Below are 144,179 nucleotides of genomic sequence, written 5' to 3'. Positions count from 1 at the left end.
TTTTCACCTCCCACTTGTCTGAAAAAGCTGGGTTGAAAACTTCAACGGCACAGAAAGTTCGAAGCAGGAACCACAAAACAACACAAATAAACAGCCACCGTTTGCCTTGGCCTTTGTTCCCCTTTTATCCCTTTAGCCCTCATTAAGGAAACCACACCCAGCCCAGGTGCTCCTATAATGATTTGTAATACTCCTTAAAGCAATCCCTTCTTTGCATAGCTCTTTGGCTATGTAGATCAATATATTGATCTGCAGAAGAACTCAGGGAGGAAAGACTGTCTGAGGGACTGCAGGCCAAATCCCCTGGGCTGTCTGCTGAATCCTGCGTCCCAGTGGCCTCGTCCTCCTGGCTGTCTGCCACATCTTCCTGGCTGTCTGCCACATCTTCCTGGCTGTCAGCCAGGCTTTCACATTCACTTTGTGCCGCGTCTCTCCCATTTGTGGGAGCAATGGCTGGCCCAGGCCCAAACACAACACCTTGTAACCTGTGATGGCCTCTTGCAATCATCTACCAATGGAAATGGAGCTCATGAGGGCCTCACACAGCCCTCCCAAGCTCCGTTCTCAGCTGCGATGGCCTTCTGCAACCATCGGCCAGCAAAAAGGGAGCTTGTGAGGGCTGCACTCCATTTTTAGCTGCAATGGCCTCCTGTAACCATCTGTCAGTGAAAACGGAGCTTACAAAGGCCGCACACAGCCCTCCCAAGCTCTGTTTTCGCTGGCAGAGGCATTGCGGGCTGGTCCTTCGCTGTTTCTGGTGACCCCGCTGGTCAGATCTAAGCACCTTGCAGGCCAGATTCAGGCCCACAAGCTTTGAGTTTGACACTCCTGGTTTGAATCATCCCAAGTAAAAAAAAAGAGCTTCTGGGAGTGTTCTTGAAAGTCTTCAGAGGAAGTGGGATGCAGAAGAGTGAGGAAGGGGTTTCTGACCCATGTCCACTTGTGTTTTGTTGTGGTTAGCTCTGGCCCAGCTCCTGCCTCAAGGAATGTGCAGGTGGATGTGGGGAAAACATCCACATGCCACAGGCCTGTTTTGCTCCCAATGGAATCTGCTGACGAAGCCTCCTCTGACCAAGGAAGTGTGAGTGACAGGGAAGAGGGGAGTTTGGCAGACAGCCGAAGAGGAGATCAATCATCTGTATCATCCTTGGATTCTGAACAAGAATTAATGACACATCCACGCATGCGTAGAGTGATGCATAGGAGACAACAACTGAAGGATTATTACAAGAGAAAATGAGGCCACCTGTGGTTGGATGGGGCTGCTGTAATTAGTGCTACAGATAAAAGTGCAACCTGGTGATTTAGCCTCATGGCAGTTTATCTGATTCATTGTTTCGTCAAGATCGTGGTTTTTGTGCTGTTCAAGATTGTGTGTGGACTCTCTGGACTTTAGAATTGGACTCAATTTCCCAGTTATTGGGTGAGCAATTGGATTGCATTTAACCTGTGCCTTGTGCATACCAGAAAATCCCTTTGACATTTAAAAAGGGAGCTGTTTCTGTTTTTCTGTTTATAAAAACTTTTGGGTTTTCCCTTTTATCGTGTGGTGTGTGTCTTCTTGGACTAATTACCCTGTAATTATGGGTGGTTGAAACACACCGGCAGAACATGGGATGTTTTGTGCTAAACATTAATTTTGGGCCCATGCAATTTTCAAAGCCAAGCCAGTTATGCGGTTGATCCAAAAGTCAAGGCAAACAAACAAAAGGGACAAGCTGGAACTGAAAAGCCAAATTATTCAACGAGATTATATTTCATGGGAGGGGAAATAATAGTACTAAAATAAATAATAATGTATTAAATTTGCATTGGGAGGCCTGGGGAAATCTGAAGAGTTTTCTCTCTCCTTTCGTTCTTCATTATGGGGATTATGCCAATGGATGCTACTTTGAAATGCTTCACAAGTTCCAAGGCATTTTTTCCCCACTTCACGGTTGAGAATTGTGTAGCCTTAGACTCAGTGTTCCCTCTAATTTGTTTGGGAGGTGGGCGGAAAAGTATAGTGTCTGAGCGGCAGTCCCTTTGGGACTGGGTGGCACAGAAATAATAAATAAATAAATAAACAAACAAACAAACAAATAAATAAATAACTAAAAAACCCACCCTGTTTTGCCTTAAAGAATTTCAAAATAAAATACTGTACTGTGTGTCTGCAACAGTGAGCTCATAATAGGGCAACTCTATCAATATCAAAATGCCACTTAAATAGTTGAGCTAGTTTCAAACTAGATTTTGATTTTCTTTCTCTCTTCCTTACTCCCATTCTTTTTCTTTCTCTTTTCCTTCCTCTCTTTTTTCTATCTGTTTCTCTCTCTTCCTCTCTTCCTCTCTCTCTCCTTGCCTCTCACTCTTTCCCTCTCGGCTTCTGGGCAGGTTTGGAAAACTCTGAGTTGATTATGATTTTTAAGTGAGCGATTGCTCACTGCTCAGCTTAGAGGGAACTATGCTTAGACTTGTGTCTATCTCCAATGCAGAACCCTCAAGTCGATGAAGTCGGAAGCAGCAGGCTTCTATAGTGGTCTGTCAGTCGCTCTGATTGAATATACTGTACAGTCGGATGCCCGAAAATGTTGGATAATCGAGACTTTACTGTCAACGCAGGAGAAAATAAATAGGATGTCCTGGGATAAAGCATTCCATCCGCCCTGGTGCTCCCTTGCTTGTCGACTGGGACCTCTCAAGGCTCTCTAGTCATGCCCGCCTCCAACAGGCAGATGTGGGTTTTTGAAGACTGGTGGTGACAGCCGCAGAGGAACCGCGGAAGGAGGAAAGAGGAAAAAAGCAAGGAGTGCCGACGCAGCAGCAGCAGCAGGGAAAGAAAGGAGAGCCGAGACCAGTTATCCAGGAAGTGACAGCCGCCGATCAGCTGGAATTTATTTATTTATTTATTCATTCATTCATTCATTCCAATATCCAATGTGGCTTTCGTGGGTAGCTATATATATATACACACATAGTAAAATACATGATGAAAGTTATAGAGGAGATACTCATAGTAAAATATATCTAAGAAAGAATAGAAAAGAAGAAGTCTTCAGAGAGGGGCGGCATACAAATATGTGTTAGCAAAAACTTCAGAAGAGAAGGATTTAGGGGTAGTGATTTCTGACAGTCTCAAAATGGGTGAGCAGTGTGGTTGGGCTGTAGGAAAAGCAAGTAGGATGCTTGGCTGCATAGCTAGTGGTATAACAAGCAGAAAGAGGGAGATTGTGATCCCCTTATATAGAGCACTGGTGAGACCACATTTGGAATACTGTGTTCAGTTCTGGAGACCTCACCTACGAAAAGATATGGATCAAATTGAACGGGTCCAAAGACGGGCTACAAAAATGGTGGAAAGTCTTAAGCATAAAACTGGTCAGGAAACACTTAATGAACTCAATCTGTATAGTCCGGAGGATAGAAAAAAAAGGGGGGGGACATGATCGAAACATTTAAATAAGTTAAAAGGTTAAATAAGGTTCAGGAGGGAAGTGTTTTTAATAGGAAAGTGAACACGAAAACAAGGGGACACAATCTGAGGTTAGTTGGGGAAAAGATCAGAAGCAACACAAGAAAATATTATTTTACTAAAAAAGTAGTAGATGCTTAGAACAAACTTCCAGCAGACGTGGTTGGTAAATCCACAGTAACTGAATTTAAACATGCCTGGGATAAACATAGATAAAATACAGGAAATAGTATAAGGGCAGACTAGCCGTCAATCGTTTCTATGTTTCTATACCCCCAAATCCTGGAAGCAAGATTACTATAAATTTAATGAAAAGGAAAGCATATCCCAAAAATGAAGGGAAAGGTAGAATCCACCCGTTTCATAAAAGAATACGTTTTGCACCCTCCAAACTGTGACTCTATTCCCCAAGCTTTTCTGCTCCTGTCTTCCTGGTCATATCCAGCCCACATTTGCGATGAAGTTTACCTTCGCATTATCTGTGTTCCCATTCCACCCTACAGAACACACATTCCTACCTCGCCCTTCAAGCAAATGACCTGACCTCATAGTTCCCACTCCAAAAGTTCCTTTTCAGCATTGCTATTCATTAGCAAGCAATCAGCCCAAACGAAAGGTGGATTTGGCCTTCCTTGGCAAACTGTGAATTCAAAACAGGCCGCCCTCTGATTAAGGATGCACGAGAAAGTTCCACAAATTCATCATTTAAGGCTCCTTAATTTATTCTTGGAAATATTCTTTGTTCTGTGGGATGGCATGTGTATTTTTTCCTAGCCCAGTGTCTTTCTTGGTTGTATGTCGATGGTTTGATGGTCTGTTCATCACGTCATCGTCTTGACGACCACATAAATAGATGTTCCCCATGTTGCTCTGTCTAATTTGGTCTTTCAGTGCCATTCATCCCTTCCATAGCCGAGTCTCTGCATCATGTTCTCTTCCTCTTCACTTTCCTTTCACTCTTCTAGGTTTAGAGCAGGAATCAGCAACCCGCAGCTCTGGAGCCGCATGTAGCTCTCTCATCCATCTGCTGCGGCTCCCTGTTGCTGGTCGGTAAAAGGAAAAGACGCCGTGCTAGGAGGAGACTCTATGGTGGAGGAACAGGGCTTCCTGTTGGCAGAGGAAAAAGGATGCTGCGCTAGGAGGAGACTCTATGTTGGTTGAGACTGACGGTAAAATCCGCCCTCCATTCTCTTTCATTAGATAAAGGTAAAGGTTCCCACACACATGCGTGCTAATCATTTCTGACTCTAGGGGGCAGTGCTCATCCCCGTTTCTGAGCTAAAGAGCAAGCCCTGTCCAAAGACATTACCTGGTCCCTATTTTTCTACTTGCATTTTTCACATGCATTCAAACTGCTAGGTTGGCAGAAGCTGGGATGAGTAACAGGAACTCACCCTGTTACATGACGCTAGGGATTCGAACCGCCGAACTGCTGAGTTTTCTGATCGATGAACTCAGCATCTTAGCCGCTGAGCCACCGCGTCCCTTCATCATTATAACTGAGCATCAAATGACAAAGGCAGGCAATCCGTTGCTGCTTTATTCGCCATTATGCTGGTAAAACAGTCTGGAAAAGACTGCTTTAAAAAAACAAAACCCAGATGAGACGTTACACCCCTATACAGTCTGGATCTGCAAGCACGAACAAGAATAATATCATTAGAGTGACATTTTTAAAAAACTTCCTTGGTTGGGAAAGTTCAAGTCAGGCCAGCTTGAAGCAAGTCCATTGTCCTATTTTCTCCTTGGCATCCTTATTTATTTATTTATTTATCTAGCTCAATATATAATTCTGGCTGGTTGGCAAACAATAAAAAGAGTATAAAAAAACCCAGAACCATGCAATAATTTATTTTAATGTATTAAAAATAAAACCAAGGAGAAAAACCCAATAATAACTCTTCAAATCTATATTTTCGAAATGTTAAAAATATTATGCTTCTAACATTTGGTGGCCTAGTGGTGAAAGACACTCAACTTCCACCCGGAAGGTTGAGAGTTCAATCCTAGGTAGCAACAGATGTTTCTCTCCTAGGGCCCTATGGAGAAATATTTGCTGCCAACTCCACCTAGGCATCAGGGAGGGTATCCAACCAGTAAAAGCTCAGCTCCATCCAGTCACCCTGACTCTACCCTGAATTAAGGGGTTTTAAAGGGGGGAGTTAGAAGCTCTGTTCTTTCAGTGCCATTCATCTCTTCCATAGCTGAGTCTCTGCATCTTGTCCTCTTCCTCTTCTTTTTCCTTTTACTCTTCGAGGGTTAGAGCAGGGGTCAGCAACACGCAGCTCTGGAGCCACATGTGGCTCTCTCATCCATCTGCTGCGGCTCCCTGTTGCTGGTCGGTGAAAGGAAAAGATGCCGTGCTAGGATGAGACTCTATGGTGGTGGAACTGGACTTCCTGTTGGCAGAGGAAAAAGGATGCTGTGCTAGGAAGAGACTCTATGGTGGTTGAGACCACAGGTAAAATCCACCCTCCATTCCCTTTCATCAGATAAAGGTAAAGGTTCCCCACACCTTTATCTACTATTTTAGACCTATATAGAAGTTGCATATAAAATAATATGAAGCACTAGGCCAGTGATGGGGAACCTTTTTTGGTTCGTGTGGCAAAAAGGGGGGCGAGGAGGCATGTGCATGCTCACACCCATAATTCCATGCATACGCCTCTGTGCATGCGTGCATGATCCCCCGCCTCCCGACATGTGATGGCACACCCATTTTTTGCTCTCCCCAGGCTTTAGAGCCTTTCTAGGAGCCTGGGAAGAGAGAAAACGGAGGCTGGAAATATTCTGCTTGCTGACTTCTGTTTGAAGTGACTTCATTTCACTCATGCAACTCCTTCCCTGCAAAAACATATGGACTACACATCTCGATCAGGGCAAATCAATAGATGCAATTTACATTGACTTCTGTAAAGCCTTTGACTCAGTGGCTCATGACAGACTACTTCTAAAACTCAAATCCTACGGCATCTGGGTGAGCAGTGTGGTCAGGCGGTAGGAAAAGCAAGTAGGATGCTTGGCTGCATAGCTAGAGGTATAACAAGCAGGAAGAGGGAGATTGTGATCCCCTTATATAGAGCGCTGGTGAGACCACATTTGCAATACTGTGTTCAGTTCTGGAGACCTCACCTACAAAAAGATATTGACAAAATTGAACGGGTCCAAAGACGGGCTACAAAAATGGTGAAAAGTCTTAACCATAAAACGTATCAGGAAAGACTTAATGAACTCAATCTGTATAGTCTGGGGGACAGAAGGAAAAGGGGGGACATGATTGAAACATTTAAATATGTTAAAGGGTTAAATAAGGTTCAGGGGACCTTAGAACAAGGGGACACAATCTGAAGTTAGTTGGAGGAAAGATCAAAAGCAACGTGAGAAAATATTATTTTACTGAAAGAGTAGTAGATCCTTGGAGCAAACTTCCAGCAGACGTGGTTGGTAAATCCACAGTAACTGAATTTAAATATGCCTGGGATAAACATATATCCATTGTAAGATTGTAAGATAAAATACAGGAAATAGTATAAGGGCAGACTAGATGGACCATGAGGTCTTTTTCTGCCGTCAGTCTTCTATGTTTCTATGTTTCTATCTTAGGATCTGCCATAGTTGAATAACTGCATTCCAATCAAACAGACAACAAGTTGTCAAATAGGGAATGCCAAATCTAATCCTGTTCCGGTTAACAGAGGCGTACCCCAAGGCATCGTTCATGGACCAACGGTCTTCATACTCTATATAACTGACCTTTGCAATCACATTACAAGCAACTGAGTTATCTTCGCCGATGATGTAAAACTTTTCGACACCACCGATAGCACAGCTACTCTCCAAAAGGACCTTGACTTTGTGTCTGAATGGTCAAACATCTGGCAACTTCAAATCTCAAACAAGAAATGTTCTGTCCTACACATTGGCAAAAAGAATCACAACACCAAATACAAGATGAATAAATAAGACCTTACAGACAACCCTCACACTGTTAAAGACCTAGGAATACTCATATCAAATGACCCAAGTGCCAAAGCCCACTGCAACGACATCGCCAAAAAGGCTTCAAGAGATGTTAACTTAATCCTACTTGGCTTCTGCTCTTGTAATCTCACACTACTAACCAGATTCTGTCAAAGTGGACCTGTGTCTAAGAATGGTGTGAGGATGCACAGCGGACTAAAAACAAACAAAGGGTTTGAAGAATCTGGGAAAGCTTCTACTTGGAATGAAAATACTGTTGTGGTTAGCTCTGGCCCAGCTCCTGCCCCAAGGACTGTGGATGTGGGGGAGACATCCACATGCTGCAGGCCTGTTTTGCCCCCGGTGGAATCTGCTGATGAAGGCTCCTCTGACCAAGAAGACATGAGTGACAGGGAGGAGGAGAGTGGGGCAGACAGCTCAGAATGAGATCAATTATCTCGCTCCTCCTTGGATTCAGAACAAGAGTTAATGATACAGCCACGCATGAGGAGAGCAATGCATAGGCAACAACAACTGAGAGATTATTATCAAAGAAAATGAGGCCACCTGTGGTTGGGTGGGGCTGTGGTAATTAGTGAGGTTGCTATAAATAGCAGCCTGTGGGTTTGGCCATTGTGGAGGATTATCTGATCGTTGTGTTTCATGACTGCTTTCAAGTTCAAGTTTCAAGTTTATTGGATTTATATGCCGCCCCTCTCCGAAAACTCGGGGCGACTAACAACAATCATAAACAATGTACAATAAAATCCAATACTAAAAACAAATTAAAACCCCTTAATATATAAAAAACCAAACATACATACAAGCATACCATATATACAGTTGTAACAGCCTAGGGGGAGAAAAGTCTTAATTCCCCCATGCCTGGCGGCAGAGGTGGGTTTTAAGGAGCTTACAAAAGGCAAGGAGGGTGGGGGCAATTCTGATCTCTGGGGGGAGTTGGTTCCAGAGGGCCAGGGCCGCCACAGAGAAGGCTCTTCCCCTGGGTCCCGCCAAGTGGCATTGTTTAGTTGACGGGACCCGGAGAAGACCCACTCTGTGGGAGTTAACTGGCCACTGGGATTTGTGCGGCAGAAGGCAGTCCCTGAGGTGACCTTTACTGACTTTGACTTTTTGTGTGCTGATTTTCCTCCGCTTTGAAACTAAAGCAGAGCAAAGTGTGTTTCACTTTGTGAAAGAAGAAGGACTGTGAATTACCTCACAGCTGCAAGCTAAGTATCACAGAACTGATAAGGGACTTGTACAAATTACCAGTTTGTTTGGAGACGAGTGCTCTTTGCTATCCCAAAAGAGGGCTTGGTTTAAGTGAATTTTCATTATAAAGAACATTGTTTTGAATTTTCAAATGTGTGTGTGTCTGAAATTTGTACCTGTGCATTTTTGGGAGGAGTCTACCAGAGAGCCCGACAGAACAAAGACTACGCAAGAAGATCTGAGATATGAAAGGAGAAACTTCAAATACCTGAGTGGAAGTCATGAAAGAGAAGGCTATGACCTCCAAAGTTATTTAATACTTGTTCTCATGTAGTCCATACTTGCTTATTCTTATTCCAAGGAAAGAACACAAGACAGCTATTCCTTTTCTCATGTCTGGGCGATGGCAGCAACAAATTTGGATGTGCTACGAAATTTTGATATACGACAAAGTCCAATGTCTACTCAGCATTCCTGCTAATGGATTTCCACAGAGGTTTAACTGGTGTTTATGCCTTTTCTAAACTATCTACTTCGCTTAATTCCCACAGCACTGTCTCATTTCTCAACTTCTCTCATCCTGATGATCTTTCCTGTTATCTCCTCCTATTGGTTTCTTGGGATTTATCAGTTGTAATTTGTAACTTATGATAATGATTTTTGCAACTATGATTTATGGTTGATGACCTACAGCTTGCTGTACTTTCACTGTGAGTTTTTGCAGTAGAGACAAATTCCTTGTGTATCCAATCACACTTGGCCAATAAATGATACATATTTCTATTCTATTCTATTCTATCTTATTTTTATTTTCTATTCTGTTCTATATTCTTTTCTATTCTCTATTCTATTCTATTCATTTTATTCATATTTGTTTGTTTGTTTGTTTATTTGTTTATTTGTTTGTTTACTTACTTACTTACTTACTTACTTACTTACTTACTTACTTACTTACTTACTTACTTACTTACTTACTTACTTACTTACTTACTTGTTTATTTATTTATTAGATTTGTATGCCGCCCCTCTCCGTAGACTCGGGGTGGCTAACAACAATAATAAGACAATATAAACAAATCTAATATTTAAGTTTAAGTTAAATTAAGAAAGCTTAATTTGAGAAACCAATCATACATACAGACATACCAAGCATAAATTTTATAAGCCTAGGGGGAAGGGAATATCTCAATTCCCCCATGCCTGACGACAGAGGTGGGTTTTTAAGGAGCTTACAAAAGGCAAGGAGGGGGGGGGCAATTCTGATCTCTGGGGGGCCGCCACAGAGAAGGCTTCTCCCCTGGGTCCTGCCAGACGGCATTGTTTAGTCGACGGGACCCGGAGAAGGCCAACTCTGTGCGACCTAACTGGTCACTGGGATTCATGCGGCAGAAGGCGGTCCCGGAGATATTCTGGTCTGATGCCACGAAGGGCTTTATAGGTCATAACCAACACTTTGAATTGTAACCGGAAACCGATCAGCAACCAATGCAGACTGCGGAGTGTTGGTGTGACATGGGCATGTTTAGGAAAGCCCATGATAGCTCTTATTATTTTCTATTCTATTTTATTCTATTTTCTTTTCTTCTCTAGTCCACTTATATTATTTCTTTTCTTTTCTATTCTATATTCTTTTCTATTCTATTTTTTATTCTATTCTATTATTATTTTCCTTTCTATTCTATTCTAATTTCTATTCTCGATTTCTATTTTCTGTTTGTTTTGTTTTGTTCCATTCCATTCCATTATCTACTCTATCAAGTTTCAAAAATTCATATCCAAAAGACAGACAAGTACATAATTCCTGTGGCTAGAATGGTCCATTCCCCCTAAACTGCAATGTGAAGAAAGTGGACCGATTTGTCAAAACCAGGCAATTCCTCCTACGGTCGACACAATGCTTCTTTTCTTCTCTTGTCACGCGGTTCAAACAAATATGATGAATAGCTGATTGGGTTTGTATTGTTACAAGACTGAGGAGATGGTGTGGCGGCTGCTTGCTCGAAATTGTGGTCGGCCACAACTCGCCGGGACGGAGCAGGGAAGATACCAAAGGGCTTAGCTCATCTTGTGGCTATTCAACTGTGTCTCAATGTTTTCTTAATTGAGGCGGATTCCCATCAAGGGTTCCCTCAAGCAAAACACAGAAGGGTGGGCCAGAGGTCATGGGAGAGAGGAGAGTTGTCATTTTTTTCCCTCTGGGCGTGAATGGAGATCTGATGCCTGCCCATACTTAGGAGACTCTGGGGTAGCTGTGATGAGGGCATTGGTGATGATTATGCACAAACTCCAAAGGAAGAGATGGACCTCCTAAAAAGGAAGATAGAGTGGTGCCTCTACTTATGCACTTAATTCGTTCTGTGACCAGGTTCTTAAGTAAAAAAGGTTGTAAGAAGAAGCAATGTTTCCCATAGGAATCAATGTAAAAGCGAATAATGCGCAGAAGCCCGAAACTCACCCCTTTTGCCTTACGCCGCTGGGAATCCCCGCCTCTGGACTTACGTTGCCAGCCGAAGCACCCGTTCTTGCGCTTCTGGGATTCCCCTGAGGCTCCCCTCCCTGGGAAACCCCACCTCTGGACTTCCGTGTTCTTGCAATGCTGTGATTTCCCTGAGGCTCCCCTCGCTGGGAAACCTCACCTCTGGACTTCCGTTGCCAGCGAAGTACCTTTTTTTTGCACTGCTGGGATACCCCTGAGGCTCCCCTTGCTGGGAAACCTCACCTCCGGACTTCCATTGCCAGTGAAGTGCCTGTTTTTGCACTGCTGGGATTCCCCTGAGGCTCCCCTTGCTGGGAAACCCCACCTCCGGACTTCCGTTGCCAGCGAAGTGCCCGTTTTTGCACTGCTGGGATTCCTCTGAGGCTCCCCTTGCTGGGAAACCTCACCTCCGGACTTCCGTTGCCAGAAAAGTGCCCATTTTTGCACTGCTGGGATTTCCCTGAGGCTCCCCTTGCTGGGAAACCTCACCTCCGGACTTCCATTGCCAGCGAAGTGCCCGTTTTTGCACTGCTGGGATTCCCTTGAGGCTCCTCTCACTGGGATTCAAAGCAGCGCTGGCAATAATGAAGGGAATCCCAGCGAGGGAAGCCTCAGGGAAATTGCAGCATCGCAAAAAACACAGAAGTCAGGAGGTGGGGTTTCCCAGCGAGGGGAGCCTTCGGCTGGCAACTGAAGTCCAGAGGCAAGGCATCCCAGTGGCGGTGGCTTGGGTTCGAAAGGTGAAAATAGTTTGGAAGAAGTGCCAAAAATATCTGAAACACCTGGCTCGTATCACGAACAGTTCGTTAGATGAGGCGTTCGTAAGACGAGGTACCACTGTATTTGAAAAATGCCTGATTTTCCCAAAGCGATTCTTTTTTAAAAAAAAGTCCTAAATATAAGATGATCCAATCAGATATTTATACAGTGTGATTAATGATGCGAGAACAATAAGTTCTCCACACCTTCCTATTTTGAGCGGGATGCTGGCATTGGATTCAGCGATGATATCTTTCTGGTCCCATTTAATTGAGTAATTTTCATTATTTTTCTTGCCGGCTGTGCTGTATCCTGCTGGAACAGTTTAACCGAACCTATTGGGAAACCCAAAATTTGAGAGGGTGCAGACTGTTATTGTTTGTCATACCTTCCATTTCTGCATGTGCTTTTCAGACCGACCTTTTCCATCTGTTTCCGCATCTATTTGGCGTTGGAGCAATGGAATTGCATCCCACAGATCATTGATAAAAGTTCCAGTCTTGGCTGACTTCAGAAATTCCTGGGATTTCTTCTATAAAGGTTTTCCTGGAAGCTCCAGTGAATCCGACCTTATGTTTTGGATGCTGTTCTTGGAACTGGCTCTTTCTGACATAGGATTGCTTTAGGGAATCACTGGTCATCTCAAAGGCAATTTTGAGCGCACATATTATTATTATTTTCTTTGGGAATAAATTTATCCAGATGTGTGAACATCGACTCCCATAATTTTGGACAAGGGCCACATTGGCTGGGAATTCTGGAAAAATAATTCCATATATCCAAACCTAATGTTTGGAGCAATCACCACTTCAGTATGGATAGAAGAGAGTATTTGTAGCCCAGATTTGAACTGTGGGGTAGGATTTGCTCTCATTTCATACACTGCTCAAAAAATAAAGGGAACGTTTAAACAACACATTATAACTCCAAGTATTTGGACAGGGAGTCACTGCTCACAGTCACTCATGCCCTCATCACCTTGAGGTTCAATTACTGCAACGCTCTCTATATGTGGCTATCTTTGAAAAGTGTTCGGAAACTTCAGATCGTGCAGAATGTTGCCACGAGAGCCATCGTGGGGCTTCCTAGATTCGCCCACGTTTCTGCAACACTCCGCGGCCTGCACTGGCTGCCGATCGGTTTCTGGTCACAATTCAAAGTGTTGGTAATGACCTTTAAAGCCCTACATGGCATTGGACCAGAATACATCCGGAACCGCCTTCTACCACACAAATCCAATAAATAATAATATTAATAAATCAAACTTCTGTGAAATCAAACTGTCCACTTAAAAAGCAACACTGATTGACGATCAATTTCACATGCTATTGTGCACATTCAGCTTTGTACAGAACAAAGTATTCAATGAGAATATTTCATTCATTCAGGTCTAGGATGTGTTATTTGAGTGTTCTCTTTATTTTTTTGAGCAGTATATATTATAGTAAATCTGGCCTGCAGGCTGGGAGTTTAGACATTCTACTCCACCTCCCCACCTGAAAAGAACTCTGTTCCAACTGCCAGTTGCCTTATATTAACACACACTGATGCTATTCCTTTGCTAAACCAGGCATGGATGTGGCCAGCATGTGACTCATCTGGCCTCTGGGCTGGTAGACATTCTACTCCCCCTCCCCGCCTGAAAAGAACTCTGTTCCAACTGCCAGTTGCCTTATATTAACACGCTCTGATGCTATCCCCTCACTAAACTGGGCATGGGTGTGGCCAGCGTGTGACTCATCTGGCCTCCAGGCTGGTAGTTTAGACAGTCTACTCACCCTCCCCACCTGAAAAGAACTGTGTTCCAACTGCCAGTTGCCTAATATTAACATGCTCTGATGTTATCTCTTCACTAGGCCAGGCATGGGTGTGGCCAGCATGTGACTCATCTAGCCTCCGGGCTGGTAGACATTCTACTCCCCCTCCCCACCTGAAAAGAATTTTCTTCCAACTGCCAGTTGCCTTATATTAACATGCTCCGATGCTAAGGAGTTACACATTCTACATAAATTGTGCTGTGGGAAACTAGATCCAATGATACTATTCAGCCCAGCAAAGTCAACATTATGCAGCCCAAAGATATTATGCAGGTCAATGGAGTTGGCTGGGAATTCTGGAAAAATAATTCCAGACATCTGGAAATCAACTATATTCGAAAGAGGGGGACCAACCTAATTTTTCGAGCAGTCACCACATCAGATTTGACAGAAGAGAGTGTTGAATGTGGGGTCTTTGATGCTCTCTGAGCTTCGTTGTTGTTTCTCTCTGCTCTCTGAGCTTGGGAAGTTCTAGGACAGTGATGGGGAACCTTTTTTGGTTCGTGTACCAAAAGGGGTGTGTGCAGGGGTGGGCTACTGCCTGGATGGGGGCGGGAATGCAGTGGGGTAGTAAAAAATAGAGCTCCACCCCACCCTACCATACCGTACTTTACCCTACTATATCCAATCTACTCTATTTTCTATTCTATTTTCTACTCTACTCTACTCTACTCTACCCTATCATACCCTACCATACCCTACTTTACCCTACTCTACTCCAATCTACTCTATTTTTTATTCTATTTTCTACTCTACTCTACTCTACTCTACCCTATCATACCCTACCATACCCTACTTTACCCTACTCTACTCCAATCTACTCTATTTTCTATTCTATTTTCTACTCTACTCTACTCAGAATCTGGCTTTCTGCATTGACTTTGCTTGTCAACACATGGCTTAGTAGTTCACAAGAGTCATCACGTGACACCCCTTTCCCTGGGCAAAGCAACTATCATAAACACATAACCCCAAATTTTAATCACATGACCATGGGGATGCTGCAATGAATTTAACGTGAAAACTGGTCATAAGTCAGTTTTTTTCAGTGCTATTGCAACTACTGACAGTCACTAAATGAAAGGAAGGACTGTCTATTTTGTCCCCCGCCAAGGCACAAATCTAATAGCCGCTTCTGCCTAGCACTCAAAAAAAAGATTCATTCTCAAACCTGGACAGCTGGTGCTAATTATTGTCCAACAGGGTTGGAGCTACTTCTGGTATTTCACGATTCAATTTCTCTTAAGAAGTCGCCACGGCAGGCGCACCCCTTCAATTCCTTTCAAATCTTCTGCAAAATTTCCATCACACTTCTCCCTGGTTTAAAACTGCTCAGAAAAACGGACGGGGGAAAATGTGCAACATCTGGCCACACTCTCATTATTATTCATACAGCAAAATGAGCATGGAGAAATGCACGCAAAATAATAGTCGAAAGCGAGAAAGGAAATTGAAGACATTCATTGAGAAGCATGTGGACTTTGTTTGGAGACTAAATAACGAAAGGGGCCTGGAAAGACAGGGTTTGAAGGAATACAATGTAATTGAATCGTCTGATGGAAGTTCAGGGAGATGGGGACAGGGTGGTGATGGTTAATAGAACTGGACACATTGCACATATTGTGGGAACCAGGAAACTTTCTCTGGCCATAAATTTCTAGGTTGGAGAGGAAAGATCAAAGACAGAAGATCAGAACACTATTTCTTGGAGGCACAACAAGATGAAGGTTCTCAGACATCCAGATAAAATTATTTGTTTGGTTATTTGTTTGTTTAAGCCCTCCAGAGACGCCTACAAGATAGGAGCCCTGCGGACGCCGTCGAAGCTGCCACCCTCCGCCAGCTATGTCTGCATGGGGAAGAACAAGCAACCTTTTTTCAGCGTTTTGAGTTTTGTCAGTCGTCCGTCCATCCCCCCCCCTGCCGCCACCACTGATGGTGTCCTGCCTTGTATTTGTATTTGTATTATTTATTAGATTTGTATGCTGCCCCTCTCCATAGACTCGGGCGGCTAACAACAATAAAAAGACAAGGTAAACAAATCTAATATTAAAAAAATCTAAAAACCCCAATTTAAGAGATCAGTCATACATACAGTCATACCATACATAAATTTTATAAGCCATGGGGAAGGGAATATTTCAATTCCCCCATGCCTGATGACAGAGGTGGGTTTTTAAGAGCTATGGGGTTACCTAATTCATGATCTGGTCACTTTATTCTACACTTGAATAAGAAGCTCAGGTCCAAAGAATACTCTCTTAGGTGACTTGCAAACATAGCCTGAGATGACATAAGGCCATGAAAGGTTTTATGCAGTTCCTGTGTTCTGTAACATTAAGCACTATTTCTTTCGGTGGGGCATATGTACACACTGGACGGCAGCCAAGATGTCATCGTTATGAGTCACGGCAGCCTAAAGTTCAGAGAGTACTGTAAAATGGTGTGACTCTACTCTTCAACCCTGGGTCATCAAATGTTTATACTTGTAGCTGTTTTCTTCCCATGGAAACATTTTAAAGATTTAAAGTCCTGGCAATGGAATGCATATTTTAGATGTTTGCTACTAACATAGGAATGTCTGGTTTGGAAGGAGAAGGGTGAAGAGAGAACATTTGCCCCTTTCCTTTTCTGGAACAGATCTAGAACAGATCCTAGAACCGTGATGGGAGACCTCTAGCACGTGGGCCACAGGTGGCATGTGGAGCAATATCGGAGGGGACGCAAGACTTTGCCCTGTATCAGCTCCAGCTGATTTTGGTCTTGGGAAGCTCCAGAGGCAAAATAATAATAATAATAATAATAATCACCCAATGGACAAACCGGACGTTTGTGAAAACTCACTTCCGGTTTGCTGTTGTGCTGTTTTTTGCACTTCAGAGGGTTCAGGGAAGCTATCTTGGACTATCCACGATTGACCTCTCGTCCCCTGTCTCTCCTTTATCTCCTTTATCTTTTCTTCCTTTCATATATCTTCTCCTCTATTTTTATATCTTTTCTTCTATCTTTTTCTTTATATATATATTACTACATGTCTTTTCTCTTCAATATGTATTGTGTATTGGACAAATAAATAAATAAAATAAATAAATAAATAAATGAAGCCCTGGACTGCAAAATTCAGCACAATGGGCAAACCAGATGTATGTTTTCCGAATGTCTGGTTTGCCTGTTGTGCTGTTTTGTGCACTCCAGAGCTTCAGGAAGCCTTCCTGAACCCTCCAGTGTGCAAATAAACCAGCACAATGGGCAAAACCGGAAGTGCATTTTTTTGCACTCTGGAGTTCAGGAAGTTTCCCTGAACCTCCGGAGTGCAAAAACCAGCAAACCGGAAATGTGTTTCTCCAAACTTCCAGTTTGCTATTTTTCCCCCCCAAGTACCAGGCTTCAGTGAGGCCTGTGTGCATGCACGGGGACGAGGGCTGATTGTGTGAATATGTGGGTGTGAGTGTGCATGCATGGGGGAGGGAAGGGGTGTGGGCATGTGCACGCATGCTAACACACACACACACACACATTGAAGGGCTACCAAAATTTTTACTACCACACTGTGGGTATAGCTAATGCAGGGTGTCCTCCATTTTCTTTCAACATCTTTCAGTGCAAATTGGGTAGAGTAGAGTAGAAAATAGAATAGAAAATAGAGTAGATTGGAGTAGAGTAGGGTATGATAGGGTATGATAGGGTATGATAGGGTAGAGTAGAGTAGGGTAGAGTAGAGTAGAATATAGGGATTTTGCAGTATCTTTCCCCTGGAGTAGGGAAGGAATGGGGATTTTGCGGTATCCTTCCCCCAGGAGTGGAATTACCAAAATGGGAATTACCCAACCCCCTCTAAGACAGGGCTGTCAAACTCCCAGCCCACAGCCCGGATGTGTCACATGCTGGGCACGCACATTTCTGGTTTAGCGAGAGAGGAAAAAGTCCTTGTCATCACCCCAAATAGCATCTGAGAAATAAATCAGGTTCCACTCGAATTCTCTCTCTCAAGGTTCGATTTATTAGCAGAGCTATTTTGGTCACCTAACGGCCATTCTGATACTAGCTTCTTTCCAGTACTCATCTAGGTTAAGGTTCATTCCACATCCCCACACCCACAGGTTCACCAAGAGGGCCAGTCCAAGTGCAGGGATTTCACCAACTTCCTCTTTTGTTCAGTTGATGCAGAACAAAAGATGACCTTGGACTCTAAGAAAGGAATTTGTCGTGGCTAGTAACTTTTCTCTCATTCAACTACTCATCCCAGTTCCCCTAATATGGTGCTCCTGTGGCAGGACAAAGCCTCTAACTTCACAAGATGGTTTTCGGCCTGACAGTCCTGATACGACGTGAGTTTGACACTCCTGATTCAAGAACACAAGCCCCTTCATTGCACCAACCCAAACTTCAACCAAACATAGCTCAGATAAACAACTAGGATTTGTATTTTTCCAATAGACCCAGTGATGGGCTCCGATGGGTACAGTCAGGTACCCAGTACCAGTAGCAAAATTCTGATTTTTTTAATTTTTTTCCTTTCTGGGCTCTGGGTATGTTTTTCCTATCGCAGAAAATGAGTTTGAATGTGTATAATTTTAGAAAAGCTTTGCATGCGTATGTGTACACACACTTTATATAGTAAATAATCAGGGGTGGGCTTCTGCCCAGACGGGGGAGAACGCAGTGGGGTAGCGAAAATGGAGCTCCAGAGCACCCAATTTGCATTGAAAGATGTTGAAGCAAAATGCATAAGCCACGCCCATAGTGTGGTAGTAAAAAAATTGGTTGTCCATCAATGAATAGACCTAGCTATATGACCCTCCCCCTACACAGCCCCTACATGGCCTCATGAGAGTCTGGCAACCCACACCGCATTTCGGACATCAACACCCTCGAAAATGTCCAAAGATACTTCACCAGAAGAGCCCTTCACTCCACCACTCGAAACAGAATACCTTACGAAACTAGACATACAATCCTGGGTGTAGAAAGCTTAGAACTACGACGCCTTAAACACGATCTAAGTATTGCCCACAAGATCATATGCTGCAACATCCTGCCTGTCAATGACTACTTCAGCTTCAGCCACAACAACACAAGAGCACCTAACAGGTTCAAATTTACTATCAACCGCTCCAAACTTGACTGTAAAAAATATGACTTTAGCAATCGAGTTGTCAAAGCGTGGAACTCATTACCGAACTCCGTGGTGTCAACCCCCAACATTTTTTCCTTTAGACTATCCACGATTGACCTCACCAGGTTCCTTAGAGGTCAGTAAGGGGCGAGCATAAGTGCACTAGTGTGCCTTCCGTCCACTGTCCAATTGTCCCTCCTATATTTTATATATCTTTTCTCCCATCCATATATCCTTTCCTCTACTCTTCATGGACGTATTCTATTCTCATATCTTTTCTTCTATCCTTTCCCTGATATTTACTACTACATGTTTTTATTCTCTTTAACTTTCAATTTGTATTGGACTAAATAAATAAATAGATAGCTAGATAGATAGATAGTGTTGTGGTTAGCTCTGGCCCAGCTCCTGCCCCAAAGACTGTGGATGTGGGGGAGACCTCCACATGCTGCAGGCCTGTTTTGCCCCCGGTGGAATCTGCTGATGAAGGCTCCTCTGACCAAGAGGACATGAGTGACAGGGAGGAGGAGAGTGTGGCAGACAGCTCAGAAGGAGATCAATTATCTAGCTCCTCCTTGGATTCAGAACAAGAGTTAATGATACAGCCACGCATGCGGAGAGCGATGCATAGGCAACAACAACTGAGAGATTATTATCAAAGAAAATGAGGCCACCTGTGGTTGGGTGGGGCTGTGGTAATTAGTGAGGCTGCTATAAATAGCAGCCTGTGGGTTTGGCCATTGTGGAGGATTATCTGATCATTGTGTTTCGTGACTGCTTTAGTGACTTTGACCTTTTGTGTGCTGATTTTTCCCCGCTTTAAAACTAAACCAGGGCAAAGTGTGTTTCACTTTGTGAAAGAAGAAGGACTGTGAATTGCCTCACAGCTGCAAGCTAAGTATCACAGAACTGATAAGGGACTTGTACAAATTACCAGTTTGTTTGGAGATGAGTGCTTTTTGCTATAACAAAAGAGGGCTTGGTTTAAGTGAATTTTCATTATAAAGAACATTGTTTTGAATTTTCAAACGTGGGTGTGTCTGAAATTTGTAGCTGTGAATTTTTGGAAGGATTCTACCAGAGAGCCCGACAGAACAGATAGATAGATAGATAGATAGATAGATAGATAGATAGATAGATAGATAGATAGATAGATAGATAGATAGATAGATAGATAGATAGATAGATAGATAATAGGATGCATGTTCTTGCACAGGAACAGGAATCTCAAGTGCAAAGCCTAAGAGAAGATATAAAAAACCCTCCAGTCTCAACTCCAGCATCAGTACCCATGTGGTTCTGCTTCATCATTAAACCATCTTTCCAAACAGCCTCCATGTTTCCACTGTCTTTCTCCAGGGCTTGGAATGGAACCAGATGGATATTTCTTCCAAAGCAGCATTGGGAGAAGTCTACTATTTTTGTGGGACGCTCAATAAAATGGATTCCACAATTTTATGGGGGGGGGGGGGGGGAATGTGATGTATTTCATGGCAAATTTTATGCCCTCTGTGGCCTCTGCAGGGGATAAAATATCAAGAGTAGGCAGCACCAAGAAATGTTAATACATTCCCTTCGGGATCTTCTAGGGGGATTTTATAACAGTCATTTGGATTGCTAATGAGGGACTTTGAGTACAGAAAGGAAAACGTTGCCAGAAACCAACAGTGTCTAGTAGCTCAGCTTGTTCCTTCTTATCTTCTCCTACAAAGAATGGTTTGAATATTTGCTCATGGGAAACGAAAGACAAGCTTCTGGCTGCAAATGTTTCATGCAGATGTCACTGGTGTCTTCAGATAAGGTTTGATCAACATGGATGTTTATAACTGGGATGAAAGAGAGAGTAAAGATCTGCTGTTCTTTTCGTTGTGGAGCAGAAATGGACAATATGGCGAGGGAACATGTGATCGTTAGAATATAGAATAACAGAGTTGGAAGAGACCTTGGAGGTCTTCTAGTCCAACCCCCTGCTTAGGAAGGAAGGAAGGAAGGAAGGAAGGAGAAAGAAAGAAGGGAAGGAGAACGGGAGGGAAAAGGAAAGAAGGAGGAGGGAAGGAAGGAAGGAAAGAAGGAACAAAGAAAGGAAGGAAGGAGGATAAAAGGAAAGGGAAAAGAAAGAAGGGTAGGAGAAAGGGAGGGGGAGGGAGGGAAGGAGGAAGGGAGGGAGGAAGGATGGAAGGAAGGGGAGGGAGAAAAGAAAGAAGGAAGGAAGGGGAAGGAAAGAAGGGAAGGAGAAAGGAAGTGAGGGAGGAGGAAAGAAGGAGGGAAGAAAGGAAGGAAAGAAGGGAAAGAGAAAGGGAGGGGGAGGGAGGAAAGAAGGAAGTAGGAGGGAAGGAAGAAAGGATAGATGGATGAAAGGAAGGAAGGGGGAGGGAGAAGAAAGAAAAAATAAAGAAAAAGAAAGGAAGGAAGGAAGCATGGAAGGAGGGAGGGGGGAGAAAAGAAAGAAGGAAAGAAAGAAAGAAAGAAAGAAAGAAAGATGTTTTCCCATCCAATATCTAGCCATCCCTAGCTGTACCAACATTTACCCTTTTGTGAAAACTAAGCTGCCTTATCAAACACCTATCTGGTGTCTTTAGATAGGAAGCAACCTAGTGCTTCCTTCCCATCCCCAAACCTTGATGGTTCGCCTGAAAATATTATAAAGGATGGTATTGAAATCTGGTGGGATATCAAGGAATACCAGGAGGACTGCCTTTTTCTATCCCAGTTCCTCCAGAGATAATCTATCAAGGTCATCTCCGTTCTGTGCCCTTGTCTGAAAGACAAGTGATGTGCTATTGAATGGGTGGAAGATTTTGTAATTCCAACTCTCCATTTAATATGGTCTCACTCCAACGATCTTAAATTTGTCTATTTGATCATTCCCTCTATTATGTGTTTGGCATGCTTGTTCTGTTAGAAAAATTCTAACTTACCATACATTAAATTAGCATTTGGCGAACAATGGCTGTTTTTGGCTAATGCTGTGTTAGGCATCCACCCAAAGAATAAAACATGGACTTAATTTCACTTTTTTAACATTTTTCTTCGTTACGCACTAGAGGGTTTTTTTTAAAGCTGCCAAGCGTGAGGTTGGTGCATTCTCATTTTTTTCAGTTTTTTCACTTTTGACTTGCAGGAAATTTAGGTCAAAAGAAGCGCATTAAAGACTGGGTCACCGAGTAATGAACTTAGCATAATTGGTTCATCAAGGATAAACTGTCATAGGAAGAGCAAGCGAAAGAATGCACGGTGATGGAATAGGCTAAAAATGTGAGCTATGACGTACAAAAGGAACAATGGGAGAATACATATGTGGATGAAAGAACATTCATACAGTGTTATGATCCATTATAAAATGATGCACTGTTGGCATTTTTCACTGGAAAAATATAACTAAAATGTAATGTAAAGGTACAGTGGTATCTTTACTTGCGAACTTAATTCATTCCGTGAGCAGGTTCCAAAGTAGAAAAGTTTGTAAGAAGAAGCAATTTTCCCATAGGAATCAATGTAAAAGCAAACAATGTGTGCGATTGGGGAAACCACAGGGAGGGTGGAGGCCCTGTTTCCTCCCAGGAGATTCCTATAGAGGCCCCATAGAGGCTTCTCCACACCTTTTCCAGCCCTGTTTCCTCCCAGGAGATTCCTAGAGAGGCCCCATGGAGGCTTCTCCACACCTTTTCCGGCCCTGTTTCCTCCCAGGAGATTCCTAGAGAGGCCCCATGGAGGCTTTTCCCCACCTTTTCCGGCCCTGTTTCCTCCTAGGAGATTCCTAGAGAGGTCCCATAGAGGCTTCTTCATGCCTTTTCCAGCCCTGTTTCCTCCCAGGAGATTCCTAGAGAGGTCCCACAGAGGCTTCTTCATGCCTTTTCCAGCCCTGTTTCCTCCCAGGAGATTCCTAGAGGGGTCCCACAGAGGCTTCTCCCCACCTTTTCCAGCCCTGTTTCCTCCTAGGAGATTCCTAGAGAGGTCCCACAGAGGCTTCTTCATGCCTTTTCCAGCCCTGTTTCCTCCCAGGAGATTCCTAGAGAGGTCCCACAGAGGCTTCTCCCCACCTTTTCCAGCCCTGTGTTTCCTCCCAGGAGATTCCTAGAGAGACCCCACGGAGGCTTCTTAATGCCTTTTCCAGCCCTGTTTCCTCCTAGGAGATTCCTAGAGAGGCCCTCAGAGGCTTCTTCCTGCCTTTTCTGGTTACAGTTTCAGAGGCTCGGGTTTGTAAGTGGAAAATGGTTCTTGAGAAGAGGCAAAATAATCTTGAATACCTGGTTCGTAAGTAGAGGCATTCTTAGGTAGAGGTACCACTGTATTTCGCATGTGTGCTGGAAATGTGAACAAGAAGGAACATTTTCTCATGCTTCGTGGACATCTTAAAAAGTACATCTTTTTAAGTACATCTACTATTACAAGGGTTTCCAACCTTGGCAAAGAAAGCTTTGCTGGCTGAGGAACTTTAGGAGTTGAAGTCCACAAGTCTTAAACTTGCCAAAGGCCAAATATTTTTCTTTTGAGAGTGATTGACAAAATATTGGGGGACAAAAAAAAACCATGGAATTTTTCTTTTATACATTTTATACATGATTCTAGAATACAGCTCACCGGAACCCGCATTGCATATCAGACATTAATACAATCGAGAGAGTCCAGAAATATTTCACAAGAAGAATCCTTCACTCCTCCACTCGCAATAGAATACCTTATTCCACCAGACTTGAAATACTGGAATTAAACAATTTACAACTACATTGCCTCCGATCTGATCTAACTGTAGTTCATAAAATCATATACCAAAATGTCCTTCCTGTCAATAACTACTTCACCTTCAACTGCAGCAATACGCAAGCACGTAATAGATTCAAACTAAATGTAAACTGCTCTAAACTTGACTGCAGAAAATACGACTTCAGGAATAGAGTGATAAATGTCTGGAATGCACTAAATGACCAAAAACTTTAACCTTAGATTGTTTACAGTTGATCTCTCCCCATTTCTAAGACGTCTGTAAGGGGCGTGCATAAGTGCACCACGGTGCATATATATATTAGAAATTAAGGGCGTACAGTGATCCAATAATAGGCATGTAAAAGAACAAAATAAATAAGGATAAAGAATTATCAAAAAAAGAATAACATGGCTGAAATTGGAAATAAGATGTATGTAAGAGAAGGGATCCAGACAACACTTCCATAAAAGATGTATATGTTTCATTTTTAAAATACCCTTTCTTTCTTTCTTTCTTTCTTTCTTTCTTTCTTTCTTTTTCTTTCTCCTGCCCTCATAGTTTCTTTCTCCCTCCCTTTTTTCTTTCTCTTTCTTTCTCCCTCCCTCCCTCTTTCTTTTCTTTCTTTCTTTCCCTTCCATCTTCCTTCCTTCCTTCCTTCCTTCCTTCTTTCTTTCTTTCTTTCTTGTTGTGCCTCTTTCTTGTTTTGAGCCGCCCCGAGTAAATTATTATTATTATTATTATTATTATTATTATTATTATTATTATTTCTCCCTCTTTCCTTCCTTCCTTCCTTCCTTCCTTCTTTCTTTCTTTCTCTTTCACTTTCTCTTTCTCTCTGTCTTTCTCTTTCTCTTTGTCTCTCTCTTTCTTTCCTTCCTTCCTTCCTTCCTTCCTTCCTTCTTTCTTTCTTTCTTTCTTTTATCTTCTGTCCCCAATTTCCCTTCTCTCCATCAAAACCCATCCTTTCGACAACAGAGGGGCTGAGAATTGCAAAATGTTGCTGCCTACTGGCAGAAGGATTAAAGAATCAGCCAGAAGGAACCCCACGTCCTTGTCTCCAAGCCAAATGGCTAGGATGCAATATCCAAGATTTACCGCGGAATTTGAGGTGGTGGTTATAGCGACCACCTACGCATCACTTCTCCATGTGAATTTCCCAGCTCCTTTCGTCCCCCCCCACAAATATTTCTCAGTCATGAGTAATAGCCTCACACTTTAAACAGATTGGCTCACTCGGAATCTAAAATGTTTTGTAACACATCACCATCTCTGCTGTGGCCATCAACACGCCAAATTGGAAAATACATGCGGTTAGAAAAGATGATAAGAAAATATGTAGGGAAATATGATTTCTGGGGTTAGGGATTCTCTGTCTTCACTGTGAGTTGTATTGCGTTGTGTGTGGGAGGGGGGGGGTTGTCCACTGAGGGAGCCCTTGCAATCTCATTGTAAAATTTCAACAAATTTTAAACTAAATTAAACAAAAATATTAGAAAGCAATAGCCAACCCCTTTTCTGTTATTGTCTATTCCCAGCGCACTCTGGGACCAGCCTAAAGTGGTATTTTCCAGTTCTGCAAACTACTCAAAATTTACACTACCGGTTCTCCAGAAGCTGTCAGGACCTGCTGGATTTCAACCCTGCAAGGAATTGATTTGCTATTGACCTCTTCCAAAGTTTTGTGCTTTTCAGTCCAGCCCACAGCCTTAAAATTATTTTCCATTCAAGGATCAAGCAAAACTAAGATCAGCTAATGCATGCTAAATACCCCCACCTGCCGAAGACTGGAACAGATAACTGGAGAACAATTGATATTTTTATTATTATTATTATTATTATTATTATTATTATTATTATTATTATTATTATGTCAGTACAACACAGCAAACGAGATCACTATGCTGGATTTCGTATTTCATCACCAGTCGGGCGCTTCCCAAGCACGTAGGACTGCGTGATGTAGCGGCGAATTATGTTTGCCGATCCCAGTAAAGCGGCCTTTTGCAATTGACAGATGGAGATTTTGTCAATTCCAATGGTTTTCAAATGTCCGCTGAGATCCTTTGGCACTGCACCCAGCGTGCCAAGTACCACTGGGACCACTTTCACGGGCTTATGCCAGAGTCGTTGCAGCTCGATTTTTAGATCTTCATATTTCACTAATTTCTCGAGCTGCTTCTCCTCAATTCTGCTGTCTCCTGGGATTGCGATGTCGATGATCCATACTTTCTTTTTCTCCACGATCACAATGTCTGGTGTGTTATGCTTCAGAATTCGGTCAGTCTGAAGTCGGAAGTCCCACAGTAGTTTTGCTTGCTCATTTTTGACCACTTTTTCGGCCTTATGATCCCACCAGTTCTTTGCCACTGGTAAATGGTAGTTCCGGCACAAGTTCCAGTGGATCATCTGTGCCACAGCATCATGTCTATGCTTGTAGTCAGTCTGTGCGATCTTTTTGCAGCAGCTGAGTATGTGATCGATTGTTTCATCTGTTTCTTTACAGAGTCTGCACTTTGGGTCGTCTGTTGATTTTTCAATTCTGGCTTTGACAGCATTTGTTCTAATGGCCTGTTCTTGTGCCGCCAGTATTAGTCCTTCTGTCTCCTTTTTGAGTGTTCCACTTGTAAGCCATGACCAGGTCTTTTCTTTATTCACTTTGCCTTCAATCTTCTCCAAAAACTGTCCATGCAATGCTTTGTTCCACCAACTGTCCATACGACATTTATTATTATTATTATTATTATTATTATTATTATTATTATTATTATTATTATTATTTTGTTTAATTTGTATGCCGCCCCTCTCCGTAGACTCAGGGCGGCTTTAACTGCCATAACCAGCAATCTGCAAGATAAAACTGTCCTAAGGTCTATTTTTATATTTTTACACTGAACCAGAGGCCCTGCATGTTATCTTCTCATTTGAACTTTGTCCAAAGTACACAATATGAATTATCAGCGGATAAGGATTTCTATAGAACTCTTCAAAGCACCAAAATCTTTTCCAGTCATATAGGGCCAGAATAGATAAGGGCGGCCCACATCCCAAAAAAAGGTCTTCTGCCCTTTTGACCTTTCTGAACCTCTTCACACTTTCAATTTATTTGCTCATCTTATCAGCCTCTTATCTTGTTTTCCTGTCCTCTGGGCTGTTTGCCTTTCAGGTTGCGGAAAAACCAAGGTACTTTTCACTGGGTAGAATCCCTTTCGTTCATCAACGATGAGAGACAAGAGCCAGAATGCCTTATCATTTTTACAGCCCTGATTCGATAAGGTAATACGTTGTGTAACAAGGTCATCTTGCCAACTTTGGGAGCAAAACAATACGGTCGTTGATCATTGACTCAGCAAGGTTCATGTACATGCTAGGTCACCTGTTTTTCCTCGAGTGCCAAAAGATCATGCGTGCGCTATTGGCAGTGATGGGCTCCTACAGGTATGGTCAGGTACGCAGTACCAGTACCAAAATTTTGAATTTTTCCCCCCTTCTGGGCTCTGGGTATGTTTTTCCTATCACAGTAAATGCTCATCCTGATGCATGTACATGCATCCCCGCCTGAGATTCAGCTTCTGCGCATGCACTTCAACCGAAATCTTCCACGAAGATCTTGCGCACGCAAGATTTCACCTATTTATTTATTTATTTATTTATTTATTTATTTATTTATTTTATTAGATTTGTATGCCGCCCCTCTCCAAAGACTATTTTTAGCTGAAAAGACAAAATCTCACGCGTGCAAGATTTCACTTGTGGCATGTGCACAGAAGCTGAATCTCGTAGGCGCGCATGAACACACACGCCAAATTATATGAGACAGACGGAAGAGTTAATAGAACTCACTTCAAACGGTGGTTGGGCCAACAAAAATGGTTGCAGATTAATGCAATATGCAAATATTTAAATAAAAGTGAGAATAAAGAAGCATTTTTGAGAGAAGAAAACTGTCTAGAGAAAATATTAAAAGAAAAGATTAATGATTCAAAAGGACAGGCTAGTAATATTTATAGCATGTTATTACAAGTGGAAGAGGAAGTGATTAAAGGCCTAACAAGATATTGGCAAAATGAATTATGGATTAATGAAAGTGTGATGGAAGAAGTAGTAGAAAACATACATAAGATAAAGAATACAAGAATTATAGAGATGAGAAGGAAAATTTTACATAAATGGTATTTCACGCCAGTAAAACTGGCACACTTCCAGAGGAAAGGGAAAGGAAATTGCTGGCATGGTTGCCAAATAAAAGGAGCTTTTATGCATATGCTCTGGGAATGTGTTGAAGTTCAAAAATTTTGGAAGGAAGTACAGAATGAAATAAATAATATTGTAAACATTAATTGGATAATTAGAAACACAGAAACATAGAAACATAGAAGTCTGACGGCAGAAAAAGACCTCCTGGTCCATCTAGTCTGCCCTTATACTATTTTCTGTATTTTATCTTAGGATGGATATATGTTTATCCCAGGCATGTTTAAATTCAGTTACTGTGGATTTATCTACCACGTCTGCTGGAAGTTTGTTCCAAGGATCTACTACTCTTTCAGTAAAATAATATTTTCTCATGTTGCTTTTGATCTTTTCCCCAACTAACTTCAGATTGTGTCCCCTTGTTCTTGTGTTCACTTTCCTTTTAAAAACACTTCCCTCCTGGACCTTATTTAACCCTTTAATATATTTAAATGTTTCGATCATGTCCCACCTTTTCCTTCTGTCCTCCAGACTATACAGATTGAGTTCATTAAGTCTTTCCTGATACGTTTTATGCTTAAGACCTTCCACCATTCTTGTAGCCCATCTTTGGACCCGTTCAATTTTGTCAATATCTTTTTGTAGGTGAGGTCTCCAGAACTGAACACAGTATTCCAAATGTGGTCTCACCAGCATTCTATATAGCGGGATCATAATCTCCCTCTTCCTGCTTGTTATACCTCTAGCTATGCAGCCAAGCATCCTACTTGCTTTCCCTACCGCCTGACTGCACTGTTCACCCATTTTGAGACTGTCAGAAATCACTACCCTTAAATCCTTTTCTTCTGTAGTATTTGCTAACACAGAACTGCCAATACAATAAACAGATTGAGGATTCCTTTTCCCCAAGTGCATTATTTTACATTTGGAAACATTAAACTGCAGTTTCCATTGCTTTGACCATTTATCTAGTAAAGCTAAATCATTTACCATATTACAGACGCCTCCAGGAATATCAACTCTATTGCACACTTTAGAGTCATCGGCAAATAGGCAAACCTTCCCTACCAAACCTTCCCCTATGTCACTCAGAAACATATTAAAAAGAATAGGACCCAGAACAGACCCTTGTGGCACACCGCTTGTAACCTGACTCTGCTCAGAATACTCGCCGTTAACAATAACTCTCTGATGTCTACGCTTCAGCCAGCTGCAAATCCATTGAACTATCCAGGGATTGAGTCCAATCTTCACTAATTTATCTATCAGCTCTTTATGTGGAACCGTATCAAAGACTTTGCTGAAGTCCAGGTAGGCAATATCCACGGCACCACCTTCATCCAACACCTTTGTGACATAGTCAAAGAAATCAATGAGATTAGTCTGACATGATTTGCCTTCAGTAAAGCCATGCTGATTTGGGTCCAATAAGTTATTGTTTTTTAGGTGCTGATTTATCCTCTTTTTGAGTAGAGTCTCCATCATTTTAACTACCACTGATGTCAAGCTAACTAGCCTGTAGTTACCAGCTTCTTCTCTACTGCCCTTCTTGTGGATAGGCACAACACTGGCCAATCCTCAGGAACTTCTCCTGTTAACAAGGATTGGTTAAACAAATCAGTCAGGGGGGTAGCAATGACAGATCTGAGTTCTTTAAGAACTCTGGGGTGGATGCCATCTGGACCCATTGCCTTATTTATCTTTAATCGTTCAAGTTCTTCTAAGACATCGGCTTCTAAGATCACTGGAGCTGAATCCGTACAGCTGGAAGCAATGCTATATCCCTCTATAGTATTATTTTGAAATTAGCAAAAGAATTAGCAATACTAGTTAAATATGAGGAATTACGAGAATTTAAAGAAATCAAAACAGCAGCTTTGGAAAGCGCTCAAGCAGTAGTGGTATTAGGGTGGAAAGATAGCAATAAATGGACAATCCAGAATTGGTACTGGTACATGGTGGACCACATCCACTTCGAAATTATGGAAATAAGATTAAATAACTTTGATGAAAATAAATTAGAGAAGCTGATGGCACGATGGAATAAGGTGAAAAATTATATCTTAAGTAGAATTTATGACGACAATGTGAAAAATAAATTCCAATCACTTTTTGTATGTAAAGAAATGTAAACCGGAGCTATGGAAGAAATTGAAACTTATTGTAAATAATATAATGGTGGTGCGTTTTTATTGGTGTTGGGCACGTTTTTTTAAAGTATTTTTTGTTTGTTGTTAATTTAGTAAATAAACCAACAAAAAAATTACAAAAAAACCCAAAGAAACACACACGCCAGACACGTGTGCTTGTGCCGATCTCAGAGAGCGCACCAGTACCGCCGAAGACAAGCAGTCCTTCACTGATCCAGCCACCTCATTCTCTGTTGTCTCCTTCTTCTTCGGCCTTCAGCAGAACCTCAAGAACATTTCTGTGTTGAAGAATAGATTCGAACCCGGTGTCACCCCTCCTAACTCCACACCTTCCTCGCTGCACTCCACGGTCTGCATTCTCCCAGACGAAGAAGGATCCAGATATAATTTATAAATAGAAAAGAGCTATTTTGGGGGCCAAAGAAAACCTACAGCTGAATGGAGGTGGGAGAATAAAGCTGCCCTTTGTGCAGACTCGGGCTGAAAAGAGCGCTAAACTGTGAAGGATTCGGAAGGCTTTGGTTACACAGTAATCCATCACCTCCTGCAGAATTTGTTATGGTCTGGGGTCGGAAATACACACCATCTTCACAAATACAAACCCAGGGAGCAGTAGCCCCAATGAATGCTTTCTTTGTTCTGCTGAAGGACTAATTAGATAATGCCTTGTGACAGTGATAAATTATAAGATTGGCCAGCATCAATGGGCAGTGGGCCGATGTTAACACAGTCTTTGGGGATTGTCTTTATTAAGTGTTTTATTTATTGATTTTTTTCATTTTTAGAACGTCACAATAATTTCGACACAGATCCATACCCATGTTCTTACATTACATCTACTTAATAATATACATTATATCATATACATTATTTCACATAAATGAATATATTTCATATACATATATTTCATATACAATCAATGAATGATTGTATGGTTGTACGAATGGGTGCGATTGATTATATATTGATTATAGCTAGGAATTTTAAAATAGTTATGCAATTTTTAAATTTTAATTTAGTTGGATTGATTTTTATTGTAACTTGCTGCTTTTTATTTATTTTTTAATAATTTTTATTGAGTTATTTACATTAAAAACAAAACATATAAAATATATTGAAAATAAGGAATGTAACATACATAATTTATTTATTTATTTTATTTATTCATTTGTCCAATACACAAATACATAGGAAGAAAAATAGACATGTAGTAATATATATGGGTAAAGTGAACTTAGAGGAGAGGATATATGAAAGACAGAAAATATATATGATAAGTGAGAGAAAGGAAAGACAATTGGACAGGGGACGAAAGGCACACCAGTGCACTTATGTACGCCCCTTAATAAAGAAAAAAAAGATAGACAAACAAAACAAAATGAAAAATATATCAGTTAATTGATCATTTTGTATATTATTATTATTATTATTATTATTATTATTATTATTATTATTATTATTTATTAGATTTGTATGCCGCCCCTCTCCGCAGACTCGGGGCGGCTAAAATACCCTTTCTTTCTTTCTTTCTTTCTTTCTTTCTTTTTCTCCTTCACTCAGTTTCTTTCTCCCTCCTTTTTCTTTCACTTTCTTTCTCCCTCCCTCTTTCTTTCCTTTCTTTATTTCCCTTCCATATCCATTAAACACAGCTTATAATGAATTAACTCTTATATTACCATTCGTATTAGCCGTTGAATTAATTCATTGTAATTCATTTTTATATGTTGTAAGCCACCCCAAGTCTTCAGAGGGGCGACATAGAAATCCAATAAATAAATAATAAATAAATAAATAATATTTACATAATTCTAATTTTTCCCTTAGCCATTTCATATTGTATAGCAGACCTTTCTTTTTTTTCCTAATCCAATTGTACCATCTGTTCCATGTTTCATAACATTCTGAATTGTTTAGTCCCTTAAGCTCTATACCTGTAAATTTTATCTATCAGTACATTTTCTGGTGGAGTTGTTTTTCCAATATTGTGTGTATGCTATCCTCACAGCTGTTGTGACATGTTTTATTTGATATTGTATTTTTTTAGGGTATTGTTTTTTCATTATCTCAAGTAAGAAGAATTCAGGGGTAAATTCCATTTCCTTTCCCATTTATAGCTTGCAACCAATCATATACTATTTTCCAGTAGCCCTTTGCTTTGGGACTAATGTCTTTGGGGATTGTCACACTACCAGAAGTTTTGTAGATGTTGGTGACCTCTTTAGATGCAACGGATAGACAAAGTCATTTATACCAAGATACAGAATAAGGAGAGTTGGAAGGGATCTTGGAGGTCTTCTAGTCCAACTCCTTGGCTTGATCAGGAGATGCTATGCTAACAGTTCCCAATATTCCTTGCTTGCTTGCTTCCTTCCTTCCTTGCTTCCTTGCTTGCTTCCTTCCTTGCTTGCTTGCTTCCTTGCTTGCTTGCTTGCTTGCTTCCTTCCTTGCTTGCTTCCTTCCTTGCTTGCTTCCTTCCTTCCTTCCTTGCTTCCTTGCTTGCTTCCTTCCTTGCTTGCTTGCTTCCTTGCTTGCTTGCTTGCTTGCTTCCTTCCTTCCTTGCTTGCTTCCTTCCTTGCTTGATTGCTTGCTTGCTTGCTTCCTTCTTTGCTTCCTTCCTTCCTAGCTTGCTTCCTTCCTTCTTTTCTTCCTTCATTTATTTATTTAACTTTTATGCTGCCCAATTCCGTGGGACTCAGGGTGGCTTACAACAATGCAAATATAATACTGTACAGTAATTAAAAGAAGTCAAATATCAATAACAAACTATAAAAACCCTGTTATAAAACCCATAAACTAAACTATGAAACCCCATTATAAAACCCATAGATCAAATCTATCAAACAGCATACTTCAATCAAACATAACTTGCCCATGCCAGGTGTTAGGACTCACGGCCCCCAGGCCTGCCGGCAAAGCCAAAATTTCAGGCATTTCAGAAGACCAGTAGAGTGGAAGCAGTACAGATATTAGGAGTGGGAGTTGGTTCCATAGAGCTGGGGCAGCTACAGAGAAGCCCCCCCCCCCCCCGCGATCCCACCAGCCACCTACATTGTTTAGTCGACAGGACCCAGAGAAGGTCAATTCTGTGCGATCTTATTGGTCTCTGGGAGGTATGTGGCAGGAGATTGTCCCATAAATAGTCAGGGTCTAAGCCATGTAGGGCTTTATAGGTGATAACTAACACATAGAAACATAGAAGACTGACAGCAGAAAAAGACCTCATGATCCATCTAGTCTGCGCTTACATATTTTATCTTAGGATGGATCTATGTTTATCCCAGGCATGTTTACATTCAGTTACTGTGGATTTACCAACCACGTCTGCTGGAAGTTTGTTCCAAGGATCTACTACTCTTTCAGTAAAATATTATTTTCTCATGTTGCTTCTGATCTTTCCCCCAACTAATCTCAGATTGTGTCCCCTTGTTCTTGGGTTCACTTTCCTATTAAAAACACTTCCCTCCTGGACCTTATTTAACCCTTTAACATATTTAAATGTTTTGATCATGTCCCCCCTTTCCCTTCTGTCCTCCAGACTAGACAGATTGAGTTCATTAAGTCTTTCCTGATACGTTTTATGCTTAAGACCTTCCACCATTCTTGTAGTCCGTCTTTGGATCCGTTCAATTTTGTCAATATCTTTTTGTAGGTGAGGACCTTGAATTATGACCGGAGACTAATTGGTACCCAGTGCAGCAGGCAGAGTGTTGGTGTTATACTTTTTGGTACCAGGAACAGGTGTCGTGGAAGACAATTTTTCCCACTGAGTTCCTAAGGTTGAGAAACACTGGGTTAATTAAGATGTTCAGTGATACAGATATGAAATTAGGAGATCACGTTTTTGTAAACATCTATTTCTAGCTTGGAATGATGCCCCTTGGACATATTCCCTGGACCTCTCTGGAACTTGCTTTATGGATTTCTTCCTGGAATGACAGTTCCTGGTACCTGAAAGGTTATTTTATATTGTAATAGCCTGAAACAACCGAAGGCTTAAAACAGGTGTGAACAGCTAAGACAAGGGGTTGCCACAGAGAGGAGGGAGAGTGAAACTATTTTCCAAGGCACCCAAAGAGCAGACAAGGAATAATGATAATAATAATAATAATATATGAGCCGGAGTGGCGCAGCAGGTAGAGTGCTGTACTGCAGGCTACTGAAGCTGACTGTAGATCTGTAGGTCAGTGGTTCAAATCTCCTCACCAGCTCAAGGTTGACTCAGCCTTCCATCCTTCCGAGGTGGGTAAAATGAGGACCCGGATTGTGGGGGCAATAGGCTGGCTCTGTTAAAAAGTGCTATTGCTAACATGTTGTAAGCCGCCCTGAGTCTAGGGAGAAGGGCGACATAAAAATCAATCAATCAATCAATCAATCAAACAAACAAACAAACAAACAAATAAATAATGGATGGATGGAAGCTGATAAAGGAGAGATTCAGCTTGGAATTAAGGAGAAATTTTCTGACAGTTAGAACTATCAACCAATGGAACAGAAGTTGCCTTCGGAAGTTTATTTATTTATTTTTTTTAATTTGTTTTGTCAAGTACGTATTGGTGATATACAAAGATATAATAAGGGTATGGCTAGCTGATGAGGCCAAAATAAGGCAGAAATAGATCTATCCTAGTCTCCCTTAATTTTCAAATTCAGCAAAAACATGTGGCATATAATGTTTATATACATACTAGTAAAAGAGAAACATTAGGACAAAGGACGGAAGGCACTCTGGTGCATTTATGCATGCCCCTTACTGACCTCTTAGGAATCGGGAGAGGTCAACAGTGGAGAGTCTAAGAGTAAAGTTTTGGGGGTTAGGTGATGATACTACAGAGTCTGGTAATGAGTTCCAAGCATCAACTACTTGGTTACTAAAGTCGTATTTCCTGCAGTGGAGTTTAGAGTGGTTTACTTTAAGTTTGTATCTGTTGTGTGCTCAAGTATTGTTGTGGTTGAAGCTGAAGTAGTTGTTGACAGGAAGGATGTTGTAGCAGATGATTTTATGGGCTATGCTTCATCACTGGAGGCTTTCAAGGGGAGATTGGACTGTCATTTGTCAGAAATGGTGTAAGGTCTCCTGCTTGGGTGGGTGGGGTTGGACTAGATGACCTACAAGGTCCCTTCCAACTCAGTTAATTTGTCAAATGTCTGTTAAATCCATTAAACATTGGTGTGTTTCTGAACGCTGGGTGATTGTAATTTAATTACATAGCTACTCAATGTATACAGTGTGCAACACAATATTAACAAAAAAAGGCATTAACCATAATGCTTCTCTGATTTAATAAGTGAACACAAGAACAAGGGGACACAATCTGAGGTTAGTTGGGGGAAAGATCAAAAGCAACATGAGAAAATATTATTTTACTGAAAGAGTAGTAGATCCTTGGAACAAACTTCCAGCAGACGTGGTAGATAAATCCACAGTAACTGAATTTAAACATGCCTGGGATAAACATATATCCATCCTAAGATAAAATACAGAAAATAGTATAAGGGCAGACTAGATGGACCATGGGGTCTTTTTCTGCCGTCAGACTTCTATAACTGATTCCCTACAGTCGTAAAGAAATATCCCGGTGTGAAATAGTTTTATTCAGCTTTGGCTTTTATTCAGCTTCATTGTTAAAAGTAATATAAGTCAGAGCCGCTACCTCCAGAATTTAAAAACTCAGATTATTATAGGGTACGGGATAAATTCTATAATTGGCTAAAAAAAGAGAAATAACAAAAGAAGTGAAATTAAACAGAAAACTTAAAAGATTTTAATAATGGATAAAAGTGTTTTTATTTGAAATGCAGACAAAAATATGCAAGCATAAACGTTAACAGAATAATGTAAAATGTCTGCATTTCAAATAAAAATACTTTTATCCATTATTAATCTTTTAGGTTTTCTATTTAATTTCACTTTGTCATTTCTCTTTTTTAGCCAATTATATAATTTGTCCCATTCCCTATAATAATCTGAGTGTGTGTATGCAGTATATATACACACACACATACACATATATACACATACATACATACATATACGTACGTACGTACCTACGTATGTATCTGCTAGAGCTTCCGAGAGAAATGGGGATATAAATATTCCAAATGTGTGTTTTTGTGTATGTCTTTTACGTGTGTTGTTTCAAATATATATTTTTTTAAAGAATAAAAAAACTCTGTACCATGCGCACTTTTTCAACATTTTCTTTACAACTATGTCTCATTTGGTGGTATCTAATGGTATCGTGCAGAATGCAGCTGCGAGAGCTATCATGGGCTTTCCTAAATATGCCCATGTTACACCAACACTCCGCAGTCTGCATTGGTTGCCGATCAGTTTCCGGTCACAATTCAAAGTGTTGGTTATGACCTATAAAGCCCTTCATGGCATCGGACCAGAATATCTCTGGGACTGCCTTCTGCCGCACGAATCCCAGCGACCGAGTGGGCCTTCTCTGGGTCCCGTCAACTAAACAATGTTGTTTGGCGGGACCCAGGGGAAGAGCCTTCTCTGTGGCGGCCCCGACCCTCTGGAACCAACTCCCCCCAGAGATTAGGATTGCCCCCACCCTCCTTGCCTTTCGTAAGCTCTGTCGTCAGGAATGGGGGAATTGAGATTTTCCCTTCCCCCTAGGCTTATAAAATTTATGCATGGCATGTCTGTATGTATGATTGTTTTCTTAAATTAGGGTTTTTAAATTAACTTAAATATTAGATTTGTTTATATTGTCTTATTATTGTTGTTAGCCGCCCCGAGTCTATGGGCATACAAATCTGATAAAATAAACAAATAATAAATAAAATCTAACAAACACATGATGAGTTAATAACTCGGCGGCCTCTAGGAACATTTTTGTCATCCTAAATTTAGCTTGGCTGAGATAACCAATAACTCTCAGGCAGATGTAAGAGGCTTTAGATTTCATTCATTCTCAGAAGCTTGTCCTGGACTTGTTTTGACTGAATGACCTTGGACGTTTGCCAGCCTTTTTTAAATCAGGGGCTGCTTCATCTCGCTTATCTTGCCTAATAAACATAATAGATCTGTTTCAAATGAAGCATGCAGTTTCTGAAGATTTGCCTCAGCGTGCTGACGATTTACCTCAGCGTATTGACGATTTACCTCAGCGTGCTGATGATTTACCTCAGCCTGCGGGCTTTTTAAATTATTATTATTTAAGATAATGATTTGCTTTCAGTAACAATCTGATATGTAAACCCAGTAATAAGAATCCTGGATGGTCATTAACTTTTTCTCCTGCCAAATGTTACAAAGCCAGTTGGTTGTTGTGGACAATGGAGATTTTCCCCCCCCTCCTGACCTCTGCTTATGGATGAGTGCAATAAAATTGAATTTTATTTACTATTTCTATTTTATTTATGGGATGAAACCTATGCCTGGAATGTGCTGATGGATGGATACAAATTGTTCAAAAGAATGTACAAAATGTACTAAGTCTGCACTACTATTACTACTAATTTTTCCTCATCATTCCTGTCACCCGTTTCCTCCCACTAATGTAATTTGTTGCTTGTATCCTTAAGATTTTTATTAATGTTTCCTCATTGCTTATTTGACTTCTATAATAATTAAGTGTATCTTTTCTTTTATGTACACTGAGAGCATATGCACCAAGATAAATTCCTTGTGTGTCCAATTGGCCAATAAAGAATTCTATATATGCAAAAAGAGGAGGTGGAGTTGCACTATACAAGTGATACTCAAAAAAAGTAGAATATCGTGCAAAAGTTGATTTATTTCAGTAATGCAACTTAAAAGGTGAAACTAATATATGAGAGACACATTACATGCAAAGCAAGATAGTTCAAGCCATGATTTGTCATAATTGTGATCATTATGGGCTACAGCTCATGAAAACTCCAAATTTACAATCTCAGAAAATTAGAATTAGATCAATAAGAACAAGGATTGTACACAGAATAGTATTAGATCTCTGAAAACTATAAACTAGATAGATAGATAGATAGATAGATAGATAGATAGATAGATAGATAATCATAGGTAGATAGGTGGGTGGGTGAGTGGGTGGGTAGGTAGGTAGATGATTAATAGATAGATAGATAGATAGATAGATAGATAGATAGATAGATAGATAGATAGATAGATAGATAGATGGTAGATAGTAGATACAGTAGTAGATAGATAGATAGATAGATAGATAGATAGATAGATAGATAGATAGATAGATAGATAGATAGATAGATACATACATACATACATACATACATACATACATAAGAAACCTATGGCCTTCTTCTAATAAATAAGCATCCAAGCTTCTCATGCTATCCTGACCTACTTCCAATATATGAACAAATAATTTAATTTAATTTGACTTCTATGGCACCCAATCCCATGGGACTCAGGGAGGATTACAACAATAAATAATACAGTACAGTGTTAACAAAAGTCAAATATAAATAATAAAAACAATAGAAACACCATCATACTAACGATAAAAACCCTAGGAACTATCTAATCAAACACACATACACACCAAGTCAATCACAGTTCTGGGATGCCTAGATGTTAACACTAAATAATTAAATAACCATTCATGCTCCTTCAGGTTACTTCCAATCAGTCAGTCAGTCAATCAATTAATCAATCAATCAATCTGCTGCCACTTCCCTCAAGCACATGGGGGCTCCAAGTTAAACTGGCAGGTCCTCAACGACCTCCCAACCTGTCCTGAAAAAGCCCACCTCCCGTTTTCCTGACAACAGAACAAAATGTACACACACACGCCCCTCCGTCCTTAACAGGATGAACCAAACGGTCATGCTTCAGATCCGGTCAAAAGCTGGTGCTTCCCTTCATCTTAACAGACACACCCCCACCGCCACCTCCCAGGCCAAATTTTGGGGGAGGGGCGGGGCTACTCTCCAATCACAGGCCGTGGACCCCAGACTCTACCATCTCCATCCGTGATCCGGGGGGGCGGGGGTGCATTAGCAGCGCCTTTGCCTTCGCTGGCTGGGGAATTCTGGGAGTTGAAGTCCAGATATGTTCAAGTTGCCGAGGTTGGGATCGACGCTGGGAAGGGGGGGGGGGACGAAAAAGAAGGAGAAAAAGGCGGGGATTGTAGGCGGCGGAGGGAAGAGGAGGAGGAGGAGGCGCCCTCCGGCTGCCAATGCCAGTCCTTGGGGTTGCCAAGACCGGCGTCCGATCTGCTTCCTGGGGTTTCCTTTCGCTTTCCCCCCATCAAGATCGCCTCCCTCCAGGCTGCCTGGTGCTGAGCGGGCTGTTGAGGACCCGGCAAAGCTCTTAGGAACCGAAGTAAGATCCAGCAGCAATTCTTTTGCTTTGACTGGGCTTTCAGGGGCTGGTGGAGTGGATTGTTTTGCAGTAAGGGGCGTGCAGTACCTACTGTCCCTGTGCTGCTGTCCTATTGCCTTTGCTAATGTTTATGTTTATAGCAATACCTACTATCTTGTACTTATTTATTTATTTATTATTTTTATTTATTTATTTATTTTATTTAGTTATTTAGTTACTTAGTTACTTAGTTAGTTAGTCCAATACACAATGAGGGTTTTAGTGTGTGTGTGTGTGTGTGTGTGTGTGTATAATTTTTTTAAAATTTCAGCTAAAAAAACATTTGATACACACACACACACACACATATATATATATATATATATATATACACACAGTGTATATATATACACACACACACACACAGTAAAATACATGATGAAGGTTATAGAGGAGATACTCATAGTACAATATATCTAAGAAAGAATAGAAGAGAAGATATAGGGATAGAACATATCAATGAAAGAATAGAGGAAGAGATATAGGAATAGAAGAAAGGTATAGGAGATATAGGAGAGCAATAGGACAGGGGACGGAAGGCACTCTACTGCACTTGTATTCGCCCCTTACTGACCTCTTATGAATCTGGATAGGTCAACCATGGATAATCTAAGGGTAAAGTGTTGGGGGTTTGGGGATGACACTATGGAGTCCAGTAATGAGTTCCACGCTTCGACAACTCGGTTACTGAAGTCATATTTTTTACAGTCAAGTTTGGAGCGGCTAATATTAAGTTTAAATCTGTTGTGTGTTCTTGTGTTGTTGTGGTTGAAGCTGAAGTAGTCGCCGACAGGCAGGACGTTGCAGCATAGGATCTTGTGGGCAATACTTAGATCTTGTTTAAGGCGTCTTAGTTCTAGGCTTTCTAGGCCCAGGATTGAAAGTCCAGTCTCGTATTTGACTAATATCCCAGCGGCCTATTAGGTCCCGTCAACTAAACAATGTCATCTGGTGGGCCCCAGGGGAAGAGCCTTCTTTGTGGTGGCCCCGGCCCTCTGGAATCAACGCCCCCCAGAGATCAGAACTGCCCCCAACCTCCTTGTCTTTTGCAAACTACTTAAGACCCACCTATATCTCCAGACATGGGGGAATTGAGACATCTCCCCCAGGCTTTTTATAATTTTATGTATGGGATGCGTGTGTTGCATGGTTTTTAAATGAGGGGTTTTTAGATGCTTTTTTAATATTACATTTGTTTACATTGTCACAGTGTTTTATTATTGTTGTGAGCCGCCCCGAGTCTTCGCAGAGGGGCGGCATACAAATCTAATAAATTATTATTATTATTAATAATAATAAATGAAATAAAATAAATAAATGGAATAGATGACCCCCCCCCCTGCTTCCTTTGAGCCCCCTGCCTCTTTCCCTTCTTAGGGGAATAAATAAATAAAATAAATACAGTGATGGGTACTGTGGTGGGGATAGTAGGTTTATGCACTATTTATTGAACACTATCTTTTTTTCTGGCAAATAATTTTTTTTCTTCTCTCCAATCACAGTACAATAAAAGTTATAACAACCACATCAAATTGTTTTACAATAAATCCATTTCAGGAAATTATAGAATACAGTGCTACCACCTTCACTTTTGATATCTGAATAAAAATAGCTGCCCAATTTTTTAATGCTATAGTAATATACTATTAGCTAAGACCCCATTTAAGCTGTTCCAAATTCTAGTATCTCACATTGAATAGGTTGAAATGTTTCAAGTCTCTCCTAATTGCTTCCATATCAATTTTCATATATAATCAATACCCTTTACAAATATTTTTTTTATTGGCCTTTCTTCTCTAGTACCTTATTATGGTCCTTAATTACTTTTTAAAGTAGGAAATAATTAATTTTTTTAACCCATAAATGCTTTAATCATTTTAATCATTATCTAGAACTGAACTTTTATAGCAGTTAAAGAAAATTGAGCGACTTGCCTAATCTGTTTTCATACTGAACCTTGTGGGTTCAGGACAAATTCTCAAAATGTGATTGTGCTCCTCAACAAATAATGCTGTCTATCATTTGTTCTTTTTGGGGCTATTCAAATCAGGGGACTTAATCAACTGAAAAAGAGTCCAAGCACCTATTTGAAATCTTATCTTAGTCGGTAAGCCACTCCCACCCAGTCACATGACCTTTAAGCCACACCCATGAAATAAGCCACGCTCACAATAGGGCAGTAAAAATTTTGTCAGCTCATTCCACTCCACCTTTCTCTGGTTTTGGCTCCACCTCTCTTCCCTTTTCTCCCCAAATCGTGCAGGTGCCGGATCTCCTCCAAGCAAGCAGGAGTCAGCAGGACCATCCATGATGCTGAAGTCCTTGAGAGGCGGTTGCGGCCTCTTTCAACTGCTGAGGGTCACGCCTAGGCTCCAAGTTGGCAGTTTGCTCCCCAACAGATTCTGCTCTTCCAGAGAATGCCCTCCTTCAGCCACCAAAGCCACGGGGATTAAGAAGAGGGGCTATGACATCACCAGGAACCCCCAGCTCAACAAGGTTTGACCCAATTCCCTGGCTATATCATCTAAGCTTCACTACTCTAAGAGTCCTCTGGAAATTAACTTTTTTTGCTGCCATGGAGGCCCTCTGGATTTCTGCAATCTAGAACAGGAAGATAGATAGATAGATAGATAGATAGATAGATAGATAGATAGATAGATAGATAGATAGATAGATAGATAGATAGGTGATAGATAGACAGACAGACAGACAGATAAGGTAGCTAGGTGTTCTGTCGGAGTGTTTCAACTGCCCATAATTGCAGGGTAATTAGTCCAGGAAGACACACACCACACGATAAAAGGAAAACCCAAACGTTTTTATAAACAGAAAAATGTCAAAGGGATTTTCTGGTACACACAAGGCACAGGTTAAATGCAATCCAATTGCTCACCCAATAACTGGGAAATTGAGTCCAATTCTAAAGTCCACACACAATCTTGAACAGCACAAAAACCACGATCTTGACCGAAACAATGAATCAGATAAACTGCCATGAGGCTAAAACACCAGGCTGCACTTTTATCTGTAGCACTAATTACAGCAGCCCCACCCAACCACAGGTGGCCTCATTTTCTCTTGTAATAATCCTTCAGTTGTTGTCTCCTATGCATCACTCTACGCATGCGTGGATGTGTCATTAATTCTTGTTCAGAATCCAGGGATGATACAGATGATTGATCTCCTCCTGGGCTGTCTGCCATACTTCCCTCTTCCCTGTCACTCACGCTTCCTTGGTCAGAGGAGGCTTCGTCGGCAGATTCCATTGGGAGCAAAACAGGCCTGCGGCATGTGGATGTTTCACCCACATCCACCTGCACATTCCTTGGGGCAGGAGCTGGGCCAGAGCTAACCACAACAGTAGGTAGGTAAGTAGGTAGGTAGGTAGGTAGGGAGAGAGAGAGAGAGAGAGAGAGAGATTTTATTGGCCCAGTGTGATTGGACACACAAGGAATTTGTCTTAGGTGCATATGCTCTCAGTGTACATAAAAGAAAATATACATTTGTCAAGAATCATGAGGTACAACACATAACAACTGTCATAGGGTACAAATAAACAATCAAGAAACAATATTAATAAAAATCTTAAGGATACAAGCAACAAGTTACAGTCATACAGTCATAGGTGGGAGGGAATGGGTGATAGGAATAATGAGAAAAAACTAATAGTAATAGTAATGCAGCCTTAGTGAATAGTTTGACAGTATTCTAGAAGTATTGTTTTGTTTTTTGATATGTTGTGAGCCACCCCGAGTCCTCGGAGAGGGGTGGCATACAAATCCAATAAATAAATAAATAAAATAAATAAATAATAAATTTGTTTAGCAGAGTGATGGCATTCGGGAAAAAAATGTCTTCGTGCCTAGTTGTCTTGGTGTGTGGTGCTCTATAGCGTCATTTTGAGGGTAGGAGTTGAAACAGTTTATGTCCAGGATGCGAGGGGTCAGTAAATTTTTTCACAGCCCTCTTTTTGACTTGTGCAGTATATGGTCTTCAATGGAAGGCAAGTTGCTAGCAATTGTTTTTTCTGCAGTTCTAATTATCCTCTGTGACAGCATTTTGGCGACCATCAAACTGGCCTGCCTTTACGGCCGTTTGCAGTGCCCTCCATTGCAACTCATTGCAATCCATCAATTGAGTCATACAACCTCAATTGATGAAGCTTTTTTCCAGGGAAAACCATCCCATAGTGAACATTGGGTTTGCTTAACAACCACGGCGTTTGCTTTACAAATGCCATATTCATTTTATGACCGCCGTACAATGTTCACAACCTAAAACCAAAATTGCAGGCTCCATTACGGTCATAAGTCGAGGACCAACCTGTATTGATTTATTTTATTTATTTTCTGCACGCTTCTGATGATGATTTAGTTGTGTCGTTAGTTATATAGGAAGAATAATGTGTGTAAATATTATATGTACTTTGGAGCGAAACTTCCCCTATCTTTTGGAAAAATGCCTCTGCAACCAAGGCAGATTGATAATTCAGTAGTCATCAGTTTTGTTTTATTTCTTTTTTCCAAGAAGGAGGAAAGATACTTCTGACTTGTCAGCTCTTTTGAATAACTTTTTTTTTTTTTGCAATGCAGCAAGAACGCAATGCAGAACTAAAACTTGGGCTGGCTTTATCTTCTAAAAGCTTGTGGGCCACCTGCCCAGTGGTGGGATTCCCTTTTTTTTAGAAGATTGACAGCAGAAAAAGACCTCATGGTCCATCTATTCTGCCCTTATACTATTTATCTTACAATGGATATATGTTTATCCCAGGCATGTTTAAATTCAGTTACTGTGGATTTACCAACCACGTCTGCTGGAAGTTTGTTCCAAGCATCTACTACTCTTTCAGTAAAATAATACTTTCTCACATCGCTTCTGATCTTTCCCCCAACTAACCTCAGATTGTGCCCCCTCGTTCTTGTGTCCACTTTTCTTTTAAAAACACTTCCCTCCTGAACCTTATTTAACCCTTTAACATATTTAAATGTTTCGATCATGTCCCCCCTTTCTCTTCTATCCTCCAGACTATACAGATTGAGTTCATGAAGTCTTTCCTGATACATTTTATGCTTAAGACCTTCCACCATTTTTGCAGCCCATCTTTGCACTACTTTTTTGGACATGGCAGGGGAAGGGAACATTTCAAGGAAACGAAAGCCAAGAACTTTGCTCTTTAGATATGGTGTCTTATCATGGATGCTTCAGTATTTATTTCCGTGTAGTGATTAAAAATGCTGAACTGGGATGACAGAGAGCCAAGTTCAAAGATAGCTTCAACCATGGAAAATCACTGGGTGATCAATATGTTAGCCCAGCTTTACAATTACTGTATACAGATAGAATAAAGAGAAAACCAGATGAAGATGAAATATAATATTCATCTTTCTTGCAGTTCCCATAAGAAACATAATGATAACTTACCTAGTTCCTTACTTATATCTTTTAGTAGGGAGACCAATGAAGGACTGCAAAAGTTTTTCTACCACATTGTAGCCGTAGCTAATTTGGTGAGTGTGGCTTGATGATCATGTGACTGGCTTAAAGGTGGCCAACTTGACGTCACTCACATCAAGGGTTTGGGTTAGGGTGCCTGGCCTATCCTCAACTCAAAGAAATACTGTTACCCTAGATATTTACTATTACTCAACATCCACAATATACTTTTTAATTCTATGTATATATGCCATACATATTACACACAGGCACACAAAAATATACATTATCTACTATATAAACTGTATGTGTATGTACACACACACACACACACACGCACAGCTCTTCTAAAATTATACACATTCAACCTCATTTACTGCTCACCTAACAGTTCAAACGCATGCCAATGCGAGTAGATAAATGGGTACCACTTCCATAGGAATGTAACAACAATCCATGTGCTATAGGGGCCCACAGAAGCATCTTTGGAGAATGCTGGCTTCCTTCGCTAAGAGAGATGAGCAACACCCTTAGAGCAACGGTTGATTGCTCCCGGTTCAGACCGGTTGTAAGAACTGGCAGTGCCAGCGGTGGGAGGCTCCACCCACCCACCCAGGATGCTTCGGTGCCTCATGTATCCTAGCAACCAGTCAGGTCCCACAGAGTTGGTCTTCTCCAGGTCCCGTCAGCCAGGCAATGCCGCCTGGCAGGGCCTAGGGGAAGAGCCTTCTCTGTGGCAGCCCCAGCCCTCGGGAATCAACTCCCCCCCCGGAGATTCGTACTGCCCCCACCCTCCCAGCCTTTCGTAAAGCCTTAAAAATGCACCTTTACCAACAGGACTGGGTCATTGAATCCTATTATTTACCCTGCCCTATGGTTGAATCGACAGAAGTATGTTAGTATTATTTGATTTGATTTGATTTGATTTAATTTGATTTGATTTGATTTGATTTGATTTGATTTGATTTGATTTGATTTGATTTGATTTGATTTGATTTGATTTGATTTCCCCTCTCCGTGAACTCGTATGAAGTGCAAATGATTGGTTTTTAAATGAATCAGGGTTTTGGAATGTGATAATTCCTAGTTTTTATATGTTTTTTAGATTTGATGTTTTTAGTATTTTAAACATTACATATCTCACATGTACTATCCCATCAACTAGATAATGTCGTTTGCCAAGAGCCTTCTCTGTGGGGGGCCCGGCCCTCTGGAATCAGCTCCCCCCCCCCCAGAGATTCGTACTGCCCCTACCCTTCTTGGATTTCATAATAGTCTTAAGACTCATTTATGTCGTCCGACTTGGGGCAATTATATCCTGGCCTCTGGCCAATGAATGATTGTATGATTGTACAAATGGGTGTGATTAATTTTAAGATTTAGGGATTTTAGTTAGTTATTTAATTTTAACTTAATTGAATTAATGCTATTGTAATTTTCTGTTTTTATATGTTGTAAGCTGCCCTGAGTTCTTCGGAGAGGGGTGGCATAGAAATCCAATAAATAAATGGATAAATGAATGAATTAATGATTTTTTAATTAATTAATAATTTCATTAAATAAACAATAAAATAAAGTGCAGAAGCATCGCGCGTGAGTGCACACACAAACCAGTAACAAAATAATTTGCAACCCACCACTGCCCTAGAGTTGACGCAACTAGACAGGAAAAACATATTTATCTTCTTGAATCATATTGTATTTTCATATGGAAATTCTAACCTAGCTTTTGTATTTAACAGGCATTTATAAATCCCTTCCTTTTCTTTTTCACCTGATGCTCATTTGCCTTGAGCAAGCTGTAATTACATTAGACAGGTAACCATTTTCAGGTCAGGCTGTGTTCCATTTATAAACTGGGCACAATTTCTGCCTTTATCCTAGATTGTGAATGAGGGATGTATTAAAACACATCTTTTCATTGAATTCAGCTGGACTTAATTCCAATTCTCTATTCACTTGAGTGTAAAAGGCTTAGTTTAAGTTTGAATAATTATATGCAGGATCAAACAAGCTATTCTAGGTGCTTATCTAGCATTTAATAATAATAGAAGTGGAGGTGAAACCAATTGGGCATACGGCAATTTGAAATTCATGGCTCCACAGTGCAACTATTTTTTCCCCTTCCAAAGTGCAAAAGTAATTATTTAATAGGCTGTCCTTAATTCTTTTTTTTGTTGTTGTTCATTGTTTGTCTTTCCTTTCCTTTTCTTTTTAAATTCACTTAGGAGAATTAAGGATGAGCAGTACAGTATGTCAATCCATAAATGGACTTCATACTTGTAAGTGCCGGTTATTGGAAGAAATAACAAGCCTATATAATCAGTGCTAAAGTACACAGCACATTTTGCCTGCTGGGAAATACACCTTGTTTTCTTTTAAAAGATTATGTGTGATTTTCGTCTGCGTTGGGTGATTGTCCTACCATGAATAAAGGGATTTGAAAGCCATTTTCGAAAATGTATGGCTTGGGCTTCCGAGGCGTTCCTTATCAAAACATTATTGTGTATTTCACTGTCTATTTTTCCATCATATGGTTAACAACTGTCGGCAGGTATAGTAGGGGGGGAAAATGAATCAACTACCAGGTTTTGATTCAAGCCTTCATGGTAGTTCAGACTAGAACTCTGAGAGAATAGAGTAGAGTAGAATAGAATAGAGTAGAATAGAATTTTTATTGGCCAAGTGTGATTGGACACACAAGGAATTTGTCTTGGTGCATATGCTCTCAGCGTACATAAAAGAAAATATACATTTGTCAAGAATCATGTGGTACAACACTTAATGATTGTCATAGGGGTCAAATAAGCAATGAAGAAGCAATATTAATAAAAATCTTAGGATATAAGCAACAAATTACAGTCATATAGTCAACATGGGATGAAATGGGTGAAAGGAATGATGAGAAAAACTAGTAGAATAGAAGTGCAGATTTAGTAGAAAGTCTGACAGTGTTGAGGGAATTATTTGTTTAGTAGAGTGATGGCGTTCGGAAAAAAACTGTTCTTGTGTCTAGTTGTCTTGGTGTGCAGTGCTCTGTAGCGACGTTTTGAGGGTAGGAGTTGAAACAATTTGTGTCCAGGATGTGAGGGGTCAGTAAATATTTTCCCCGCCCTCTTTTTGACTCGTGCAGTATACAGGTCCTCAATGGAAGGCAGGTTGGCAGCAATTGTTTTTTCTGCAGTTCTGATTCTCCTCTGAAGTCTGTGTCGATCCTGTTGGGTTGCAGCAGAATAGAATAGAATAGAATTCTTTATTGGTCAAGTGTGATTGGACACACAAGGAATTTGTCTTTGCTGCAGATGCTCTCAGTGTACATAAAAGGAAATATATATAAATATGTCAAACAATCATGGTGTTAGGAACTAAAGCTTCTATTCTGGTAGTTTGGAACATATTTCTGCAATCCATCCAATCAGGTGTTTACAGTGGGAGTGTCCTTCTGACCTTCCTGCCAATCAGCTTAAAGCTCTCTTGGGAGAATTGGCGCTAGACTTATGGTTGGGGCTCACCACAACATGAGAAACTGTATTAAAGGGTCATGGCATTAGAAAGATTGAGAACCACTGGTCCAGAATTTTAAAAGAATATCTAAAATTTCAGGTCTTTTTAGATTTTGAGATGATACCACACATTAACTGCACACTTCTAATTCTGCATTCTATAAATTTATTTACGGCACTTGTCAAATTTAGACATTGGCTGTCTCAGTCACAGAACGGGGCTTATTCTGTGATACAGATAAGACATTAGATGCAAAATTAAGAAAATCCAATAAAATAAGTTTCCAAGGGTTTTTTCTTTTCACCTTTATGCCACTGTACAGGCAAATAAATCAATGTGAATTGGGATCTAGGAAGCTAAAAGTTCAGAGAAAAAGATGGAAAATTCCATTCCTGTGTTATTTTAAGGTCTAAGCTATTATGATTAATAGTCCATCTAAAGCAAATGTTCAGCACCATTAATACCTGAATGCACATATACCTGCAGTATTCCTTTTTAAAAAAATAAAGCTCCCAATGATATACTGAATCTCTTTTTACCGCAGCTTTTTTTTTCTGTCCGCAGAATGGTTTCATCATGCAATTTTTAAAATTGGATCAAATTACTGTAGTGTCCTTTCTTTTTGGACATTTTTTTAAAAACTTTATTGATTTTCATAAAATTCACACACAAAAATTTAGCACATAGTAGGGGTTACAGTTACCCCTCTCATCTTAGAAGTTAATTTTTAATACAGAAAAAGAATATATTCTTAATTCATTGGGTCAGCATATTAATCTAAATAAAAAGAAGAATTTTGTTCAAACATTATAATAATATAAAATTAAGTTAATAAAAAAGAGAAAATATAAAGTCATTTTGATGTATTCATACATTTCTCATAGTATTCAATTTTTATTTTTATCTATCCACTTATAAACTTTATTCCAAATAGTATAAAATTCAGTTTCTTCTTGGTCATTCAACCTTCTTGTCATCATATCCATCTCTGCACAGTCTAAGATTTTCTTTATTACATCTTCTTTTTGGGGGATATTTTCCCCCTTCCAATTTTGTGCATAAACTATCCTGGCTGCTGTTAAGATATGAACAACTAAATATAAAATATCTTTTTTATAATTCCGCTTAGTTATGCCTAACAGATAAAATTCTGGGGGGGTTTCTATTTCTTTTTGGACATTTGAAGGTGGGATGTGAAAGGCAGGACAAGACTGCCATTAATTTTGGGTACATCTTTTTATTTTATTTATTTATTTATTTATTTTGTCCAATACACAATGAGGGTTTTAGTGGGTATATATCAATATACACATAGTAAAATATATGATGAAGGTTATAGAGGAGATACTCATAGTAAATATATCTAAGAAATAATAGAAAAGAAGATATAGGAATAGAACATATCAATGAAAGAATAGAAGAAGAGATATAGGAATAGAAGAAAGGAATAGGAGATATAGGAGAGCAATAGGACAGGGGACGGAAGGCACTCTAGTGCACTTGTACTCGCCCCTTACTGACCTCTTAGGAATCTGGATAGGTCAACCGTAGATAATCTAAGGGTAAAGTGTTGGGGGTTTGGGGATGACACTATGGAGTCCGGTAATGAGTTCCACGCTTCGACAACTCGGTTACTGAAGTCATATTTTTTACAGTCAAGTTTGGAGTGGTTAATATTAAGTTTAAATCTGTTGTGTGCTCTTGTGTTGTTGTGGTTGAAGCTGAAGTAGTCGCCGACAGGCAGGACGTTGCAGCATATGATCTTGTGGAAAAAGGGATATTTAAAACATTGGAGTGGAGTGGACACATCCAGGTCTTGCCAGTACTTTTTTTAAAAAAAATTAAAATCCGAAGTGACCCCAAAACTGTGGATTAGATAGATAGAAGTAGAATTCTTTATTGGCCAAGTGTGATTGGACACACAAGGAATTTGCCTTTGGTGCAGATGCTCTCAGTGTACATAAAATAAAATATAGATTTGTCAAGAATCATGGGGTATAACCCTTAATGATTGTCATAGGGGTCAAATAAGCAATGAAGAAACAATCAATATTAATAAAAATCTTAGGATAGAAGCAACAAGTTACAGTCATACAGTCCTAAGTGGGAGGAAATGGGTGATAGGAATGATGGGGAAAAACTAGTAGTAATAGTAGTGCAGACTTAGTAAATAGTTTGACAGTGTTGTAAATAGTTTGACAGTGTTGAGGGAATTATTTGTTTAGCAGAGTGATGGCATTCGGGAAAAAACTGTTCTTGTGTCTAGTGCTCTTGGTGTGTAGTGCTCTGTAGTGACGTTTTGAGGGTAGGAGTTGAAACATTTTATGTCCAGGATGCGAGGGGTCAGTAAATATTTTCACAGCCCTCTTTTTGACTCTTGCAGTATACAAGTAAAGTATACAAGGACCGCCTTCTGCCGCACAAATCCCAGCGACCAGTTAGGTCCCACAGAGTTGGCCTTCTCCGAGTCCCGTCGACTAAACAATGTCGTTTGGCGGGACCCAGGGGAAGAGCCTTCTCTGTGGCGGCCCCGACCCTCTGGAACCAACTCCCCCCAGAGATCAGAATTGCCCCCACCCTCCTCGCCTTTCGTAAGCTCCTTAAAACCCACCTTTGTCGTCAGGCATGGGGGAACTGAGATATTCCCTTCCCCCTAGGCCTATACAATTTATGCATGGTATGCTTGTGTGTATGTTTGGTTTTTTAAATAAGGGTTTTTAAAATTATTTTAAATATTAGATTTGTTACATGTTGTTTTATTATTGTTGTTAGCCGCCCCGAGTCTATGGAGAGGGCCGGCATACAAATCTAATAAGTAAGTAAGTAAGTAAGTAAGTACTAAGTAAGTAAGTAAGTAAGTAAGTAAGTAAGTAAGTAAGTAAGTGCTCAATGGAAGGCGGGCTGGCAGCAATTGGTTTTGGGGTTTTTTGGAGATCTGATTCTCCTCTGAAGTCTGTGTCAGTCTTGTTGGGTTGCAGAACTGAACCAGATAGTTATAGAGGTACAGATGACAGACTCAGTGATTCCTTTGTAATGGCTGCATGCAATTATAGGCATGTGGAACTTTGGTATACCGCCAGATGATTGAGTGACTGGAGGATAAAATGTATAAAGAATGGTTGCAGGAACTGGGCCTGGGTAGAATAGTGAAGAGGAGGACCAGGGGAGACAGGATAGCAGTCTTCCAATATTTGAGCAGCTGTCACAGAGAAGAAGGGGATTAACCTGTTTTCCAAAGCACCCGAATTCCAGACAAGGAATAATGGATGGAAACTGATTAAGGAGAGATTCAACCTGGACAGAAGGAGACATTTTCTGTCAAATAGAACAATCAACCACAGAGGTCCCACAGAGTTGGTCTCCTTAGGGTCCCGTCGACCAAACAATGTCGGCTGGCGGGACCTAGGGGAAGAGCCTTCTCTATGGGGGCTCCGGCCCTCTGGAATCAGCTCCCCCCAGAGATTCGTACGCCCCCCCCCCTCTTTGCCTTCCGAAAAAGTTTAAAAACTCATCTTTGCCACCAGGCCTGGGGTTCCTTAGACCTTCCCCCCTGACTGCTGAATGCTTAGTTTGACTGCTGAATGAATGATATTGATAGTTTTTAATTAGAATTTTAATTGTTTTTTAAGGTATAATTGGATTGTTATTATTGTTTCCTGTTTTTCTGTACATGCTGTGAGCCGCCCCGAGTCCTCAGAGGCCTTCTCTGTGGCAGCCCCGGCCCTCTGGAATCAACTCCCCCTGGAGATTCGAATTGCCCCCACTCTTCCCGCCTTCCGCAAGATGTTGAAGAACTATCTATGTTGCCAGGCATGGGGGGACTAGCTATCCCTTCCCCACACACCACCTTTTCTTCTGACTGTAATACATGAGAATGGTGTGATTGTGCAGTAACGTTTGTTTTTAATATTTATGGGTTTTAAATTTAGCTTTTTATTAATATTAGATTTGTACTCTGTATATTGTATTATTGTTGTTGTGAGCCGCCCCGAGTCTGCGGAGAGGGGCGGCATACAAATCTAATAAATATATATATATAGTGATACTTCGTCTTACAAACTCCTCGTCATACAAACTTTTCAAGCTATAAACACGGGGTTTAAGATTTTTTTGCCTCTTCTTACAAACTATTTTCACCTTACAAACCCACCGCCGCCGCTGGGATGCCCCGCCTCTGGACTTCCGTTGCCAGCGAAGCACCCGTTTTTTCACAGCTAGGATTCCCCTGAGGCTGCCCTCCATGGGAAACCCCACCTCCGGACTTCAGTGCTCATTTTTGCGATGCTGGGATTCCCCTACTGGGATTCCCCTGCAGCATCGCACCTCCGGACTTCAGTGCTCATTTTTGCGATGCAGGGATTCCCCTGCAGCATCGCAAAAACACGGGAAGTCCGGAGGTGGGGTTTCCCATGGAGAGGAGCCTCAGGGGAATCCCAGCAGCTCAAAAACGGGCGCTTTGGCTGGCAAAAGGGGTGAATTTTGGGCTTGCAGGCATTAATCACTTTTCCATTGATTCCTATGGGAAACATTGTTTCGTCTTACAAACTTTTTATATATATATATATATATATATATATATATATATATATATATATATATATATATATATATGTTCTAAACCCAAACGTGCAGAGTTGCAGCATCCCTGATAGCAAGGCAAGGGCATCTGGGTGTGACCCGATTTGAAGCCTGTACCGTTTTTGAGCTTATCTGTTACAGCGGCTGAATCTTATGTAATGTGAAAAATGTCATGAAGATCTTGGCAGGAATAAAATCACACAGCTGTGTTTGCATTTCGCTGGAGACTGAAGCATGACTCAGATGCTTTGGGTATATATTGGGGGGGGGGGGAGAGATCGCTAATTACAAGTGTAAACTAGCCAGAAAGCAATCTGGATTTCATGCCAGTTCAAACCTCTATTGGGAGATTTTTCTCGGCTGATGCATTTTATGGATTGTAAAGGCCGTGTGCCGTTTGCGCTTAACACGCCAATCCGAAACCTGTTTTCCTAAGAAGTTAATTTCAGAGTTCTGTCCAAAAATCAACAACCTGCAACAGCTGCCAAAAACCGATAAGCATATCAGCTCAAAAGGGATTGTAACACCTGCAACTTTTTAGGAAATGGAAATCGGTTGGCTGTTTTCCAAAAAGGAAAAAAAAATCCTAAATGTTAAACAGAGTTGGAAGGGACCTTGTAGGTCATCTAGTCCAACCCTCCCCCCCAAGTAGGAGATCCTACATCATTTTTGACAAATGGCAGAAATCTCTTCTTGAAAGCCCTACATGGCATCAGACCAGAATACCTCGGGGACCGTCTTCTGCCGCACGAATCCCAGCGGCCGATTAGGTCCCACAGAGTTGGCCTTCTCCGGGTCCCGTCAACTAAACAATGTCGTCTGGCGGGACCCACAGGAAGATTGGACACACAAGCTTCTGCTTCTACTCCGGCAATCTCACACTAATGACTAGAGCCTACAAAACTTATGCTAGACCCATTCTCGAATACAGCTCATCTGTCTGGAACCCATACCACATCTCGGACATCAACACCCTTGAAAACGTCCAAAGATATTTCACCAGAAGAGCCCTTCACTCCTCCACTCGAAACAGAATACCCTACGAAAATAGACTAACTATCCTGGGTCTTGAAAGCTTAGAACTGCGGCGCCTAAAACACGATTTAAGTATTGCCCACAAGATCATATGCTGCAATGTCCTTCTGGTCAACGACTACTTCAGCTTCAACCGCAACAACACAAGAGCATGCAACAGATTCAAACTTAATATTAACCGCTCTAAACTTGACTGTAAAAAACATGACTTTAACAATTGAGTTGTCGAAGTGTGGAGCTCATTACCGGACTCAATAGTGTCAACCCCCAACCCCCAACATTTCTCCTTTAGACTATCCACGATTGACCTCTCCAGGTTCCTAAGAGGTCAGTAAGGGGCGTGCATAAGTGCACTGGTGTGCCTAACGTCCCCTGTCCAATTGTCTTTCCTTATCTCGTATATCATATATATTCTCTCCCTCTCATATATTTCTCTTCTTTTTTACTTACTATCTTTATATATATTACTCAATGTCTGTTCTCTTTCATATGTATTGTATATTGGACAAAGAATAAATAAATAAAAAATAAACAAGGAATTTGTCTTGGTGCATATGCTCTCAGTGTACATAAAAGAAAAAGATACATTTGTCAATAATCATGTGGTATATAAATAAAACCGGATTGTTGGAAATGTAAAAGTAAAGAAGGAACTTTTTACCGCATGTGTTGGCAATGTAGTAAGGAATGGCTAAGGAGATGGCTACAAGAAATTATAGTAAGAATTTACAATTATTTGTACTCATTAATTTGATGGTAAACCGTATGCATATATGAATAGTTTAAAAATAATATAAACATAGGGTAGTTTTGCAATATGATAAATTTAGAAGTGATATATTTTATATTTTATTTTAGATTAAAACACATAATATTTGATAGATAAGATAATTAATTAACATAGAGAATATAGAGTCAAAATTAATAAGAATATAGAGTATGTATGTTATGTTTTTGTATCGATCTGATTATAGTTAGGCTTTTTTCTTTTTTGTATTAGTTAGACTTCTATGATAAGCGGAGCAATGGTAGCTTCTTAAATGTTGAATGTTGTTTGTCCTTTGTCTGTCTTTTGAAAAACTAATTTAAAAAATCATTTTAAAAAAGGAGAACAAATAGAACTTAAACATGAACTATTTTTTATTAGGAATCATTAATAATAAGATAAAGAAACAAATCCAGTACATCATCCAGACGCCCATTACGTAATTCTATAGGGAACCATTCAAGATGAGGTTTATTCAACAGTTCACAAAGTAATGTCTTGACTTTTCAAGAGTTCTATACGATTTGTTCTGGCCTTTGGGATCCATTCACTTTTGTAGACTCCACAGTTCCTATTTTGGATCATGCTAAAGATGCTTCAATCCATGCCTGTTGACTTTTGGGAGTAAAGAGAACAAGTTCAAGGTTCTATGAGCACTGCCTTCCCCAAAAATTGTTTTTGGCTAGTTCTGTGTTTTGAGAGATCCAGGACCTCCTCGGAACTACATTAGACCTCTCAGCGGTCTAAGAATAGGCCTGCTGAAAGGTCTTGAGGTGTTATCCAAATAATTCCTATGAGTTCCACTCGTTGGCCAACTTCTCCCAGTCTCTTCTACTTTAACCATATGAAAATGAAAGAAGCCAGGATGCGTCACTAGGATTAAAAAAAAATCTGGTGCCACCAGGGACAACTTTGGAGAGAGAAAAGCTATTTCTTGGATTCCCAACTCCCATTTTTATTTTTGGAAGCATTGGGAAATGCGTTTTGCAATATCATAGCATACTGAACGTTGGTTTGCGGCCAAACAAGCCGAGCTGCCTGCTTGTCAGGCAGTAAATGAAATAGTAGACCTTAGGGACTAATGACTTAAATAGCTTCACATTTCAGAAAATCGGATGCACGAATACAAGACGGTGTGATCCAGGTCTTAAATGTTTTATAGGTGAATTGATTTGTCAGGCATGTTCCAAAGTGCAGTTTTTGGATTATGCTGTTTTGATGTCCGTCTTACCTATTTTGATCTAAAAGATACCCTGTTTCTTCTGCTTCATGTGTCGCAGCGGCTGGTTAGGTCCCACAGAGTCGGCCTTCTCTAGGTCCCGTCAGCTAGACAATGTCAATGGGGAAGAACCTTCTCTGTGGTGGCCCCGGCCCTTTGGAACCAGCTTTCCCCAGAGATTCGTACTGCCCCCACCCTTCCTGCCTTCCTCAAGAGTTTGAAGATCCATCTCTTCCGATAGGCTTGGGGCCGTTAAGATTAACACCTAGCTCCAGCCGACGAATGAATTTATGTTTGATTGCTTGAGTATGAGTGATTGGTATTTTTAGTAATTGCGGGTTTAGTATGTTTTAAGTTTAGATTTCTACCTGTTATGTATTACAGTGGTACCTCTACTACAAACACCTCTACTTACAATTTTTTCTAGATAAGAACTGGGTATTCAAGATTTTTTTGCCTCTTCTCATGAACCATTTCGAGCCTCCGAAACTGTAACTGTAAAAGACAGGGAGAAGCCTCCATGGGGCCTCTATAGGAATCTCCTGGGAGGAAACAGGCCCGGAAAAGGCAGGCAGAAGCCTCCATGAGGCCTCTCTAGGAATCTCCTGGGAGGAAACAGGGCTGGAAAAGGCAGGGAGAAGCCTCTATGGGGCCTCTCTAGAGATCTCCTGGGAGGAAACAGGGCTGGAGTCTTCAGGGAAGCTTCCTGAAGCCCTGGAGTGCAAAAACAGCACAATGGGCAAACCGGAAGTCCGTTTTTCCAAACTTTCAGTTTGCCTCTTAGGCAGTTTTTTGCCTTCTGGGCTCTCAGGAAAGCTTCTCTGGAGGGTGAAACAGCCTTCCTCAAGGCCGAAAAGTGGAGCTGGAGCTGACATAGGGACATAGTCAGTCTGAAGTTGGAAGTCCCACAGTAGTTTTGCTTGCTCATTTTCGACCACTTTTTCGTGCTTATGATCCCACCAGTTCTTTGCCACTGGTAGATGGTAGTTCCGGCACAAGTTCCAGTGGATCATCTGTGCCACAGCATCATGTCTATGCTTGTAGTCAGTCTGTGCGATCTTTTTGCAGCAGCTGAGTATGTGATCGATTGTTTCATGTTGTTGTTATTGTTGTTGTTGTTGTTGTTATTATTATTATTATTAATATTATTATTATTATTATTATTATTATTGAAATTGCATTGTATGTCTCCTTTATTTAACCTTCAAGAACTTGGTGTGGTCCAAATTTATTTTGACTATAACCCCTATATTTTCCAGCTGACATGGCAAAAGAAAGAATTATGATTTTAACACAGCTGGAGAACATGAGGTTTGGGTGTGGGTCAGTAGCTTTAATAGACAATAGTCATATTCTTGGACTTCACTCTCTCTCAACCAACACATAGCAATTCCTGCTCCATCTGTTATTAAGCAGCTGATTTTAAAGTAAATTTTGGAATGAGCGGCATTCTTTTGCAATAAGAGTGTTTCAAAGAGAGAGATAATTTCATGTATTCCTGACTAAGCATTGACACATTTTTTTGTCACATCAGCTCAATTCTCTGAAATGTTTTAAATGCCAGTCATTGCTGTGTATGAGAGAATTACTTCAAATATGCATGACTCAGTTTCTCTTTCGCCAAGTGATGAGAACCGTCTAAAACATGTTCTTTGCTTCCAAATTTAGTAAAAACAATTTAGTAATGAAGATCCAACATACAGAGAACGCCGATGTTCAAATTTTTGTTTAGCAGAAATAGGGGTCAAGATTTTGAACCAGTTGATTTTTATTATTATTATTTATTTTATTATTAATTGAACTTATATGCCGCCCCTCTCCGTGGACTCGGGGCAGCTCACAACATTTCGATAAAAAGATACAATATAAAAAATTTCTAAGCCAATTAATAGAATAATTATTTTTCAAAATTGTCTTAAAACTAGTCATTTTAAAAAACGAACAATCACATCCATACTGTCACATTCAATACATTTACTGACCCCAAGCCTGCCAACATAGGTGCGTTTTCAAGTTCTTGCGAAAGGCAAGGAGTGCAAATCTCTGGGGGGAGTTTATTATTATTATTATTATTATTATTATTATTATTATTATTATTATTATTATTATTATTATTATTATTATTTAAGACCCACCTCTGTCGTCAGGCATGGGGGAACTGAAACATCTCCCCCGGGCAGATACAATTTATGAATGGTATGTTTGTATGTATGTATGTGTGTTTAGAATATGGGGTCTTTTAAATATTTTTAAACAGTAATTTAGATTTGTTGTGGATTGTTTTTTCACTTGTTGTGAGCCGCCCCGAGTCTGCGGAGAGGGGCGGCGTACAAATCTAAATAATAAATAATAAATAAATAAATAAATTTGTATGCTGCCCCTCTCCGAAGAACCAGGTGTTCAAGATTTTTTTTTTTGCCTCTTCTCAAGAACCATTTTCCACTTACAAACCTGAGCCTCCGAAACTGTAACCGGAAAAGGTGGGGAGAAGCCTCCATGGGGCCTCTCTAGGAATCTCCTGGGAGGAAACAGGGCCGGAAAAGGCGGGGAGAAACCTCCATGGAGCCTCTCTAGGAATCTCCTGGGAGGAAACAGGGCCAGAAAAGGCAGGGACAAGTCTCCATGGGGCCTCTCTAGGAATCTCCTGGGAGAAAACAGGGCTGGAAAAGGCGGTGAGAAGCCTCTGTGGGGCCTCTCTAGGAATCTCCTAGGAGGAAACAGGGCCGGAAAAGGCAGGGACAAGTCTCCATGGGGCCTCTCTAGGAATCTCCTGGGAGAAAACAGGGCTGGAAAAGGCGGTGAGAAGCCTCTGTGGGGCCTCTCTAGGAATCTCCTAGGAGGAAACAGGGCCGGAAAAGGCAGGTAGAAGCCTCCATGGGGACTCTGTAGGAATCTCCTGGGAGGAAACAGGGCCGGAAAAGGCGGGGAGAAGCCTCTGTGGGGCCTCTCTAGGAATCTCCTAGGAGGAAACAGGGCCGGAAAAGGCGGGGAGAAGCCTCCATGGGGCCTCTCTAGGAATCTCCTGGGAGGAAACAGGGCCTCCACCCTCCCTGTGGTTTCCCCAACCGCACACATTATTTGCTTTTACATTGATTCCTATGGGAAAAATTGCTTCTTCTTACAAACTTTTCTACTTAAGAACCTGGTCACGGAATGGATTAAGTTCGTGAGTAGAGGTACCACTGTATTTCCTCCTTTTTCTGTCTCCTTTCATCTCTATATTAGGCAGGCAATATTGGCTATCCAGTAAATTGAGCCCAAGTTGGGTTTTATTCCACGGCATGAGTCCACGGAGAGGGGCGGCATACAAATCCAATAAATGAATGAATGAATGAATGAATGAATGAATGAATGAATGAATGAATGAATGAATGTTAGTTGGTCAAAGAGATACACTGAAATCCGTATTTGATTCCCCACTGTTCTCTTCATTCCCTCCAGTTTGGAAAGGAAATATTTTAAACGGCAGAAATGATGCAAAATTTAACAATCGACACCATTTCCTCCACCGTGAGAAAGCCAGGCTTTCTTAAATTAAAGTTTAAAAGCTGGTAGCATGTTTAAAGTTGGGTTTTTATTATTCGTAACAGCTCCGGATTGATGGAGGGAAAAGCTATTGCCGTTATAGAGATGGAAGCGGGTTTGAAAAAATAGCTTGTACACTGGGCTATTTTTGAAGGTTAAAGAGGCAGAACATATTTCAACCTTATTAGGCGATTGTAGCATGAGGGAGATTTTCGGGGTTGGTTTTCTTCTGTGTTATACAAATCTAAATTGCAAATCATCTGAATGATGTCCTGGTGGGACGCAGCTTAATAATTCAGTGATTTATGAAGGAGGAAAGATCCAAGTATCTCTATCTGACATTTATTATAATGCAGCAGCAATTTCAGTATTAGCACTGGGGATGTATGAATTTTGGGGGAGATTGTGTCAGAATGATCACACTGCATTGGCATTTTAAAGAAATAAAAATAATAGGGAGCTGCCAGGTTTTTGATTGGAAATCTTCACTGCCTGCCTAAACAAAAAGACAAAAATAATATGGAATGGAATAGAACGGAATTGAACAGACTCAGATCAACTAGACTCGACTAGACTAGACAGAGAGAAGAGAAGATATTAGAATATTAGAGAAGAGAAGAGAAGATATTAGAATATTCTTTATTGGCCAAGTGTGAATGGAAACACAAGGAATTTGTTTCTGATGCATAAAACAACAAAGTAATATAATCGTAGGATACCAATAGGAGAAGTAGTGGAAACGATAGCATTAGGGAGGAGGAGGAGGAGGAGGAGGAGGAAAAGAAGAAGAAGAAGAAGAAGAAGAAGAAGAAGAAGAAGAAGAAGAAGAAGAAGAAGAACAGCAACAGCAACAACAACAACAACAACAGAAGACAAAGCTAACCTCTTCAACACATTCTTTGGCTCAGTCTTCGTAAACAGCAACAGCTCATACCCCAAATTCCCTAGTCATACCTCAAATACTCACAACAATTTAACACATATAGACTTCGAAACAGATTCCCAAGTATGGGAATACTGCTATCATGTTACTCTTCTACTCCATATCTGTTCTGTTCTGTTCTGTTCTGTTCTGCTCTATTCTCATTCTATTCTATTCTGTTGTTAGAAACATAGACGATTGACGGCAGAAAAAGACCTCATGATCCATCTAGTCTGCCCCTATACTATTTCTTGTATTTTATCTTAGGATGGATATATGTTTATCCCAGGCATGTTTAAATTCAGTTCCTGTGGATTTACCAACCACGTCTCCTGGAAGTTTGTTCCAATCGTCTACTACTCTTTCAGTAAAATAATATTTTCTCATGTTGCTTCTGATCTTTCCCTCAACTAACCTCAGATTGTGCCCCCTTGTTTTTGTGTTCACTTTCCTATTAAAAACACTTCTCTCCTGAAACTTATTTAACCTTTTAACATATTTAAATGTTTCGATCATGTCCCCCCTTTTCCTTCTGTCCTCCAGACTATACAGATTGAGTTCATTAAGTCTTTCCTGATAAGTTTTATGCTTAAGACCTTCCACCATTCTTGTAGCCCATCTTTGGACCCGTTTAATTTTGTCAATATCTTTTTCTAAGTGAGGTCTCCAGAACTGAACAAAGTATTCCAAATGTGGTCTCACCAGTGCTCTATACAGCGGGATCACAATCTCCCTCTGTCAGAAATCCCAACCCCTAAGTCCTTCTCTTCTGAAGTTTTTGCTAACACAGAACTGCCAATGCAATACTCAGATTGAGGATTCTTTTTCCCCAAGTGCATATTGTGGCATTTATAATGTTGTACTCCACCCTGAGTCGCCTTGAGAAGGGCAGTATTGAAATATAAACAAACAAACAAATGCTTGTTATACCTCTAGCTATGCAGCCAAGCATTCTACTTGCTTTCCCTACTGCCTGACCACATATTATCACAGTCCTCAAAATCTTGTCTATCTTTGCCTTACAAAGAAACAGCCCCTTAGCTTAGACAGTCCTGAACTTGGCCCAATGATATTCAACCAAAGAGAATTACCAAATACAAAACATTTTTATTTGTTTTATTTATTAAATTTATATGCCACCCAACTCTCGAGGGGCTCTGGGAGGCTTACAACAAAATTAAACATAAAAAACAATTAAAAACAATTTAAAACTCGCTTAGATAAAGTCATACATCCCTTTTGTGGCTGGATCCATATTCAAAGTATGATGATTATTCCAAACTCCCTGTAATTTTTTTTAAAAAAATAAGTGGTTAGAAAAATATTAAAATAAATATACTTTTTTTAAAAATTCTTCTTAGTACACAATGTATGTTTAGGTTTGGCGAGAGCATCCGTTCTCTTTTAGTCCACTTTATAAAGGGCGTTGCACACATGGGTTTGGTGTAAAGTTACTTTTTTTTTTTAGTAATAACAGGAATTGGCAGAATTGGGAGGTTGTTTTGCCGTGAGGTCTGTATAACCTACCAGTGTTAAAACTGCTCACTGCACCTCTGTGGTTTGTATCTGAAGCCCAACCCTGTGATAAATTAAACACTGCCCTGGAAAGAATAAATAAATGCGAAACAACAGATGAAGTGGTTTTTTTCTCTTGAGCATCCCATAAATCTGATGGAAACGAGTTTCTTGTGTCATTAGATTAGATTAGATTTATTGGATTTATATGCCGGGGCGGCTCACAACAATAGTAAAAACAATACATAGTAACAAATACAATGCCCACCAATCCAATTACAATTTTAAGTTAAAAAATTCATAAAACAATCCCAATATATATAAAAAACAGGCACACAGTCAATCAATCAAACGGCAAAACAACATGGGCAAGGGGGAGATGTTTTAGTTCCCCAATGCCTGACGGCAGAGGTGGGTTTTAAGGAGTTTACGAAAGGCAGGGAGGGTGGGGGCAATCCTAATCTCGGGAGAGCTGGTTCCAGAGGGTCGGAGCCACCATAGAGAAGGCTCTTCCCCTGGATCCCGCCAGACGACATTGTTTAGTCGACAGGACCCAAAGAAGGCCGACTCTGTGGGACCTAACCGGTCGCTGGGATTCGTGCGGCAGAAGGCGGTCCCGAAGATATTCTGGTCCGGTGCCATGTATACTTCATCCCCCCACTGAAATATTGTGGTCATTTTGAGTCTCTCTTTTGCTCTTTACTGAAAATATCCTGCTTTTCTATCCTTTGGGGGTCTTTAAATCACAACATTGGACAAATGAAAGCCCTGAGCTGCCTATTAGCCCCCTCCCCAGTCCTCCTAATCTCCCCACCTCTTTCCTTTGCTCAAATACTGGTGTGCTTCCAATCACAATTGCTGAAAATTGGTGGTTTAGTTTTCCTGCAATTTTGAGGCAGGAAACAGAAAAAATAAATAGCGTATGTCCATGGAATTTACAGAACTTCTCATTCCTCCACTCGCCCCCACCTATACACACACACATTTTCCCTCCCCAAAGCGCAACGACAACCTAGGGAAAGTATACAACAACAGTGGTTCTCAGTCTTTCTAATGCAGTTAATACAGTTGTTCATGTTGTGGTGGCCCCCAACCATAAGTCTAGCACCAATTCTTCCAACAGAGCTTTAAGCTGATTGGCAGGAAGGTCAGAGGGACACACCCACTTCAAACACCTGATTGGTCGGATTGTAAAATTATGTTCCATGGTGCCAGAATAGAAGCTTTAGTTCCTAACACCAGGGGAAATTTGTCTTCTTCCACGGTCTTAGGTGACCCCTGTGAAACAGTTGTTCAACCCTGAAAGGGGTCCCGACCCCCAGGTTGAGAACCACTGGTATACAGGAAGTCCTCAACTTACAACAGTTTATTTAATGACTGTGAAGTTAGAACAGCGCTGAAAAAAGTGACTTACGACTGGTCTTCCACACTTAAAACGTTGAGCATCCCCATGGTCATGCGTTCAAAATTTGGGTGCTTTATTTATAAATTTATGTATAAAAAGTTCTTTATAAAAATAAGAGGGAGAAGAAGGAGAGGGAGAGTAGGAGGAGGAAGGAGGAGGAGGAGGAGGAGGAAGAAGAAGAAGAAGATGAAGAAGACGAAGAAGACGAGGAAGAAGAGGAAGAAGAGGAGGAGCAGGACGAGCAGGAGCAGGAGGAATTCTGTTACTACCCTATTTCCCCAAAAATAAGACATACCCCGAAAGTAAGGCATGTCAGAGGTTTTGCAGAATTTGCTAATATAAGGCACCCCCCGAAAATAAGGCGTAGTCAAGTTTACATATGGACGGTGGAAAAACATACGGTACCATTCAAAGCTGTTCATAGCGGTACCGTAATAATGTGGTGTCCCCTGCTGGCCCCTTCCATCGCTTTGTACCGTCCAGTACATCAGACACAGTCTGCTGCTGTCTCACTGCCATTACAGTCTCCACTACAGTGCGTAGACTGTAGTTCCTCTGGTGGCCGGAAGCTGCAATAGCGGGAGTATACTGTTGTACCATATAAGTGCCGTCCTTTGTGTGTGTGGCTGCCATACTGACAGGTACCGTACCGTAATCAGTGTACCGTACGGTACACTTTCTTTGGGGGTGTCAGCTTTTCTGCCTGTGAATTTGTCTTATTTGAGAAATATAAGGCACCCCCCAAAAATAAGACGTAGCACAACTTTTGGAGCAAAAATTAATATAAGACAGTGTCTTATTTTGGGGGAAACACGGTATATGCATTTTTCCCAGATAAAACCTGAAGATTGCTAGGTTGTTCATGTGAAGGAAATTAATTAAGTCAAACAAAAGAGAGACTCAGAGAGTACACATTACTCTCTGAGCTCATGAGCCTGGATGGGTGGAAAAATCTCAGCAGATTCTGGTATCAACCAACTTTTATAATAACAGAAGAAGGGGCCATCTGTTTTACAGTATTGGGCCAAATCAGAAAAATATGTGCAAAAGTACATTGACCCTGATGAAGGACTATGTTGCACAACAGTCTATCTGAAAGTACAAATTTGAATATAATAAGGGATGTGAAACTGTGTAATGTCCCTAGGTTGTAGAGCGGCATAAAAATCTGGGTAACTGTCCTTAGGGAGTGGGTGTCATAAAAATTGAAGAAAGGAAAGTAGGTAGGAAGGAAAGAAAGAAAGAAAGAAAGAAAGGAAGGAGAAAGAAAGAAAGAAAAATGGTGGAAGGTCTTAAGCATACAATTTATCAGGAAATACTCAGAGAGGAGCGGCATAGAAATCCAATAAGGAAGGAAGGAAGGAAGGAAGGAAGGAAGGAAGGAAGGAAGGAATGAAAGAAAAAAAAAGAAAGAAATGGTGGAAGGTCTTAAGCATACAATTTATCAGGAAAGACTTGGAGAGGGGCGACATAGAAATCCAATAAGTAAGTAAGTAAGTAAGGGACGGAGGGAGGGAGACAGAGAGAAAGAAAGAAAGAAAGATCCTTTGTATCATGTAGTAGAAGAGTGTATCTCAATTTTGGCTGCTTTAAGACTTGTGGACTTCATTCTGGGAGGTTGGTTTGTTAGTTAGTTATTTGGTTAGTTAGTTAGTTACCGTAATTAGTTAGTTAGTTATTGGACTTATATGTCGCACCTCACACATCTTAAAGCAATCAAATTTGAGAAACACACAAGTAGAACACACACATCTTGCCCCCAACAATCTGGGTCTTCATTTTACCCACCTCGGAAGGATGGAAGGCTGAATCAACCTTGAGCCTAGTGAGATTTGAAAATTGCCGAACTGCAGCTAGCAGTCAGCCAAAGTAGCCTGTAGTCCTGCACTCTAACCATTGCGCTATCTAGGTTGTCAGTCCCAAAGGTCTCACTTACCAAGATAAATTTTGGGGTTACAGGAGTCATTAAGTCAAGGGCTACCTGTGATGTAACACAAAACCAAAAAAACCTACTGTAACGCTTTCTACATGGGGCTACCTTTGAAAAGTGTTCGGAAACTTCAGGTTGTGCAGAATGCAGCTGCGAGAGCAATCATGTGCTTTCCCAAAAATGCCCATATTACACCAACACTCCGCAGTCTGCATTGGTTGCCGATCAGTTTCCGGTCACAATTCAAAGTGTTGGTTATGACCTATAAAGCCCTTCATGGCACCGGACCAGATTATCTCTGGGACCGCCTTCTGTTGCACGAATCCCAGCGACCAGTTAGGTCCCACAGAGTGGGTCTTCTCTGGGTCCCGTCAACTAAACAATGCCGCTTGGTGGGACCCAGGGGAAGAGGCTTCTCTGTGGCGGCCCCGACCCTCTGGAACCAACTTCCCCCAGAGATTAGAATTGCCCCCACCCTCCTTGCCTTTCGTAAGCTTCTTAAAACCCACCTCTGCCGCCAGGCATGGGGGAACTGAGATACTCTTTCCCCCTAGGCCTTTACAATTTTATGCATGGTATGTCTGTATGTATGTTTGGTTTTACAATAAGGGTTTTAAACTGTTTTAATATTGGATTGTCATATGCTGTTTTACTACTGTTGTTAGCCGCCCCGAGTCTACGGACAGGGGCAGCGTACAAATCCAATAAAATAAATCCATTAAAATCAAGAGATTGCAATGGTCAGAAAAATCTCGCTTATTTGTTTTCCTGGTTTTTTTGATGTGCAAATCTGAGCCAGATAAGTTTCCTTTCCCTGTTTTAAGTCTTATACCCTTCAAAGACTACTTTTAATGTGGCTTTTCCAGCGAGCATCTGCTTTCTATAAGGGTAAAAACAAGGCAATCAGCCAGTGCCTCTTAAATCGAGAGTTTTGTTTTTCAGAAAATCCTGTAGTTGGGAGCAGAGGAGGTGCTAATTATAAGTGGTGTTTTTCTTAAAGCCGAAGTGTTGCTCTTTCAAGGGTTTAAAATAACCGTTTTCCTCCCTGTTCCAACTTCTCATTCAAGGCACACTTTGAAAAGCCTACAAAGTAAAGATGGTTGAGAATATTTGAATCTGTCCATCAGCTTCCTGTACAAACGCCTGAATGAATTATCAGTTTCCGAAGGGAAGAATGAAAGGAGAGACACTTTGGAGTTGAAATTCAAGGCAAAAATAATTCAGACAACTTCCTGATTGATTGATTGATTGATTGATTGGATTTATATGCCGCCCCTCTCCGTGGACTCGGGGTGGCTAACAACAGTGATAAAAACAGCATGTAGAAATCCAATACTAAAACAGCTAAAAACCCTTGTTATAAAACCAATCATACATACAAACACCATGCATAAATTGTAGAAGCCTCGGGGGAAAGAATATCTCAATTCCCCCATGCCTGACGGCAGAGGTGGGTTTTGAGGAGCTTACGAAAGGCAAGGAAGGTGGAGGGGGAGTTGGCATATTTGGGAAAGCCCATGATTGCTCTCGCAGCTGCATTCTGCATGATCTGAAGTTTCCGAACACTTTTTAAAGGTAGCCCCATGTAGAGAGCGTTACAGTAGTCGAGCCTCGAGGTGATGAGGGCATGAGTGACTGTGAGCAGTGACTCCCAGTCCAAATAGGGCCGCAACTGGGCACCAGGCGAACCTGGGCAAACGCCCCCCTCGCCACAGCTGAAAGGTGTTTCTCTAATGTGAGCTATGGATCGAGGAGGACGCCCAAGTTGCGAACCCTCTCTGAGGGGGTCAATGATTCTCCCCCCAGGGTAATGGGCAGACAGATGGAATTGTCCTTGGGAGGCAAGACCCACAGCCACTCCGTCTTGTCTGGATTGAGTTTGAGTTTGTTGACACCCATCCAGGCCCCAACAGCCTCCAGGCACCGGCACATGTATAACTGGGTATCATCGGCATATTGATGATACCTCACCCTATGCCCTTGGATGATCTGGAACTCAAGCGGAACTCATGCGGCAGGAGGCAGTCCTGCAAGTAATCTAATCCAATGCCATGTAGGGCTGTATAGGTCATAACCAACAATTCAAATTGCATCCGGAAACCAATTGGTAGCCTTGGGCATATCTGGGAAGACCCATGAGTGCTCGCGCAGTTGCATTTTGGACAATTTGCATTTTCCAAATACTATTCAAAGAAGAATAGAATAGAATTTTATTGGCCAAGTGTGATTGGACACACAAGGAATTTGTCTTGGTGCAGATGCTCTCAGTGTATATAAAAGAAAAAGATACATTTGTCAAGAATCATGTGGTACAACACTTAATGATTGTCATAGGGGTCAAATAAGCAATGAAGAAACAATAAATTAATAATAATTAATAAATAATTAATAAAATAAAAATCTTACGATATAGCAACAAGTTACAGTCATACAGTCCTAAGTGGGAGGAAATGGGTGATAGGAATGATGAGAAAAACTACTAGAAATATAAGTGCAGATTTAGTAAAAAGTCTGACAGTGTTGGAGGAATTATTTGTTTAGTAGAGTGGTGGCGTTCGGGGAAAAACTGTTCTTGTGTCTAGTTGTCTTGTTGTGCAGTGCTCTGTAGCAACGTTTTGAGGGTAGGAGTTGAAACAGTTTATGTCCAGGATGCGAGGGGTCAGTAAATATTTCCCCCGCCCTCTTTTTGACTCGTGCAGTGTACAGGTCCTCAATGGAAGGCAGGTTGGCAGCAATTGTTTTTTCTGCAGTTCTGATTCTCATCTGAAGTCTGTGTCAGTCCTCATGGGTTGCAGCACCATATAGAGATACCTGGAGATCATCCCATTCTCAAGCCTGATGAGGTCCATCTGATCAGAGAATTGGAAGCCCTGAAGACCCCACAATTATATTTTATTTTTTGGGGAGGGGCAAATGGCAGTGTAATTATAGGAGGACATAGTCTGGAGGGCAGAAGGAAAAGGGGGGACATGAACGAAACATTTTTTTAAAAAAAAAGTTTCTTTATTATATTTTCACATTGAAGAAAATTCAGATCACATTTTGTTCCGTTTTTACAGATTACAAAACTTCTTTGTTAGTGAGTTACATTATTTTTTAACCTACTACATTCATTAGTGTGCATTATTTCTTATACATTTGTGGTCTAATATTTATTACAATTCCTGAATGATAAATAAAAATATTTACAAGGTATCTGTCGTTCATTTCAATTGTACTGTTGCCTGTTATATTATTTCTATATTCTCTTTTGAATCCATTCATGCCATTTTTGCCATGTTCTTTTTGATTTGTTGATTTTATTTCCCTTAATTGAATTAGTAATTTCATCCATTTCCACACAATTATATGTTTTATCTATTATTAAATTTTCCGTTGGGGTCTGTTCGTTTTTCCATAATTGTGCTATTGCTAATCTTGTTGCTGCGTTTATTTGGGTTATAAGAAGTAAGGTTTGTTTGGAGTAATGTATCAAGAAAGACTTCATGAACTCAATCTGTATAGTCTGGAGGACAGAAGGAAAAGGGGGGACATGATCGAAACATTTAAATATGTCAAAGGGTTAAATAAGGTTCAGGAGGGAAGTGTTTTTAATAGGAAAGTGAACACAAGAACAAGGGGACACAATCTGAAGTTAGTTGGGGGAAAGATCAAAGGCAACATGAGAAAATATTATTTTACTGAAAGAGTAGTAGATCCTTGGAACAAACTTCCAGCAGACGTGGTTGGTAAATCCACAGTAACTGAATTTAAACATGCCTGGGATAAACATATATCCATCCTAAGATAAAATACAGAAAATAGCATAAGGGCAGACTAGATGGACCATGAGGTCTTTTTCTGCCGTCAGTCTTCTATGTTTCTATGTTTCTGCCGTCAGTCTTCTATGTTTCTATGTTTCTATTATCGTCTGATTTTCAGTGGGAGGCAAAAGAAAAGTGGATTCTTAAAGAGGGCTTATTCAATTTCACTGCAATTTAATTCTGGATTCTAACTTAACCTTTCTGCAAAACTCTTGACCCCACCGAATAATTAACACGTGTCAGAAATCCTAATTACACTGTTCTCAATGACAGCATCGTATCACCATTTGCTGGCTGGGAACATTATCCATCAGAAGATGAAGTTCTTAACAGCCAAATGTTTCCCGTATTTTTCTTGGGCTCAGTGTGAACGACAACAATATGTTTGCCACGTTTTTTACATGAAGAAGGCATGTTTTAGCAGGCATGAACACTATTTTTTCATAGCGCCAAATTAAAAAGAAGGGCGTCCTCTCTACCTCCTCCTCACCGTTGAAGTAATTTATTTTATTTATGCCTGCCCTTTGTAAACCCGCCAACCTCTTGCGGGCTGCAAGTAATCGCTAATTAGCATTATTTTAATTTTTTTTTGACCAAACTCCACAATCAGGATGTCTAACCCACCCAGAAAAATTATTGCTTCTTGGCGCTGAAACTTTTGGCAACAGTGCAGACATAAATCACATTGTTGGAAAAATTTTCCCGTGCTGATTGCAAAGAGTTGCACTGTGGATGTCTTTCTGATACACCCAAAAGAACATTTCCTGCCATTTTTCATGTAGAACTTTGTGGAGTGCTTATCTTTGACATCCTCAGGAAAGGACTAAATTGGAATGCTTTGAAATTAACCTAGAATAGCCGGTGAACAGTAATCAGCTTCTCGTTTGACCTCTTGACTAAACTCAAAGCAGACTTCCTGACCCCGTATTTTTAGCTTAAGACTGGGTAAAACTCTAGGTTAGAATACGTATACCAAGTCCTTCAGTGTCTGTAAAATTCTTTCCTGGAGTTGATTTTATTTTATTGATTTTATTTTATTTCATTGGATTTGTAAGCCGCCCCTCTCCATAGACTCGTGGCGGCTAACAACAGTAGTAAAACAGCATATGACAATCCAATATTAAAACAGTTAAAAAACCCTTATTGTAAAACCAAACATACATACAGACATACCACGCATAAAATTGTAAAGGCCTAGGGGGAAAGAATATCTCAGTTCCCCCATGCCTGACGGCAGAGGTGGGTTTTAAGAAGCTTACGAAAGGCAAGGAGGGTGGGGGCAGTTCTAATCTCTGGGGGGAGTTGGTTCCAGAGGGTCGGGGCCGCCACAGAGAAGGCTCTTCCCCTGGGTCCCACCAAGCGACATTGTTTAGTTGACAGGACCCGGAGAAGACCCACTCTGTGGGACCTAACTGGTCACTGGGATTCGTACAGCCGAAGGCGGTCCCGGAGATATTCTGGTCCGGTGCCATGAAGGGCTTTATAGGTCATAACCAACACTTTGAATTGTGACCGGAAACTGATCGGCAACCTGTGGAGAGTTGGTGTAACATGGGCATACCTAGGGAAGCCCATGATTGCTCTCGTAGCTGCGTTCTGCACGATCTGAAGTTTCCGAACACTTTTCAAAGGTAGTCCCGCCAGCCAACATTGGTCAGCGGGACCTGGAGAAGGCCAACTCTGTGGGACCTAATTGGCCGCTGGGATTCGTGCGGCAGGAGGCGGTCTCATGTAACATGTATAGGATAGTAGTAGTTTGTATAAACATAACATAAGTAAGAAGTAATTATAAAAGAGGACAGTAGGATAGAGATGGTAGGCATAGTGGTGCGCTTATGCACAACCCTTATGGACCTCTTAGGAACGGAGAGAGGTCGACTGCAGCCCTCCCTATAAAATGAATAATAAAATCTATAAAATAAATACAAATAAAATGTAAAAAATTAAATAAATAAAATATAAATGAAATGTAAAATCTGTAAAACAAATAGTTAACTATTCAACTATGAAGGGGATGCTGCTGTTTTCCAGAACTAGAGTGTTTTGGAGATTGCAAAATATTGTAGTTTTAAAGCAATGCATGAATATTTTGGCCAAAAGTATGGAAATAGGTGGACCCCAATGAAACGATCATTTTATGCAAAGTTTTATACAGCTGGAAAACAATTTTTTCCCCTGCAGATAATCGTGCAACTGTTAAGCACAGCACACAAAAGGAGCATTTTATGGTTCAAAGAGAATCAAAAAACAGCAGAATGGTGAATATAGATGTTGGAAAATATTAACACAGAACAGAGAAGGAATTCATTTCTAAAGTTTACCATGTCTGAATCATACCGTAGATATTCCAGAGGCAATAAGAATAAAACAAGTAGAGGGGGAGGCGGGTTGCTCTTTTTATGGCTTTTAATTAAATCATGGAAGTATTATTTTGTAAATCTTGAATGGAACCCGAACTTTTAAAATGTGGTATTTTAGACTAAAGGAAGAATGTGCTTGGTGAATAAGAAGTTGGATTCAGTGAGAACCCCTTTTTCCCAGGAAGTGATATAAAATCTCACCATTTATTTACCGACTATTATTCACTTACTATTCATTTACTATCACATCATGTTAAGTTAGAATGTGGCTTGTTTGATTTGAGCAGAGTGCAGTGCACGAACTAAGCCATTGCGTATCACGTTTCAGATTCTCGCATCATAGCATGTGCCTGAAGTTGCCAGTTGTGGTTTGTTTCATGAATCCAGGTTCTACATTTGATTTTAATTTCTGCGATGGTTGTGAGCCACCCAGAAACACTGGAAGACAAAGAACCTTTAATAAATTATGGTTGGTCACATAGCCAGTTGGATGTTTAGTCTGGATTTGGGCATTTTTATCCACCTATCAAGTCTTTTCCAAGAATCTGGGATAGGCAGAGGCAGATATTTGATGGTATTAAAGGTATCATTACAGGATATTATTATTATTGTTGTTGCTGCTGCTGTTTTGTTGTTGTTGTTGTTGTTGTTGTTGTTGTTATTATGTCAGTACAACACAGCAAACGAGATCACTATGCTGGATTTCGTATTTCATCACCAGTCGGGCGCTTCCCAAGCACCTAGGACTGTGTGATGTAGCAGCGAATTATGTTTGCCGATCCCAGTAAAGCGGCCTTTTGCAATTGACAGATGGAGATTTTGTCAATTCCAATGGTTTTCAAATGTCCGCTGAGATCCTTTGGCACAACGCCCAGCGTGCCAAGTACCACTGGGACCACTTTCACGGGCTTATGCCAGAGTTGTTGCAGCTCGATTTTTAGATCTTCGTATTTCACTAATTTCTCTAGCTGCTTCTCCTCAATTCTGCTGTCTCCTGGGATTGCGATGTCGATGATCCATACTTTTTTTTTCTCCACGATCACAATGTCTGGTGTGTTATGCTTCAGAATTCGGTCAGTCTGAAGTCGGAAGTCCCACAGTAATTTTGCTTGCTCATTTTCGACCACTCTTTCGGGCTTATGATCCCACCAGTTCTTTGCCACTGGTAAATGGTAGTTCCGGCACAAGTTCCAGTGGATCATCTGTGCCACAGCATCATGTCTATGCTTGTAGTCAGTCTGTGCGATCTTTTTGCAGCAGCTGAGTATGTGATCAATTGTTTCATCTGTTTAACACATACTCAGTTGCTATTATGATTATTATTGATAAATAATGGATAAGAAAGACAAAAAAAGTCTGGACAACAGATGGCAGTACTTGGAGGCAGCAGAATAGTAGAGATGTCTCCTAATCATCTTTGCCGCTCTTCTCTGCACTTTTTCTAGAGTCTCAACATCCTTTTTGCATCGTGGTGACCAAAACTGAATACAGCATTCCAAGTGTGGCTTTACCAAAGCTTTATAAAGTAGTATTAACACTTCACGCAATCTTGATTCTATCCCTCTGTTAATGCAGCCTAGAACTGTGTTGGCTTTTTTGGCAGCTGCTGCACACAGCTGGCTCATGTTTAAATGGTTGTCCACCAGAGCTCCAAGATCCCTCTCACAGTTACTACTGTTGAGCAATGTACCACATACACTGTACCTGTGTGTTTTGTTTTTCTTGCCTAAATGTAGAATCTTCCTTTTTTCACCATTGAATTTCATTTTGTTAGATAGCGCCCGTTGTTCAAGTTTGTCAAGATCCTTCTGTATTTTGCGCCTATCTTCTGGAGTGTTGGCTATTTCTGCCAGTTTGGTGTCACCTGCCGACAGTTTACGATGGTTGCCATGTGTTTGACATCACCTGATTGCAAATTTGGAACCGTCTCACAAGCAAAGTCAGTTTGGGGGAAATTGGATTTGCTTAATAATGGTATGGATTCCCCTACCCACCATAGCAATTCATTTAACAACTGCAGTAAAAAAAAAAGTAATATAATTTTGGTCCACTCACATGACAACTCATTTAATGACCATATTAGTTAGCAACCAAAATTCCAGTCCTGATTGTGGTCATACCTGTATAGTGGTACCTCTACCTAAGAACGCCTCTACTTACGAACTTACGGTATTCAAGATTTTTTTGCCTCTTCTCAAGAACCATTTTCCACTTACAAACCTGAGCCTCCGAAACCGTAACCGGAAAAGGCAGGGAGAAGCCTCCGTGGGGCCTCTCTAGGAATCTCCTGGGAGGAAACAGGGCTGGAAAAGGCAGGGAGAAACCTCTGTGGGGACTTTCTAGGAATCTCCTGGGAAGAAACAGGGCCGGAAAAGGCTGCGAGAAGCCCTGTGGGGACTTTCTAGGAATCTCCTGGGAGGAAACAGAGCCGGAAAAGGCAGGGAGAAGCCTCTGTGGGGACTTTCTAGGAATCTCCTGGGAGGAAACAGGGCCGGAAAAGGCTGCGAGAAGCCCTGTGGGGCCTCTCTAAGAATCTCCTGGGAGGAAACAGGGCCTCCACCCTCCCTCTTCTTCTTATAAACCTTTCTACTTAAGAACCTGGTCATAGAACGAATTAAGTTTGTAAGTATTTTTCTACCCTGCCATTAAAATTTCCTGTGCTTCTAGGAGTTAAAAAAAAAAGATCTCCCAAATGTCTTTCTGTTGTAATGACACTGAAAAATGATTTTGATTATAGGCAGAAATCCAGCCGTAGGGCCAAGACTGTATGGCACATCTTAGTTACAGCTAATTTTGTTTCCAGTGAGAAGGAGGAAATAGTGCAGTGTCTGTATGTGGAATATAAAGGGAGAAAGAGGAGAGACATTTGCTACTCGTTTCTAAAAAGCCAAATGAATAGAAAAACATCAATTTATGTCCAAAGGAACAAAAATAAAAAGCACCCCATTGAAAATCCTGTCCCTTTTTAAGTGCCTTCCTTACTAAACTGAAGTGAAAAAAAGAGAAGAGCGGAGAAAAGAGAAGTGAAAAGGAGGGGAGGGGGAATGGAAGAGGAGGAAAGGATAGAATAGAATAAGGGGAGAGAAGATAAATAATGAATGGAATGGAAGAGAAGGAAAGAGAAATAATGAGTGGAACGGAAGAGAAAAATAATGAATGGAAGAGGAAGGGAACATAAATAATGAATGGAAGGGAAGAGAAGAGAAGAGAAAAATAATGAATGGAATGGAAGAGAAAGAAAGAGAAATAATGAATGGAAGGGAAGAGGAGAGAAGAGAAAAGAAGAGAAAAATAATTAATGGAATGGAAGAGAAAGAAAGAGAAATAATGAATGGAAGGGAAGAGGAGAGAAGAGAAAAGAAGAGAAAAATAATTAATGGAATGGAAGAGAAAGAAAGAGAAATAATGAATGGAAGGGAAGAGGAGAGAAGAGAAAAGAAGAGAAAAATAATGAATGGAATGGAAGAGAAAGAAAGAGAAATAATGAATGGAAGGGAAGAGAAGAGAAAAGAAGAGAAAAATAATGAATGGAATGGAAGAGAAAGAAAGAGAAATAATGAATGGAAGGGAAGAGGAGAGAAGAGAAAAGAAGAGAAAAATAATGAATGGAATGGAAGAGAAAGAAAGAGAAATAATGAATGGAAGGGAAGAGGAGAGAAGAGAAGAGAAAAATAATGAATGGAATGGAAGAGAAAGAAAGAGAAATAATGAATGGAAGGGAAGAGGAGAGAAGAGAAAAGAAGAAAAAAATAATGAATGGAATGGAAGAGAAAGAAAGAGAAATAATGAATGGAAGGGAAGAGAAGAGAAAAGAAGAGAAAAATAATGAATGGAATGGAAGAGAAAGAAAGAGAAATAATGAATGGAAGGGAAGAGGAGAGAAGAGAAAAGAAGAGAAAAATAATGAATGGAATGGAAGAGAAAGAAAGAGAAATAATGAATGGAAGGGAAGAGGAGAGAAGAGAAGAGAAAAATAATGAATGGAATGGAAGAGAAAGAAAGAGAAATAATGAATGGAAGGGAAGAGGAGAGAAGAGAAAAGAAGAGAAAAATAATGAATGGAATGGAAGAGAAAGAAAGAGAAATAATGAATGGAAGGGAAGAGAAGAGAAAAGAAGAGAAAAATAATGAATGGAATGGAAGAGAAAGAAAGAGAAATAATGAATGGAAGGGAAGAGGAGAGAAGAGAAAAGAAGAAAAAAATAATGAATGGAATGGAAGAGAAAGAAAGAGAAATAATGAATGGAAGGGAAGAGAAGAGAAAAGAAGAGAAAAATAATGAATGGAATGGAAGAGAAAGAAAGAGAAATAATGAATGGAAGGGAAGAGGAGAGAAGAGAAAAGAAGAGAAAAATAATGAATGGAATGGAAGAGAAGGGAAGAGAAATAATGAATGGAAGGGAAGAGAAGAGAAGGGAGGAGAAATGAATGGAAGAGAAGAGAAGAGAAAAGAGAAGTGAAAAGGAGGGGAGGGGGAGGGAATGGAAGAGGAGGAAAGGATAGAATAGAATAAGGGAAGGGAAGACAAGAGGCTGAATAGATTGCAAGCAGATCACCTTGGGATTCCTTCTTTTTTCCCCCATCCCATTGTTGACACCTCTATGATGTCTTGTCTTGTTTTTGGGTATCAAAAATTGGCACTTTATCAATATTCGAAAGAACGGCCTGATCAAAAGTTGGCATTTGGACTTCAAGGTCAAAAGAGAGCAAAGTTCACCCGGCAGGCTTCTGACTGACGCACAAAACACTTCACAGTCGAGATTTGCTGGACTTAAAAAGCAACATCAGGAAATAATCACACAGGGAAACGGATGCCTTACGGCTAGCCATGTTTCCTTTGGCATTAGCTGGCAATTTGGACTCAGCCTCCAGAATTTTCTCATCCTAGAATTTAGGGGTTTGTTTGTTTGTTTTTTAAACTAACTACAGTGGCACCTCTACCTAAGAACGCCACTACTTACGAACTTTCCTAGATAAGAACCGGGTGTTCAAGATTTTTTTTTGCCTCTTCTCAAGAACCATTTTTTACTTACAAACCTGAGCCTCTGAAACGGTAACTGGAAAAGGCAGAGAGAAGCCTCCGTGGGGCCTCTCTGGGAATCTCCTGGGAGGAAACAGGGCTGGAAAAGGCAGAGAGAAGCCTCCGTGGGGCCTCTCTGGGAATCTCCTGGGAGGAAACAGGGCCGGAAAAGGCAGAGAGAAGCCTCCGTGGGGCCTCTCTGGGAATCTCCTGGGAGGAAACAGGGCCGGAAAAGGCAGAGAGAAGCCTCCGTGGGGCCTCTCTGGGAATCTCCTGGGACGAAACACGTCCGGAAAAGGCAGAGAGAAGCTTCCGTGGGGCCTCTCTCGGAATCTCCTGGGAGGAAACACGGCCGGAAAAGGCAGAGAGAAGCCTCTGTGGGGCCTCTCTAAGAATCTCCTGGGAGGAAACAGGGCTGGAAAAGGCAGAGAGAAGCCTCTGTGGGGCCTCTCTGGGAATCTCCTGGGAGGAAACGTGGCCGGAAAAGGCAGAGAGAAGCCTCTGTGGGGCCTCTCTAAGAATCTCCTGGGAGGAAACAGGGCTGGAAAAGGCAGAGAGAAGCCTCTGTGGGGCCTCTCTGGGAATCTCCTGGGAGGAAACACGGCCGGAAAAGGCAGAGAGAAGCTTCCGTGGGGCCTCTCTCGGAATCTCCTGGGAGGAAACACGGCCGGAAAAGGCAGAGAGAAGCCTCTGTGGGGCCTCTCTCGGAATCTCCTGGGAGGAAACACGGACGGAAAAGGCAGAGAGAAGCCTCTGTGGGGCCTCTCTAAGAATCTCCTGGGAGGAAACAGGGCTGGAAAAGGCAGAGAGAAGCCTCTTTGGGGCCTCTCTAGGAATCTCCTGGAAGGAAACAGGGCCTCCACCCTCCCTGTGGTTTTCCCAATGGCACGCATTATTTGTTTTTACATTGATTCCTATGGGAAAAATTGCTTCTTCTTACAAACTTTTCTACTTAAGAACCTGGTCACGGAACAAATTAAGTTCGCAAGTAGAGATACTACTGTATTCGGCTCAGTGGGCATCGTAAGTGAAGGGTTACCTGTAGTAAGGATTTATTCCACAAATCGTGCAGACTTTCCTTGCCCAGAGCTGTTTGCCTGACTTATCAAATGCTGCGTATCGCTGAAGAACCTTTTAAACAATTGAATATTGATGACTGTTCAGTGCAATTCCTGGCTCAACTTTTGCTTCAACTTGGCAAAAACTCTCCCATCTTCAGTAACTTTTTGCGTTTCCTTGTCTTTTGGAATGATGCAAAGTCTTTCTTGGAGCCATTGCGGTGACTAAACACAGCGCATTAACGACGCTCCTGCCAAAAATAATGTTGTTTTCATTTAAGTTATTGCAACGGGGAGAATTTTAAAAAATGAAGCACACACATTATGTAAAGCATCCTATTTTGGAAGTCGCCAAGGGAGGTTAGGTGACTCATAGCTCCCACATAACAGCAAACAAATTCTGCTATCTTAAATAGTATGTGGAGATTTATTGGGGCTAATTGGACAAAAATATATATTTTTTAAATTCAGACTTGGCTTTTCCTTTCTGTTCTTTGGAAATATTTTCAATGTTTTTTTTAAAAATCATTGCTATTAACATAGAAGCACAATATATATACATTTTCTCAGTTTTCTCTCGTTTCTAATTTTATTACTCCTGGACTTGTGCCGCAATCTAAATACCAAGGATCAAATATGTTTTGGAGTGGATGTTGGCACCATCTTGTAGAAATCATAGCTTTTCCCAGGCTTACACAATTGCATAGTCCATGAAATTAATTTATTTTTATTTTATTTATTCATTTATTTTGTCCAATACACAATACATATTGAAGAGGATAGACATGAAGTATTATATATAAAGAAAAGATATAAAAGTAGAGGAGAAGATATATGAAAGGAAGAAAAGATATATGAGATACAAGATATGGAGAGACAATTGGACAGGGGACGAAAGGCACTTATGTACGCCCCTTACTGACCTCTTAGGAACCTGGAGAGGTCAGTCGTGGATAGTCTAAGGGAGAAATGCTGGGGGTTAGGGGTTGACACTACTGAGTCCGGTAATGAGTTCCACGCTTCGACAACTCGATTGCTAAAGTCATATTTTTTACAGTCAAGCTTGGAGCGATTAATATTAAGTTTGAATTTATTGTGTGCTCTTGTGTTGTTGCGGTTGAAGCTGAAGTAGTCATTGACAGGCGGGACGTTGCAGCATATGATTTTGTGGGCAATACTTAGGTCGTGTTTTGGGCGTCGTAGTTCTAAGCTTTCTAGACCTAGGATTGATAGTCTGCTTTCGTAGGGCATTCTGTGTCGAGTGGAGGAGTGAAGGGCTCTTCTGATGAAGTATCTTTGGACATTTTCTAGGGTGTTGATGTCCGAGATGTGGTATGGGTTCCAGACAGATGAACTGTATTCAAGGATTGGTCTGGCAAAAGTTTTGTAGGCTCTGGTGAGTAGTGTGAGATTGCCGGAGCAGAAGCTGCGTAGGATCAGGTTAACAACTCTAGAAGCCTTTTTGGCGATATTGTTGAGGTGGGCTTTAGCACTTAGGTCATTTGATATTAGTATTCCAAGGACTTTTACTGAGTGGGAGTTGGCTGTGAGATTTTGTTTATTCAGTTTATATATGAGATTTGGATTCTTTTTACCGATGTGGAGGGTAGAACATTTGTTGGTTGATATTTGAAGTTGCCATGTGACCAATCTAAGACAAAGTCGAGGTCTTTTTGGAGAGTAGATGTGTTGTCCGTGGTGTTGAATAGTTTTACATTGTCGGCGAAAAGAACACATTTGAAATAGAGACATTTGGTGTAAAGTTATGCCAACGGATGTGAGGTGAGCAGCTATGCACACTCCAAATCCCTTTTTCCCATCTTTGATCCCAGATTTAATGCCCAATTCCCTTCACTTTCATAACTTACTCACTTTAGGAGAAACCCTCCCATCCTACCACCTCTCACAATACTAGACAACACAGTATCAACAGCAGAAACCCTTCAAATTTCTAGGTTCTATTACATCTCAAGATCTAAAATGGTCAGCTTACATCAAAAACGTCATCAAAAAAGCACAACAAAGAATGTTCTTTCTGCGCCAGCTCAGGAAGCTCAAACTGTCCAAGGAGCTGCTGATACAGTTCTACAGAGGAATCATTGAGTCTGTCATCTGCACCTCCATCACTGTCTGGTTTGGTGCTGCAACCCAACAGGACTGACGCAGATAATCAGAACTTCAGAAAAAACACTTGCTGCCAACCTGCCTTCCATTGAGAACCGGTATACTGCACGAGTCAAAAAGAGGGCGGTGAAAACATTTACTGACCCCTCACATCCTGGACTTAAACTCCTACCCTCAAAACGTCACTATAGAGCACCGCACACCAAGACAACTAAACACAAGAACAGTTTTTTCCCCGAATGCCATCACTCTGCTAAACAAAATTTATTATTTATTTATTTTATTTATTCATTAATTGGATTTGTATGCCACGCCATCACTCTGCTAAACAAATAATTCCCTCAATACTGTCAAATGATCTACTATCTATCTATCTATCTATCTATCTATCTATCTATCTATCTATCTATCTATCTATCTATCTATCTAATTAGATAGATAGATAGATAGATAGATAGATAGATAGATAGATAGATAGATAGATAGATAGATAGATAGATACATAGATACATAGATAGATACATAGATAGATACATAGATAGATACATAGATAGATACATAGATACATAGATAGTAATAATTGGATCTATATGCCGCCCCTCTCCGAGGACTCACAACATATATAGAAACATAGTAATACATCTAATCCAATTAATATAATTAAAACCCTAAAAATCCTAAAATAATTTAAAACATTCATTATCATTCACTCCATAAAACATACTTTAAAAAAACCCCTGTAATTTGACTGTAACTTGCTATTTGTATCCTTTTTTTATTAATATTGATAATTTCCTCACTGCTTATTTGACCCCTTTGACAATCATTAAATGTTTTACCCCATGATTGTTGGCAAATGTATCTTTTTTTTAATGTACACTGAGAACATATGCACCAAAGACAAATTCCTTATGTGTCCAATCACACTTGGCCAATAAAGAATTCTGTTCTATTCCATCATCTGTTTAGTGATGGCATTTTTAGGCATTTTAATCAAGGATATGCTCAAATATATAGAGAAGGAATCTATACATGGTACTTAAATTTTAGTGTTTCTCTCTCTTTGTTTATTTTTATTTTTTAAAATATCTTTATCGATTATTAACATTAAAAAGAAGACAAAACAAATACAGAACAATGACTAAAGACAAAAATAAAACAAACATGAATTTGCCAACCTACTTGTTGACATTGCAACTACAACTTTCAAACTATTATTTTCTATATTCATTTACATGAGTCTTGGCCATGTTAATTTCACACTTATGTCCAGTATTTATTTATTTATTTATTCATTCATTCATTCATTCATTCTTTGGGGGAAAGATCAAAAGCAACATGAGAAAAAATTATTTTACTGAAAGAGTAGTAGATCCTTGGAAAAAACTTCCAGAAGACATGGTTGGTAAATCCACAGTAACTGAATTTAAACATGCCTGGGATAAACATAGATCCATCCTAAGATAAAATACAAAAAATAGTATAAGGGCAGACTAGATGGATCATGAGGTCTTTTTCTGCCGTCAGTCTTCTATGTTTCCATTCATTCAATCATTCATTCATTCATTCATGTTTTTTTTAATTTATATATTTATAAAAAAGGAATAATAAGGAATAACAAGATTGCTAAAGAATAATACATTTGACTGTAATATGAATATTTATAATTATATTTATATTTTTAATATTTATAATTTAATATTTATAATTATAAATAATATAATATTTATATATCTCTTTTAAGAGACTGGTTCTGTTGCATTGTTTTAACCCACCCATCCTCTCTTCCATCCTAGGGCATGGCCTTCACCCTTCAAGAGAGGCTCCAGCTGGGCATACACGGTCTTCTCCCACCTTGCTTCCTGAGCCAAGATGTTCAAGTTTTCCGGGTCCTGAAAAGCTACGAGACCAAATCCAATGATCTAGACAAGTGAGCAGAAGTGAGCTGGGGATGCGTGCATAAATCTTATCTTTGGAACTAGAGACTCTGGAACTTGGGTGTTGACCCTTTTGCGGTTGTGGAGAAATTGCCAATTCGCTGGCATCTCACCAGGCATTTGTTCATAGGGGTCTAGCTGTTCCCAGATCAGTCTCAAAATCTCTGTGCTATGTTTTGTTTCGGGTTCCTGTGGAGGTATCCATCCAACAGAAATAGTAAACTGACCCCAGCTTATCCCCATGGTGTTCACACATTTTCCCCGCATAGATAAGGACTTCCTTGAAGTGTTATTACAATGTGACCTCTCGTAGCCGCTTCTTCGACCGGATTATTCTTCTCTGGGCTGTAAACGTGGCAGAAGCTTTTGAACTTTTTAAAGAACTTTCCTGGAATAAACATATATCCATTCTAAGATAAAATACAGGAAATAGTATAAGGGCAGACTAGATGGACCATGAGGTCTTTTTCTGCCGTCAATCTTCTATGTTTCTATGTTTCTACATCACCAGTAGGATAACTAGTCTACGGAGAGGGGAGGCATACAAATCCAATAAATAAATAATAAATAAACTGTAGGATATTTTTTTTAACGTAGCATCCTACAACATTTGTAAAAGGAAGAGCACACCCTTCCTCCCTAAAACATATAGAGAACGTTTGCTGGAATTTGGGGTGTTTACTTTAATGAAAAGAAGGACGAGTTAGAACAATTACTCAGTTAACCAACTTAGCAATAGCAGTAGCATTTAGACTTATATACCACTTCATAGTGCTTTTACAGCCCTCTCTAAACGGTTTAGAGAATCAGCATATTGCCCCCAACCATCTGGGTTCTCATTTTACCCACCTCAGAAGGATGGAAGGCTGAGTCAACCTTGAGACGGTGGTGAGATTTGAACTGATGAACTACAGCTAGCAGTTACCTGAAGTAGCCTGCAGTGCTGCACTCTAACCACTGCGCCACCATTGCCTCTAGAGCAGTGGTTCTCAACCTTTCTAATGACGCCTTAATACAGTTCTTCATGTTGTGGCGACCAACCATAAGTCTGGCGCCAATTCTCCCAACAGAGCTTTAAGCTGATTGGAAGGAAGGATAGAGGGACACGCCCACTGTAAACACCTGATTGGTCAGATTGTAAATATAGGTTCCAAGGGGACAGAATAGCAGCTTTAGTCCTAACACCATTGGAGATTTCTCTTTTCGGAGAGGGGTGGCATACAAGTCTAATAAATTATAATAATAATTATTATTATTGTTGTTGTTGTTGTTGTTATTATTATTATTATTATAAAGCCCTTCATGGCACCGGACCAGATTATCTCAGGGACCGCCTTCTGCTGCACGAATCCCAGCGACCAGTTAGGTCCCACAGAGTGGGTCTTCTCCGGGTCCCATCAACCAAACAATGTCACTTGGCGGGACCCAGAGGAAGAGCCTTCTCTGTGGCAGCCCCGACCCTCTGGAACCAACTCCCCCCAGAGATTAGAATTGCCCCCACCCTCCTTGCCTTTCGAAAGCTGCTTAAAACCCACCTCTGCCGCCAGGCATTGGGGAACTGAGATACACTTCCCCCTAGGCCTTTACAATTTTATGCATGGTATGTTTGTATGTATGATTGGTTTTTATATAATGGGTTTTTAACTGTTTTTAGTATTGGATTTTGTTATATATTGTTTTATTGCTGTTGTTAGCCGCCCCGAGTCTGCGGAGAGGGGCGGCATACAAATCCAATAAATAAATAAATAAATTATTATTAATTATGCCGTTGTCGGTCCTTTTGTGGGGGAACCTGGAAAAAAACACCAAGTCTATCACAAAATGTTAACTTATTGCAGTGTTTTTCAACCAGTGTGCCGTGGCACACTAGTGTGCCGCGAGACATGGTCAGGTGTGCCGCGAAGCTCAGAGAGAAAGAAACCAAGAGAGAAAGAAAGACAGAAAGAAAGCAAGGCAGAGGGAAAGCAAGAGAGAAAGAAAGAGAGAGAGAAAGAAAGCAAGAGAGAGAAAGAGCGAGCGAGAGAGAAAGAGAACAAGAGAGAAAGAAAGCAAGAGAGAAAGAAAGCAAGAGAGAGAGAGAGAAAGACATAGAGGGAGGTAGGGAGGGAGAGAGAAAGAGAGCAAAAAAGAGGAAGGAAGGAAGAGAAAGAGGGATGGAGAGAGAAAGAAAGAGGAAGGAAGGGAGAGAAAGAGGGAGGGAGAAAGAAATAGAGCGAAGGGGAAGAAGAGAGAATTTTTTTGTCCAAACTTTTTTTAGCCGCCCCCCCACCCCCGCTCAATGTGCCCCAGGGTTTCGCAAATGTAAAAAATGTTCCGCGGCTCAAAAAAGGTTGAAAATCACTGACTTATTGTTTAGTTATTTTATTTGTAACATTTATTAGCTGCCCCTTTTGCCACACTGTAAATCTGGGTGGCTTATACAGTAATACTAAAAGATAAAACTGCATGAAACCCAATAAGATAAATGCTATAAAAAGATCAACCTCACTAAAAAATAAAAATAGGCAGGAAGTATGATGAGGAGAGGAAGAGAAAGTGGGGGGGGGGGAATTAAAAAATGCAAAACAGCATAAAGTAATGATGTCTCTTGTTTTGCATCATTTATTCTTCCATGGTTACTATTCTGGGTACTATACGATCATTTGTTTTTTAGTGTGATGGGGAAAAGATGGGAGCTGTTTCACGATGAATCTTAGCCTAAAGCGTTAGGATGAAATCCAGATTCAATCCTTCTCTAAGTAAATTTATTAAAAGCAATGGAAATGGTTTTTTCTTTTAAAATCAAGAAGTTGAACAATGCTCCCTTGTGTGCTTCCCTTCATTTTTAGGAGGAAAAAATCCCGCCTTTGTTGGGAAGAACTTTATAGTTATAGTCTGGTCTCAGATAGTCCATTCTGGGTCTAGCGCAGTGATGGCGAACATTTTTTTCCTCCGGTGCCGAAAGAGCATGCATGTGCTCTATCGTGCATGCATGAGTGCCCACACCCATAATTCAATGCCTGGGAAAGGCAAAAAAAGCTTTCCTTGCACCCCGGAGGTCCTCTGGGGGCTGGAAATGGCCTGTTTTTCAACTTTTGGTGGGCCCAGTAGGCCTGTTTTTCACCCTTCCCAGGCTCCAAAGCAAGGGTCTCCAAACTTGGCAACTTTAAGACTTGTGGACTTCAACTCCAAGAATTCTCCAGCCAGCTAAGCTGGCTGGAGAACTCTGGGAGTTGAAGTCCACAAGTCTTAAAGTTGCCAAGTTTGGGGACCTCTGCTCCAAAGGCTTCCCTGGAGCCGTGGGAAGTAAAAACACCCTCCCCTATCCCCCTCGGAGGCTCTCTGGAAGGCAAAAACATCCTCCCAGAGCCTCTGTGTGAGCCAAAATGAGCTGGCCAGCACACAAATGCACATTGGAGTTGAGCTAGGGCAGGAGTAGGCAAAGTTGGCTCTTCTGTGGCATGTGGACTTCAACTCCCATAATTAATGAGATAGCATGACTGGCTCAGGAATTCTGGGAGTTGAAGTCCACAAGTCATAGAAGAGCTAACTTTGCCTACCCCTGAGCTAGGACAACAGCTCATGTGCCAGCAGATGTTTTTGGCTTCCAGAGAGCCTCCAGAGGGATGGGGGAAGGCATTTTTTTCCTCCCCTGGCTCTAGGGAAGCCTTTGGAACCTGGGGAGGAAAAAACATGAGCCTACTGGGCCCACCAGAAGTTGGGAAACAGGCCGTTTCCGCCTCCAGAAGGCCTCCGGGGAGGGGAGGAAGCATGAATTATGGGTGTGGACACCATGAGGTCTTTTTCTGCCGTCAATCTTCCATGTTTCTCTGTTTCTTGTTGACTTGGGTGGAGCCTTTCCAGATCATTCAAAGTGCAAATGCTTGCGTCAATTCCTCTTTTCATCTCTTCCTTTTCTTGTGTTCTCTTTTTCTTTTTTAGGTATATCATCCTCATGACACTTCAAGACAGAAACGAGAAACTGTTTTACCGGGTCCTCACCTCCGACATAGAAAGATTTATGCCAATAGTGTACACTCCGACTGTTGGATTGGCTTGCCAGTTGTATGGCCTGGCCTTCAGACGGCCTCGGTGAGTAGACAGAGTTATTTTATTTATTTTTATTTATTTGTTTTGTCAAGTACATATTGGTAGTACAGTGTTCCCTCGATTTTCGCGGGTTCGAACTTCGCGAATAGCCTATATCACGGTTTTTAAAAAAATATTAATTAAAAAATACTTCGTGGTTTTTTTCTATACCACGTTTTTCCCGCCTGATGATGTCATACGTCATCACCAAACTAATAATTTTTGCAAATAAATAACAAAAAAAATAATTATTGTTAATAAATAATTATGTTTATAAATATCAGGATCACTAAGTGTCTTATTCAATGGTGAGTACCAGTAATAATGGTGAGTAAATGGTTGTTAAGGGAATGGGAAATGGTAATTTAGGGGTTTAAAGTGTTAAGGGAAGGCTTGTGATACTGTCCATAGCCAAAAATGGTGTATTTACTTCCGTATCTCTACTTTGCGGAAATTCGACTTTCGCGGGCGGTCTCGGAACGTATCCCCTGCGAAAATCGAGGGAACACTGTATACAAAGATTATAATATCTCCGGGACCACCTTCTGCCGCACGAATCCCAGCGACCAGTTAGGTCCCACAGAGTTGGCCTTCTCCAGGTCCCGTTGACTAAACAATGTCGTTTGGTGGGACCCAGGGGAAGAGCCTTCTCTGTGGCGGCCCCAACCCTCTGGAACCAGCTCCCCCCGGAGATCAGAATTGCCCCCACCCTCCTCGCCTTTCATAAGCTCCTTAAAACCCACCTATGTCGTCAGGCATGGGGGAACTGAGATATTCCTTCCCCCCAGGCCTATGCACGGTATGTTTGTGTGTATGTTTGGTTTTTAAATTAGGGTCTTTTAAACTATTTTAAATATTAGATTTGTTATATGTTGTTTCACTATTGCTGTTAGCCGCCCCGAGTCTGCGGAGAGGGGGGGCCTACAAATCTAATAGATAGATAGATAGATAGATAGATAGATAGATAGATAGATAGATAGATAGATAGATAGATAGATAGATAGATAGATAGATAGATAGATAGATAGATAGATACTGTAGATAGATAGATAGATAGATAGATAGATAGATAGATAGATAGATAGATAGATAGATAGATAGATAGATAGATAGATAGATAACAATGTTTATATATATACTGCTCAAAAAAATAAAGGGAACACTTAAACAACACAATATAACTCCAAGTAAATCAAGCTGGTGCACTTATGCACAGCCCTTACTGACCTCTCAGGAATCGGGAGGGGTCAGCAGTGGATAGTCTAAGGGTAAAGTTTTGGGGGTGAGGTGATGATACCACAGAGTCAGGTAATGAGTTCCATGCATTAACTACTCGGTTACTAAAGTCTTATTTCCTTCTGCTGCCTGCTTCTCGCTTCGAAGGTTTGAAACATTGGCATCAAATGTTCTCCTTCTAATTGCTCCCTAACTTTCCGTGGGTGGTTTCCCCCAGAAGGAAAACATTCTTGATGCAATTATCCAATATCTCAGTGCGTGTTTGTAATGACAAATGGAAAAAGTCTTCTAAGATGAATAAAAACAGTGTTGTTTGAGAACAATACAGTATAGTACAGCTCACTGTGCCCGAGGTTAATAGCAAAATGTTACCTTGAAGTTTCATTTAAACGGCCTCCATCACATCTATAACTTTTAAATTTCTAATAATCTTGCATGGTAACCGCTAGTAGCAACTGTGGTTAGCAAGCCTGCCTGCTTGTCTGCCTTCCTTCCTCCCTCCCTCTCTGTCCGTCTTTCGTTCCTTCCTTTTTTCATGCTTCCCTCTTTCTCCTTCTTTCCTCCCTCCCTCCTTTTCTGTCCGTCCTTCCTTCCTTCTTTCCTTCCTTTGTGCCTCCCCCCTTCTCTGTCCATCTTCCTTTTTTCATGCCTCCCTCTTTCTCCTTCTTTCCTTCCTCCTTCCCTCCCTCCCCCTTTTCTTTCCTTCCTTCCTGCCTTCCTCCTTTCCTTCTTTTCTGCCTCCTACCTTCTCCCCCCATTCTTTCGCCCTTCCTTATTTCGTGCCTCCCTCTTTCTCCTTCCTTCCTTTCTCCCTCCCTCTCCCTTTTCCTTCCTTCCTTCCTTCCTTTCTTTGTGCCTCCTACCTTCGCTCCCCATTCGTTCTCCTTTCCTTCTTTTGTGCCTCCCTCCTTCTCCTTCCTCCCTCCCTCCCTCCCCCTTTTCTTTCTTTCTTTCCTTCCTTCCTTCCTCCAACCTTCTCTGCCCATCCTTTCTTCCTTCCTTCTTTCATGCCTCCCTCTTTCTCCTTCCTTCCTTCCTTCCTTCCTGTCTAAATATTATAATTAAAACAAAAATAAAATATTTTAAATTCAGAGTTGAAAGGTGGAGAAGAGCCTTGGGGAAGGCACAAACCAGCCCCATGCTTCTCTGACTAGCCTCATCCTGATGACATTACCTAGTTGGATAATGAAAGAAAGAAAGAAAGAAAGAAAGAAAGAAAGAAAGAAAGAAAGAAAGAAAGAAAGAAAGAAAGAACCCAAGCCCAGACAGCACCAAGGACCCCTGATTTCAATCCTGAGCTACAAATATTCACGTGACCCAACAACAGCATACAGAGAGAGATTCACAGGGATGAAATTTAAGGTACCACTTCTCTTTTGTTTAGTCTCGATTCTCAATTTGAATAACTGGCTGAATCATTCTCTATTTGAGGAATCCTTGGTGTTCTCTGAATGCATTACAAATGTAATGTCCAAAAAATGTCCAAAGATACTTCACCAGAAGAGCCCTTCACTCCTCCACTCGAAACAGAATACCCTACGAGACTAGACTTTCAATCCTGGGTCTAGAAAGCTTAGAACTACGATGCCTCAAACATGACCTAGCATAGCCCACAAGATCATTTGCTACAACGTCTTCCCTGTCAACAGCTACTTCAGCTTCAACCACAACAACACACGAGCACACAACAGATGCAAACTTAATATTAACCGCTCCAAACTTGACTGCAAAAAATACGTAATCGAGTTGTTGAAGCATGGAACTCTTTACCAGACTCTGTAGTGTCATCCCCGAACTCCCAAAATTTTACCCTTAGTCTATCCACGGTTGACCTCTCCAGATTCCTAAGAGGTCAGTAAGGGGCGTCCATAAGTCCACCAGCGTGCCTTCCATCCCCTGTCCTAATGTCTCTTATATTTCTACTAGCTCCATGTGTATGAACTCTATTATTCCCAATAATTATTTCTTCTATATTATTCCTAATGTCTTTCCTTCTCTTTTTCTATTGATGTATTTTACTATGATTATATCCTGTGAAACCAACATTATTTATAAATAAATGCACAAATCCCAGCGACCAGTTAGGTCCCAAAGAGTGGGTCTTCTCCAGGTCCCGTCAACTAAACAATGCCGCTTGGCGGGACCCAGGGGAAGAGCCTTCTCTGTGGCGGCCCCGGCCCTCTGGAACCAACTCCCCCCAGAGATTAGAATTGCCCCCACCCTCCTTGCCTTTCGTAAGCTACTTAAAACCCACCTCTGCCGTCAGGCATGGGGGAATTGAGACTCTTTCCCCCTAGGCCTTTACAATTTTATGCATGGTATGTCTGTATGTATGTTTGGTTTTTATATTAATGGGTTTTTTAATCGTTTTTAATACTGGATTATTATTGTGTACTGTTTTATTATTGCTGTTAGCCGCCCCGAGTCTCCGGAGAGGGGCGGCATACAAATCCAATAAATAATAATAATAAAATAATTTGCAACAACCAAGCTCAGGGACCACCGAGGACCCCTCATTTCAACCCTGAGCTATAAATATTCTCCTTTATTGATGCATCCTAGATAAATTGGCTGCCATCTCCTATGTCTGTGTCCCTGTCTACGAATCAGGGTTTGGTTGCATGATCGATTCATACACCCAATACATTATAGGAGGTCTCCCCTTCTTTGGATGCAGCTAGGAAATAAATTGGCACAAAATCTTCCTGGTGCTGATGAAATCCAACTGCTTTTCTCCCCAGGAAACCAAATTTGAGTATTCCACCTGTCCTTTCACAGACAGTTTTTCTTGCCACCATCCAATGGAAATCTGGCCGCTGGTTCGATCCCAGACTGTAAACGAGAAGGTTTCAAATTGGGTTTGGTTTTCTAATTCACAAAGGAGACCAAACCTTTGTAAATGTTCTGTAAATAGTTGCAGGCAAGTTCCAACTCCCTTTGAAGCTGTATTCCACTGCATATTTTTTCAATTATCTATTTCTTTCTTTCTTTCTTTCTTTTTTTCTCTTTCAATCCCCATCCGTGGAAAGGGCTGGTTTTTTTAGCTATTATTATAAGTGATGAATATCACATGGGGGAATAGCATTCTTCTTTGCAAAGGGTATTTCTTTTTCTCTTTGGAAAAGATCTTGTCCGGTCAGCCCGAGTAGGCAAGCAGTCACCTCTTAACCCTTGTTTACCGTAGTTCATAAATCAGATGTTTTAAGGGTCTCCTTCCTTTGGGTTTTCTGGTTCTTTGGGGAAAAAAAGCTTCTTATGTTCCTGAACCCAGAAATAGAGAATGGTACACATGGTCCTAAAGCAATTTGTTTTATCTTCACAGGGCAAAAATACTGTACAGTAACAACCTGAAAACAAGAGATTACAGTGATCCCTCGATTATCGTGAGGGTTCCGTTCCAAGACCCCTCGCGATAATCGATTTTTCGCAAAGTAGCGGTGCAGAAGTAAAAACACCATCTGCGCATGTGCGCCCTTTTTTCCATGGCCGCGCATGAGCAGATGGTGGAGCCGGGGAGTTTGGAAGCCGACAGATTGCTTTCAATGTCGGCTGCCCCCGCCCCCCCAGCACCCGCTCGCCCACCGTTCGCCGCTCGCCCACCTGCCCGGCCGGCCGCTCACTCACTCGCCGCTCTCCCGTTAGCTCGGCCGGCCACTGCCCGGCTGGGGAGGTGGATTCGCCGCCCCCACCAGCCCGATCTCCCTCCGGTGGCTGCCGCCCCCACCAGCCCGATCTGGGGAGGTGGATTCGCCGCTCCTCGCCGCCTTCGTCTCGCTTCGCCTCAGCTGCTGCCCGCTGCCTTCATCTTCTCCCCAAACTCCTCCTTCCCCGCTAAAGCAGCCACCGCAGAAGGTGAGCGATGCAGGGCAGCCCAATGCCGCCGGGAGGGGAATCCAAGCCGGTGGCTGGGGACGCGGATCCACTGCCCTCGCAGCCCAATCTCCCTCTGTGTGGGGGGGGGCGACGAACCGACGATCGGGGGCTGTTCGTCCCTGTTGGGTGGTGCAGGGCAGGCACAGGGAGGGAGGGAGAGAAAGGAAAGAGAGAGAAAGGGAGGGAGAGAAAATTGAATGAAGAAGGGAGAGAAAGAAAGAGTAAGAGGTAGAAAGGATAGAGAAAAAGGAAGAGAAAGGGAGAGAGAAGTGACTCTTGGTGATGACGTATGACGTCATCGGATGGGAAAAAACGTGGAGTATTTTTTAATTATTATTTTTTGAAAAATCGCGATATAGCGTTTCGCAATAATCGAGATCGCGAAAATCGAGGGATCACTGTATTTGTAGCCCAGAGTTGAACTGCTGAGTACTTAATGCTCTCTAAGATTGGTTGTTTTCATGCAGACATTTTTTTACCCAACTTGGTAATGTCATTAGACTAGTGGCAATGATGGTGCTGCCTAGTTTGGTAAAGAATAGAATAACAGGATGGGATGGGATGAATAGACTAGGATATGATAGGATAGGGTAGGGTAGGGTAGGATAGGATGCAGAAAAATACAAGATAGGATAGAAACATAGAAGACTGACGGCAGAAAAAGACCTCATGGTCCATCTAGTCTGCCCTTATACTATTTCCTGTATTTTATCTTACAATGGATATATGTTTATCCCAGGCATGTTTAAATTCAGTTACTGTGGATTTACCAACCACGTCTGCTGGAAGTTTGTTCCAAGGATCTACTACTCTTTCAGTAAAAGAGTAGTGGGTGGGTGGGTAGGTAGGTAGGTAGACAATGTACATCAAAATCCAATTAATTAAAATTAAGAGTTAAATCTAAAAACTAAAGAAGCAGTTAAAATACATACATATCCATTCAATCAATAAACCCAGTGTATATTCATTGGCCAGGGGACAAAATCTAATGACCCCAAGCTTGACGGCATAGGTGAGTCTTTAGACTTGTACGAAAGGCAAGGAAGGTGGGGGCAGTATGAATCTCTGGGGGGGAGCTGATTCCAGAGGGTTGGGCCCCCCACAGAGAAGGCTCTTCCCCTAGGTCCCGCCAAATGACATTGTCTAGTTGATAGGACCTGGAGAAGGCCAACTCTGTAGGACCTAGAACATTGATATGAGTATAATGCTCAAGGGCCCCAGGCCTGCTGGCAGAGCTGTGTTTTAAAGGCTTTTCGAAAGGCCATGAGAGTGGGGGCCATGCAAATCTCCGAGGAGAGCTGGTTCCAGAAGACCAGAGCCGCCACAGAGAAGGCCCTTCCCGTGGCCTCGCCAGCTGATATTGCTTGGCTGACGGGACCTGGAGAAGGCCAATTCTGTGGGCTCTGATCGGTCGCTGGGATGTGTAAAAGGTTTTTTCCATGTCATTCAGTGCCCAACCTTCTTTGCAAGTCCTGCTTCTGCACAGATTAGTTTTCATGTGTGTGTGTGTTTGTGTAATTTATCCTCTTTTTCTTCCCCAGTGGGCTATTCATTACCATTCACGACAAAGGACACATTGCCACAATGCTGAATTCGTGGCCGGAGGACAACATTAAGGTAATGGGGACTGATTGATTCATTTTTGATCAGGAGGAATAAAGAACCTTTATTGTTTTGTGGAATCAGAAACCTATTACAAATGAGCGACTTTTTAAAAGCCGGACTTCTGTGATTGAAGGAATTTTTTTAGGGCTAATTAAGGATTGACCTTGATCTTAGATTCAGGCCTTGGATTCCATCTCTTTGACACTCTCATCAGCACGAGAGGACAAATTACTTTGAGAAGACGAGGCAACATGACACCATATTGTGTGAAGGAGCCTACTTGGTGTTCTGTCGGGCTCTCTCGTAGACTCCTCCCAAAACTTCACAGGTACAAATTTCAGACACACACACACGTTTGAAAATTCAAAACAATGTTCTTTATAATGAAAATTCACTTAACCTAAGCCCTCTTTTGGTATAGCAAAGAGCACTCGTCTCCAACCAAACTGGTCATTTGTACAAGTCCCTTATCAGTTCTGTGATACTTAGCTTGCAGCTGTGATGCAATTCACAGACCTTCTTCTTTCACAAAGTGAAACACACTTTGCTCTGGTTAAGTTTCAAAGCGGGGAAAAATCAGCACACAAAAAGTCAAAGTCAGTAAAGCAGTCACGAAATACAATGATCAGATAACCCTCCACAATGGCCAGACCCACAGGCTGCTATTTATAGCAGCCTCACTAATTACCATAGCCCCACCCAACCACAGGTGGCCTCATTTTCTTTGATAATAATCTCTCAGTTGTTGCTGCCTATGCATCGCTCTCTGCATGCGTGGCTGTATCATTAACTCTTGTTCCGAATCCAAGGAGGAGCTAGATAATTGATCTCCTTCTGAGCTGTCTGCCCCACTCTCCTCCTCCCTGTCACTCATGTCTTCTTGGTCAGAGGAGCCTTCATCAGCAGATTCCACCGGGGGCAAAACAGGCCTGCAGCATGTGGATGTCTCCCCCACATCCACAGTCCTTGGGGCAGGAGCAGGGCCAGAGCTAACCACAACACTTAGGGTGAAATGCTCCCAGTTCGTTCGTGGCTGTCTGTCATCAGAGAACCGGTCGCAAAGGGATCGCGAGGCTCCGCCCACCTGCCCGGATGCCACCATTTGTGTTCTTTTGCCTTCTGCGCCAGTAATGGTCTACTACCGGAATGTTAAGGTGCTACCATCCGGTACGGATTTTCAGGATGCGTGCGCAGCTGTGTACCCCAAACACGTGCATGCCCGTCGGCACAAGATTTGGCCTATGCGCATGCGCAGCAAGCGAAATATCACATGAAGATGCTCACGCAAACAAGGTATTGGCGACTTTAACTGATTTTTTTGCTTCTGCTCGCGTGGAAGCAAAAATATCGGCAAAAATCACCAAAATCTCACTCGTCTTCATCTAAGAACAAAATAAAATATATATTTTTTATTTGGGTATAAATTTTTTCTTTATTTTTCTTCCAACATGCAATAAAACAACATGAGCAATAATCCTTATTTCGTCATCTGGGTCTTTAATAGATTAAAATTAAATCATCATATATTTTTTCAAAAGTAATTAAAAGAAAATACTTCTCAATTATTTTTAATTTTTAATCATTCATAAAGCTTTCCCCAAATCTTATAGTAATCACACTCCTCTTTATCTTTAAGTTTTAAAGTAAGCCTATTCATTTCAGCACAATCTAAAATCTTATGTAATATTTCTCTTTCGTCTGGAATTTTATTCAGCTTCCAATTTTGTGCATATGCTATTCTAGCAGCTGTTAAAATATGTATAATCAAATATATTTCTTCTTTATTAAAATTTTCTGGTAGAATACCTAATAAGAATATTTCTGGTTTAAATTCAATAGTCCTTTTCAAAATCTTTCGCATCCAATGCTGACTCTCTTTCCAAAATTTCTTAACTTCTGTGCATGTCCACCACATATGATAAAAAGAGCCTGGTAGCTGATTACATTTCCAACATTTCATTGATCTATTCTTAAACATTTTTGCTAATCTTCCTGGTGTCATATGCCATCTATAAAACATCTTATATATACAGTGGTACATCATGATACGAACTTAATTGGTTCCTGGAGAAGGTTCGTAAGGTGAAAAGTTCGTAAGACGAAACAATGTTTCCCATAGGAATCAATGTAAAAGCAAATAATGCGTGCAAATCCTTCGGGAAAATCCCAAACTTTAGAAGGGAGGCGAACAGAGGGCAGGGAGAAGCAGCTAAAGGGGGCGGGTGGAAGAAGCAAGGCTAGGCTAAAGGGTGAGTGGTAAGGAAGAAAGGCAAGGGGGGCGCCCCTCCCTTTTCTTTCTTTAAAAGACACTCTTTCAGTGCCTGTGGCTGTTCTCTACAAAGTCTTTCCTCCTCCAAGCTGCCCCTCCCTTTTCTTTCTTTAAAAGACACCCTTTGCTGTTCTCTCCAAAGTCTTTCCCCCTCCAAGCCGCCCCTCCCTTTTCTTTCTTTAAAAGACACCCTTTGCTGTTCTCTCCAAAGTCTTTCCCCCTCCAAGCCGCCCCTCCCTTTTCTTTCTTTAAAAGACACCCTTTGCTGTTCTCTCCAAAGTCTTTCCCCCTCCAAGCCGCCCCTCCCTTTTCTTTCTTCAAAAAAGGGGGGAAAAAGAAACCCCTTCATCCCAGCAGCAGCAGCTTGGGTTCATAAGGTGAAAATAGTTCGGGAGAAGAGGCAAAAAAATCTTAAACACCGGGTTCGTATCTTGAAAAGTTCGTTAGAAGAGGTGTTCGTAAGATGAGGTACCACTGTATTCTCTTTATAAGCTGTTGACATTGACATTTTATAATTTCTTTCCCAAATTTGTTGCCATCTATTGAATATCCTATATTCTCCATCCACTTTATCATTGTATCTTCAACTATATATTTTTAAAGATCTATGTTCTAGCAGCCCTTCACTGCTTGTCGGGCATCTAGTCCAACCCCTGCACCTTTCTGACAAATTACTGCCCCTCAGCTAGCAAATCCCAAATATTTAGACGAAAAATCATATACAGTGATACCTTGTCTTACAAACTTAATTGGTTCCAGGACGAGGTTCGTAAGGTGAAGAGTTCATAAGACAAAACAATGTTTCCCATAGGAATCAACGGAAAAGCGATTAATGCATGCAAGCCCAAAATTCACCCCTTTTGTCAACTGAAGTGCCCGTTTTTGCACTGCTGGGATTCCCCTGAGGCTCCCCTCCATGGGAAACCCCACCTCCAGACTTCCACATTTTGCAATGCTGCAGGGGAATCCCAGCAGCGAAAAAACGGGCGCTTCACCTGGCAATGGAAGTCCGGAGGTGGGGCATTCCAGTGGCGGGTTCGTAAGGTGAAAATAGTTCGGAAGAAGAGGCAAAACATTTTAAGCCCGGGTTCGTATCTCGAAAAGTTCACATGATGAGAGGTTCCTAAGTGGAGGTATCACTGTACAGTGGTACCTCATGATACGAACCCCTCGCCATACAAACAACCCGAGATACGAACCCGGGGTTCGGATATTTTTTGCCTCTTCTTGCGAACGTTTTCCGTCTTACGAACCCGCCGCCCGGCTGCCGCTTTTTGAAACAGCGTCCTCCTGAACCCGAACGCCAAACCCGAACTTCCGGGTTCGGCGTTCAGCGTTTGGGAGGCCGCCGAGAAGCCCCCCCGGCTGTTTCAAAAGATGACAGCCGGGCGGCAGGGCTTCTCGGCGGCCTCCCGAACACTGAACCTGGAGGTTCGGCAAAAGTTCGGGTTCGGGAGGCCGCTGAGAAGCCCTGCCGCCCGGCTGTCACCTTTTGAAACAGCCGGGGGGCTTCCCAGCGTCCTCCTGAACCCGAACGCGAACCCCGAACTTCTGGGTTCGGCGTTTGGGAGGCCGCCGAGAAGCCCCCTGGCTGTTTCAAAAGGTGACAGACGGGCGGCGGGGCTTCTCGGCGGCCACCCGAATCCGAACTTTTGCCGAACTTCCGGGTTCGGCATTGGGAGAACGCTGAGAAGCACCCGGCTGTTTCAGTTGAAACAGCCGGGCAGCGACGTTTTTTTGCGGGGGGGGGGGGGATTTAGATCAGTGCTAGGGGTATTTTTGTGTAAAGGGAAGGCCTTTTTTTTTAATGCCCATAGCCCAGGGCACAAACAATTATCTGTAGATGGATTCTTGTGGAATTGATTTCTTCAGTTGAAAACAACGGAGTGATCTAAAGAAATGGAAACGTTTGATTCCCATTCATGGCTTTCATCGTTTTCTATCAAACGGCGATGCCCGTTTGTTTTCGGCAGAAAAAAGAAACCACAATCCATGTGGCACGTGTTTAAATCCTGCTGGGATTTCTGCCTTTAATCATCTGTAATATGTTAATATTTTAAACCAAAATCCTTGTCGGCTAGAGGGGGGGGGGATCCCAGCAGTCTATTTCTAAGTAAACCAGCATCTCTCCTTCTCTTCTAACCAGTCCCTCGAATAGGTAGATTTTTTGAAGTGAGGAATGGTGAATAGAATAGAATAGAATAGAATAGAATTCTTTATTGGCCAAGTGTGATTGGACACACAAGGAATTTGTCTTGGTGCAGATGCTCTCAGTGTACATGAAAGAAAATATAGATTTGTCAAAAATCACGTGGTACAACACTTAATGATTGTCACAGGGGTCAAATAAGCAATGAAGAAACAATCAATATTAATAAAAATCTTAGGATACAAGCAACAAGTTACAATAATACAGTCCTAAGTGGGAGGAAGAGGGTGATAGGAATGATGAGAAAAAGCTAGTAGAAATAGAAGTGCAAACTTAGTAAAAAGTTTGACAGTGTTGAGGGGATTATTTGTTTAGCAGAGTGATGGCGTTCGGGGGGGAAAGTGTTCTTGTGTCTAGTTGTCTTGGTGTGCAGTGCTCTGTAGCAACGTTTTGAGGGTAGGAGTTGAAATAGTTTATGTCCAGGATGTGAGGGGTCAGTAAATATTTTCACCACCCTTTTTTTGACTCGTGCAGTATACAGGTCCTCAATGAAAGGCAGGTTGGCAGCCATTGTTTTTTCTGCAGGTCATAACAGAATATACCATTTCAGACAAATGGTTGTCCAATGACTTAAACTGAACAACAATAACAACATGGGGATTTACTTATTCCCTTTATATTACTTGGCGAGAAGAAAAAAATACAAATTACACCACTTACTAGCAACACAACAGTCCTATGTTGAATTCAAATACAGTGGTACCTCTACCTAAGAATGCCTCTACTTACAAACTTTTCTAGATAAGAACCGGGTGTTCAAGATTTTTTTGCCTCTTCTCAAGAACCATTTTCCACTTACAAACCAGAGCCTCCAAAACTGTAACCGGAAAAGGCAGGGAGAAGCCTCCGTGGGGCCTCTCTAGGAATCTCCTGGGAGGAAACAGGGCCAAAAAAGGTGGGGAGAAGCCTCTGTGGGGCCTCTCTAGGCATCTCCTGGGAGGAAACATGGCGGGAAAAGGCGGGGAGAAGCCTCTGTGGGGCCTCTCTAGGAATCTCCTGGGAGGAAACAGGGCCAGAAAAGGCAGGGAGAAGCCTCCGTGGGGCCTCTCTAAGAATCTCCTGGGAGGAAACAGGGCCAAAAAAGGCGGGGAGAAGCCTCCATGGGGCCTCTCTAGGAATCTCCTGGGAGGAAACAGGGCCAAAAAAGGCGGGGAGAAGCCTCCGTGGGGCCTCTCTAGGAATCTCCCGGAAGGAAACAGGGCCTCCACCCTCCCTGTGGTTTCCCCAATCGCACACATTATTTGCTTTTCCATTGATTCCTATGGGAAAAATTGCTTCTTCTTACAATCTTTTATATTTAAGAACCTGGTCATAACTAATTAAGTTCGTAAGTAGAGGTACCATTGTATTATATTTGTTGTCACTTTAAAAATCCTTGTGACCTGATGGATATGATTTTACAAAACATTTATCCCTGATATTACCTAGCATACAAATCTAATAAACTATAACTAAACTAAACTAGTTGGTCAATGAAACATCTGCAAGAAAACCAAGTTCAGAGAGCACCAAGTACCCCACAGTTCAACCTTGAGCTATAAATATCCATTTTTGTAGATGAAGAGATGCTTTGCATTCTTATTATTAATATTTTTGCTTTAAAAAAAAAAAAAAAAAGTAAAGTAACAGTGAGAAAGAAATCGTCCCAAGTGTAATTGAGTCAATCCAGAATTTGTATAGGGACTATTGTGGATCTCAGCCAGTTGTCCACAACTTTTTTTTGCAAATCCAGTGTTTGAGAACATGGTCTGAAAGAGTGCAGAGAAGAGCAACAAAGATGATTAGGGGACTGGTGGCATTTCAGGAAAATAATATTTTAATAATATTAATAATAATATAATAATAATAATAATAATAATAATAATAATAATAATAATAATAATAATAATAATATAGTTATCAAAGCGTGGAACTCATTACCGGACTCAATTGTGTCAACCCCTAACCCCCAACATTTCTCCCTTAGACTCTCCACGATTGACCTCTCCAGGTTCCTAAGAGGCCAGTAAGGGGCGTACATAGGTGCACTGGTGTGCCTTTCGTCCCCTGTCCAATTGTCTTTCCTTTCTCTCACTTATCATATATATTTTCTTTCTTTCATATATCCTCTCCTCTAAGTTCACTTTTACCCTTATATATATTACTACATGTCTATTTTTCTTCCTATGTATTTGTGTATTGGACAAATGAATAAATAAAATAAATAAACAATTGCTCCTGGACGATATCTATATCTATCTTACAATGTCTATACCTTTTTAGTATTGGGTGAAATACTTTTCCTCAAGTGACAGCATTGGCACCTTCGAGAACGGAATTCCTTATTACACAGAATTCAAAAAGAAAACTTATCTGGTTAACTGTAGACCCAATGCTTCATTTTTATGTCAATTTTCCATTACAAAGAGATTTCTTTTAAGGGAATTGTTGTTATTGTTGTTGTTATTGTTATTGTTGTTATTATTATTATTATTATTATTATTATTATTATTATTATTATGTCAGTACAACACAGCAAACAAGATCATTATGCTGGATTTCGTATTTCATCACCAGTCGGGCGCTTCCCAAGCACCCAGTACTCCGTGATGTAGCGGCGAATTATGTTTGCCGATCCCAGTAAAGCGGCCTTTTGCAATTGACAGATGGAGATTTTGTCAATTCCAATGGTTTTCAAATGTCCACTGAGATCCTTTGGCACTGCGCCCAGCGTGCCAAGTACCACTGGGACCATTTTCACTGGCTTATGCCAGAGTCGTTGCAGCTCGATTTTTAGGTCTTTGTATTTCACTAATTTTTCTAGCTGCTTCTCCTCAATTCTGCTGCCCCCTGGGATTGCGATGTCGATGATCCATACTTTTTTTTCCTCCACAATCAGGATGTCTGGTGTGTTATGTTTCAGAATTCGGTCAGTCTGAAGTCGGAAGTCCCACAGTAGTTTTGCTTGCTCATTTTCGACCACTTTTTCGGGCTTATGATCCCACCAGTTCTTTGCCATTGGTAAATGGTAGTTCGGGCACAAGTTCCAGTGGATCATCTGTGCCACAGCATCATGTCTATGCTTGTAGTCAGTCTGTGCGATCTTTTTGCAGCAGCTGAGTATGTGATCGATTGTTTCATCTGTTTCTTTACAGAGTCTGCACTTTGGATCGTCTATTGATTTTTCAATTCTGGCTTTGACAGCATTTGTTCTAATGGCCTGTTCTTGTGCCGCCAGTATTAGTCCTTCTGTCTCCTTTTTGAGTGTTCCACTTGTAAGCCATGAACAGGTCTTTTCTTTATCCACTTTGCCTTCAATCTTATCCAAGAACTGGCCATGCAATGCTTTGTTCCGCCAACAGTCAATACGACATTGAGTTACAATTTTTCTGTACTTGTCCTTAGTTTGCTTCACATTATTATTATTATTATTATTATTATTATTATTATTATATTTGGAATAGTTTCTTGTTTCATAAATTTCACAGCTTTAGTCTACTATATCCGCTATACTTTAAAAAAAATCATTATTTTGCAAAATTATTATTATTATTAGTCAGTATCGTTCCAACCCACCTAGTTTAATACTCCCACTTAATAAAAGCAACGCTTCTTCGAATGGTTCTTTCTTCAACAAATTCCTCTCTTCAATTTCAGGCTGTTGTAGTGACTGATGGAGAAAGAATTTTGGGCCTGGGCGATCTAGGATGCTACGGGATGGGCATCCCAGTAGGAAAACTCGCACTCTACACCGCTTGTGGCGGCGTTCACCCGCAGCAGTGCCTCCCTGTTCTTCTGGATGTTGGCACAGACAATGAGGTGAGATGACTCGCTTATTTTATTTTCCATCTCTTCTGCGACATTAAAGGTGTGGATCCCAACTGCTTGAATATACAGTGGTACCTCTACTTACGAACTTAATTCGTTCCGTGACCAGGTTCTTAAGTAAAAAAAGTTTGTCAGAAGAAGCAATTTTTCCTATAGGAATCAATGTAAAAGCAAATAATGTGTGTGATTGGGGAAAGCACAGGGAGGGTGGAGGCCCTGTTTCCTCCCAGGAGATTCCTAGAGAGGCCCCACGGAGGCTTCTCCCCACCTTTTCCAGCCTAGTTTCCCCCCAGGAGATTCCTAGAGAGGCCCCACGGAGGCTTCTCCCTGACTTTTCCAGCCCTGTTTCCTCCCAGGAGATTCCTAGAGAGGCCCCTCGGAAGCTTCTTCCCACCTTTTCCGGCCCTGTTTCCTCCCAGGAGATTCCTAGAGAGGCCCCCCAGAGGCTTCTCCCTTCCTTTTCCAGCCCTGTTTCCTCCCAGGAGATTCCTAGAGAGGCCCCCCAGAGGCTTCTCCCTGCCTTTTCCAGCCCTGTTTCCTCCCAGGAGATTCCTAGAGAGGCCCCCCAGAGGCTTCTCCCCGCCTTTACCGGCCCTGTTTCCTCCCAGGAGATTCCTAGAGAGGCCCCACAGAGGCTTCTCCCCGCCTTTTCCAGCCCTGTTTCCTCCCAGGAGATTCCTAGAGAGGCCCCAAGGAGGCTTCTCCCCACCTTTTCTGGCCCTGTTTCCTCCCAGGAGATTCCTAGAGAGGCCCCACAGGGGCTTCTCCCTTCCTTTTCCAGCCCTGTTTCCTCCCAGGAGATTCCTAGAGAGGCCCCCCAGAGGCTTCTCCCTGCCTTTTCCAGCCCTGTTTCCTCCCAGGAGATTCCTAGAGAGGCCCCACAGAGGCTTCTCCCTTCCTTTTCCAGCCCTGTTTCCTCCCAGGAGATTCCTAGAGAGGCCCCCCAGAGGCTTCTCCCTGCCTTTTCCAGCCCTGTTTCCTCCCAGGAGATTCCTAGAGAGGCCCCACAGAGGCTTCTCCCCGCCTTTACCGGCCCTGTTTCCTCCCAGGAGATTCCTAGAGAGGCCCCACAGAGGCTTCTCCCCGCCTTTTCCAGCCCTGTTTCCTCCCAGGAGATTCCTAGAGAGACCCCAAGGAGGCTTCTCCCCACCTTTTCTGGCCCTGTTTCCTCCCAGGAGATTCCTAGAGAGGCCCCACAGGGGCTTCTCCCTGCCTTTTCCGGCCCTGTTTCTCCCCGAGGAGATTCCTAGAGAGGCCCCAAGGAGGCTTCCCCTTGCCTTTTCCGGTCACAGTTTCGGAGGCTCAGGTTTGTAAGTGGAAAATGGTTCTTGGGAAGAGGCAAAAAAATCTTGAACACCCGTTTCTTATCTAGAAAAGTTCGTAAGTAGAGGCATTCTTAGGTAGAGATACCACTGTACCGGTATATAAGTCTAAATGCCATTGCTGTTGCCATCACGGAGAATTTAAATTGTCTAAAGCATTTCAACAAGTTGCATGATAGTTACTTCCTGAAGCCAAAGGGGTCACCTCAATCTTTCAGCATGAGAGACTGCGATAAAAAACTTTCCAGTCGATCAGATGGGTTTGACTTTTCCTGTGCTAGTCAGAAGGAAATGCATACATCCCTCTGCGTGACCAGAGGAGATCACATTTCGCCAAATAAAGAATCCAAGCCTAATTAATTTCAGTGGTTTGTCAGTTTGCACACACCCTAATGTTTGTGATGATGTGAGAGCGGTTGCATCTGTTAGCAGTTTTCTGGTCTTCATATACTGCAAAAGGATGCAATCCAGCAGCTGTAGCCCGTGCCAGAAGTGACATCTGCAACTTTTCCCCTCTTTTGTTTTTGCCCAAAAAATATCTCTCGTGCTATTTGATGGGATCAACTTAGCTAACAAAATGCTTTTCGTTAAAATAAAGTGCTTTTATTTGGTAAACGTTCGTAGCTTACTGGTTAAAAGAATAAGATGACAAAGCGAAGGCTAAGTGTTTTGAGTTGCACAAAATGAAATAATAGCAATTTTATTTGGAGCCACAATCCAATTTTTATTACGATTCTATCAATATTTTCCCCCAGAGATCTCATAATTCAATTCCATTCAATTTATTAGATTTGTATGCTGCCCCTCTCCGAAGACTCGGGGCGGCTCACAACAATAATAAAAACAGTATAACAATGATGGAACAAATCTAATAATAAAATTATATAAAAACCCCCAACAAATTAAAAAAACCACACAGCACATACATACCAAACATAAAATATAAGAAAGCCTGTGGGGAGATGTCTTAATTCCCCCATGTCTGGCGATATAGGTGCGTCTTGAGTAACTTGCGAAAGACAAGGAGGGTGGGGGCCGTTCTAATCTCCGGGGGGAGTTGATTCCAGAGGGCCGGGGCCGCCACAGAGAAGGCCCTTCCCCTGGGGCCTACCAAACGACATTGTTTGGTCGACGGGACCCGGAGAAGGCCACCTCTTTGGGACCTTATCGGCCACTGGGATTCGTGCGGTAGAAGGCGGTTCCGAAGGTCTTCTGGTCCAATGCCATGTAGGGCTTTAAAGGTCATTACCAACACTTTGAATTGTGACCGGAAACCGATCGGCAGCCAGTGCAGGCCATGGAGTGTTGTAGAAACGTGGGCGAATCTAGGAAGCCCCACGATAGCTCTCGCGGCCGCATTCTGCACGATCTGAAGTTTTCGAACACTTTTCAAAGGTAGCCCCATGTAGAGAGCGTAAACAGTTTATATGGTCTCACCACCCTCTAAGTAAGAAAAATTAGAAACAGCGTCAGCTGAAACAGCTCTTGGGATTTCAGAACTGGATATAAATTGAGTGGGTTCCTCTTACCTTTTCCTACCAGTGCGCATTGCAATGTCCCCTTCTGCCATTTTACTTTTCGCATGCGCAGAGCTGCTATCTTTGCCGGTCTGGGTGCAATGCCATTTTTTTTTTGGTAAGTTTTGGCATTTTTTTGGCTTTTTGAGCATGCGCAGAGGGACGATTTTACTTCCGTGCGTGCTCAAAGAGCCAAAAAAGACTGATTTTTTTTTAAAAAAAAGATAGCGGTGTGCATGGACCGGCAACGACAGCACCGGAGCTGTTGTGACACAACTGCACAATGAGAGAGCCACTACCGGAGTGGCGCACTGGATCACACTGGTAGGAACTGCGAGAGATATCATGGGCTTTCCCAAAAATGCCCATGTAACACCAGCACTCCACAGTCTGGATTGGTTGCCAATCAGTTTCCGGGCACAATTCAAAGTGTTGGTCATTACCTATAAAGCCCTTCATGGCACTGGACCAGGGTATCTACGAGACCGCCTTCTGCCGCATGAATCCCAGCGACCGGTTAGGTCCCACAGAGTGGGCCTTCTCCGGGTCCCGTCAACAAAACAATGTCGTTTGGCGGGGCCCAGGGGAAAAGTCTTCTCTGTGGCGGCCCCGGCCCTCTGGAACCAACTCCCCCGGGAGATTAAAATTGCCCCCACCCTCCTTGCCTTTCGTAAGCTCCTTAAAACCCACCTCTGCCGTCAGGCATGGGGGAACTGAGATATTATTTCCCCCTAGGCCTTTACAATATATCCATGTTATGTTTGTTTGTAGGGATGTTTGGTTTTACAATAAGGGTTTTTTAGTTGTTTTAGTATTGGATTTATATGATGTTTTTTATCACTGTTGTTAGCTGCCCCGAGTCTACGGAGAGGGGCTGCATACAAATCCAATAACTAAATAAATAAGTAAGTAAGTAAGTAAGTAAGTAAGTAAGTAAGTAAGTAAGTAAGTAAGTAAACAAACAAACAAACAAACAAACCCATCTCTGATATAAATTTAAAATTAGTTCTCTATACCAGTGTTTCCCAACCTTGGCAACTTGAAGATATTTGGACTTCAACTCCCAGAATTCCCCAGCCAGCATTTGCTTCAAGCATTCGCTGGCTGGGGAATTTTGGGAGTTGAAGTCCAGATATCTTCAAGTTGCCAAGGTTGGGATACACTGCTCTATACTATATAGAGGCCGTAGGATGGATCAGTTGGTTATCCTTCCTGATCCTTCTTCAATCCTCCCATATGGGGGACCCAGCATAGTAGGCAGCAGTCAGAAGACCTATGGGGAGTTAGCAAGATATGAGATAGGCCAGTGATGGTGAACCTTTTATCCCTCGAGTGCAGAAAGAGCATGGGCGTGCGCTATCGTGCATGCGTGAGTGCTTACACCCATAATTCAATGCCTGGGGAGGGTGAAAATGGCTTCTCTCGCCCTCCGGAGACCCTCTGGAGGCCAGAAATGGCCTGTTTCCCAACTTCTGGTGAGCCCAATAGACTCATGTTTTGCCCTCCCCAGGATCCAAATGCTTCCCTGGAGCCAGGGGAGGGTAAAAATGTCCTCCCCCATCCCCCTGGAGGCTCTCTGGAAGCCAAAAATGCCCCCCAGAGCCTCTGTACAGGCCAAAAATCAGCTGGCTGGCACACACATGCACATTGGAGCTGAACTATGGCAACAGCTTGCGTGCCAGCAGATATGGCTCCATGTGCCACCTGTGGCACCCATGTCATAGGTTCACCATCACTGAGATAGGCCCTCATGCATGGGACAAAAATGCTCCATTTGTGTCCTAAACCTGTTACTCCTTAGAGTAGGGGTGTCAAATGTAAGACCCAGAGACCAGATCTGGCCTGTGGGGTGCTTAGATCTGGCCCCCGTGGCCTCCCTTGAAACAGTCAAGGACATAGAAACATAGAAGACTGACAGCAGAAAAAAACCTCCTGGTCCATCTAGTCTGCCCTTATACTATTTTCTGTATTTTATCTTAGGATGGATATATGTTTATCCCAGGCATGTTTAAATTCAGTTACTGTGAATTTATCTACCACGTCTGCTGGCCCGTGGTGCCTCTGTCAGTGAAAACACAGATCGAGAGGGCCACGTGAGCTCCGTTTTCACTTGCAGAGGGTTGCAGGAGGCCATTGCAGCTGAAAACGGGAGCTTGGGAGCCAGTTTTTGCTAGCAGAGCACAGGGTACATCTTAGGTACCCCAAACATGAATGATGTTGAGGACAAATACAACCCTCAGTGAAATCAAGTTCGACCACCCCTGCCGTAGAGGAATGATATTTCAGGTCTTAATACATCCATTCTGCCTTAGCCCAACATTTCCCCTAGTATTGAAAAGGGCCCAATTTTGCCCTTTAAGATTCCTGTGAACTTTAGATAAAAATGAGTATTTAATCTTTCCTATTTGAGAGGATTTTGCAAGCCACTAATTCATTGTGATAGGCCCCAGTGATTCCATTATTGCTGATTGTTCATTCATCACAACATCTATAATGACTCGCAGCTCTTCCTAGACAAATCCGCCATGAATTTGGAAAATCCTCAGTTTGGTTTAGTGGCTAAGGTCCTCTCGGCCAGAAAGCAAGAGATTGTGAGTTCATGTTAGAAATTCTACAGAGCAAACAAAGAGTACAGTCACAATGTGCTTTACTGCTCAACTGCTCAACAGGAAACAGGAAATTCTACCTTAGAGCCAAAGAACATAGAGTATATACCATAGATCCAAATTTGTAAAACCTGCCATCTACTGGCTGAAAACATGTAGTTGTTGCAATCCAAAATGCATCCCAATAGTTTAAGTCCTGCCTTAGTCATGAAAACCAGTTGGATGACTTTGGGCCCGTCCCTTCTTTTCTGCACAACTCATTTCACAGGGTTGTTGCTGTGTGGAAAATAGAAGGGGGAAAATATGTTGGATATGTTCGCCATCTTGAGTTATTTGTTAAAATAATATACAGTAAGACCTCACCTATCGCTGGTGTTACGTTCCAGACCCGGCCGCAATAGGTGAAATCCGCAATGTGGAATTTATCGACTGATAGTACTTATTTAAGTATTTATATTGTAATTGTTTGGTAAGTTTTCATTGTTTTAAGTGTTTATAAACCCTTCCCACACTCTTACAAAATACATATCACAGTAGTATATATATAATATAACTTAAAAATAATAAAAATAATAAAAAACAATAAAGCAACAACATTCTCTTTCTCTCTTATACGTATACGTAATCTCTCTCTCTGTCAAATATCCTAAGAAATATTTCTTGAAAACCTGCGATGAAGTGAAGCCGCGGTAGGTGAAGTGCGATATAGCGAGGGACTACTGTAGGTGGGATAGGGAGGGCTGGAAGGAAGGGAATGAAAGAGAACGAGGGAAGGAAAGAAGGAAGAAGGGAGGGAAAGAAAGGAGGGAGGGAAGGAAAGAAAGAAAAAAGAAAGAAGAAGGGAAGGAAGGAAGGAAATCTAGGTTTGTGGTCTTCCCATCTGCAGCAGCAAATACTACCAGGTAACTGTGTTTCACATATGAATACTTTTTCCTGGAAGTATTGTTGGTTATTTAGTCTTAGGAGATAGTTCCTCTTAGTTTTTCCATTTCTATGTGCTCTGCAGATATCAGCTGTAAGATATCAGCTTCCCCCAACTCACAATCGGCCAAAAGTACGGGAACTGAAGTTCACAACATCTGGGTGGCAAGTTGAAGGAGGTTGCTCCATTCAAGTTCTTCATACCAGATTTTATTTCCTTAGTCTACCTGGTATATTTGATCTGTCACTTCATGAGATCCACAAGTTAGCGTTTTAGCAGATCCTGTGAAAGCCAATAAATTCAAGTCGCCTTCCAGTTCAACGTTCAACGGATTAAAAGGAGGATTCCAGCTGGACACGAATAAATTCTACTTTTGCGACTTTAAATGAAAATAAACTAAAATGTTCTTGTTCCTGATTTCAGCAGCAGAAAGTTCTGTGCTTGTAAGAATTAAAGGCCCTGTTCCCAAAGCACAAAACGAAACAGTGAATCATCCCAATTATGGCTTTTTCTCATTTTTCTGCGAAATGTTTAAAAGACCGTGGGTGATGTTCGAGTTCTTGTGAAGAAGGGACTGAAAAAAGAAAATTCCAATTTAAGAACAGGACTCAAAGCTGTTGATAAGTGTAGGGAAGCAGAGCCAGAAATGTGTCATTTATTAACAACTGAAAAATGTACGTAGGTTTTCATGTACGCAGGAAATGGAGTCTGTCCATTTAAAAAAAACCATTGCTCACAGTATATAGCAGTGCAATGTCAGTGTTCTTTTACTTCTGGACTTCAACTCCCAGAATTCTGGAGCCTACATGGAATTCTGGGAGTTGAAGTCCACAAGTCATAAAAGAGCCATCATTCCCCACCCCTGTACTAAATCAACAGCATGAATATTTGAAACTTTAAGTTCATACAGGCTTCAAAAGGAAAACAAATAAATAAAAATAGAAACCAGTACACAATGAGGGTTTTTAGTGGGTATACACACAGTAAAATACATAATGAAGATTATAGAGGATATACTCATAGTAAAGTATATCTAAGAAAGAAGAGAAGAGTAGATATAGGAATAGAACATATCAATGAAAGAATAGAGGAAGAGATATAGGAATAGAAGAAAGGTATAGGAGAGCAATAGGACAGGGGATGGAAGGCACTCTAGTGCACTTGTACTCGCCCCTTACTGACCTCTTAGGAATCTGGATAGGTCAACCGTAGATAATCTAAGGGTAAAGTGTTGGGGGTTTGGGGGATGACACTATGGAGTGCGGTAATGAGTTCCACGCTTCGACAACTCGGTTATATTTTTTACAGTCAAGTTTGGAGCAGTTAATATTAGGTTTAAATCTGTTGTGTGCTCTTGTGTTGTTGTGGTTGAAGCTGAAGTAGTCGCCGACAGGCAGGTCGTTGCAGCATATGATCTTGTGGGCAATACTTAGATCTTGTTTAAGGCGTCTTAGTTCTAAGCTTTCTAGGCCCAGGATTGAAAGTCTAGCCTAGTAGGGAATTCTATTTCGAGTGGAGGAGTGAAGGGCTCTTCTGGTGAAGTATCTTTGGACATTTTCAAGGGTGTTGATGTCTGAGATGTGATATGGGTTCCAAACAGATGAGCTGTATTCGAGGATGGGTCTGGCAAAAGTTTTGTAAGTTCTGGTAAGCAGTGTGAGATTGCCAGAGCAGAAGCTACGTAGGATTAGGTTTACAACTCTTGAAGCCTTCTTGGCTATGTTGTTGCACTGGTCTTTGGCACTTAAGTCTTTTGTTATTAGTATACCAAGGCCTTTAACCAATTTTTACAGATGGCGATACAGAAAAAGAAAAATTAGTTCTGGTTATTTAATTTATTTACATGTTTGCTTTGCTTTTTACCCCCTTTGTCAATCAATATTACAATATCTAAATCAATACAAACCAAATAGTTCATTATCAACCTTTAAAAAGTTATTATTTGAATAACGTTATCCTTCTTACTTTTATATCTAATTCGTAATTATACACTAATTTTGTTCTTTCCTTGTTTCTAACCAAAATGAGTTCCAGGGAACTTTGACTTTCAATCCAGGGAATCCCCTTTCGTGCTTCCCGGTGGAGAAACACAGCTGTGTCTCTCGCTGTTTGGGAAAACAACGAATAGAATGATGTGACAGCGAGAAAGCACTGTGGGAACAATGTGTCACTTGGAAAAATTGTTTTCACGTCCCCCGATTTTCGGAGTGGCTGAATCAGCCTATTGATCGAGACACAAATCTCTTTCCTCTTCGTCATCCAGTCTGCTTAATTGTCTCCCCCCCCCTGGTTTTTGCATCTCCTTCTGTTTCCACCATGTGGTCCAGAATCCTGTTTCCCACCGAGCTAAACCAGTGCTTCCTATGAATCATTAGTTAATGGCCAGAGTTATGGCTCCCTTGGAAAAATAATATTTCTGTCCAAAATAGGAATTATGTGTCTGTGTACACAGACTGGGATTTACAAAACAAGGCCTCGTGCAGTGGTGTCTGGGGCTTGGGTCGTTATGCGTCAATCAAATGAGGCAAGATGATGGACAGGGCTTCGGTGTCCACTCCAGACATGGTATTCTGCTGGTTTGGACCGGTTCAGGAAAACCCTTAGCGGCAATGCCTCCTGCCACATGAATCCCAGTGACCGGTTGGGTTTCACAGAGTCAGCCTTCTCCAGGTCTCGTCAACTAGACAATATCGTTTGGCGGGACCTAGGGGTAGAGCCTTCTCTGTGGTGGTCCCGGCCCTCTGGAACCAGGTCCCCTAAGAGATTCATACTGCCCCCACCCTCCTCGCCTCCCATAATCAGCTTGGTGCATGTGTGAAAGGCGTGCGTATGAATAAAGTACATGTGGGAGAGGCTATTTTTGGCTATGAACAGTATCACAAGCCTTCCCTTAGCACTTTAAACCCCTAAATTACAATTTCCCATCCCCTTAACAACCATTTAAATTATTACCATCTTTATTTATTAAAGTTTATTTAAAAAATCTTTATTAAAGGCAGTTTGGCGATGACATATGATGTCATCGAGTGGGAAAAACCGTGGTCTAGGGGAAAAAACTGCGAAGTATTTTTTTAATTAATATTTTTGAAAAACCGTGGTATAAACTTTTCACGAACCAACCCACACTCAGTAAAAGACCTTGGAATACTAATATCGAATGACCTAAGTGCTAAAGCCCACTGCAACAATATCGCCAAAAAAAGCTTCTAGAGTTGTTAACCTGATCCTACGCAGCTTCTGCTCCGGCAATCTCACACTACTCACAAGACCCTACAAAACTTTTGCCAGACCCATCCTAGACTACTGCTCATCTGTCTGGAACCCATACCACATCTCAGACATCAACACCCTTGAAAACGTCCAAAGATATTTCACCAGAAGAGCCCTTCACTCCTGCACTCGAAACAGAATATTCTACGAAAATAGACTAACAATCCTGGGCCTAGAAAGCCTAGAACTACGGCGCCTAAAACACGATTTGAGTATTGCCCACAAGATCATATGCTACAACGTCCTACCGGTCAATGACTACTTCAGCTTCAACTGCAACAACACAAGAGCACGCAACAGATTCAAACTTAATAAGAACCACTCCAAACTTGACTGTAAAAAATATGACTTTAACAATTGAGTTGTCGAAGCGTGGAACTCATTACTGGACTCAGTAGTGTCAACCCCTAACCCCCAACATTTCTCCCTTAGACTCTCCACGATTGACCTCTCCAGATTCCTAAGAGGTCAGTAAGGGGCGTACATAAGTGCACTAGTGTGCCTTTAGTCCCCTGTCCAATTGTCTTTCTTTTCTCTCACATTTCATATATATTCTCTTCCTTTCATATATCCTCTCCTCTAAGTTCACTTTTACCCTTATATATATTACTACATGTCTATTTGTCTTCCTATGTATTTGTGTATTGGACAAATGAATAAATGAAAATGAAATGAATTCGAACCTGCAAAAATCGAGGGAACACTGTATATTTGGGTTTAGCTGCCCGAAATGAAGATAAATCCATCCATGTTCCTACTAATGCGGGAAGAATGGTTCTAGCCGGCAGGAGAACAAAATATCCCGCTGCTATTTAATCAGACCTTGTTTATTTTGCCTTCCTCTATTTTAGGTGCTCCTAAATGACCCGCTCTACATTGGCCTCAAACACAAGCGAGTTCGTGGGAAACAGTACGATGACTTGCTGGATGAGTTTATGCAAGCGGTGGCTAAAAAGTGAGTAAGGCTTCTTCGCTCAGTCGGATGCTTTAGGGAGAGATTGACACATGTAAACAAGCCAGCGTTCCACTTGCCGATTTGAAGCAGAGACAAAACTGTAGGCACAGATGCCCCCGTGGGTGGTCTGGGAATGACCCCTTTGGATGTAGGCCCTCTTAAGTCTTGTTTATTTATGTGGTAGAGCAGGAACAATTTCCTATTTGTGGGGCAGGATATCCGGATGTGAAAAATATTATCTCCCATGGATTTCTGAGGTTAAAGCCAGGCCCAGAGATTACTACTTTTTGTTAAAGTAATTGCTCACAGTTAAGGTGTATGGGAATGATTTTGGGGAAGACTTACAAGCAAGACAACCACCATGTAACAGTTTGGAAAAATAATGTGGGGTTCCCATTGAAGCTGTGGTTTCCTCCCATGAGATTCCTAAAGAGGCCCCACGGAGGCTTCTCCCCGCCTTTTCTGGCCCTGTTTCCTCCCATGAGATTCCTAGAGAGGCCCCTGGAGGCTTCTCCCCACCTTTTTTGGCCTTGTCTCTTCCCAGTAGATTCCTAGAAAGGCCCCACGGAGGCTTCTCTCTGCCTTTTCCGGCCCTATTTCCTCCCATGAGATTCCAAGAGAAGCCCCACGGAGGCTTCTCCCAACTTTTCCGGCCCTGTTTCCTCCCAGGAGATTCCTAGAAAGGCCCCACGGAGGCTTCTCCCCGCCTTTTCCGGCCCTATTTCCTCCCATGACATTCCTAGAGAGGCCCCACGGAGGCTTCTCCCCGCCTTTTCCGGCCCTGTTTCCTCCCAGGAGATTCCTAGAGAGGCCACACAGAGGCTTCTCCCTCCCATTGAAGCTGTGGTTACACAAGAATAAAGTCTCCGCAGCCTGCACTGGGTACTGATCAGTTTCCGGTCACAATTCAAAGTGTTAGTAATGACCTATAAAGCCCTACGTGGCATCAGACCAGAATACCTTCAGGACCGTCTTCTGCCGCATGAATCCCAGCGACCGATAAGGTCCCACAGAGTTGGCCTTCTCCGGGTCCCGTCAACTAAACAATGTTGTCTGGCGGGACCCAGGGGAAGAGCCTTCTTTGTGGCAGCCCCGGCCCTCTGGAATCAACTCCCCCCGGAGATTAGAACTGCCCCCACCCTCCTTGCCTTTCGTAAGTTACTAAAGACCCACCTATGTCGCCAGGCATGGGGGAACTGAGATATTCCCCAGGCTTACTCATGGTATGATTGTGTTGTGTTGTATTCCAATGTTGGCATGTTTGTGTGTATGTCTGCTTTAATAACAGGGTTTTTTTTAAATGTTTTTTAATTATTAGATTTGTCTTGAATTGTTTTATTGTTGTTGTGAGCCGCCCCGAGTCTACGGAGGGGGGCGGCATACAAATCAAATCAAATCAAATAAATAAATAAATAAATAAATAAATAAATTTGCTACAATGTCACTATTTTGTTGTGAGCCGTCCTGAGTCTGCGGAGAGGGGTGGCATACAAGTCTAATAAATTAAATTAAAAAATTAAATTAAATTAAATTATTAAATTAAATTAAATTAAATTAAATTAAATATAATTAAATTAAATTAAATAATTAAATATAATTAAATTAAATTAAATAATTAAATATAATTAAATTAAATTAAATTAATATTTTTTTAAAAGAGAGAGAAAAAAAATAGAGATAGAGATGGAGATATGATTAACCTATGGGCCATATCAACCTACAGGTTCAAACACATATTAGAATAGAATAGAATAATTTATTCTTTATTTATGAGCCTTGGTGGCGCAGTGGTTAGAGTGCAGTGCTGCAAGCTGCTTCTGCTGTCTGCTGGCTGTAGTTCACCAGTTAAAATGTCACCAAGCTCAATGTTGACTCAGCCTTCCATCCTTCTGAGGTGGGTAAAATGAGGACCCAGATTGTTGGGGGCAAGAGGGTGATTCTGTAAACTGCTTAGAGAGGTTCTCTAAAGCACTGTGAAGCAATATATGTCTAAGATTTTTAGTGCTCTTTAAGATTGGTTGTTTTCAATGAGAAATTTCTTTGCCAAACTTGGTAATGTCATTAGTCTAGTAGCACTGATGATGCTACCTGGTTTGGTAAAGAATATAATAATAGGACGGGGTGGGATGGGATGAATGGAGTGGAGTGGAATGGAATAGAATAGAACAGAATAGAATAGAATAGAATAGAATTCTTTACTGTCCAAGTGTGATTGGACACACAAGGAATTTGTCTTTGGTGCATATGCTCTCAGTGTCCATGAAAGAAAAGATACATTTGTCAAGAATCATGAGGTACAACACTTAACGATAGTCATAGGGGTCAAATAATCAATCAGAAAACAATCAATATTATTTATTTCTTCGCTATTTAATACTTTATTTTTCTACCAAAAAACTCCATCTAAATCAATGTTTCGCAACAACTACTCTATAAACTGGTTGAACTTCAACTCCCCGAATTGTAGGAGTTGGAATCCACCGATCTGCAATTTGCTGAAGTTGAAGAACACTGATTTAAACTCACCAAAAATGATTACAAATAACCGAGCCAGATTATAATGAAAAACATTAAATGTCAACATTTAAAATATAATTGAATAAAAAGATGAGAGAATTAGAAATGAAATAGGGATTTCGTGAAGCAACACATCAATGGAAACTTAATAAATTAATTGAAATGGTACTTAGCAGCAAATCAGCAAGGAAGACTCTTAGCAAATAAAAAATGCCTTTGACTGCCAAAACAAGATAGAAAGATTGGTCTCTCTGAGCAGGAAGCTGATCCGGGAACCACCCAATTTTTGCCAAATGTGCCTCCAGGAATAAAAAATAGACTTGCCTTCCCTGAGAAATTTCATCAAAAGTTGGTTTATTTGGGATCATATCCTTCAAAAGGCTTCATCCCACGTCATAGAAGGAATTTATATGTCCTCAACTTCGTTTCCGCCCACGATATTCCTTGGCTGATGGGGGAGAAGTGCTCAAGTTATAAAAGTCTCTTTCATGTCAAGTTCAGTTCTACAACTCTCCAATCTTCGTGGACAGCTATGAGTGTCACCCAGAAAGTAATGCACCACATTTTTTTCTTCAACAATTATTTACTGAACACAATGAAACTTACATACTGTGCATAAAAACATAGAAACATGGAAGTCTGATGGCAGAAAAAGACCTCATGGTCCATCTAGTCTGCCCTTTTACTATTTTCTGTATTTTATCTTAGGATGGATATATGTTTATCCCAGGCATGTTTAAATTCAATTACTGTGGATTTATCTACCATGTCTGCTGGAAGTTTGTTCCAAGGATCTCCTACTCTTTCAGTAAAATAATATTTTCTCATGTTGCTTTTGATCTTTTCCCCAACTAACTTCAGATTGTGTCCCCTTGTTCTTGTGTTCACTTTCCTATTAAAAACACTTCCCTCCTGGACCTTATTTAACCCTTTAACATATTTAAATGTTTCGATCATGTCCCCCCTTTTCCTTCTGTCCTCCAGACTATACAGATTGAGTTCATGAAGTCTTTCCTGATACGTTTTAGGCTTAAGACCTTCCACCATTCTTGTAGCCTGTCTTTGGACCCGTTCAATTTTGTCAATATCTTTTTGTAGGTGAGGTCTCCAGAACTGAACACAGTATTCCAAATGTGGTCTCACCAGCGCTCTATATAAAGGGATCACAATCTCCCTCTTCCTGCTTGTTATTGTTAATGGCAAGTATTCTGAGCAGAGACAGTTTACAAGCGGTGTGCCACAAGGGTCTGTTCTTGGTCCTATTCTTTTTAATAGGTTTGTGAGTGACATAGAGAAAGGTTTGGTAGGGTAGGTTTGCCTATTTGCCGATGACTCTAAAGTGTGCAATAGGGTTGATATTCCTGGAGGCGTCTGTAATATGGTAAATGATTTAGCTTTACTAGATAAATGGTCAAAGCAATGGAAACTACAGTTTAATGTTTCCAAATGTAAAATAATGCACTTGGGGAAAAGGAATCCTCAATATGAGTATTGTATTGGCAGTTCTGTGTTAGCAAAAACTTCAGAAGAGTAGGATTTAGGGGTATTGATTTCTGACAGTCTCAAAATGGGTTAACAGTGCAGTCAGGCGGTAAGAAAAGCAAGTAGGATGCTTGGCTGCATAGCTAGAGGTATAACAAGCAGGAAGAGGGAGATTATGATCCCGCTATATAGAGTGCTGGTGAGACCACATTTGGAATACTGTGTTCAGTTCTGGTGACCTCACCTACAAAAAGATATTGACAAAATTGAACGGGTCCAAAGACGGTCTAAAAGAATGGTGGAAGGTCTTAAGCATAAAACATATCAGGAAAGACTTCATGAACTCAATCTGTATAGTCTGGAGGACAGAAGTAAAAGGGGGGACATGATCGAAACATTTAAATATGTTAAAGGGTTAAATAAGGTCCAGGAGGGAAGTGTTTTTAATAGGAAAGTGAACACAAGAACAAGGGGACACAATCTGAAGTTAGTTGGGGGAAAGATCAAAAGCAACATGAGAAAATATTATTTGACTGAAAGAGGAGTAGATCCTTGGAACAAACTTCCAGCAGACGTGGTTGATAAACCCACAGTAACTGAATTTAAACATGCCTGGGATAAACATATATCCATCCTAAGATAAAATACAGAAAATAGTATAAGGGCAGAATCGATAGGCCATGAGGTCTTTTTCTGCTGTCAGTCTTCTATGTTTCTATGTTAATTAGCCTGGAGATGCGCTTCAAGGATTGGCACCATTTTCTCTGGTTGACTGCCAGTGTTTGATAGGTGATGATGGGACAAATGGCAGGGCCAGACAGAGGACTTGGGGTTATGTACCTAAAGCCAGATTCAACCGTCATGATAAAAGCCCAAGATAAATAGATATGTCAGGAAGAGTATCCCAGGCCAACATTTATCGCTCTGTTTTGGAAACGTACTTCCTACAAAAGGTATTTGTTGATGTCCATTTTGATGGAGTTTGAGAATACATTGCAGATCGTTAACCGTGAATGATGTCTTTTGGCTGCCTCTGCTTTGGGCAATCTTGGGAACTGGAAGTCAAAGGGGTGATGTAGGTGACCTTAGAATACTGTCAAGGGAACAATATACAGTGACTCTTAGTTCCTGTCTGAGGCACAAAGCCATCTGGGTGACCTTGGGCTATTCAGCCGTAAGAAGCAAGCAATGGCACATCACCTCTGAAAAAGTTTGCCAAGGAAAACAAAACAAAATATCTGTCCAGGGGACACCGGAAATGAGAGTGTCCAGAAATATTTCACAAAAAGAGTCCTTCACTCCTCTTCCTGCAACAAAATACAGTGATACCTCGTCTTATGAACTTAATTGGTTCCGGGATGAGGTTTGTAAGCTGAAAAGTTTGTAAGACGAAATAATGTTTCCCATAGGAATCAATGGAAAAGCGATTAATGCGTGCAAGCCCAAAACTCACCCCTTTTGCCAGCCGAAGCACCCGTTTTTACGCTGCTGGGATTCCGCTGAGGCTCCCCTCCATGGGAAACCCCACCTCCGGACTTCTGTGTTTTTGTGATGCTGCAGGGGAATGCCAGCAGGGGAATCCCAGCAGCAGAAAAATGGTTGCTTCGCTGGCAACGGAAGTCTGGAAGTGGGGTTTCCAGCGAGGGGAGCCTCAGTGAAATTGCAGCATCGCAAAAACACGGAAGTCCTCGAAACCCCACCTCTGGACTTCCATGTTTTTGTGATGCTGAGATTTTGTTGAGGCTCCCCTCGCTTGGAAACCCCACCTCCGGACTTCCGTTGCCAGTGAAGCACCCGTTTTTGCGCTGCTGGGATTCCCCTGCAGCATTGCAAAAACCTGGAAGTCCGGAGGTGGTGTTTCCCATGGAGGGGAGCCTCAGGAGAATCCCAGCAGCGCAAAAACTGGCGCTTCGCTGGCAACAGACGTCCGGAGGCAGGGCATCCCGGTGGCGACGGCTTGGGTTTGTAAGGTGAAAATAGTTTGGAAGAAGAGGCAAAAAAATCTTAAACCCTGGGTATGTATATAGAAAAGTTTGTATGACAGGGGTTTGTAAGACAAGGTACCTTACTCCACCAGAATTTCTGAAATTAGACAATTTACAACTATGTTCGCCTCCGAACTGATCTAACCATAGTTCACAAAATCATATACCAAAATGTCCTTCCTGTTAGTGACTACTTCACCTTCAACCACAGCAACACGCGAGCACGTAACAGATTCAAACTAAATTTAAACCTCTCCAAACTAGACTGCAGAAAATACGACTTCAGCAATAGAGTGGTCAACGCCTGGAATTCATTACCTGACTTCACTACCAACCCCAAAATCTTCAACCTTAGATTGTCTACAATTGACCTCTCCCCGTTTCTAAGAGGTTTGCAAGGGGCGTGCATAAGCGCACTCCTCTGCTTAGCGTCCCTGTCCTTCGAGTCTTCGGAGAAGGGCGGCATACAAATCTAAATAATAATAATAATAATAATAATAATAATAATAATAATATCCTATTGTCAAAGTTCAGGATGGAGGTGTTTTTAATAGGAACGTGAACACAAGAACAAGGGGGCACAATCTGAGGTTAGTTGGGGGAAAGATCAGAAGCAACGTAAGAAAATATTATTTTACCGAAAGAGTAGTAAATGCTTGGAACAAACTTCCAGCATACACGGTTGGTAACTGAATTTAAACATGCCTGGGATAAACATATATCCATCCTAAGATAAAATACAAAAAATAGTATAAGGGCAGACTAGATGGACCATGAGGTCTTTTTCTGTCGTCAATCTTCTATGTTTCTGTTTCTATATCTTTTTTAAATCATTACTGTACTTTCTATGTTAAACTACTATCCTATACTTAATTGACAGAAAGAAAGAAGGAAGGAAGGAAGGAAGGAAGAAAGAAAGAAAGAAAGAAAGAAAGAAAGAAAGAAAGAAAGAAAGAAAGAAAGAAGGCTTTTAAGGAGGGAGAGAGGAAGGAAGGAAAGAAAGAAAGAAAAAAGGCTTTTTAGGAGGGAGAGAGGAAGGAAGGAAGGAAGGAAGGAAGGAAGGAAGGAAGGAAGGAAGGAAGGAAGGAAGGAAGGAAGGGGGTTTGTGCATTCATGAAACAAAGAAAAAAATAGATCTAAGGATGTTATAGATCAGAGGTGGGTTCCTACTAGTTCGGACCAGTTCTATAGTCAGTTCTGTAGGTGGTGCCACAGGCGCCGCCATCTTGTTTTTAGTACATCTTTTTTTAGTACTGCACATGTGCACGCAAAGGACACCCGCATCCTTGAATGAACCAGCAGTAGCAGAAACCAGAACCCTTGTGTTATAGATATGGATGAGGGTTGTCTAATTGTTTGGAAATGATGAAACCCAGAGAGCAGGAGAGGTAGAAGAAGAGAGAGGGAGAAAGAGAGTGTGGGAAAGGAAGAGGGAGGGAGGGAAGAAGGAAGGAAGGAAAAACAGAAAGGAAGGAAGGAGAGAGAGAGAAAGGAAAAACAGAGAAAGGAAGGAAGGAGAGAGAGAGAAAGGAAAAACAAAGGAAGGAAGGAGAGAGAGAGGAAGGAAGGAAGGAGAGAGAGAGAAAGGAAAAATAGAGAAAGGAAGGAAGGAGAGAGAGGAAGGAAGGAAGGAGAGAGAGAGAAAGGAAAAATAGAGAAAGGAAGGAAGGAGAGAGAGAGAAAGGAAAAACAGAGAAAGGAAGGAAGGAAAGAAGGAAGGAAGGAGAGAGAAAGGAAAAACAGAGGAAGAAAGAAAGAAGAAAGAAGGAAGGAAAGAAAGAAGGAAAAAAGAAAAGAAAGAATACATTTTTAAAAATTTAATAGCTGCACTCTGCTGTCACAGTGGTTTTGTTCTTGAAGCTTTTCTTTCTCTGGAAATCTTCAAGAGGGTCCTTGCCCTGGGTTGGGGGTTGCATTAGATAACCTCGATTACTTTCAATTCCGTTATTCTGATTCTTAAAGCGAAACTCAGCCCCAGCTGCTTAGCACACTTTCCGCTCCATCTAGCAAAAGTTAGCCCAGAAATAATGGAGTGAGACTTAATTAAAAGATTAATTTAAATCCCCTTGATCTCAAGAGAACAAAGGCCTGGATTCTTTGTGAGATAATGAAGCCACACAAGAGTTACAAGTAGAAACTTGCAGAGGACGCTGTCTCTCTTATGGAAGAATTCCAGTTGGTTGTTTTGTTTTTTGTTTTGTTTTTTAAAAATAATCTATTTGCCCATCACTTTGATAGGCACAATCTGTTGTTGTTGTTTTAAAAAATGTTGAGTTCGGATGAGAAAATGCATGGAAATTAAGAGTTTCATTAATCAGTAGACCAGCGCAACACGGTGGACCTCATATACTTAGACTTCAGCAAAGCTTTCGACAAGGTCGACCACTATCTCCTAATCAACAAATTAGAAAAATGCAGAGTAGACTATACAACACATGCAGATGGATCAATAGCTGGCTGACCAACTGCACCCAACGAGTTGTCCTCAGCGGTTCCAAATCCACATGGAAGAATGTAGGCAGTGGGGTACCACAGGGTTCAGTCCTGGGCCCTGTGCTCTTCAACATTTTCATCAACGACTTTGACGAGGGAATAGAAGGGCAACTGATCAAATTCGCAGACGACACCAAGCTGGCGGGGGTAGCCAACACCCTAGAAGACAGGCTCAAATTACAGAAAGACCTAGACAGACTAACACAATGGGCCCATACCAACAAAATGATGTTTAACATCGACAAGAGCAAAGTCCTTCACCTAGGCAGAAAAAACCCTGGACACACATACAACCTGGGAGAAACTGAAAGACTGTAGTTCCTCTGGTGGCCGGAAGCTGCAGTAGCAGGAGTATACTGTTGTACCATATAAGTGCCGTCGTTCGTGTGTGTGGGTGCCGTACTGACAGGTACCGTACCGTAATCAGTGTACCGTACGGTACACTTTCTTTGGGGGTGTCAGCTTTTCTGCCTGTGAATTTGTCTTATTTGAGAAATATAAGGCACCCCCCGAAAATAAGACGTAGCACAACTTTTGGAGCAAAAATTAATATAAGACAGTGTCTTATTTTCGGGGAAACACGGTAGTAAAAATTTTGGTAGCCCTTCACTGATTTTACCCCACTTTACGACTTCTTTCCATGGTTGTTAAGTGAATCCCTGCAGGTATTCAGTTAGTAAACTGATTGTTAAGTCAATCTGGCTCCCCCATTGACTTTGCTTGTTAGAAGGCTGCAAAAGGGGGAATCACACAAGCCAGGGATACTCCATCATAACTAGGATCCAGTTGCCAAACATCCAAATTGTGATCACATGACCTTGCAAGAGCTGTAGGTGTGGGAAAACCGCCTTCTACCGCACAAATCCCAGCGGCCAATAAGGTCCCACAGAGTTGGCCTTCTCCGGGTCCCATCGACCAAACAATATCGTTTGGCAGGCCCCAGGGGAAGAGCCTTCTCTGTGGCGGCCCCGACCCTCTGGAATCAACTCCCCCCGGAGATTAGAAGGGCCCCCACCTTCCTTGTCTTTCACAAGTTACTCAAGACCCACCTATATCGCAAGGCTTGGGGGAACTAAGACATCTTCTCCAGGCTTTTTATATTTCATGTTTGCTGTGTATGTGCTGTATGGTTTTTAATTATTGGGGTTTTTATATCTTTTTATTATTAGATTTGTCCCATTGTTATACTGTTTTTATTACTGTTGTGAGCCGCCCCGAGTCTTCGGAGAGGGGTGGCATACAAATCTAATAAATAATAATAATAATTTTTTAAAAACCAGTCATAAGTCACTTTTTAGTTCCATAGTAGCTTTGAACGGTCACTAAATGAGTTGCTGTCTGTTGAGGACTGCCTCTGTATTACTGATTCCTGATTGTACTTATTTGGAAATAATAAAGGTGCATATTTTTTCTTGCATAGTCTTTGCCAGCCGATTCGGGTTTTGCAAACAGAAGTGGGGAAAATGACTCTGTATTTCATGGCTTTCTGCCACAATTTCTACCCAAATTTAGAGCAGGCAAAACGGACCATCCGATCCACTTTAGCAGTTTATTTACGCTCGCTTGCTGGCATGTTATTATGCATGATGAAATTAGTTTACTGCAGTATCTCTGTGTATTTATAAGGGAAAGACAGAGACAATTTTAGCATGTATATTTTTTCCAGATGCGGTGCCCTGTTTTATATAAAATGCTCATTTTAATCCTTAATAAAACTTTATTTTGGTCCTGTCTGGACTTTTTTTAGGAGTATATGTATGTCGTTACAATATTTATACACTCGCCAGATTTATGCCTTGCCTTTCTCCAGCCCTTCTGGGTGGCAAATGGAGAATTTCCACCCCTGTGCAACTAAGTCAAGCTGCAAAGAATGACTGGACCAAAAAGTAACATGACTGCGGTCAAAAATCCTGGCCTATCCCCTTAAACCAGTGGTGGCGAACCTATGGCATGTGTGCCACAAGCAGGCGTGGGCAGCAGGCAGGATGGAGTGGAACACAGTTCCACCAGCGGAAATGAAGATGCGTGCGCAGGTCCAGCTGATTGGCGGTTTTCACTTTCTTTCTTTCTTTCTTTCTTTCTTTTATTTATTTATTGGATTTGTATGCCGCCCCTCTCCGTAGACTCGGGGCGGCTAACAACAATGATAAAAACAGCATGTAACAATCCAATCCAATACTAAAATAACTAAAAAAAACCTTATTATAAAAACCGAACATACATACAGATATACCATGCGTAAATTGTAAAGGCCTAGGGGGAAAGAATATCTCAGCTCCCCCATGCCTGATGGCAGAGGTGGGTTTTAAGAAGTTTACGAAAGGCGAGGAGGGTGGGGGCAATTCTAATCTCTGGGGGGAGTTGGTTCCAAAGGGCTGGGGCCGCCACAGAGAAGGCTCTTCCCCTGGGTCCCGCCAAACGACATTGTTTAGTTGACGGGACCCGGAGACCTAACTGGTCACTGGGATTCCTGCAGCAGAAGGCGGTCCCTGAGATAATCTGGTCCGGTCTAGGATTAATGGTCTTAGCTCGGTTCTCCTTTTCCCCCCTGCTGCTGCATCTGTGCTCCTTGGTTTTTTCCTCTTTCCTCCTTCCTGGCCTCGGACGAGCTTCCCTCTCTCCTGCCCGGCTCCCCTCCAGCCTCACGCAACCACCTCCCGCCTGAGATGCAAGCAGAAGGCGTGGGTGGAAGCGGTACTGGCAGCATTTATGCTTCTGGCAGCACCTGGATGCGCGGAAGCAAAAAATAGGCAAAAATAGCCAAAATCTCGCTCTCTCACGTGCGTCGTCACATGAGATTTGGTTTGCTGCGCATGCGCAGAAGCCAAATCTCACATGGGGCGCATCAGGAGCGCTCAGCTCTGCACTCATCCAATATTTTCCTACCGACTGCTGCCCACTCCATTTTTCTAGTCAGCTACATCCAGAAAATAGGAGCGGTAAGAATTACAACCTCCTGACAGGAATTTTGATGCTTCCTTGTCAGAATTTTTTTAAAAAACAAATGCCTTGTGTGGCAAGGATTGTAAGCTCTTTAACAGCAGATGCTGGTCTGAAAAACAGGTGAGATGGAAAGATTTTACCTCAGAGAAGTAAATCTTTTCTTCTTTTCTCTTTTTTTTAAATCAAGGAGAGAAGTAGGGACTGAGTTACTTGTCTGAATGTTTAGCAAGAGGCCTCAAAAGGCAGCTGCCTTTGTCTTCTTGCTGACAGACACATTTTAGCAGAGGGGGGAAAATTCCCTGACAAATAGCAACAAGAAAAAAAAAATACACCTGGGAGATGCTAACAAAAACCAGGGGCCTTTTTAAGACAGTGATGAATGGAGCTTTCAATAGCTTGTGTAGAAATAAAGCTTGATTTTCCTGGTGTCGGTTTCCGATTGGAAACCCTCCGTGTTATCCTGGCCTTGTTCACGTCAGGTTTCAGTAAGAGTCGGAGGTGCTGAATGGAAGATTATTTCTTTTTTCCATACCAAAGTTTTATTGCTTAGCTTGAGACCCAAAGGCAGTATATTCTCTTTTCATGAGATGTCCCCTTGGTCACTTATTCAGAAGGGGTCCATTCATCACGTTTTTCTTTGAACGTCAGTCTCTCCGCACATCGGCGCCGTCTCTCGGATTATTCGCTTTATATACTCAAAGCGCTGATTGTTTAACCATGTGCGTTTAGAGAAACATTATTTATTTATTTATTTATTTTATTTTATTTATTTATTTTATTTCTTTTATTTCTTTTATTTATTTTATTTATTTTATTTCATTTCTTTTATTTCTTTTCTTTCTTTCTTTCTTTCTTTTATTTCTTTTATTTCTTTTATTTCTTTTATTTATTTTATTTAATTAATTTGTTTGTTTGTTTATTTATTTATTTATATGCTGCCCCTCTCCAAAGACTCGGGGCGGCTAACAGCAGTGTACAATAGTAATCCAATACTAAAAACGAATTAAAAACCCCTTAATATAAAAATACGAAACATACATACAGACATACGATGCATAAAATTGTAAAGGCCTAGGGGGAAAGAGTATCTCAATTCCCCCATGCCTGGCGGCAGAGGTGGGTTTTAAGTAGCTTAAGAAAGGCAAGGAGGGTGGGGGCAATTCTAATCTCTGGGGGGAGTTAGTTCCAGAGGGCTGGGGCCGCCACAGAGAAGGCTCTTCCCCTGGGTCCCGCCAAGCGGCATTGTTTAGTTGACGGGACCCGGAGAAGGCCAACTCTTATTGGTCGCTGGGATTCATGCGGCAGAAGACAGTCCTGAAGGTATTCTGGTCTGATGCCATGTAGGGCTTTATAGGTCATTACCAACACTTTGAATTGTGATCGGAAACTGATCGGCAGCCAGTGCAGGCCGCGGAGACTTTATTCTTGTGTAACCACAGCTTCAATGGGTGGGACCTGACTGGTCGCTGGGATTCGTGCCGCAGAAGGCGGTTCCTGAGGTAATCTGGTCCGGTGCCATGAAGGGCTTTATAGGTCATAACCATGAGTGGGTCTTTCAAAGAATCCTCCAAGGGTCCGCCACACAAAAATCGAGAGTTTGTGTGTGCTGGGTTCACGCAAGCAGCTAAGGCAAAATCTCATCAGATGCCTATACAATTAGCACAGGGATACACACACCCAGTAGTGTGCAGCCAAAAATTTTACGGCCGCACTGTAGGTGTGGCTTATTTTGGGGTGTGGCTTAATAGTCGTGACTGGGTAGGAGAGGCTTGCTGGCCATGTGACCAGGTGGGAGTGGCTTGAACGATCATCATCGTTCAAGTGAACTGTTAAGTCCTCGAATTACAACCTTACCAGTGTTGCTCACTGGGGTGACAATTTGCTTCGCGTTTCCTGCGCTCTCCTTCCTGGGTCACACACAAACACATCCCGCATCAGGCTAGGTAGCTAGGTGAATAGGTGCTGCCAGAAACATAAATGCTGCCAGCGCCGCTTCCACCCACACTTTCTGCTTACACCTCATTCTATCAATCCTAGGCCTAGAAAGCTTAGAACTACGTCGCCTAAAACACGATCTAAGTATTGCCCACAAGATCATATGCTGCAACGTTCTACCTGTCAATGACTATTTCAGCTTCAATCGCAACAACACAAGAGCACAAAACAGATTCAAACTTAATATTAACCGCTCCAAACTTGACTGTAAAAAATATGACTTCAGCAACCGAGTTGTCGAAGCGTGGAACTCATTACCTGACTCAGTAGTGTCAACCCCTAACCCCCAACATTTTTCCCTTAGACTATCCAACGATTGACCTCTCCCGGTTCCTTAGAGGTCAGTAAGGGGCGTGCATAAGTGCACCAGTGTGCCTTCCGTCCCCTGTCCAATTGTCTCTCCTTATCTCATTTATCTTTTCTTCCTTTCAAATATGTTCACCTATACTTTTATATCTTTTCTTCTATTCTTTTCTTTACTTATATTATTACATATCTTTCTCTTCAATGTGTATTATGTACTGGACAAAATAAATAAAATAAAAAAATAGAAGGTGGCCGCATGACGCTGGAGGAGAGCCAGGCAGGAGAACTTGTCCGAGGCCAGGAAGGAGGAAAGAGGAAAAAAGCAAGGAGCACAGACACAGCAGCAGGGGGGGGGAAGGAGAGCCGAGCCAAGCCCGGTAATCCAGGAAGTGACAGCCGCTGATCAGCTGGAGCTGCGCACGCATCTTCATTTCCACCGGTGGAACTGTGTTCCACCCCGTCCTGCTTGCTACCCACCCCTACACACACCCCTACCATATATACGAGAGTTGCCCAGAAAGTAATGCACCACTTTTTTTTTTCTCAGCCTACAGTAATGGTATGAATGCAAAACTTTAGATATAGGTTATTTGAATTGTCAGGAGTGTGTGTGTAAATTTTGCGTTTCTTCAGACAGAAAGCATAGCTGCAGCAGTGTTTCGAAATGGTGTCTGTAAGTGATGTACATTACATGCAGCGTGTCATCATTGGATTTCTCATTGGGGAGAAAGAAACTGTTGGGAACATTCACAAATGTTTGTGTACAGTTTATGGAGAATCTGCAGTCGACAGAAATACGACTAGATGGACCATGAGGTCCTTTTCTGCCGTCAATCTTCTATGTTTCCATGTTATCATTCTTGATTACTCTTCCTTTTTCACTCTGCAGGTACGGGATGAACTGTCTCATTCAATTTGAAGACTTTGCCAATGCCAACGCATTCCGACTTCTCAACAAATATCGCAGCCGTTACTGCACTTTCAACGATGACATTCAAGGTAAGGCGTTCAAGTGTTCATTGATAAAATGGAAAGTGGCAACCTTGCATGGCGTTTTACTATGAAGTTCCTCTGCAGCTGATTCCTTATCAACGTGTTCTTCTTACCTCTGACCATTTCTGAAGAGCTCTGAGCTTCACCTGGGGGAACTTTCCAAGGCATAAGTAGAGGCACCATGTTGTTTTGGTTGAGTTACATTTTCTGTAATTTGTTCCAGCCCTTACATAAAGTTCCATAGAGATATGCACATGTCAAAAAGGGGGCCGTGAAAATATTTACAGACCCTTCACATCCTGGACATAAACTGTTTCAACTCCTACCCTCAAAGCGTCGCACACCAGAACAATTAGACACAAGAACATTTTTTCCCGAACGACATCACTCTGCTAAACAAATAATGCCCTCAACACTGTCAAACTATTTACTAAGTCTGCACTACTATTACTACTAGTTTTTCTCATCATTCCTATCACCCATTTCCCCCCATTTATGTCTAGGACTGTAACTTGTTGCTTGTATCCTTAAGATTTTTATTAATATTGTTTCCTCATTGCTCATTTGACCACTATGACAATCATTAAGTGTTGTACCTCATGATTCTTGACAAATGTATACAATAATACCTCATCTTACGAACTTAATTGGTTCCCGGAGGAGGTTCATAAGGCGAAAAGTTCGTAAGATGAAACAATGTTTCCCATAGGAAACAATGTAAAATCAATTAATGCGTGCAAGAAAAAAAGCCGCAAAAATGGTGCTCTGCTGGGCGCCGCCGCCCGGCTGTCACCTTTTGAAACTGCCAGGCACTTCTTAGCATTCTCCCGAATGCCAAACCCAGAAGTTCGGCAAAAGTTCGGGTTCTGGAGGCCGCCGAGAAGCCCCGCCACCCGGCTGTCGCCTTTTGAAACAGCCAGGGGGCTTCTCGGCGTTCTCCCGAACGCCGAACCCGGAAGTTCGGCAAAAGTTCGGGTTCGGCGATCAGGTTCAGGAGAATGCTGAGAAGCCCCGCCGCCCGGCTGTCAGCTTTGCAAACGAGCCGCGGAGCTGTCGGCCAGTCAGGAGGCTCAAACAGAGGTGGGGAATCCCAATAGGGAATTCCATGGGCGGAGCTTTGACGTCACGGAGACGTCCTTCCTGGCCGGCCGAAACGTGTTTCAAAAGGTGACAGCCGGGCGGTGGGGCTTCTTGGCGGCCTCCCGAACACTGAACCCGGAAGTTCGGCAAAAGTTCGGGTTTGGCGTTCGGGTTCGGGAGGACGCCGAGAAGCCCCCCGGCAGTTTCAAAAGGCGACAGCCGGGCCGCAGGGCTTCTCGGTAGCCACCCAAACCTGAACTTCTGCTGAACGTCTGGGTTCAGCCTTCGGGCGGCGGGTTCGTAAGGCGGAAAAAGTTTGTAAGAAGAGGCAAAAAATTTCCAAACCCAGGGTTCGTATCTCGGAAAGTTTGTATGACGAGGGGTTCGTATCACGAGGTACTACTGTATTTTCTTTTATGTTCACTGAGAGCATATGGACCAAAGACAAATTCCTTGCGTGTCCAATCCCACTTGGCCAATAAAGAATTCTATCTATATATTATATATCTGGAGACATTCCTTACAACTAGGGGTGGGCTTCAAAAAGTTTAGCATCTTCCCTTTTGCTGGGTGGGTGTGGCCATGGTGGGTGAAGTATAGCCAGGGGTTGAATTCTGGGAGTTGAAGTCCACAAGTCTAATTAGTGAAGGGTTTCAGCAGGGGGTTGGACTAGAAGACCTCCAAGGTCCCTTCCAACTCTTTTATTCTATTCTATTCTAATTCATGGGTGTGCAACCTGGGCTGCATGGTGTGGAGAGGAATTGTCTTATATGGTTACATATAAAATATATAATATGGCTAATGTACATAAATCACATAATAATGTTAAAAGCTTGCCGTCTTGTGTGACCACATTACTACTCATGGATTGGACATGCCCATTTCAATGAACTAAGTTAAATAAACATAAATATTTGGCAATGAATGTAAAGCCACCAACTGTAAAAGTGGATTCTTATGTTTACTTAACATCATTAATTAATAAAAGCTTAACCTCTTTTTTTTTTTTTTTTGAGTTGGCAAATTACACTGAGCAGGAAAGATTGATTTCTAGTTGTTTTGCAGAATGACCTTTTGGTATTAAATGAACATTAAAATAGCCAATTGCTTACTTAAAAACATCTGTGGGCTCTTAAAAAGTCTTCTCCTTTGTGATTAGCAGAGCCTAATTTTCATAATAAATCTTTGTTTCTTCACGTCTATATTGTCTGGGATTACATATCCGGAAAACAAGGGAACAATTAATAGAGCTGATGGGGCCTATGAGAAACATTATTTAAGGAAAAAAATATCCTATCAGACATTTATTATTGCAATACTTTCTTGCAACATTTTGGTGGTTTTAAAAATTGGAATATAGAATTATAGGTAGGCCCACCCTATCTCGTGGGAGGACTGTGGAGATTTCTTAAAAAACCACCTAACAGGAAAGGTTGAATCATACCATTCTGTAGCATTATTTCCTTCCCCTCATCTCTTTATAAGAATGTTTTTTTTAATTGGTTTTTTAAATGTTACACACACAGACTGCACATCATACGACATAAAACAGTGCCCTGTGAAGGTGCACTAATCACCTAACAACATACATGCCCCACCACCAATTGGAGGGTCTGTACAAAAATATTTAACGTTCTTCTAAGCCTGTATAAGAACGTTTTTTTAAAAAAAAAGTGAAGGTTTTTTTTAAAGTTGTGTGCTTTGTACTGTACAGAGTTCATTCTTCCAAAGCTGATGAAAAATTAATTCCTAGCTCCCTCAAGAGGATAGAGGAGTGTACTGAGCTTTGTTAAATGCGATTACAGTGATACCTCGTCTTACAAATCCCTCGTCATACAAACTTTTTGAGATACAAACCCGGGGTTTAAGATTTTTTTGCCTCTTCTTCCAAACTATTTTACATAGAAACATAGAAGTCTGACGGCAGAAAAAGACCTCATGGTCCATCTAGTCTGCCCTTATACTATTTTCTGTATTTTATCTTAGGATGGATATATGTTTATCCCAGGCATGTTTAAATTCAGTTACTGTGGATTTACCAACCACGTCTGCTGGAAGTTTGTTCCAAGGATCTACTACTCTTTCAGTGAAATAATATTTTCTCATGTTGCTTTTGATCTTTCCCCCAACTAACTTCAGATTGTGTCCCCTTGTTCTTGTGTTCACTTTCCTATTAAAAACACTTCCCTCCTGGACCTTACTTAACCCTTTAACATATTTAAATGTTTCGATCATGTCCCCCCTTTTCCTTCTGTCCTCCAGACTATACAGATTGAGTTCACCTTACAAACCCAAGCTGCCGCCACTGGGATGCCCCGCCTCCGGACTTCTGTTGCCAGGGAAGCACCCATTTTTGCGCTGCTGGGATTCCCCCGAGGCTCCCCTCCATGGGAAACACCACTTCTGGACTTCTATGTTTTTGCGATGCTGCAGGGGAATCCTAGCAGCGCAAAAACGGGTGCTTCCCTGGCAACAGAAGTCCGGAGGTGGGGTTTCCCAGCGAGGGGAGCCTCAGCGAAATCACAGCATCACAAAAACACCGAAGTCCAGAGGTGGGGTTTCGAGGACTTCCGTGTTTTTGCGATGCTGCAATTTCGCTGAGGCTCCCCTCGCTGGGAAACCCCACCTCCGGACTTCCGTTGCCAGCGAAGCACCCGTTTTTGCACTGCTGGGATTCCCCTGCTGGCATTCCCCTGCAGCATCACAAAAACATGGAAGTCCGGAGGTGGGGTTTCCCATGGAGGGGAGCCTCAGGGAAATCCCAGCAGCACAAAAATGGGCGCTTCGGCTGGCAAAAGGGGTGAGTTTTGGGCTTGCACGCATTAATCGCTTTTCCATTGGACCATGACTTGCTGTTTCAGGACTCTGTTTGTTGATTTTTCAAGACTTTGAAACCAAGGCAGAGCAAAGCGTGTGTGTTTCAACTTGTGGAAGAAGGAGGGCTGTGACATTTCTTCACAGCTGCTGGCTAAGTACTTAAGGGCTATTTAAGGGGTTTTTACAGCCTACAAGTTTGTTTTGGGAAGAGTGATCTTTGCCATACAAAAAAGGGTGCTTTGTTTCTTTTGAATGTTGTGATAAAAAACTTTTTTTTTTAATTTTCAAGTGTGTGTGTCTGAATTTTTTACCCTTGAATTTTCGGGAGGCTCATACCATAGAGCCCGGCTGAGCACTTATCACCTCTCGACCTTTAAAAAGCGTTTGGAGACCACAATAACTATGCACCTTCTTCACAGGACACCAGATGTTCATTAAATGTGTTTGCGTGGGTGGGTGTATTTGTGTCTAGTATAAAATTGCAAAACCGGGCTCATTCTAGGAGCCTGCAATCAATTCTCTTTAAATACTGTGTCACCCTTCAGCCTTTGATGTGCGATAATGCAACATAACGAACTCTCGGCTCTGCTGAACACTTCATTATGTTTTCTGGATGGTTAGGTGAGAGAAGGAGGCAAAAAACCCCCAGCTTTTAACAACCTAGCTGAAAAAATGCCATTTGAAATGTGAATTGGAAAACTTTTCCTTTTCATCAAAATTCAGAACAGAGTAGATTTTATTTTCCAAAATTGCAGGGCGAAAAATCGAAAACACCATTGGTGTTAGGCCACCCTCAAAACAGGTCAATTAACTGGTTCTGTGGGGCTGCAATTTTTTTTCCCTTTGGAAATTGCACATCGCAAAAATTGTTTTCAAGCATCAATGTCATAGTTAATGTGAGAGCCTCGGTGGTGCAGTGTTTAAAGTGAAGTACTGCAAACTACTTCTGCTGATCACCGGCTGCCAGCAGTTTGGCAGATCGAATCTCAGTAGGTTCAAGGTTGACTCAGCCTTCCATCCTTCCAAAGTCGGTAAAATGAGGACCCAGATTGTTATGGGTGATATGCTGCCTCTCTGTAAACCGCTTAGACAGAAACATAGAAACATAGAAGACTAACAGCAGAAAAAGACCTCATGGTCCATCTAGTCTGCCCTTATACTATTTCTTGTATTTTATCTTAGGATGGATACGGTATATGTTTATCCCAGGCATGTTTAAATTCAGTTACTGTGGATTTACCAACCACGTCTGCTGGAAGTTTGTTCCAAGCATCTACTACTCTTTCAGTAAAATAATATTTTCTCACATTGCTTCTGATCTTTTACCCAACTAACTTCAGATTGTGTCCCCATAACTTCAGATTGTAATCATAATAATTGGTTATTATGTTTACTTTTTTGCAGGAACTGCCTCTGTTGCTGTAGCCGGAATCTTTGCAGCCTTAAGAATTACAAAGAACAAGCTTTCTGATAATAAGTTTGTCTTCCAAGGAGCTGGAGAGGTAAGATTCTGGTTTGCTTCCAAGCCCCAAAAGTGTATCTTTTCTTTTATGTACGCTGAGAGCATATGCACCAAAGACAAATTCCTTGTGTGTCCAATCACACTTGGCCAATAAATAATTTATTCTATTCTATTCTATTTTATTATATTACAGGTATATTCTATTGTACACAAATGTATATTTTTCTTTTATGTACGCTGAGAGCATAATCGTTATACATAAAAACATATTTACAGTTACATATCTGATTCTTTGGTTACTCCGTTTTGGTTTAATTTACATTTATCCTATTTCTCACTTTCTATCAATCTAATTATAAAGTTTGTTCCACACTTCTTCCTGATTATTCTGTAACTCAAAAGTGATTTTGCTCCATTTTGCGCATTCTAATATTTTTTTAATTACCAAATCCATAGTTGGTACGTTTTATTTTTTCCTATTCTGTGCAAAAATCAATGTATACTGAGAGCATATTCACCAAAGACAAATTCCTTGTGTGTCCAATCACACTTGGCCAATAAGGAATTCTAAATTGAATTCTAAAACCCTGTCAGAACTGAAGAAGCTTCTTGGATGAGAAGCGAAACACATTCAAAAGAAAAAACAAGAAAGTCCAATTGCCTCCTGAAAATTGCCTTTGGGACAAATATGACCTGATCAGCTGGATTATTGAGAATCTCTACAAACTTTTTTTGCTTCTGAGAGTCTGGGTGACCACCTCTCAGCTTTGCAAGATAATCCATGAATTCACCCAAATCTTTTTTTAAGAATTCACCAAATAGTAGCCACCGCCGTTTCTTGTAGCAAGGAGTTCCACAACTGAGTCACATCCGCGAAGAAATTATTTCTTTTTTTGTTTGGAAAACAGAACATACTACTGGTCCTGTTCTTTCGTCGCTCCTGTTATAAGGGAATAATTAATTGGTTATTTTTATTTGTTCTGTCGGGCTCTCTGGTAGAATCCTCCCCAAAATTCACAGGTACAAATTTCAGACACACACACATTTGAAAATTCAAAACAATGTTCTTTATAATGAAAATTCACTTAAACCAAGCCCTCTTTTGGTATAGCAAAGAGCACTGGTCTCCAAACAAACTGGTAATTTGTACAAGTCCCTTATCAGTTCTGAGATACTTAGCTTGCAGCTGTGAGGTAATTCACAGTCCTCGTTCTTTCACAAAGTGAAACACACTTTGCTCTGGTTTAGTTTCAAAGCGGGGAAAAATCAGCACACAAAAAGTCAAAGTAAGTAAAGCAGTCACGAAACACAACGATCAGATAATCCTCCACAATGGCCAAACCCACAGGCTGCTATTTATAGCAGCCTCACTAATGACCACAGCCCCACCCAACCACAGGTGGCCTCATTTTCTTTGATAATAATCTCTCAGTTGTTGCTGCCTATGCATCGCTCTCCGCATGCGTGGCTGTATCATTAACTCTTGTTCTGAATCCAAGGAGGAGCTAGATAATTGATCTCCTTCTGAGCTGTCTGCCACACTCTCCTCCTCCCTGTCACTCATGTCTTCTTGGTCAGTGGAGCCTTCATCAGCAGATTCCACCGGGGGGGGGGGGCAAAACAGGCCTGCAGCATGGGGATGTCTCCCCCACATCCACAGTCCTTGGGGCAGGAGCTGGGCCAGAGCTAACCACAACATTTATTATGGTTTTTCTGTCTTTGCAGGCTGCTTTGGGTATTGCTCACCTCATAGTGATGGCACTAGAGAAAGAAGGAGTCCCCAGAGAAGAAGCTGTGAAGAAAATCTGGATGGTGGACTCGAAAGGACTCATAGTCAAGGTAATTGTCAGGCGTTTAAAACAAATGCCAAAACAATCCCAGGAAGGAGTCAACCTATTCTCCAAAGCACCTTAGGGTAGAACAAGAAGCAGTAGGTGGAAACTAAACAAGAAGAGAAACAACTTTGAAATGAGGAGAAATTTCCTGACAGGTAGAACAATTAATACGTGGAAGAGCTTGCCTCCAGAAGTTGTGAATGCTCCAACACTGGAAGTTTTTAAGATGATGTTGGATAACCATAGGTCTGAAATAGTGTAGGGTTTCCCGCCTGTTCTGCCTCACTGGGCTCAGGCAATGCGTAACAGTCCAAGGAAAAGAAATCAAACACACACATGCTCTGCTAATCAGCAAACTTGTATTAAATAAACAAAAAAGGGTTACTCAAAAATAGTTCTTAGTGTCCGAAAACAATGAGAGTGCAAGGCTTACTTCAGCCGCATACAAAAACACAGGAAAAAGCAAACAAAGACAACCTGGAATGAGCAAAGACGTTTCAGGAGTCCTTTTGAATCTTTGGGGCAAACAGCAAGTCCCAGAGTTTTCACCTCCCACTTGTCTGAAAAAACTGGGTTGAAAACTCCAACGGCACGGAACAGAAACTTCAGAGCAGGAACCACAAAATAACACAGATAAACAGCCACAGTTTGCCTTGGGCCTTTGTTCCCTTTTATCCCTTTAGCCCTCATTAAGGGAACCACACCCAGCCCTCAGTATAAGAACCACACCCAGCCCAGGTGCTACTATGATGACTTGTAATACTCCTTCAATCGATCCCTTCTTTCCATAGCTCTTCGGCTACGTAGATCAATATATTGATCTGCAGAAGAACCCAGGGACGAAAGACTGTCTGAGGGACTGCATGTCAAATCCCCTGGGCTGTTTGCTGAATCCTGCGTCCCAGTGGCCTCGTCCTCCTGGCTGTCTGCCACATCTTCCTGGCTATCAGCCAGGCTTTCGCATTCACTTTGTGCCGCGTCTCTCCCATCTGTGGGAGCAATGGCTGGCCCAGGCCCAAACACAACACTGCCTAAGCAGGGGGTTGGACTCGATGACCTCCAAGGTCTCTTCCAACTCTGCTGTTATTACAAATGATGCTGCAGCTCCTGTAATTGATGATTACACCTGTAATGTCACCTGTGTGCGACAGCATGGCAGTTCCAGTAGTCCAGTTGCTACCACTAGGAGAATTGTGCTTGGTTGCTATATGCTGTAGACATCTGATCTCCATCTGCCCAATCTTTTATTTATTGATTGATTGATGGATGGATGGATTGTATTTATATGCCGTTCACTCCTAAAAGGACTCTGAGCGGCTAACAATCGGAATAAATACAACAACAATAAAAAAAAGTTAAATCCAATAATAAATAAATAAAATGTTTGCCCTTTGCTTTTCTTGTTTTCCAGGGCAGGAGTCACCTGAACCACGAGAAGGAGGTCTTTGCTCATGACCATCCCACCGTGAGGACCCTGGAGGAAGTGGTGCGGACAATAAAACCCACAGCTATTATTGGTAACTTTTCTTGCTTCCTTGCCGAATTTTCTCCGTTGCTTCCACTCTGTTTTCAGGCCTCCGTATCGTAAATGGGATTTTTCAGTTCCAAGCTGCAATTACTGACTAATTATTATTTATGAGATTTTTTTTTTTAATCCCATTTTTATTACTGCAGAAGTAACTCAAAGGGGCAAACATGGCTAATTCTTGTATTTGTATTTGTATTTATTAGATTTGTATGCCGCCCCTCTCCGAAGACTCGGGGCGGCTAACAACAACATAAAAAGACAATGTAAACAAATCTCATATTAAAAATAATCTAAAAAACCCCAATTTAAAGAACCACTCATACACACAAGCATACCATGTATAAATTCTATAAGCCTAGGGGGAAGGGAAAATTTCAATTCCCCCATGCCTGACGACAGAGGTGGGTTTTAAGGAGCTTGCGAAAGGCAAGGAGGGTGGGGGCAACTCTGATATCTGGGGGGAGCTGGTTCCAGAGGGTCGGGGCCGCCACAGAGAAGGCTCTTCCCCTGGGACCCACCAAACGACATTGTTTAGTCGACGGGATCCGGAGAAGGCCAACTCTGTGGGACCTAACCGTGGGACCTAACCTAATCTTACATCTATTATTCCCCACAGTAACAACAACCCTGTGAGGTGGCATGGACTAAGAGAGAGTGAATGGCGCAAAATCACCAAGTCGGCTTTCATGCCTAAGCGGGGACCAGAACTCTAAGTCTCCTGGTGATTGGCCCATAGTCACCCATCCGGCTTTTATGCCTAAGGCGGGACTAGAACTCTCAGTGTCCTGATGATTGGCCCAAAGTCACCCAGTCATCTTTCATGCCTAAGGTGGAACTAGAAGTCACTGTCTCCTGATGATTGGCCCAAAGCCATCCAGCTAGCTTTCATGCCTAAGGCGGGACTAGAACACTCAGTGTCCTAGTAATTGGCCCAAAGTCACCCATACGTCTTTCATGCCTAAGGCGGGACTAGAACTATCAGTCTCCTGGTGATTGGCCCAAAGCCACCCAGCTGTCTTTCATGCCTAAGGCGGGACTAGAACTCTCAGTCTCCTAGTAATTGGCTCAAAGTCACCCCGCTGGCTTTGATAGCTTAGGTAGAATTTGGGGCAGACAAGAGGAGGAATATTCCATATTTCATTTTTTCCTAGAGTTATTTGTAAAAATAATAAAGGCGGCATGCAAATAGATAAAACACTTAAGCGGTTTAAGACATTGCTTCACAATATGTTCTAAAAACATGCTTAGTTGGCTTGTGGTTTTTATGGGTGGTATTTCAATGGCACAAATCCAGGCGGATTGTTTAGCGCAGAGGTCTCCAACCTTGGCAACTTTCTGAGGTGCGGACTTCAATTCCCAGAATTCCTCAGCCAGCCATGCTCAGGGACTCAGCTAGTCCATGCTGCCTGAGGAATTCTGGGAATTGAAGTCCGCACCTCAGAAAGTTGCCAAGGTTGGAGACCTCTGGTTTAGCGAATTGTTCATTTATGTGACTTCAAAAAAAAGGTCAATTCATTTCATTTATTTTTCTTCCTTGTGTTCTCTTTTCTTTTTAAAAAAAATACCTTGCAGGGGTGGCTGCTGTAGCAGGTGCTTTTACTCACCAGATTTTGAAGGATATGGGGACCTTCAACGAGAAGCCCATCGTGTTTGCCCTCAGCAACCCAACGAGCAAAGCCGAGTGCACGGCTGAAGACTGTTATCGTTTGACAGACGTAAGACTCCTCTCACGGAATCTTCCAACTACTGGCAGCCTTCGACGTACGGCCGTAACTAAGTCTACAATTACGGCCATAAGTTGAGATGGTCACGAAGTGGATTATCGTGTGACCGTGCTCAATTTTATGAAGGGGTTTTTTTTTGTACAGCAGGTGTTAAGGAAACGCCACAGGAATTGTTCACATTGGCAGATTTATTTTTCTGATGGAAACCGAAAGTCAATGCGAACTCCCAGCAAAAATAATTTGTTTGTTTGTTTGTTTCTTAATTATTTATTTATTTATTATTTTGTTTTATTATTTTATTTTATTTATTTTATTTTATTTTTTATTTTATTTTATTTATTTTATTTATTTATTTTATTTTTTGATTGATTGATTGATTGATTGATTGATTGATTGATTGATTGATTGATTGATTGGATTTGTATGCCGCCCCTCTCCGGAGACTCGGGGCGGTTAACAGCCGTAACATTTATTTTATTTTATTTTATTTATTTATTTATTTATTATTTTATTTTATTTTTCATATATATTTTATTTTATATTTTATTTTATATTTATTTTATTTTATTTATTTATTTATTATTTTATTTTATTTTTCATATATATTTTATTTTATATTTTATTTTATTTTATTTATTTTTTCATATATATTTTATTTTATATTTTATTTTTATTTTATTTTTATTTATTTATTTTTTATTTTTTATTTTATTTTATTTATTTATTTATTTATTTATTTTTATTTATATGCCGCTCACTTCAAAAGGACTAAAAATCAGAATACAAATACAATAAAAACAGTTAAAATGTAATAATAAAAAACAATAATAACAATAATATAAAAAACATACATACTTACAATCAGCCTAATTCCAGGCCTGCCAGAAAAAAACAGGTCTTAACAGATTTCTGGAAGACCAGTAGGTGGAGATAGTGTGGATCTCTGGAAACAATTGGTTCCAAAGGGTCGGAGCCACCACAGAGAAGGCTCTACCCCGAGGTCCCGCCAGCCGACATAATATATGTCCTGTGACCACAGCAGGGGTGGTTTCTACTTACTTTCCCTGCCGGTTCGGGGTCATGCTGGAAGTCACTCCCAGGTTAAACTAGTCTGCGCATGCACAGGAGGCTTTGCACATGAACAAGTTTGAACTGTAAATAATTCTTGTAAATAGTAAACCCTTTATTGTTATTTAAACCCAATGGTCTGCATTTGATTCCTGAGGGGCTCAGTGCTGGAACATAACAAGAAGAGAAGAGAATAAAAGATAATAAAATAGAATAGAATAGAAAAGTGGAATGGAATGGAATAGAAAATAGAAGAGAAGAAAAGAATAGAAAAGAGAATAGAGAATAGAATAGAAAAGAGAATAGAATAGAACAGAGAATAGAATAGAAACAGAATAAAATAGAATACAGTAGTACCTCTAGATACGAGCTGCTCCACATGCGAGTATTCCAAGTTACGAGCCGAGACACGAGCAAAATTTTTGTTCGACACCCGAGCTCAAATTCGGGATACGAGCCGAGCTTCCACTAGGTGGCGCAAGAATTCCTTGCTTCCAGTTATCTCGACGCGAAAAACAAAGTCTAAAGTCTTTCGTTCGAGATGCGAGTTGATCGACATATGAGCTCGGGTCTGGAACGAATTAAACTCGTATGTTGAGGTACCACTGTACACCTCTTTGATGTCCTGTCAGACGGTGGCAGGACTTCACCATGGATTTCTTTGGATAGGGCCGTGCCATATTTGCCAGCGGGAGCCCATTTCCAAAGGTCACCCTCCCGGACGGACGGACCTTCTATCCGGGCCAAGGGAACAACGCCTACGTATTCCCCGGAGTTGCTCTAGGAATCATCGCTTGCGGAGTCCGTCACATCACCGAGGAAATCTTTCTGACCACCGCAGAGGTTTGTTTTTCTTCCGTTCCACTTAAACTATCATTGTAGCTCCAAGGACGGGAAGGCAGGGGATGTTATGACAGCCATCGATTGTAGAGGTTCATCTCGTTGGACTGCCAAAAATAAAGGCCTCCTTGGTGGTGGCCCCTTATCTATGGTATGTCATTCTACCCCACCCAACCCCCAAGATATGGTTGGTGCCCACCATGTTGTTTTTTGGAAGGGCCCCAAAACCATTGTTTTTTCGGTGGGCTCGAGAAGAGGGAGCTGATCAAGTGATTGATTTGATCGTGTTGTTGCCACAGGGATGGGAGAAGTTATGAGATTTTACGTGTTGTGATTGGCTCTGGCCCAGCTCCTGCCCCAGGGAATGTGGAGGCGGATGCAGGGGAAACTTCAACATGTCACAGGCCTGTTTTATTGCCGACAGAGTCAGTTCAGAGTTCAGTTTCCTCGGAGGAAGAAGAAGGTGGGGGTGACTTGGAAGAGGGGGGCTTGGCACACAGCCCAGGCAGTCAATCTCCATTATCTTCAGTCGATTGGGATGCGGAAGTCTTGGACCCACGCAGGCGCAGAGTTATGCGTAGAAGAGACCAATTGAGAACATATTACAGGAGATAAGAGAGGCCACCTGTGGTTGGGTGGGGCTTCAGTAAATAGTGCTGCTGCTATAAATAGCAGCGCGTGGGTTTGGCCGTTGTGGAAGATTATCTGATTACATTTCTTCAGGCTCGTGTCTTGCTGCTTTCTGGACTTTATTTGTTGATTTTTCACGCCTTTGAAACTAAAGCAGAGCAAAGTGTGTGTGTCTCACTTCCTTGGAAGACGGAGGGCTGTGACATTTCTTCACAGCTGCTAGCTAAGTATTTAAGGACTGATTAAGGGGATTGTATAGACTACCAGGTTGTTTTGGGACAAATGTTCTTTGCAATACAAAAAGGGTGCTTTGTTTTCTTTTGAATTTTGTGATAAAGAACATTGTTTTGAATTTTCAAACGTGTGTGTGTCTGAATTTTGTACCCTTGAATTTTCGGGAGGCTCCTACCAGAGAGCCCGGCAGAACATTACATAGCGGGTGACGCACACTCCCTTTCTTCTCTCCTAGGCAATTGCCCAAGAGGTGACAGAGGAACACCTGGCTGAAGGAAGGCTCTATCCGCCCTTGAGCTCCATTCGAGACGTGTCCTTCAAAATCGCCGTTAAAGTAAGACCTTTTGCGACAGCCTTGGCAACTTTAAGACTCGTGGACCTTCAACTCCCAGACTTCCTCAGGCACGGAAGCTGCCCGAGGAACTCTGGGAGTTGAAGTCCACAAGTCTTGACGTTACCTCACACCTCCCAGCGGCCAATAAAGGCCCACAGATTTGGCCTTCTCCAGGTCCCATCTACCAAAAGACCTGAGGCCGTTAGGTTATAATCTTGATTCAGTCGTGAATGATTGAGAGATATGTATGGTTCATTAAGGGTTATTAACATATTTTTACACTGTCTTATAGAAACATAGAAACATAGAAGACTGACGGCAGAAAAAGACCTCATGGTCCATCTAGTCTGCCCTTATACTATTTCCTGTATTTTATCTTACAATGGATATATGTTTATCCCAGGCATGTTTAAATTCAGTTACTGTGGATTTACCAACCACGTCAGCTGGAAGTTTGTTCCAAGCATCTACTACTCTTTCAGTAAAATAATATTTTCTCATGTTGCTTTTGATCTTTCCCCCAACTAACTTCAGATTGTGTCCCCTTGTTCTTGTGTTCACTTTCCTATTAAAAACACTTCCCTCCTGGACCTTATTTAACCCTTTAACATATTTAAATGTTTCGATCCTGTCCCCCCTTTCCCTTCTGTCCTCCAGACTATACAGATTGAGTTCATTAAGTCTTTCCTGATACGTTTTATGCTTAAGACCTTCCACCATTCTTGTAGTCCGTCTTTGGACCCGTTCAATTTTGTCAATATATTTTTGTAGGTGAGGTCTCCAGAATTGAACACAGTACTCCAAATGGGGTCTCACCAGCGCTCTATAAATGAAAAAAAAAAAGGCTGGTTGAAACAAATGGCTTTGTCTAATGTGTTGTTTTTCCTTCTTCTATCTCTTGTTCTTAGGTGGTTGACTTTGCCTATAAAAACAACTTGGCCACCTGGTATCCAGAGCCACAGGACAAAAAAGCATTTGTGAAAAATCTCGTTTACAGCCCTGACTATGATTCCTTCGTTATCGATGATTACCAGTGGCCTCAGGAAGCCATGAAGACTCAAAATATTTGATATTTTTATCTTTTGTGAAGGTGGACAAGAGGAATCTTCCAACAGCTGTGAACCTTAAGATGCTCCGGTGTCTTGACCTTCAAACCTTGTAGGATCTTCAGTTATTTCTATGAGCAGCTTCCTTTTTTAAATATATATATATATATATATATTTATATATATATGTATTAATATATATCTGAGCCGGAAATCATACAAACAAGGACCAATTTATGTCACCAGCGCCCAATGAACAGATGTCATTAGATTAAATTTAGAAGGTTCCATCCTCTTCAATCTCCTTTTGCAAATCAAACTGACCTTCCCTAATCTGGTCCTTTCCCAATATATTAGAACTTCAGCTCCCCAAATTCCCTGTTCCCTTCCAGGTTGAAGAAGGCTGGATTAGGAATTTCGGCAGAGCTCATAGAAAATGTTTTTGCTGGATGGCTTATTAACCTGGTGTAATTGCTATGGCCTTTCTCCGTAAAGATTACTATTCTTGGGTTTAGGGGAACGTAATAACTGTTCGATTATGGCTATGGAACGGTCCTCGAGCATATAGTTCAGAAATGACTTCTTGCCCAGAGTTCTCCATGGCTTCTACCAGTCTTAGCAACTATCCCCAGGTCCCTGATCCTAATCCTGATCCTCATTAAAGATGTGGAAGGTAGGATTAGCAATAACGCAGAATTCTCACTAACCCAATTTACTGAAACATTTCTAGGTAGCAGGTATTTCTTTATCCAGCTTATATCTTATCACCATACAACAATGAAAGTTCCACCAAACTTCCTATTTTTTTTTAAAAGGTTGGCAGCATTGATTAACTCAAGAAGCACTCCAAGTGTATTATTATTATTATTAATTGGACTTTTATGCCACCCCTCTCCGAGGACTCGGGGTGGTTTACAACATATAACGGAACAATATATAACATCCTACAACCAATTAATTTTAATTAATATGGTAATCTAAAAAAAAAACCAAAGTCCATAAAAAGACACTCATTCCCATTCAGTCGACTTACTCACAACACATTTGTCAGCCAGGGGGCTAGAGTCTAGTGGCCCCAAGCCTGGGGGCATAAATGAGTCTTGAGATTCTTGCGGAAGCCGAGTAGGGCGGGGGCAGTGCGAATCTCTGGGGGGAGCTGATTTCAGAAGGCCGGGGCCCCCACAAAGAAGGCTCTTCCCCTAGGCCCTGCCAAGCGATATTGTGTAGTTGACAGGACCTGGAGAAGGCCAAATCTATGGGACCTAACTGGTCGCTGGGACTCATGCAGCAGAAGGCGGTCCCATAAGTATTCTGGTCCAATGCCATGTATATTCACACAATAGCGTATATCCATGTTTAATTAAGTCCTGGTTTACTCCAGTGTCCCAAATTTATAGGTTGCATGACACGCTGGAAGATTATAATAGCACAGGATGGATTCACACAACATATAAAAATAGCGTTTGACATTTCATGCTCCAGCGTTGAATACAGGTAGACTTCAACTTCCAACGGCAATTGAGGCCATCATTTCTATTGCTAAAGCGAGGCCTCATAGTTTAGCCACAGCCGTCCCTGGAGTCCAAGTTGCCCTTGTTAACCAAATCCCACAGTTGTTAGATGAGGCAACTTCCCGCAACCAAAGTCAGTTGGCCAGGAATTGTAAAGGGAGGTAAGAAACGATTTGGGAAGTATGCGTGGGTCAGGGAAACTTAACCCAGCAATTTGCAACTCTCTCTCCTGACTTCCCCATTGACTTTCTGGGGAAGCCAAAGGGGCATCATATATGATTGTGTGCTCTCCAACTGGTTGTATGTGCAAATTGGTTGCTGAGGGCCCCAATCGTGATCATCAGAGGTGGACTTCACATAATTTAAGAACCGTTTCACCCAGAATTGAAAATGTGAGAATGCACGCACAAAAAACACACTAGCGCACTAGCAATTTGCTTGTGTGTGGTGTCTGTGCATATAAGCACAGCGATATAGGATGGGATTGCGGCCAGGCACGAGGGTGGGACCACCTGCAGGTCGCCACTACCAGTTTGCCCAAAGCGGTTGAATCCCACCTCGTGGAGATGCTGGAACAGCCAGAATTCCAAGGGCCAATCGTAACCACCATTCATTCATTCAAACTTCAAACAGTTGCTGAATGAATGAAAAAGGATAGTGATGGCAAACCTTTTTTTCCTTGGGTGCCAAAAGAGCGTGCGTGTTCGCTATCGTGCGTGCGCGAGTGCCCGCACCCATAATTCAATGCCTGGGGAGGGCAAAAACAGCTTCCCCCATCCCCTGGAGCCCGGAAACACCCTGTTTCCCAACATCTGGTGGGCCCAGTAGGCTCATGTTTTACCCTCCACAGGCTCCAAAAGCTTCCTTGAAGCGGAGAAAGGGTAAAAATTCCCTCTCCCATCCCTCTGGAGGTTCTCTGGAAGCCAAAAACACCCTCCCTGAGCCTCTGTGCAAGCCAAAAATCAGCTGGCTGGCAAACACATTCACGTTGGAGCTGAGCTAACTCCTTAAAACCCACCTCTGTCGTCAAGCGTGGGGGAACTGAAACATCTCCCCCTGCCTATGTAGTTTTCTGTGTATGATATGACTGTATGTATGTTTTTTATATATATTGGAGTTTCTTGTTTTTTAGATTTTTTAAAATGTATTATTGTTATTTTAGATTCTAACTATTAGATTTGTCATTGTATATTGTTTTTATCATCACTGTAAGCCGCCCCGAGTCTACAGAGAGGGGCGGCATACAAATCTAATTAATAATAATAATAATAATAATAATAATAATAATAATAATAATAATAATAACAACAGCTTGCGTGCCAGCAGATATGGCTCCGTGTGCCACCTGTGGCACCCTTGCCATAGTTTCGTCATTAAATTGACTTACGAACTACAAGATAAGGACATGGAGGACTTTCACAAAAGCTGGGACAGATGGTATATCTGGGTTGCAAATAATAAATTAAAATTTAAAAAAAACATGATTTTTTAAAGGGGATTTCAGGGGGCTTTAAGATGTGTGGCCTTCCAATTCCCCAAAATTCCCCAGCCACCAAGGCTGGTTGGGGAATTCTGGGAACTGAAGTCCACACATCTTAAAATTGCCAAGATTATAAAACACTGGTGTAGATTATAGCTTCCCCCCCCCCCAGTAGTACAGTACTCATAGTATCTGCAGGGTTCTGATTAGAGTTTAGGACAGAGGTAAGAGTGGGGATTTCAAGCTAGCCTTCAGACCTTCGCAAGAAGGACGATCCAGCCTCAAAGAAATGGGTGTAACCTTCCTAACAAAAGACGAATTGCCATTTCAACCTTGAGCACCGAGAAAGAAAAAGCAAAGACCATCTCCCAATTTCATTTCTATTTTATTTCGGTAGCAAAGAAACCTATAGAATGTGGATCCTATGTGAACACCCAGCAGAGCTCCCTTAGCTGTGTCTTAAGCCTAAACCAGTGATGGCGAACCTATGGCAAGGGTGCCACAGGTGGCAAACAGAGCCATATCTGCTGGCACGTGAACCATTGCCCTGGCTCAGCTCCAATATGCATGTGTGTGCTGCTCAGCTGATTTTGGGTTCGCACAGAGACTTTGGGTTGGGGGGACATTTTTGGCTTCCAGAGAGACTCTGGGGGAATGGGGGAGCGCATTTTTATCCTCCCCCAGCTCCAGGGAAGCCTTTGGAACCTGGGTAGGGTAAAACACAAACCTACCAGGCCCACCAGAAGTTGGAAAACAGGCCTCTAGAGAGCCTCCGGGGGATAATAATAATAATAATAATTATTATTATTATTATTATTATTTATTGGATTTGTATGCCGCCCCTCTCCGTAGACTCGGGGCGGCTAGCAACAATGATAAAAACAGCATGTGACAATCCAATAATAA

General features: G+C 41.6%; 1 protein-coding gene across 1 annotated transcript; it reads left to right on the top strand.

Moving 5' to 3' along the window:
• The first annotated feature begins 38,955 nt into the window (after positions 1-38,955).
• Positions 38,956-140,455, top strand: ME3 (malic enzyme 3). The gene is made up of 15 exons (XM_070749571.1): positions 38,956-39,138; positions 41,441-41,673; positions 81,171-81,304; positions 85,233-85,382; positions 92,030-92,105; positions 100,208-100,369; positions 110,867-110,970; positions 125,581-125,690; positions 130,986-131,083; positions 132,769-132,882; positions 134,290-134,395; positions 135,979-136,121; positions 137,868-138,041; positions 139,138-139,236; positions 140,145-140,455. The coding sequence occupies exons 2-15, from the start codon at positions 41,485-41,487 to the stop codon at positions 140,304-140,306; spliced, it is 1,821 nt and encodes a 606-aa protein (XP_070605672.1). The 5' UTR covers positions 38,956-39,138; positions 41,441-41,484; the 3' UTR covers positions 140,307-140,455.
• Positions 140,456-144,179: the final 3,724 nt, after the last annotated feature.

This window comes from Erythrolamprus reginae, chromosome 4 (genome assembly GCF_031021105.1).
Source record: "Erythrolamprus reginae isolate rEryReg1 chromosome 4, rEryReg1.hap1, whole genome shotgun sequence".
Classification (NCBI taxonomy): domain Eukaryota; kingdom Metazoa; phylum Chordata; class Lepidosauria; order Squamata; family Dipsadidae; genus Erythrolamprus; species Erythrolamprus reginae.
This window is presented reverse-complemented; position numbering and strand designations above follow the sequence as displayed.

Bases quoted from the DNA above. Each gene is read 5' to 3' on its own strand.
- ME3 (XM_070749571.1), top strand. From the start codon at position 41,485: ATGATGCTGAAGTCCTTGAGAGGCGGTTGCGGCCTCTTTCAACTGCTG. The intron at 100,370-110,866 runs GTGAGATGACTC...CCTCTATTTTAG, and splicing joins ATGTTGGCACAGACAATGAG to GTGCTCCTAAATGACCCGCT. The intron at 125,691-130,985 runs GTAAGGCGTTCA...ACTTTTTTGCAG, and splicing joins TTTCAACGATGACATTCAAG to GAACTGCCTCTGTTGCTGTA.